Source organism: Ostrea edulis, chromosome 10 (genome assembly GCF_947568905.1).
Source record: "Ostrea edulis chromosome 10, xbOstEdul1.1, whole genome shotgun sequence".
NCBI classification, from domain to species: Eukaryota; Metazoa; Mollusca; class Bivalvia; order Ostreida; family Ostreidae; genus Ostrea; species Ostrea edulis.
Window position 1 is genome coordinate 22890165 of NC_079173.1, and position 144179 is coordinate 23034343.

Consider the following 144179-nt stretch of genomic DNA (forward strand, 5'->3'; position numbering starts at 1 on the left):
GTATACCCACTGCATATGACTGACTATTGTATTTTTCTTTCAGTGTCTAACATTGATCTGCAAATCGAGGCTGTCTCTGCTTTGGTTTCGTGTATGACTGGTCTATATCTCCTGCTTTTCAACAAAGGATCTCGGACTAAAATTGCAGGTGGAGGAATTGCCATTCTTGTTGGTGGTAAGATTGAGAAAGTTCCTTAAAACATGTACACTGTACAATAATTTATTACTGAGTTAATCCGTTAGAGTGTATTCACCTTAGGATTCCGTGGAACATATTCACAGATGAATGTATTCACACAAAAAGGAAGACCTGATTTTACCGGAAGTCATCATTCTGATGACAAGTCAAAATGCATATCATACACATGTATATCCTAGTAATATATCAAACACTAAACAGATTCGATTTAAGTGACCAAAAATAATTCTAAACTTGAAATAGGAGATTTATCGGACGCTTAATGTCGGTTTCTCTATATTTCATCTTGAATTTTGAAGAATGAAATTTGCATATCACGGCGGGTGTGACCGGTCGACAGGAGATGCTTAATCGTCCTAGGCACCTGATCCCACCTTTGGTGTGTCCAGGGGTCTGTGTTTACCCAACTTTCTATTTTGAATTGATTATAGGGAGCATCCTCCGTTGACTGGTCACTCCCGCCGTGAGCCCTTTATCTTGACCAGGTAAACGGGGTTATCTGTAGTCAAAATCAGTGTGTCAAGAACGGTCTAACAGTCGGTATGAAACACGTCAGACAGCAATGATAGGTTGTATTGGCAAGCTAGATCACTATAACAATCGTATAATTTGCGAAATGCTGATTGAATACATGCATTAACATAACTAGAGAGAAGGTGCTCATATCTTTTAAAGAAGATAATGACATAATATACTCTATCACTTAAATGAGATCCATAGTGAAACTAGTTTTCGAAGATGCTTTGTTGCAAGTGTCGTTAAAATTGGCTTTAGATGGATATTTCCAAATGTGAATAGTTCAGGATGATGACAGACTGGCAGATGGACATAAAGGTCAAAATACCTAAAACCAATTTTAATTTTAAATACACCTTTAATAGTGATAAGGCCTTTTTCATTTATTACAGCTCTGGTGGAAATAATTCTGGTAATCCGATTGGCTGTAGGTAACTCGAAAGTAGCAAACGCCTTTGACAAATCCAGAATCCCAGGGAACCACATTGAAATTGGGATACCATACTCCCTCATCCTCGCCGGCGTGGGGCTGCTTTTCAGCATCATGGCTGTAATCTTGAGTTTCCGTTTGTACACAAAAGCACCTAAACACGCCACTCAAGGTCAGGTTCTGAATAAGTTTCCTGCTTCTTCTAATGAATATACAAACATTCAATAAAGTTAGTAATCGTTCATAAGAAATATGAATTCTAGCCTTAACAATTTGCAATATGTATTGATGTAGAAAGTGTGCTTTTAATTTCCTCTTTGTTGTTTTTTTAATGCAGACATTTGTGATTTATGGTTGATTTTTATTTAAATTAACCTTTGTTAATAAAGTAAATCTAGAAAATGCATTTCCATTGTTGTGTACTACTTGCACTCAATTGACACCTGTGATCTAGATTGGTCTTGACTTCGATGCTTACTTCTTTAGTAGAAAGATGACGTAATGGTTGCATCATGGCCTTTTCAGTGCTTTTATAAATTTCTTTACTGGCCTTGTATCTTCTCAGATCCGACACTTTAAGAAAGTAGGGTGTTGTTGGGTTTTCGTGCTTTATATATATATATATATATATATATATATATGTAAAGGATATAAGCCAAAAACTGTCCATTCTGTGAGAGAAAGAACTGATCGAGGCCCGTAGGGCCGAGATCAGTTCTTTCTCTCACAGAATGGACAGTTTGAGGTTTATATCCTACTTAAAACATTACATTTTTTGTTCTAAGAATGGACGGTCTTAGGTAAACCCATTGAAAATGATAATTATGAATAAAGCTATTTTTGAAGTCTGACAATATAACCAGTCTAGCGTAGAAATCTGTTTTTTGTTCATTTATTGGACAGTGTCAGGTTAGTAGTCTTGTACTGCAGGTTTTATATTCACTCACTCTATAGTACTGAGCCATATCAACATGTCGTCCTCTGATGGGGAGAGCATTTTCATTGCACAATCAAAATTTAAGGATTTTAATGAAAGTACTGCAAATATTATCTTAACGAGTGTTACATTCTGGATATGGAAGGTGAGAAAGTTATAGAGCCAAATTTTGATCTGAAATGCATTGTGTTTTCTAATATTTTGATGAGGAAATAATTAACGCCAGCCAAAAGAACCCAATACTCCCATCTCGTGAAATGAAATGAAATTATTCATAAAAGCGGAAATAATAATTCAGAATTACGATATGCTAGTAAAGAAAACATAACAAAGCATTGTGAAGAAGTTTCGGAATGTGCCTCTGAATCCAGCGAAATTCAAATACAGTATGGAAATATGTCTTTTAAATTCAAGTTTTAATGCGATATAATAATGGCCAATGGAATGTAAAAAAAAAATTGTGAATCTTAAAGTTGAAGCAGATAATTCTACTAAGGGGAAATTTCGTTTTCAGTGTTTCAGTGATTTTTCCGATATCTGTTTTGATTCTTCCTTGTAGGGAATTTAAAATTGAATTTGTATCTCTTTGACAAATGTATTGTCTTAATTTCTCTTATTTTCAGCCTACCTGTAGATATCTAATAAGTTATTGGGTTTACCTGACACTGTTCAATAAGTTAACTATTACTGTCCATTATTTTAAAGAACGGACAGTATCTGTCCATTCTTTAAAATAATGGACAACAATTGTCAACTTATTAGACACCTTCAGGTAACCTTTTCACTACAAGTGAACTTTCTTCTATATAAAAGCCCCAAAAGACAAAGGATTGCGTAACAAAAATGTTTTCATGTATGAAAAAATAATACAGAATAACAATGAACAAAATTTATTTTTGTAATACTGTTAACAAATGTATTGGTTACAACACTTCATAATCCATTAATGTTAACGTCGAATAACGTTAATATCAGCACACTCGAAAGACACTGGTATTCGAACTTGAATTAACAAACCTAATAACGCGTGTGACCACCATTTGTATTCACGCATGCTTGACAACGGCGCCTCATTGATGCCACTAAAGTGTTCAGAAATGCTTGAGGGATGTTGTTCCAGTTGTTAGTTAAAGCCTGGCCTAAATCAGCCAATGTATCTGGCTGATTTGGTGAACGGCGTAGACGTCGTTCCATTTCATCCCAGATATGCTTGATCGGCGATAAATCGGGGAAAACAGCTGGCCAAGGCAAGACATCGACATTCTGTTGAACAAAAAAGTCCCTGATTACATGTGCAACATGTGGCCTTGCGTTGTCTTGCTGCAGAATGATGTGATTTTGCTGACTCTGTATGAAGGGTATCATATGTCACTGAATAATTTCGTCTCGATAGCGTATGCCGGTGAAATTTCCATGCACAATTTGTAGAGGGGTCCTTCCACGTGCTGTTATTCCACTCCACATCATAACGCTACTTCCACAGAATTGTCGACGTTGCACAACACAAGCGTCCTGGTACCGCTCCCCAAAGCGACAATACACTTTACAACGGCCGTCACTGCTATGCAAGGTGAAGATAACGAACAGTGATCAATCTCATAACTCCTACGAGCAATACAAAATAGATAGTAGGGCAAACACGGACCCTTGGACACACCAGAGGTGGGATCAAGTGCCTAGGAGGAGTAAGCATCCCCTGTTGACCGGTCACACCCGCCGTGAGCCCCATATCCTGATCAGGTAAACAGAGTTATCCGCAGTCAAAATCAGTGTGCCAAGAACGGCTTAACAATCGGTATGAAACACGTCAGACAGCATTTGACCCAATGCGAGGTTGTATTGACGAACTAGATCGTTATAACGACCATATAATTTGCGAAATGCTGACTTTAATCGAGACTGTTGAAATCCCTGTACCATCAACTTGTTTGTCAGTAGCTTACCTCGATTTAAAAACTGACTATACCCAGAACAAGCTCTTGCATATCGAATCAGTTGAGATATATAAACACCATATGCAGGTGATAATGGAATATTGCTACATAAATGTGGGAAGTTGACGATGGAGAAGCTGAAATCATCCCGTTTGTCATACAGTTGAGTTGTTAGTTTGCCGTTAATGTCTACTTTCAATAAAATATCTAAGTATGAAGCAGAAGTGGACGACTCTGTGGTGTCCTTTATTTCGAGCTCACAGGGATATATCAAATCGACATATGAATGAAAGCTATCATTGTTAAGAGACAAAGTGTCATCGATATATCTAAAAGTCGAATTGAAGGTCACAGCGAGAGATTTTTTCTTCTCACGTAGAAGTTTTTGAATAAATTCTGCTTCATATGAATATAAAAACAGGTCAGCTGACAAAGGAGCACAATTCGTGCCCATGGGAATTCCATCAGACTGTTGGAAGACCTGATCACCAAACACCACGAAGATATTGTCAATGAGGAACTCTAGCATATTTTTTATTTCAACTTCAGAGTACTTGTGCGTGGAATCAGAGTGGTGTTTAACAAAGTAAGTTTTTGAATGACTGATCACTAGATATGAATGTTTCCGTTTTCCGTTTTTGTTGAAGAAGCAACTGTCTATGATGTCAAAAAGTCTAGTCTTTAATTTATCGTGAGGAATGGTCGTGTATAGTGTTGAAAAGTCATAGGTTTTAATGCTATCGATTTGGGGAAAATTCTGTGAAATGAAATCTGGTCTTCATCAGTGAACAGAATATTGGCAAAGTCCTGTATTCTGAATCGCAGGTGTCGTCTGCACCACGTTAGTCTAGTGATACAATGATGTTGAAGCAGTATTGGGCGCACTGCTGGACGTCTTGGTCTGATGTTGTGCTCGCGCAGACAATTCCGCAGTTATTTGACTGATTGGTCGAAGTCCAGGAACGCTACGAGCAGTCAAACTTGCTGTCTGGAAATGATTTCTCAGGTGCACAAGTCTAACGTGGTTGTCCTGTCGACGCGACGTCACACGAGGACGCCGAGAACGTGGTCGATCCCGAGTGTTACCTGATTGTTGGAAACGTCTCCATAATGACTGGATGGTGTTCCGATGAACTCCAAAGTATCTTGCTACGATATATTTTGCCATTCCAGCTTGAAGCATCCCAACAGCACGATTACGTTGGTTTTCGCTGAGTCGTGGCATGACAGAAGGGTAAATTTTGTCAAAACTAAAGTGCTTTCGTTAACGAATAGTGTCCAAACAAACCTTTTACACTTCTTACTCCGAACAGTATTGGCCAGTAAAATTCGTTTATACGAACACTTTAATAAACAACATGTGCTCACTAACCATGAAAAAGTCCGTGCATCTGAGTCGGGTACTATCCGATATTGTTAAAAAACATCACCTTTATCAATTGTTTAGATTCTATAAATATAAACAATAAATATAAAAAAATATATACTAAATTTTATAATGCACAGTTTCTTTTTTCCGCTTGTGTGTATATATATATATATATATATATATATATATATATATATATATACAGCACTAAAATGACCAACGACACGAACAACAAGATTGTCAAATTCTTCAGGACAACGGGGAATGATAACAAAACAACAAAAACTACATATAAACTACAACTAAACTAATCTACAAACGTATTTACACTGCAGACTACATGTTTTTGGTTTTTAGGCTTGCCAATCAATGTTAAGCGCGGAGCGAATTAGGACATGTCCTATTCGTCCAAAGAGCTGATCCACAATGTACGAAGTAGTAATAATAGACTTAATTAATCTCAGGTGGAAGGACATAACAATATTACGTTGATAAATAGAAAAGTTTTAAAACTCGTACCGAAAAGATTCGATTTCAATTATGCATTAAGAATAAATAATTCATAATAATTAGTAAAAAAAAACAAAACAAAAAAAACAAAACAAAAAAAACACTTTTAATAAAAATGATATATGTATATAACTGAACACTAAAGATAAAGTATATAATAAGACATAAACAATCATTTAAAAGAAAAAAACAAGTTTAAATAAATAAACAATGTGGACCAACTAAAAAAAAAATACCCCCAAAGAATTAGCAGCCTAGGAAATGGCCTCAACATCAAACATTTCCGTACTGATCATGTCTAGGGTAGATGTGAAAAAACAAACACAGAATCACGGATACTGATAAAAGGGTTTTACACATAAACAATTGGTTATGGAGGTCATAGTAGAAAAAGGGGTGATTCTGTAAACAGAGAATTGAAAAAGAATGTTTAAAAATGGTCGTAGTTCTACTGTTAGAGACATGATCAGACGAGTTGGTCTAGATGAAGCTCAAAATCTAGTAAGGGTTTAGCCAGTATTCATGCTGGTGAAGTCAGCAGGTCTGTTGATACAATGCTGTTGAATGACTTCAACCTGTGCATCCAGAATATATCTATATGAATTTTGCTGGCATCTTTCATTTCATGCATTCCTTATGGATTTTATGTGTTTTATGACCTGTGGAGAAGTCACATAGCTAAAAAATATAAGCAGAGCCTGTGTTGACGTCAGAACAGTAGTAATGTATGGAAATACAGAGATTTCTGGCAGGATGCCGTCAATAACTTGTAAAATCCAAACGGATCCAGTTAAACTGTAAAGCTTAAACGCTATTAACACCTCTGAAGCATCTTTCTTTGATTTTCGGATACCTTTATTAGATTTAAATTGGGGTGTTACATGTATAAACAAAATAGTATTCACTAGGCATGTTGAGGAGAGTGGGGAAATGAAGGTAACTATGTTGGAAATCTTGTTGTCTACGAAGCAAACTTTTTACCATAACCGACTTCTCCAGAAACGACATAGACGACTGTTATGTTTATACCAACAATGAGGAGAGGAGTTACATAAGAAAATGACAAGTAACGAATGAAGGAACTCGGATTGTGATGAGTGTTTTTCACGAATTTTCCTCTAAATGTTTGCCGAAAGGACAGGCAACAAACGAAAAAGGAACAACACATACTTAGCCAAAAGTAATGCAGCAGAATTCCACTCAATATACATCTTAACGTCCCTGTCTCAAAAGCATTTGCAATAGTGTATGTAATTTGCATGAAAATGAGAGAAAACAAGCAACTCATTGTATTAAGCCCAGGTCGTGTTCGCAGACCTGGTATTAAGCTATAAACAACAAAGAGAATAACCATGGCGACTGTGCTGATTATGTTCAGAGACAGAGTAAGGATTTCTAATCGTCCGGCCAACACGGACTCTGATATAACCATAAGAGGTGTAGAGGGGGCGCAAACACTAAAAAAGTTATTGAAATCCAGAACATACTCTCCCACATGAAATATTTCCTGTGTGTCACGTACAACAATACCATTGAGTTGTTCGTCTACAATGATGTTTGTCAGTGGTATCTTCCTATGTCGACAAAGTAGGATATTTTGAACGTGAAGAACATGAAAACTTCCATCGTAAAGATTCCATTTGATATCCTGGATAAATGAGGAATGTGCTTGTGGCAACACTGTCATCTCCGTCGAAGTGATCGTTTCCGACATATTTACAAACCAAATACCTCTTACCTCAAAACTGATTGAGCGATTCCCAGTTAATTCTTCTGTAACGTATAAAAACTGAGGGAATCCCAGAAGCCGTCTCTCGACCGTGTCTCTGTCGAAGTAGTCAGTGTACGTAACATGGATATGCAAAACCACTTGGAGTATGAAATGATAAAACCCAAACTTATATTTTATGGTTACTGGCAGTTTTGGTATGAAGTAAAATTGTTTTAAATAGCAGCCCATTGCCATGGTTGTTCTGTGTAAATATGCCCTCAGTGAATCTTTAATTTCACGGAGCACGCGTTTTGAATCATTGGATGTTGAGGCTGCTCTAACGGAACTAAGTAAGTGCAAGCTGTAAGTAATGCCCTTTTGACGTGGTAAAACCAATTTGCAACTATTTCTTACATATACACGACCAGGAAAACAGTCGTACTCTCTGTTCTGTAAAATATAAAAATTTAAACTTAGTCCAATATACATTTCTATCACCAAACCACGTGGGTTGGTTTCCTGCTGTACACAACGTGACTGATACTATTGAGATTATTTGAATTATTGAATTTATGAAGCATCCTAACAGCTGTAATAATTCAAACGTTACAAAATTTGAGCTAGGAATAATCTATTCAACACTGTAACACACGGAAGAAAAATATTGATATTTGGGAAACTTAGCATTTCGATATCTTATAGTATAAGATATGAATGAAAAATCGTCACTTACTTTTTCTGCTCCAATGATTACAGTAGGAAGCGCCTTGCTCGGAAGGAATAAATCCCTTATCAGATGACGAGTAAAGTGTATGGAATTTCCAAATTCTGGATCACAGACATTTTTGGAAACAAGTTCTTTATGACTGCTACCTCGGACAATATGAACAAATATATTTCTGTATGGGTAGAAATACGGATGGTTCGCCAAATTGGGTAGAGAGTGGCATGTATTTTCAAACTGCTCGTGCTTTTGAATTAATTTGTTACACTTCATATATTTTTCCTTCTCATCACGTGGTTCTCCTATCTGGTTACAAAGTGCACAAAATTCATTTTTGTACTGATGTACTGGACCAAACGAATAACTGTTCAATTTCTCACATGCCCATCGAAGGCTATCATGCGTCATATTGTTGTCACATGTTTTTACAGTATTGGTTGAATATTCATCGCTAACAACAGCATTTGATGTATCTAAAACAACCTCACAATTCTGCTTTTTGGCTTCTTGAAGTATTTCCTGCAGGTTGAACTTATGAATGAAATGCAACTGGTCTTTACATAATATATTAAAATCCATTATATCATAACCATCGTGAAGAATTACCTCATTTTCGTTTTCCACTTTCTTATTGCAAAGGAAACAGAATATATTCTTGTAAGTTACGCCTGCTTCGATGACGGGTATGTCATACAAATATGATTGCCCTTCGCACAAATATTTTATCGTGATAAAAAGTAATGTGTCTGAACTGCCTTTTCTATTTTGAAAACAAGTAGAGACTGCTAGAAATTCTAGTTCCTCAACATGCAACGACGGATGTGTTGAAGAAAGTTTAATTCTATCTAAACTTTGAAGTTGATGTTGGATAGCCGTGTCAATGCAACAAGTGCATTTTCCACGAAACAGACACGAATACGAGCAATCACAATTTTTGATGCTGAGGTTTTGGACAACTTGTGGTAGTGCACTCAGGTCACATAAGCGCCAAGGGTATATTCCTGAAGAAATGGCTATAATGTTCGCAAAATGAGCTGTAAAGTTGTCATCAAATAAATTGTTGTCGACACCATCGCGCATAGTGTGTAGATCTTTTATATTGGTATATTTGATTGTTTTTAGTAATGCATGATTATTGAAGGAAATATTTGTAAACTTTATTCCAAATAATCCATTTTGCTCTCCCTGCCAATTTTCGTATACAAACGACGAAAAATCTTCAAAAACGTACAGCATAACTCCATCGTATGGACTCCTATCAGGTGATTGTAAGATTGGAGGATTATCACAAAAAATGCAATATACATTTCTGTACGGCATTGTTAAAGGAGAAACGGTATTTCCTGTGCAAGCGCGGGAAATTGTGAGATTCGTCGATGGACATTGATTTCGAACTATCTCGGTTGAGAATTTTGCTGACAAACTACAAATATAGCAAATTATGTTTCTGTGAAACCGGAAAACTTTAAAATAGGAAGATGAACACGCGACTTGTAGGTCTTCATTCCATGGACAGGTGGGTGTGGGTAAAAGATTGTTAACGTAGAAAGGCTCAACTATGCTATCGATACTCTTTGTTGGGGTGTAAATAACTGTTATTTGAAACCGTTTTGATACAGCTTTTATCATTTCAAATGAATCAACGAAATTTAAGATATTCATCAGTTTCTTTCCACCAAATGATATATCCCAGGCTACTGTATAGTTCGTATCTTCACCATTACAACGTGCACAGTACTCATTCAGGTAAGAATAATTTGTGACTAGGGAAGTAACAGGACCTTCATTGTTGCTTTCAGACGGGTATGTACACATGGCTCTGTCGTGATCGTCTGCAGAAATCGGACACGATGCAACGAGCTCATAAAGAGGAAACTGTAAGTCGCGATCCTCGTCTGAGAGAAATAATTTTGGCGACCTTAGCTCTGCTAATTTGCGCTCGAAAAATTTATCTGGGCAACAAGTATGGGTCTGAAAACAAGACCCTTCACACGAACAAGGAGAACAGTGCTGAAGTTGTGGGTGTGGATTGTAATTTATCATTCCCGGCCATTCCTTACAAACGGTTCGTTCTCCACAAGAACTTATGTAGTGAGTCATAAGACGTGTTAAGTTCAGTGCATAAGATATGTCCAACATTGCTATTATGTAGAACATCTTTATCTGAAGCATTTCGTCACGTTAAGAAATGGACACCTCCTTTCAATCCTGAATATAATGGTGACAGAAGTGTACCTCCCTCAGGTCCTGAAAATTGGAAATCGTAGAGATGTCAACAAAAAAATAGTTTTTTTTTTCTTTGGTCATCTTACAAGCATATGCCTATGGATACCAAAGGATTTTTAATATCACTAATCAAATCTTGAAAAAATAAAATTATTCCAATATTTGATGTGAAGAATTCGAATTATTCATATCAAAAATTTAAATTTTTAATACATGTATCAAAAATTGTACTGTTTTTACAAGGAAAAGATAACACAAGAATACTAGTAGATGTTTGTTGATATGGGAAGAAGGTGATATTCTATGTGCTTCGTGCAACGAAATATAATTCTTTTAACAGTTATGAAAAGTGTTTTCATGCCTTGAATAAATGTTACTAGTTTTGTACTTATATGTATGTAAAACATAATATACGGTACCAATTTTGATGCACCAGATGCGCATTTCGACAATTAATGTCTCTTCAGTGATGCTCAACTGAAATCTTTGAAATCCGAAATAACAATGAAGTTTTAGAGCTATTATAGGGAAAAGCAGTATGCCAAAAAAGTGGAGTCAAATTCGTCTAAGGGTAAGAGCTATGCCTAAGGGAGATAATCCTTAATTTTGAAATGAATTTCTAATTTTTATAACAGCAATTAAATATACATCCGTATTTTCAAGCTAGTAACGAAGTACTTAGCTACTGGGCTGTAGAGACCCTCGGGGACTAACAGTCCACCAGCAGAGGCCTCGACCCAGGGGTCATAATGTAAAACTTAATATACGGTATAAATTTTGATATATCATATAATATGTCTATTCTGTGATGCGTCGCTTTAGAATTATTACCATTAACTTTTATCACCCATTCAAATAAGTGGCATCACATAATATTATACTTTCATGTAAATGAGTTGACTTTGATTGGTTGAGAGATATTCTAAAATACTACCACACTCTAAATGGCAAAACCCCGCCATCCAGCGTAAGAAAATGTAGTGATCAACGCGGCAATATTACCCTACTGAGTGTATAGTTACCATTAACACTTATGTATTGTCTTATATTTGCCAACCGTGATAGTTTATAACAGTCAGTATGATATGATACATGTCGCATGCAAGCGAGAGGTATCATGGGAAATTGTCATCCCTTGTAAAACCGTTTATAACCTTGGTTTCGCCTAGTTCTTTTCACTTTCTTTAGGTAGGTATATCAGCATTTTCTCTTTAGCTTGTAAATTTATCTACTCAATAACGAGAAAGATAGAAAACTGAAATATTTTAGGCTTGATAAAGTATGCAGTATTTTAGGTCAACCAAGTTTCAAATGTGATGCGTGCCCGACGGTTTTCCACAGACATCAAAAACGTTTTAAATTTTACTTTAGATTGGACCATGGGTCTTAATGGTTCAGTGGTTCGTTTTGTGGCCCCAACCTGGTGAGTTCGAACCCCGCTCTTATAACTTTGAACCTGAATTTGGTGTCGTCTCAAAATGAGTGATAAATTCTCGATGAGACATGAAACAAATAAACAAAACTTTAATTCTTAATTGGTGAAGTAATTGTGCTGAATAACACATTGCAATTTAAGCAGATGTACAGCAATACAACTAAATGAAGCATGTATGAAAGGTGGAGATAACGAACAGTGATCAATCTCATAACTCCTATAAGCAATACAAAATAGATAGTTGGGCAAACACGGACCCCTGGACACACCAGAGGTAGGATCAGGTGCCTAGGAGGATGAGCATCCCCTGTCGACCGGTCACACCCGCCGTGAACCCAATATCCTGATTAGGGAAATATGGAGTTATCCGTAGTTAAAATCAGTATGCCAAGAACGGTGTTAACAATCCGTAACAAACTATACTAATCAAAATTTGATAAGGATCATAGATATTTTTCTGTTTAAAAAAATAATAACTGCATAACTGGCAATATTGTGTCCAAGTGAAATCAAAAACGTCTTCAACAAACTTGCACGTGCATTTCATGCCATGGGAAATGCGTTTCTCATCACAGTTTATGCTTTTGCTACCATTGCACGATTTTCACTCAGGCACCGGTGTCTGATTCTTTCTAAAATTTCAAACTCACTTGAGGGTTTACACTACGTGTATCAACACAATGCCCCATCAAGGTGTAAGGCGTCGCCTGACGACAGAACAACTGGGCAGATGTATTGGAACGCTGGCTATTCACAACGTGACGTTGCAAATGCACTAAACGTCAGCCAGAGCGTTGTAAACAGGGCCTGGAACCGACAGCAAACTTTTGATACAGCAGCACACCGACATGGGGGGTGGTCGTCAGAGGTCGACAACCCAACGCCAAGATCATTTTGTGGCTCTTCAGGCACGACGCCATCTCTTCTGGACAGCAACAAGCCTATGTAACGACCTCCTGAACGCTTCGGGGGTGAATGTGTCCACTCAGACGATACGGAATCGGCTTCACAATGCAGGTCTCAACTCGAGAAGGGCATGTGTTCGAGTCTTTCTGACTGTTCGACACCGGCGGGAGCGATTGGACTGGGCTGAAGATCATGTCATTTGGACACAGAACGATTGGGTTCAAGTTCTGTTCACCGATGAGTCCAGGTATTGTGTGGACTTTACAGACAGGAGGCACCGAGTGTGGCGACGACAACGTGAACGTTTCCATGATGCCAACATCAGTGAACATGACCGTTATGGTGGTGGTTCCATCATGGTCTGAGGTGGAATCAGCAGGGATGGAAGAACAGATCTTCATGTCCTGGAGAGAGGAACAATGACGGGGGTGTGGTACCGGGATGAGATCCTCGATGTTTACGTCAGATCCTACGCTGGTGCTGTTGGCCCTGAGTTCATCCTGATGGATGATAATGCCCGTCCTCATCGCGCCAGGGTGGTGGAGCAGTACCTTCAGCAGGAGACAATTGTCGGTATGGACTGGCCAGCGCGCTCACCGGACTTGAACCCGATTGAGCATGTATGGAACATGCTACAGGTTGCCCTTTCACGCCGTAGAGCACAACCCACGACTTTGGCAGAGCTCGGAAACGCCCTCGTGGAAGAGTGGAACAACCTTCACATTGGAAACATCCGGGTGCTTATTGACAGCATGGCTCGACGTTGTCAAGCCGTCATTGATGCAAGGGGAGGCCATACCCGGTATTGACACTTCATCGACTAAGTGTAATGATGGACTATCCCCAAAAACTGTGTAATTCTTTCTCTGCTTTGCTGTTAACTTTTTGTAATGAAATGCCTTTTGGTGTTGTTATCAGATTTCAAGCATTCCATATTGATAAAAGTTCATGCCGTTCATGAATTTTCATTCATAACCTGAGCAAACACGTTTCTGAGTCAAATTTATGTCTTTTGTTATTTTAGTGGTAAATTACACACATATAACCTAGTGATCCTTATCAAATTTTGAGTAGTATATATTTACTTTGAATAACAAATCGTTGATATTTCAAATACTAATAGTCAATGTTTTTTTTCTTTTTCTTTACAAAGTTATCACTGTAACAAAATGAATATTAATGAATGCAACATTACTGTTTTTTAATTTGTACTTTGAATGGCTAATACAGTCACTTGACGTAAATTTAAGAGGATCATACAAAGAAAAATACTGCATTTGAAATATTTTATAAAGCACAAAAATTGCTATTAACTCGTAATTGTCCATAGTGAAAGGATATTTTTAATATAAAACACAGAAAAAATCACTATACATGGATACACCCACTTCCGCTCCTACCGGGGTTGAACACATGACCCGCGGAACCAAATCTAATAGATTATAAAGAAATATATATTCAAAACAATTTGAGAAACTATATTATTTAATTTACCTTTCAATGTCCCTCGGTACCTAGAATCCACGACGCCATGCTTACAACTTTCTTTGTCATCAGTTATGTATGTCCACGTCTTATATATATATATATATATATATATATATATATATATATATACACCTTTGTGAAATAAATCGTAAATCATGTTTCGTTTTATCTGCCTGATGAGTGCCACTAAAATGAAATCAGATCCCAGATATCAAGTATTATCTCGTCATAAATGCTTATTGTAAACACGTTATATCTTTAAAACTATATTTCAACAATACATTAATAAACAATGCGGCAATGTAATCACCTCACAACTTGAAATGAAATCCAGAAATCACAAATCCATATAAATCACAAGGATATACATGTATAAGATGATAATAATAAACCAGAAGTGAGTAGATTAAATGAGGAATATTGGTTCCCACTGACAAGGCTTATAACAACATCGCCCTGTTTATTACAACTGACGTGTATCTTTAATATTGAAGTTGGTAATCTAAGTTATACTCCAAGTTCCCTTTTAAAAGACAAAATTCTTCAAAATCACGCTTCAGAGTTCAACACATCTAATATTCCAGCCAATGAGACGAATGGACATGAATTATCGTACTTAATCTGGAAAACCCTTACAAAGATGCATTGCTGAATCCAGAATATGATTTATCATCTGAAATGTTTTTGCATATATTCTTTTGAAGCAGAATTTATTCAAAAGCTTCGAAACGATACAAGATGTCTCTTAACGCTATCTCCAACTCGACATTTAGATATACCTAGTATTGTCGTTTTATCTGTTAACAATATTTATTTTTATTCACAAGTCCATTCGATATACGAAGGCTGTTCAATATGTAATGTGTATTGTACGATATCTCAAAAGCATTCGACTCAAATAGTGAAATGAACATTACACCCCTTCAAAGTATTCTCCGCGGTTTGAAATACATAATTTCAATTTCTAAATCCATTTATGAAATGTGTCACGGCTGATTTAGGTAGACCTCTGAGACAATGACTGATGGCTGAGCCAAGGGTTTGTCGAGACTTGTAACGATGACCGGATAATAACGTTTCAAGTTTTGGAAAAAGGAAAAAGTCACATGGGGCTAGATCTGAAGAGTGTGGTGGGTGTGGCAAGACGGTAACCTTCTCCGACTTCAAAAATTGCTTCACAAGCTCAGATGTATGAAAAGTGAAGATAACGAAGAGTGATCAATCTCATAACTCCTATAAGCAATACAATATAGATGCATGTGATGGAGCATTATCATGAAGTAAATGAACATGCCTAAATCCTGACACAGGGCGTCGTTTGTGATATTTCTTAAAGTTTTTAGTGTAACATCTCGGTAATACCGACCTGTAATACTTTTGCCTTTTGGCACCGAAATTTGTACGGCTAAACCATCACAAGAGAAGAATATGTAATTAAGAACCTTCTTTGAGTTTATGGTTCTTTTGGCAACTACAGGCCTTCTTTCGTGTTTAGTTAGCTAATATTTTGTTTCCAATTTTTCTTATTGGTTCCAAATAGTGAACCCATGTTTCGTCACCAGTAACAATGTTTGTAAATTGTCTTTGATTGAATTTGGAAAACATTTGGAGCAATTGATTAACGGTTTGTACTCGTTTTTGGTCATCTGTCAATAAATGCGGTATCCATCTGGCAGAAATCTTTTGTGCTTTCAAAATACGCTTCAGAATGAAATGCACCCGCGATAGCGATATGCCAACAGCTTTGGGAATAACACGAATTCTGTATCTGACATCACTTTCAATTATTTCCCTGACTTTTGAGACATTTGCCTTGCCTGTTGCTATCACAGGTCGGACATATTTTGCTACATCTTTGACAGACTCTGTGCCAGTCAGAAACTTTCTCTACCTACGAACTGTCTCATAAGATATCTTATCAGACCCATAAACTTCCCCCGATTCAGTAAAAATCCGCATTACTGATTGACCGAGTTTTATGCGAACTTCTATATAAGCTCAATGGAGATGGGGATGCTTTCGACTGTCATGTTGGTGTGTCTAAGTGCCGGGCGGAGACATGCTTGCGCTGGTTTTGGTGGAGAGGTCTGTTTGGACATTCTATCCGAGATTAAAATCATACAGACTTTGATTGTAGTTGTACAGATTGTTGCTAACTGGCTTTGGGCATTGTCTTGCTTCTTTTTAGATACCCTGGACATCAGTGACTTGGCAGTTTCCTAGGGGGTCTGTCCCCAAGGCACCTAACAAATGCACCACTATATGCTGGTCAGATGGTGGGTGCGCTGTGTGGTAGTTCGAAAGGAATGGGGTGGCCCTGTTCATGCAAGGGTTGTGTCTCTGTCCGGCGCGGTCAGGATATCTGATAGTTGGTGGGATAGGAGTGTTTCCTCTTGGACTAAGAGACTTTCCCCTGACAAATATTGAGGTAATGAACGGGATAGGTTTGTTGCAAAGTGGTTAGTGAGTTCCCATTAGTCGTGGAGTGATGGCTGTGCGGACCAGGTTCAAGTGATAGTGAGCCAAGGACAACCCAGGTTTAGTCATCGCAAGGGGATACGAAAGAAAATAAATGAGGGGTATTAACTCCTCCATGCTCGCAGGGCCCCGAAATACCGCGAAGGATAGCTTAGCCTGCACCAACCCCATCGTTGGTAGGCGGGGACTTTCTTTGTGGCGAATCATCTGCTGACCTGGAAGTTGTGATGGTTTTTCATATGATGTGTCATGTCAAAATAACGTGTTTGTGCCATTCCGTGTGACTCTAGAGGACTTTCCCGTTTGTGAATCTCGTTTGATGTGCTGTGTGACTGTGACAGTCCGTGTGACTCTATTTGATTTTCCCGTTCGTGAATCTCGTTTGATGTGCTGTGTGACTGTGGGACTTTCCCGTTTGTTCATCTCGTTTGATGTGCTGTGACTGTGGCAGTCCGTGTGACTCTATTTGATTTTCCCGTTCGTGGATCTCGTTTGATGTGCTGTGTGACTGTGACATGCTGTTGGACTTTCTCGTTCGTGGATCTCGTTTGATGTGCTCTGTGACTGTGACATTCTATGTGATCATGTTTTGAACTGTTAAAGTGTTGTGATTTGGTTGATTTTAAAGTAAAAGTTATAGATGTCCATCGTAGAATTAATTTGATCTGTGTGATGTTCTAATGTGCGTTTGTATATGGCATGTTTAACAATGGTTAACGAGTTTTGGGGCTGATCATTATTAAGTATTTATCGGATAATCATCGGGAAGGGTCTTTCTGTTTCCAATTTGGGACATTTCTTTCCATAATGGTAGGGGGTAGTGAAATTGGATGTCCAAATTAGGATAGGGGTGAATTGCAGGGAGTCCCGCTCCCCACCAGAAGCGGGTAACCCGATTCTCTCTCTCAGTTGAGATGCAAGGCCGCGTGTTGACTGCCCAGAGTATGCGTTTTTATTCATTGTGTGGTTATCAATATCAATATATATATATATATATATATATATATATATATATATATATATATATATATATAAAGCACAGAAATAGCAATGAACATAACTGCCCTAGATGGTCTACATGCTGCTAGGATATTTGGTTCCGCAGGTCGTGAGTTCAACCCCGGGTAGGGGCGGAAGTGGGTATCCACATAAAGTGAAATTTTCTGTGCTTTATATATATATATATATATATATATATATATATATATATATATATATATAATTTTATTCATGTTCAGCTTATTGGTGTTTTCTGTAATGAACATGCACATAAAATACCGATAGTGAAAAAGAAAATGATAACTGTGCATTGTTTGCATGAAAGGTGTAGATAACGAACAAGTGACCGATCTCATAACCCCTAATAGCAATACAAAATAAAGCTGGTCAAGCACGGTCCCCTGGATATACCAGAGGTGGGATCAAATGCATTGGAGGAGTAAGCGTCCCCTGTCGACCGACCATGCCCGTCGCAAGCCCTACATGTATATCTTGATCAGGTAAACAGAGTTATCTGTAGTGAGAATTAGCATATTTTTTTTTTTATATCAACTTCAGAATACTTGTGCGCAGAATCAGAGGAGTTTTGAAGAAAGTAATTCTTTGGATGACTAATCACCAGATATGAATAATCCCTGTCTATGATGACAAAAATCTAGTTTTTAATTCATTGCGAGGAATGGTCGTGTAAAGTGTTTTTATGTGGTTGATTTGAGAAACGTGTTTCGATGTCAAATTTCCCCAAAAGTTCTTTAAATGTTTTACAATCCGCATTTGATTTACACCACTTCTGGGATTTGTTGTGACACAGTACGTTAGAAGTTTCTCCTTCACAGCTGTTAATATTTTCCTGAGGAGCAAAGATAGGGGCTTGGTGGAGCATTTACTGGATGCAGCAGTGTATCTTTTGAGTTTTATTTTTAAATTTATGAATCCATATATAAATTGTATTCATTGTTTAATGTACACATAACACAGATTCTTTAGTCTATCATTTTCTTTTGATCTGAATTATAATACTTTGAGAAAGTATTTTTCAATGGATTTTTTACTCATGATAAGTACTCTAGAAATGACCGAAACTTATTGTAACACAACCGCTGTGTCCATCTTAATACACCACCCAAAATAAATAACGTACATAGTTTGAAATACCATCTTTCATACGATACGCTTATGAATTAAAATGTTGATATGATATAAATCGGACATAGCTTGTTATACTTAAATATATTGCAAGCATTTATCTCTTATCACATTTCGACCACATTTTCAATTTTACAATAATATAAATTAATGTTTGCTATCATGATTTGATGAAAGATTGATTATAAATTTCAAAATATTAACAATAAATTGATAAAAAGGGAAATTGAATAATTTGTCAGTCGGGCATATTGAATCGGACAACAGCTATACCTTGCTAACCTGCGTGTACATTACCTCGTAAAAAGCAAGAGCGAGACCTTCACAGGCCTACTATTCATTGATCAATGAGGAAGACATGGGTCAAATTTATGCTGAAATTAATGATAATCCTAATATAGGAAATCTTTTTATCTGTATAATATCTTTAATATTGAATTTTTTATGAGAAAACCAGGTAACTGATGAGATGGAAAACGTTAGGCAATAATATTTTGTATCAGGTATCAAAACTTATCTCTGTTTTGATACAATTTGGAGATGCGTTATAATTATATTGCCGATTATGAAAACTAGGGATCGCCAAGTAGAAAAACAATCCCTGGGAATCAGACAGATATCACCTTAGATTTCCTCTTGGTATAGATAAACTGATTGATGTGACATAAAAAAGAGTCATCTAAATAAGAGGTAATGTTCTGTGATGATTTCTCTCGATGGACACTTAAGGAGGTACTCTACATCGTCATAATGGTTGACTTCCCTTTAAAACATGGATGAAAATATAAATATCAGCAACAGTTGTCTATTCATTTAAAAACTCATCGCCTAGCTGAGTAGCTCAGTAGGTTATCACATCGACTACTGAACTGTAGATCGCGGGTTCGAGTCCAGCAAGGGATTTAATTTTTTTCCAGATTGCTTTCTACTAAAACTTCATTTTTTTTTTTTACTAAATAATGTAAAAATGAAATTTTTTAATTTCAAAATATTGTTGTACATGTCCCCCACTTTTCATCCATATCAAATTTCTCTGGTGTAGCATAATTTCTTAACTGATAGAAAAAGTCCTCGTTCTGCTGAACCCTAGATAGGCTGGCAAGCAACAACAGTATATGTACATATATATGGTGGGCGATGTACTTTGTTGATGAATAACTATCAAACAGAACACTTCAACCGTTGTCCCATTGATCATCAGTTTCTATTTCAGTAGGAATATTTTAAGTTCTTTGTATTTTAACGAATAGAATTTTAAGCGCGGAGATCGATCCTATACATTATATTAAAGAAGAGTGACAAATATAGCACTGTAAATATTTGGAATGAATTTCAAATCTCAAATCAAGTCAGTTTCAATACACGAAAAGTGATGTTTGTTTTGGGGTTTTTTAAATGAAGGTCTCAAATTATCAGGGTTGATTTTTCTGTAATTCCAGCCATCAAGTGTTTGCAGATCGTATACGTAAACAAGGGATGAGTTTTAAGAACATGTCTTATGTAAAATGCATGTACAAATACGTAATGAAATTCTAAAAATACTTTTTTTAAAGAATATGTGCGTGGTTGAAAATAGTTAAACTGGTTTGTTTGTATCTAAATATTGAAAGCGTGGGACCCAATTGATACTAGTTCATGTATCCATTAATGAATTCGGATTATTATTTTTCGGGCCAACAATCCAATGAGACTACGATAAAGGACACCGCAGAGTTTTTTTTACATCTGCTTCAAAATAAGATATTTTATTGAACATAGATGTTAACAGCAAACTAACAACTCACCTTTATGACAAACGGGATGAGTTCAGCTTCTCCATATTCATAAAGCAATATTCCATTGTCACCTGCATATGTTGCTAATGATTTCCCAACTGATTCGCCAGAAGTGCCACTCGTAAAATGAAATTATAAGACAAACCCAATCTAAATTTGAAAGATTTTCTCATAAAATAAGAGCATCTATTCTTTTAATTAAGATTTGCTTTTATGTAGCAATTCTTTCTAACCGCTAATTTCTTCGATTTCTGTCTATTATTATTTTTTTCATATTGCTGAATACATCTAAGACGAGGCTCACAAGCAATATCGGTCACCCGAGTTTTAGTTAAAAGTATCGAACAGTTAGCATCAATGGCTATGAATGTAGAAAAAAAATCTCGTTTTGCATATCTAAGCTAAATTTCAATATTAAGCAATAGTATAAATTAACAAGATATGTTCTTAAAACTCGAATGCTTCTTAAAGTACCTATACTGAAAGATGAAAGAATTTATATAATATATATACATGTAACATTAACACGGTATGACTAAGTTGGACCCGTCCTAGAGTCAAAACCCTGGTTTGGGAAATTCACATCTTTCTCTGTTTTATCTAAATATGCTTTAGTTTTTACTGTATCAGCAAACTTAAAGAAGTCTTTCAAGTGATAAAGACCATAATTACTATCATAATTTTGGTCTCATCCTGGAACCAAAACCCTTATCCCCGAGATCATGAAATTTACAGTTATGGTAAAGGACTGCCTACTCCTTCTGAATATTTATCTAGTTTCAGTTTAGTATCAATAACATTAAAGAATATATTCTATAACATAATAAAATAATATTCCATATTCACCTGCATATGGTGTTTATATCTCTCAAATAATTCGATACGCAAGAACTTGTTCTGCGTATGATCAGTTTTTAAATCGAGGCAAGCTATTGACAAACAAGTTGATTGTACAGGGGTTTCAACAGTCTCGTTTAAAGTCTACATTTCGCGAATTCTATAATCGTTATAACGATCTAGTTTGCCAATACAACCTATCATTGGGTCAAATGCTGTCTGATGTGTTTCATAACGATTGTTACAACGTACTTGGCACACTGATTTTGACTACGGATAACTCCTTTTACCTGATCAAGATAAAGAGCTAACAGTGGGTGTGACCGGTCGACAGGGGATGCTTACTCCACCTGGGCACCTGATCCCACCTCTGATGTGTCCAGGGGTACGTGTTTGCCCAACTGTTTATTTTGTATTCCTTGTAGGAGTTCGTTACCTTCACCTTACATTCTTTAAATGTTTTATAAATATACACTATATATACCAAGTTTGTCCCCGCCCTGGAATCAAAAACTCTATCCAGGGATCATGAAATGTACAATTTTGGTAGAGACCTTCCTTCTCTACATCACTTTGCATTTATATTTTCTGACAAATATGCAGTTGTAGAGAAGAGTTTCGAATATTGGTCAATGTTTGGCAGTTTTTCCCCGCCCCTGACCTCGGAGGTGCAGAAGCCCTGAAATTTACAATTTATGTCAATTCATGCAAAGTTATGTTCATACCAAATTTGCAAAGAATTGGAAGGGTAGTTATAAAAAAGTTAAAAACGTTAAATTGTTACACATAACATATTTCATCACTGGACATGCTGGCCCCGCCCTGATAGCAAAACCCCTACTCCGGGAATCGAGGAATTTAAAATTTTGGTAGAAGCATTTCTCCTCTACATCACTATGCATTTAGCTTTCCTTAAAGATGTGCAGGGGTTGGGTTTTTTTTTGGGGGGGGGGGGTGCATAGGAATTTTGAATATTGGTTAATTATTTTGGCAGTGTTTTTCCCGCCCCTAAAATTTAAAACGTACTACCCCCTTATCCCACACATGTTTCATACTTGATTTGAAAAGAATTGAAATGTTAGTTATCAAGAAAAAGTTAAAATTGTTCAATAATGAACGCAAGACGTTCGATGATAGGCGTTCACCAATTGCAATAGGTCACCTGCGTTTACTCATTCATGTTGTTTATATGTCATTTCACTCGTTGTAAAAAAGGTAGGCTTCATGTGATTTATTGTTCTGTATTTAGTAATTAAAAGGTAGTGCATTTCAAACAAAAGTCTGATGTGAAATTTCTAAAAAGTTTAAGAATTTAATTACATGTAAAAACTAATCAATAAATGTACAAACTAATCAATAAATGTACAAACTAATCAATAAATTACAAACTAATCAATAGATGTACAAACTAATCAATAAATGTACAAACCAATCAATAAATGTACAAACCAATCAATAAATGTACAAACTAATCAATAAATGTACAAACTAATCAATAAATGTACAAACTAGTCAATAAATGTACAAACTAATCAATAAATGTACAAACCAATCAATAAATGTACAAACTAATCAATAAATGTACAAATTAATCAATAAATGTATAAACTAATCAATAAATGTACAAACCAAACAATAAATGTACAAACTAATGAATACATGTACAAACTAATCAATAAATGTACAAACTAATCAATTAATGTACAAACCAATCAATAAATGTACAAACTAATCAATAAATGTACAAACTAATCAATAAATGTACAAACCAATCAATAAATGTATATAATAATCGATAAATGTACAAACTAGTCAATAAATGTATAAATAATCAATAAATGTATAAACTAATCAATAAATTACAAACTAATCAATAAATGTACAAACTAATCAATACATGTACAAACTAATCAATAAATGTACAAATTAATAAATACATGTACAAACTAATCAATAAATGTACAAACCAATCAATAAATGTACAAACTAATCAATAAATGTACAAACTAGTCAATAAATGTACAAACTAATCAATAAATGTACAAACCAATCAATAAATGTACAAACTAATCAATAAATGTACAAATTAATCAATAAATGTATAAACTAATCAATAAATGTACAAACCAAACAATAAATGTACAAACTAATGAATACATGTACAAACTAATCAATAAATGTACAAACTAATCAATTAATGTACAAACCAATCAATAAATGTACAAACTAATCAATAAATGTACAAACTAATCAATAAATGTACAAACCAATCAATAAATGTATATAATAATCGATAAATGTACAAACTAGTCAATAAATGTATAAATAATCAATAAATGTATAAACTAATCAATAAATTACAAACTAATCAATAAATGTACAAACTAATCAATACATGTACAAACTAATCAATAAATGTACAAATTAATAAATACATGTACAAACTAATCAATAAATTACAAACTAATCAATAAATGTACAAACTAGTCAATAAATCTACAAACTAATCAATAAATGATCAAACTAATCAATAAATGTACAAACTTATCAATAAATGTACAAACTAATCAATAAATGTACAAACTAGTCAATAAATGTACAAATTAATAAATACATGTACAAACTAATCAATAAATGTACAAACTAATCAATAAATGTTTCGTTGATGTAAAATTTTAATATTTCTCGTTTCCGTGCTGTGTAAGTTGTAAAGAAGTTAGCGGCAGCGTCCATTTTATCATACTTACCGAAGTTCTCGAAAACTGAAATGTAAACGAACACTAAGAATATACAAATATTATCTACATCGGAATCAAAAGGGGGCGTTGTTTCACGTGTAATATATCTTGCGGTTTCATTTCAAATTTTACAAAGACCCTTTGATGTGGACTTATTAACAGTGTCGATGTTTGATACAAGGTCATGGTCTAAAAGAAAATTTTATCTGAAATATAAAACTGTACCAATATTTACAAACTCAAAAAATGTTGCTAACATTTTAAACTTCAAACCTTTAAGGTGCTTTCATAACAATTTAAAGCCACGCACGAAAGACTGGGATTGAGAGGTCAATCAGGTTATGTATCTTTCTTAAAGTAAACCATTTCCGGAATTTTCTCTTTTCTTTGATTATTACTAAAAGTGCTGTCCTGATATTGTCAATACTCTCGAATTTAATGATATCCCCATCACGTTTTCATTGTTTTGTATACTTTTATTCATTTTCACCTCTACATTACTGTCCATTTAATTGATCAGCATAAACAGAACTGCGGTGAAAGTGTGCACTACGAGGAAACACAAATCCTGGTGAGGCTTTGCTAAGTCCTAGATAGAGAATCTTGTCCCGGAGGTGGCATTTCCCTATCCCTCACGAGTAAATAATGTAATGGAAGATTTTTTTCACATCTAATTTACAGTTGGGTTAATTCAAGAGCTTTGAGAAAATTCGAAATAACCGAAATTCTATTTGATATGCAAAAACTAATTATACAATATAAAAGAGCATACCCGAAAATAATTTGCACTTTTAAGAGTAAACTACAAAACCCGGGGTTATCTACCAAAAAACTATATCAAATTAAAGTTCGAAGAAAAACATTACAAAATATTTAACTTCACCTTGTAATGTAAATCGGAAAATATAATTATGACTTCACAATCAAAGACGTTGTAGCAGTGTAAGACAGAATAATCTCACACCGGTGATAATATGAGAGAGGGAAATCTCACATGGCTGTCTCACATGGGTAAAATCGATCTCACACTGGTGATAATGTGTGTGTGAGAGAGAGGGAGAGAGATCGAGATCACATGACTGTCTCACACGATTAAAGTCAATCTCACACTGGTGATAATGTGAGAAAGAAAAATCTCACATGGCTGTCTCACACGGGTAAAGTCGGTCTCACAATGATGATTATATGAGAATGGCATCTCTCTCCAATGTTACATATATACACAAATACTAGTACAGTGTACCTTTCTCGAATTACTTGAAAAGATGCACGATTCGTTGATATCTGATATTTCCAATATTATTTATAACAATCTTAAAGCCAATTGGAGATAAATCTAAAGTGTTATTGTTGCGTGAAACATTTGTACTTGATTGACACCTGTGACATATACAAAGGTTCTAGGAGCTCTATTTTTAGAACGTTAGTCAGTTCAATATAAATATATATATATAAAGATTATTGGTTGGTTGTATGTTGATTAACGTCCCACTTGAGAATATTTCACTCATATGGAGACGTCACCATTGCCAGTGAAGGGGTGCAAAATCTAGGCCTATGCTCGGCGCTTACGGCCTTTGAGCAGGGAGGGATCTTTATCGTGCCACAACTGCTGTGACACGGGGCCTCAGTTTTTGCGGTCTCATCATTAGGACCGCCCCATTTAGTCGCCTCTTACAAGAAGCAAGATTTACTGAGGACCTATTCTAACCCGGATCTCCACAGCACCAATATAAAGATGATGTTTAACCTTGTTTATCCGAGTCGTAAAACGGGGGAGTCGGGAATCTGCATTTTAGTATAAATAAACTGTGTATTTTGTAGAAATAAGCACTCGTTATGCCTTCTACAAGCACTCTAGGGAATTATATTTAAACTTATCATCTATAACTTGGATTGGTCTTCACGGCCGATTTTGTGACAGTTTATATTCTTATGTGTGAATTCAGCTCGGCAGTAAACCAGCATCGGACACTTTTTATGAAAGTTAGATTAGATATACTGCAAGTTAATAATATTTTTTTCATTGATGAAAGGTGAAGATAACATACACTGATCAATCTCATAACTCATATAAGGAATACAAAATAGACAGTTAGGCAAACACGGACCCCTGGATATACCAGAGGTGGGATCAGGTGCCTAGGTGAAGTAAGCATCCCCTGTCGACCGGTCACATCCGCCGTGAGCCCTATAGCTTGATTTGTCTGTTCATAATTGTAAATCAATTCTTGAATCTTTGGATTCTTTGTGATTGATTTTGCTGGTTAAGCTAATGGTTATTCTAACCCATAACATTACACTTTCTATGAATCAAACTTATCTCGGTTAATTCATCGGTTTTCCTTAAAAAATGATATACGGCGCGCTTTCTATTGAAGGAAAATATATATATCTATATATATATAGAGAGAGAGAGCTTTCGATGCATATAATTCTTTTAAATTCATCACAGATTAATTGAATGGGCGATAGCTCCTTCTATAATCTAGGTAGCACGCTTTAAGATAATGCGATAGCGTACTAATCCAGGATGTGGATATCATCTTTTACTGTGTTAAACATGGTGCATCAAAATTGGTACCGTATAAGTTTTACATTACGACCCCTGGGTCGAGGCCTCTGCTGGTGAACTTTTAGTCCCCGAGGGTCTCTACAGCCCAGTAGTTAAGTACTTCGTTACTAGCTTGAAACGATGTATATTTAATTACTGAGATAAAATTTAGAAATTCAGTTCAAAATTAAGGATTATCTCCCTCATGTAGAGCTCTGATCCGTAGACGAATTTGACTCCAGTCTTTGGCACCCTGTTTTTCTTTTTTAGTTCTTACAAGTTTATTGTTATCTCGAATTTCCAACATTTCGGTTGAACATCACTGAAGAGTCTGACATTACTTGTCGAAATGCGCATCCGGTGCATCAAAATTGGTACCGTAAAAGTTTTACTTTAAAGTAGTAAGGTCACGTTAGTGTTTCCTTTGTTGTCGAGAAACTAAGCAGCCTGTTTTTAATACTGACACCACACTGGTAAGTTTTACAATAACAAAATCTTTGATACTTCGATTTTGCTATAATAGATAGATTGTTTGATACTTTGAATACTATCTATATCGATAGATTTACTCTTATAATTTTATGAAGTTTTTAAGAAAAATGAAGTTGAGTTTTTATCATAACTATGTTGTCTTTAGAAATAGTTTATTCTACCACAGTTATTGTAAAGATCAAACGAATGCCGCGGTCATTATTTTACGATATACCTTCATACGTATGAACTGATAATGAGAAAATTGATACACATCTCGCTTGCACTTCCGAGTTTTGCTAATGCAACAATAAAGTCGATGACTGATAATTCAATCTTATAATCATAAAAATTAATCAATATACAATGTATGTTGTAAAACAAATTCATAAATGACTGAAGAACATTTGTCCTTCTGTATAAAGCAATCGTCTGCATTCCGAGAGCGATACACACGTAAATATTCCAATGCACAGACAAGTTTTTCTTCAACTGTATTCGAAGCAATTTATATAATCCGTTAATATCAAACTAAATACTTGATTTTTTTTTTATCAAAATAGATTTAGAATAACCCTACCATTTCACCTTTTCGTCAACTTAAAACAATGTAGATCATTATGACGTCACGGTAATCTAATTCGTAGCTGTGTAGGTAAATGATCGACTGTATATTTCTGGGCCGTAGTAACATAGAAATGTATGAAATAAAGTTTTCATTTTCCTGTATGTTGCAGGATAACCTCCCGAGGTCGAGAAATGTTATTTGAAATATAAACGCTCTCATCATTTCTTAAATGTTAGAAAATTAACAAAAGTTGGGTGAGAGAACAGATTCGAGGAATGATATACAATTTTGGAATGATAAGCTTAAATCAATCTTCTTCATGAGGAGCGAAATAGTTTTCCACAAGATAGAAATTCAGGAGAAGACCGTAATTAACAGTTAAACCTATCTAATCTGACACTCGTGTAATCCGTGTCAATGTAGTTAATGAATTAATCTTACTTAAGGACTATTTTTCACGATTCTCTGTGAGGCATTCACTTGAAATCTGAGGTCTCACAATATGGTCTAGGCGTTGAAACGATAACAATTCTCACTATCACCGCCATGAGTTCAGGCATAGGTCAAACGTTTTTGGCACTTCATCTACCATTGATGAAGTTCCAGTAAGAATGAAATATTTTCGAATGGGACGCAAAATTACAACCAACTAAAAGTACATACAGTGATTGATAATATATCGTTTAACGTCCCGTTTGAAAATGTTACACTCAGATGGATACATCACCATTACCGGTGAAGGGCTGCAAAATTTAGACCTATGGTTGGCGCTTACTACCTTTGAGCAGGGAAGGATCTTCATCGTGCCACACCTACTGTAACAAGACATCAGTTTTTGCGGTATCATGCGATGGACGGTACATAAAGTCTGTAAAGTAGAATTAATGATGTTGTAAAACGCATAGACGGATATTTAGTGATCAAGTATCATTTTGAATTTTTGATTCCAGAACGAATCTCGATAGTTCACAACTCTGAAAATCTGCTGAATTAGATATTGTCCAAAGAATTTCCTAAGCAAATTCGTCTATATCCGAATCCCCCAGTTTCGAACCGTTCAAGCGTCCTTATTTCATCCTATCACGTTTGTTAACCTATTCTACATTAGCTTTTCACATGAGAAGTGTACTAACATGGGGAATTATTGTGATAGATACAAAATTACAAGCATGGGCTGTAATTGTTATATCAATAGAATAAATTGGAAATAAACGTCCGCAGTCATTGGATAAATCCTTCCTACATTCGTTGTACTGCACGGGGCTTCTGTCGTTGGTGTAAATTGTGAGCGTCTGTTGTGTAAAGCAAGAAAACTTCGACGTCAAACTGAAGCATCAAAACGATCGCTTAAGTTTTAAGCATTCTAAATTATTTCCAAGGAAGCACACAGGAAATGTAATACAAAAATTTTCGTTATTTCAAAATGAAAACAAAAGAAACTTTAAATATTCAGTTTATTTAAAAAGAAATATAAGTGAAATCTGCCTAATCCGACACCTGTGCAATCCGTTTTACTGCGCATTCTGACCTTATTCTCAATTACATGTTTTCATTATTTATACCTTGTTTATTCCTACACACTGTATCCAAACAAAAATATCTGTCTCCCAGTATATGTCGGATTAGCCAGATTTCACTGTACTTAATGCATCCCAGTGTATGTCAGATTAGACAGACTTCACTGTACTTAATGTCTCCTAGTGAATGTCGGATTAGACGGGTTTCACTGTACTTAATGTGTCCTAGTGAATGTCGGATTAGACAGGTTTCACTGTACTTAATGTCTCCCAGTGTATGTCGGATTAGACAGGTTTCTCTGTACCTAATGTATCCCAGTGAATATCGGATTAGACAGGTTTAACTGTACTTAATGTGTCCTACTGAATGTCGGATTAGACAGCTTTCTCTGTACCTAATGTCTTCCAGTGAATTTCGGATTAGACAGGTTTCACTGTACCTAATGTCTTCCAGTGAATGTCGGATTAGACAGGTTTCTCTGTATATTAAAAAATTCGTAAATTGATAATGACTTAATTCATTATGAATTAAACGGAAACATGACAAGAATTAAAACTTATATTAAAATAATCAAAAATTCTATTAATACATTTTATCAATATGACATCATTCTACTGAAACAATAACAAAAATAAGCATTCCCCATGCGCACTTTACTAACACAATCACAAGTAAATCGGCCGTTGATAATCGCTTTCTTGAGATTTTTTCTTCCAATTGATTGGGTTATTTGCGAGCCAGGCATAATAACGTTTACCGTCAAATCTGTTATTATGTAGACTGAGACAAATTCCTGTAAATATATAACCCGATCAACCTCAAAATATTCAGCAGAAAACATAATTTTGAATGCCGGTAAGCAAAATGATTATGTACAGCTGACATGAAAATTCGTACATCTTGCATTTTTCATGTAATTTTGACGATAGAATTACTTTCGTTTATTTAGAAACACAGACAGATACATTAATTGTAGAGAACATTTTACATGGTTTGCATCAAATTCGATTGAAGGTTGCTTTTTTTACTCTCATATTTATTTTCTATGTTTTATCATAATGCCGATTTTGACATCGCTTTAAACAGGCCGAAACTTTCGTGGATTTCGCTCGGTAGCATATACATATAACGGAGACCGTTTTGTAAACTTTGATTTCTGAAAGTTAGTATTTTTTCATTCATCGATAAAACTTTGAAAATTTTCGTTGGACTTCGAGTAATTTGGATAAATGCTGAAATCGTTTTTACCTCACCTGATCTGAAAGCTCAAGTAAGCTTTTCTGATCGCCTATTGTCCGTCGTCTGTCTGTAAACTTTTTACATTTTCGACTTCTTCTCCAGAACCACTAGGCCAATTTCAACCAAACTTGACCAAAAGCATCTTTAGGTGAGGGGCTTTGAAGTTTGTTCAAATGAAGGGCCATGTCCCTTTCAAAGGGGAGATAATCACAAAAATAGGGTGGAGTCATTAAAAAATCTTCTAAAGAACCACTGGGCGAGAAAAGCTGAAGTTTACATGAAAGCTTCCAGACATAGTGCAAATTCAAGTTTGTTAAAATCATGGCCCCCAGGGGTAGGATGGGACCACAAGGCGGGATTAACGTTTTGCTACAAATATATAGGGAGAATCTTTAAAAATCTTCTTTTCAAAAACTACTGGGCCAGAAAAGCTGATATTTACATCAAAGCTATTTGACATAGTGCAGATTCAAGTTTGTTGAAAGCATGGCCCCCGGCGGTAGGATGGGGCCACAAAAGGAGTATCAAAGCTTTGCATACAAATATCTAGGGAACATCTTTAAAAATCTTCTTCTCAAAATCTACGGGGCCAAGAAAGTGGAAATTTACTTGAATGCTTCCTAACATAGTGCAAATTCAAGTTTGTTAAAATCATGGCCCCCGGGGATAGAATGGGACCACAATAGGGGATCAAAGTTTTACATACAGATATATAGGGAAAATCTTCTAAAAAACAACTGGGCCAGGAAAGTTGAAATTTACATGAAAGCTTCCTGGTATAGTGCAGATTCAAGTTTATGAAAATCATGCCCCCCCCCCACCCCCGGTAAGAGGAGGCGACAATAGAGGATCAAAGTTTTACATACAAATATATAGGGAAAATCATTAAAAATCTTCTGAAAAATGACAGGTCCAGAAAAGGTTACATTCACATGAAAGCTTCCTGACATAGTCCAGATTCAATTTTGAAAAAAAATCATGGTCCCCGGGAGTAGGTTGGGGCCACAATAGGGATCAAAGCTTTACATGCAAATATGTGGGGGGGAAATTAAATGTGAGCCAAGGTGACTCAGGTGAGCGATGTGGTCCATGGGCCTCTTGTTTTCTTGGTTACTGGTTGGGCACTACTTTCTGTATTTATAAAAACGCATTGTTCTCATGACCGTAGCAGTGAGGGTTCCTAATCGTACCGACTCCAGCTGTGACACTTAGAATTAATTACATGTAATTAAAACTAATTTCTCGTACTGGCGGGTTGATACGACAATCTGTTTAGGTCTGGATTTCTCAGGGGGAAAAGTTCAATCGAAACTTGGACTTTAGTCTTGGATTTTACTCAAATTTTGACTGCTGAAATAAAAGAAAAGTCAAACTTAAGTTTGAGTTTTGTGTGAGAAATCCAAGCCAGTCCTGGATCAATAATGACATCGACTGATTACAGCCAAATACTACCATTTAACCCCAGTGTCCTCGGATTATTTCCGAGTCGCTTCTACTAATGAAACCAAGCGCTGTAGATTGCTGACGCTCGTAGAAGCATATTTCTCTCTATTACACATTCTAAAATATATTGCATTTTTTCGAGATTTCTCCCTATGGAATTTTCTTCTCATAAATCCTGCGTTGCTGCATAGCAGGTTCATACAACACCGACCATATTTTAATTAAGTCAAATATGTCCAAAATACTAGATATTCCTCTTCTCCACAACTTATCACGAGAGATTATGAGAAAGTATACCTCCCTAGGAAATCCTGCAATCACTGATCGAAGAGTCCTATATGAATACTGAGTAATCACGTGCACGGCTCCAGATATCATAAAATACACGTGCATCCCTCCTACAACATACTGTAATAAAAATAAAATTAAGCATAGGAATTCTATTAGCAATAATTGCCACATCCACATTTTCAGTGTGTTTGTTGGGGAGGGTGTTCTGTGTGTGTGTGTGTGTGTGTGTGCGTGCGTGTACATTATCCAAAATATAATACCAATATAGATAAAATTATCATGGCAAAGTGGAGTCATTTCCACATCCTAAAAATCTTTGGAACAATTTCGCAATACAGATACACATCTAGGGTTTGTATGGAATGTAACAATCAACATTCTCTTGGACTGTCATAGAAAAAATATATACATCAATTTTATGTTTCGAAGTATTTTCTCGCATGTTCAATAATTCCTAATAATTATTCATGATCGCTGCCGTTGTGATCGCTCATATTGGACAGTATCAGTATTAATTCTGTGATTATCATTGTCCACTCTTCATATTAAAATCACCGTATATGTATGTCGCGTTCTATTGATTTTGAATACGGATTACTCTGTTTACCTGATCAATATATATGGCTCATGGCGGGTGTGACCGGTCGACAGGGGATGTTTACTCCTTCTTGACACCTGATCACACCTCTGGTATATCCAGGGGTCCGTGTTTGCCTAACTCTCTATTTTGTATTGCTTATAGGAGTTATGAGATCGATCACTGTTCCTTATCTTTACCTTTCTATTAAGTATTTGTGTTGCTATCCAATATCGAATTAAATGATGTTTAAAAAATACCTTGATAATACACTGTGATATTTCAGGGGAAGACATTATATTAAATTAATCAACATAATTGGACAAACACAATTTTTCATTATATTAGAAACCACGGCACGATAATACTGTATTTTTCAATACTTCTGTGGTGGTCAATAAACTGACCTCTACCTTGTTTAATGATACACCGAAATAAACACGATACCTGTGCGATTATGATAATAATTACACAACTTTATATTGCGATTGAGATCAATAATGATAAAAAATATTGGAAGCAGACCCCTCTAGCGCCAACAAGTGATAGTCAGTAAAATAGCTAGTACAGGTATTGTTAATGTTTATTGTTGATTATGTATGTCCGACGTTGAGAATAAAGATAATTTATTTATATGAAGAAAAAAAAATTACGTACCTCTGTCGAAGTACTTTATATTGATGGCGAAATATTACTTCTTCTACACCCATGCATATATACAGCTTTCATGTGCATCAGCCTTTTTGAATATGGCCTGAATGTTTCGAGGCAAAATTAATGAATTGATACATACCAGAAGTGTCAAATTTGAAAAAGGAACAACAACCCAAAGAACACCCATCCCCAAACAAAAACGGAAAATTAAAACAAAAGAAATTATAAAAAAGCATTTATTTATTAAATTATCAAAAATGTCCAAAAACTAAATCTAAAAAAGTCCAACAAGATGTGTTTGTGAAACAATGATTCACGCGCACGTCAGCAAAAGTAATTCTGTTACCGAAAGAAAGGTCTTGTCACAAGGAATACGCATGAAATCCCCATTACCATCTAATCAAAAGTTACCATGGTCAAGATTAAAGTTTAAGCGGACAAACAGACGGAAAGACCAAAAACTATAAACTACATGTCCCCTTAGCTCCGATTACGGGGACAGAAAAAGAAACTACAATATTATATATATATATATCCAAATTGTGTTTTTAAAAAATCACAGTGTCCGGTATAAAATATTAAAATTTTAACTTTGTGTACTGTTTATTCTATTTCTTGTAATATATATACAATATATATACATGTATATATATATATATATATATATATATATATATACATGTACATATACATGTATATATATATATATATATATATATATATATATATATATTACAATGAAACTTCTATAAACCGGCCAGCTCTCGGGTCGAAAAAAAAATAAATACCGAGAATTTAACATTTAGAGACATTTTATCTTAATCCTACTGTTCACTTTGATCTGGTGATCTATGATCAATTATCGGTGGAGATCAAGTTAGTCCGCGTGAACCTGCAGGTAATTGTAAATTACAAGAAATATTCTTGCTGAAATCATCTAATCTTAAACTGAAAATTTATAACAGGATACATAAAGAAAACACAGAGCTCTGTTATCGGATTTCCTCTTACCTATAAAAACTCTGTTTATATCCATCGCTTATGTCATTAACAAATTTGTTATCTTTATACATGTAGACGTAATTATTTCATTTTTATCTAAATCCAAATACCAATGATTTATCTTCAAGGAATTCACTGTTCAGTTGACAGTAAAAACACTTCATACTTGAAAAAAAAAATGAAATAAAGGCATAATCTTGGAAAGTAATGCGCTAGTATTTTATGTAAATATGGGATTGGGATCAAACGGTAAACTGTAATTCAAAATAATTCCTAAAAGAATGAAAACAAACACAATATATATTTATTAGGTTAAACTAAAGTAAGAACACCTACGAACAGCAGTTAAATTGCATTAGATTATGAAATTTCACCAGCGTACTCTAACGTACTCTGTTCAGTAGGACAGACTCTCATTACCGACAAACAAACGTAACAGTACAAAATTTAGTGAAATAATTGTTAGTATATCAAATAGAAAGTTAGAAATTAAATAAGAAGTAGTGATCTCCGAGATATTCAAATTCAGTACACGAAATCAAAAGGAAATCAAAAGTACGAAGACGTGTATCGTTGAGTAGAGGCTTTTTGCCGGAAGCATAGTTTGTAAACTACGGTAAGAACCTGTGTAAAAGAAGCAGGTTTATGGCAAATTTTGACTTCCAAAAAGCAGTTAATGTAGCAAATACGATGAAAACAGCTTCGCATTTATGAATCCGGGAATAGAAGTGCACAAAGTGGGAAAAAATGGTTAGGAAAACTGAGAACCGGAAACAAATTCAACAGAGGTGTGCAGAGGAAAGTTATAGATGCGGAAAGAACCATAATCCGAGTGAATGCAAATTCAAACAGTAAGTGTTTCAAGTCTCAGAACAATGGTCATATATCGAAAAAGTGTCAAATGAAGAAAACAATTTAAAAAAAACAACAACCCAACGTTCTGTTTGTAAATAAGCAGAAAGTGCTACCTCAAATTCAGCAGACAGCATGTGTTGGTTGGTTTTATATCGTTTTATGTCTCGCTCGGAAATTTTTCATTCATATGGAGATGTCGCCAGAGCCGGTGAAGGGCTGCAAAATTTAGGTCTATGCTCTGCGCTAATGACCATTGAGCAGGGAAGGGATCTTTATCATGCCACACCTGCTGTGACAGTTCATCGGGTTATTCGTGAAGAGCAGTATCCGTACCCAACACAGATGACATATTTGCTAGGCTTACCATGTGGAAATAGTTCTGCCGGCGTAATCTTCCAATCAGAAATAAATCAAGTTCTGTTTGGATTGGATATTATGATGACATTCTTACTACGGCAGCTGAAGACGAGATCTACTTGAAGATTATTCGAGATGTGTTTCAGCATCTGTGAAAACATAACATTGAGAATGTGGGATTTCTGTTAGATCATAATGGAGTGCATCCCACGGAGGCGGAAATCAGAGGCATAAAGTCAATCGTAACTACTCGGCTATTTCTGTAACCGCAAATGAACCGGTTACGGAAAAGGACGAGGCGTGATCCGATTGGTATAAAGGGCGTTCCTGTGGAGTAAAAGATTTAAAAGCCTTCCTCGCATCGCTGAATTACTGCGAGGCCTTTCTTCCAAACTCCAGTACCAAGTTACAGCCACTCCATCACTTTTTGACGCAAAATGTGTTTGTGAAACACTGATGCCCCCGGATTACAACTAAGTGAAGTGGAACTACTAGTATAAGACATTGTAGTTTATTGGAAAATTTCCAAGAACTATGTCAAGGTCACAAGTCAACAAATCTGGTATCGTTTAAAACGTCTTTTCACAAAAAATGCACATGCTAAACATAAAAGCAGTACCTTTTACGATTTGAAATTTATTACTTGTATTCGAATTTTTTAAAAGTAGGTCAAAGGTCAGTGTTAAGGTCAACAGGTCAAATGGAAACGTCTACCCACAAGGAATACATATACACAATGTTGTGTGAAAGCTTTACTTCTGATGTGAACAAGGTTAACGTTTTGCCACAGACTGACAGGCCAAAAAATATATATACTCCCAAAGCTTTGATTCCGGGGACATAAAATTTGAATCTTGGAATTGGTCTACAGATTGTGAAAAGATTGTTCAATCTCAATAAAAAGTTAATCACCGAGAGTAAACTTTTAGTGTTCCATGATCGCAAGAGACCACTTTGTTTGTCAGGAGACTATTTCTCCTTTGACATTAGTGTCGTTATATAGCATGCAATGATCCCATTGGGATCCGGGTTAGAATAGGTCCGGAGTACCCCTTGCTTGTCGTAAGAGGCGGCTAAATGGGGAGGTCCTTCGGATGATACTACAAAAACCGAGGCCTTGTGTCACAGCAGTTGTGGCACGATAAAGATCCCTCCCTGCTCAAAGGCCGTAAGTCCCGAGCAAAGGCCTAAATTTTGCAGCCCTTCACCGACAATGCTGACGTCTCCATTTCAGTGAAAAATTCTCGAGAGGGACGTTAAACAATATAAAATCAAATCAATCGCATGCAATGATCGGTGGCGAGAGCTGTGATATAGTGTTCGTAAGTTTCAGCTTTGCTCTTCCCATGGCCGCGTTAAACCTAAGGCGTTAACACAGGTAGTGATTGCTCCTTATCCAAACGCTCGGCATTTAGAAGTGAGAATCACAGGTCTTTCGGATATGACCTTAAAAACAGAAGTCCAGTGTCGCGACAGGCGTTGGCACGTTAAATAACCCTCACTGCTACGGCCCGGAGCGCTAAGTCTAGGTCAAAATGTGTGGTACCTCACCTACAGCTGGTGACGTCTCAATACGAGTGGAAAATTCTCAACGAGACATAAAAAAAAATCAATCAATCGCATGTAATGAAGGACGGCTCTGAGAGACCCATAGCCTTTGCATCCAGGATAATAAACTGAGGGACGATGTGCTCAAGTGTAAAATGAGACATTGTCTTCAAATACTTATGTTTACACAAACCTTTGTTGTCCAACCAAAGATTGATTGATTGTATTTTGTTTAACGTCTCACTTGAGAATTTTTCACTCATATGGAGACGTCACCTAGACCGGTGAAGGGCTTCAAATTTAGGCCTTTGCTCGGTGCTTACAGCCTTTGAGCAGTGAGGGTTCTGTAGCGTGCCACACCTACTGCGACACGGGACATCCGTTTTTAACTGATGCTGAGCGTTTGGGGATGAAACTGTCACTACCTGTTTTAACGACTTAGGTCTGTCGCGGACGGGATTCGAACTCCGGCCTTCCGCATGCGGGGCGAACGCTCTAACCTCTAGACCACCAGGAGTCTCTCCATTAGCAGCGGCAATGATCGTGGCAGCTTATCAGTATGACATTCTATATATATGATCTAAACAGCATGGAAATTGTAATTCCCTTTTGTGATTGCCATTGCAAGATAATTCTGTAGAGGAGGAATACCAGAAGGAGTATTCTCCCTTGGATCTTAGCTTACAAGTCGCCATCTAATAAATACCAACAGCTACGCGAATGTTTCATTTCACATTGAATAGCTGGCCCGCGCATATACAGATTTACAGCCTTTCTTTGACAGAAGGAATGAGCGAAGTCTGGAAAAGGGAATGATTTTGTGGGGAATGTGAGTGGTGTCAAGCTGGTTTGCTGCTTGAGTTGCACATGGAACATTTAGAAATATCTCGCACAAAAATCGTAAGCCTGTAGATATCTTTGGTGACCTTATTTAGAGAGAAATATAGATGGGATGTTTATTAGGTGTTCAACTTCCGTATCTGCGAAGGTCCCTGCATCCGTGAAAATTGACTTATAGACCTGGTCTACTTTCTGTTGAGGTATCGCATCACATCGCACATCACTGCTGGTATATACCATGTCGATAATAGGAGGAAAGAAAACGAACTTCCTGAGACAGAACATTTCACTTCTAAATGAAGAAATTCCATCCCAAAGGGAAGGAAAAGAGGAGATTGATTTATCAAATTACTTGATTTGAATTCGGAAAATATGCTGCAGAATTTGACAATTCAAAAGCCGTGGCCAAATTCTCGCCAATGTTTGAAGAAGAAGAAAAAAGCTGAATGAAAGCTCAGTCTGAAATTTTACAGACAATGCCCGGAAAATCTAGCTTCAAGGAAAAGAAAACTTTTCAAAAATGTCAACGACGACGAAATAGATTTTACAGGAGCTCAATTCGGAAAAGAGAGGGAGAAAAGTATTACTTACATGTAGCATTGAAACTAACGATAATGTTCAACAGATGATAATCAGACAGAGAACCGCTGGCGCTGTAATAAATTCGGCCATCGTTCAGGCGAACACAAGGAGATCGTTCTTTCCAAAGACGGAAGTCTTTTATTTGAAAATGGAGGCCATATTCAATTATCGAAATCTCAGACACATACAGTAATGACCAGAATGGGTATGGTGAAAAGGAATGGCGAAAAAAAGCTTCACGGTGCATTTTGAAAACGTAGTCAAAATTCCACCTTAGCTGGTAATCAACTGGGACCAGACAGACAGTCACATTGCACCGGTATCCTCCTGGACAATAGCTAGCGAGGGGGCCAAACGTACCGACATAACAGGCATCGACAACAAATGCCAACTAACACGTAATTGATCTAACAAATAAATATATCGATTCCTTATCAAAATAATTTATGCTAGAATAATTACGGGTATGGTGTTCGTGTTTCAAATCAATGTAAAATTAAATTGTAGGTAAACAAGTTCATCAGCATTTCACTACAATTTTAGCCACTTTTGCTGTATCTCTCTCTGGTGATTTTTTTTTTTTTTTTTTGCCAATTCAGCGGATATACGACGGGAAAACTAACTAATGTCACCCTAAATTTGCATTTCCAGCTGATTTCATCCACTGGGCCAATGAATCAACGATGAATGATACCATCAACAAACGCAGCGTCCCTTATATACATGTACACAACGTGTGTGATGAGTAGGATTTCCCTAACTTTGGTTATATGTAACTGTTTTCGTGATCAAATAACTGACTACAGTAGATGACCATTCTACCAAACTGTACCATTAAACTGCAGTCTATGGATCCTATCGTAAATATTAGTACGTGCGCGAAAGATTTTTTGAATCGCGAGTTTCAGGAGTAGTATGTTCTCCATGTAGCCGAAGGGTTGTGTGAAGACTCCACCGCGTGTGTGATTGCTGATCTGTCGTTGTGTCGTATGTAGCCACTGGGAGTTAAAGGCCTGATGACGTCATATGACTATTTGAAAAACAAACCAGATATTATGGTAAATGGGTTTATCTGATACATGCGGTAAATAACCGAGTGACAGTAGGGTGATGATGCAATCCGAGTTTGGAATGTTGATATTACATTTTACATGTAATCTTGAATAATTGACCGCCTTCTTTCTTCTACATTTGCATGTATTTTTTTTTTTTTTTTTGTCAGAACATTGAATCGGTGATATTAAATCACCAGATTTAGAGAAAAATCGCTAATATTGATGGTCTAAAAAAAATCCCAGTATACCGCTGAGCTACCACGTCGGAGAAAAACCTTCGGTTTTTTCATGTATCATAGACACCATATCTTATAAATGTAGAATCGTCTGCCACGATGTTGGAGCACCAACACCAGACGTACAATGAGCCTCTGTAAAAGAAACCTGGGCGTGATAGAGCAAGCTGGTGAATCCAGGAGAGGAATCGGAGAAGGAACTTCCTGTTGAAGTGGATAAGCCACCAGAACGCATGGAATCAGGAAGCATGGAGACTGGGGTGCTTAATTAAATTGGTGTGGTACCAGAACGCCGTTACCCAATTTTAGACCACATGTCGAGGTAGCTCAGTGGTAGTGCGTTCGCTTCGTAACCTAGAGGTCGTGAGTTCAAGCCCCGCTCGTGTCATGACCGGGTCAAACCTAAGACATTAACATAGGTAGTGGTTGCTCATTCTCCAAACGCTCGCATTTCGATGTGAGAATCGTGGGTCTTTCGGGCGTGACCTTCAAAACGGAGGCATGTTAAAGAACCCTCACTGTTACAGCCCTGAGCGCTAAGCATAGGTCTTCAGCTGCTGACATCTCAATATGAGTGGAAATTATCGACGGGTCGTAAAACACACACACACACACACACACACACACAAATAAATCCTCGTTTGTCACTATCTTTATCTTTTTTTACTACTTATGACAAAAATGGAATTTGAATCTGTTATATATGATTTTTATTTTATGGGACCTGGTTATTTTTGTACATAAACTGTTGACGTATGATTATTCACGGAGAATATTACACAGGTGACTTGCCTTGGGACCGATAGGGGGGCATATATTGTTATCCAATATTTATAGAATGCTTGTTAAACTTTAGATAATTGCTATATATATATATATATATATATATGATATATATATATGATATTCAATGCCACCTGGCGACTCTATGTGTTCTATCAAAACTTTAAAAAGTGATATATATATATATATATATATATATATATATATATATATATATATATATATATATATATATATATATATATATATTCAGAACCTCTGGCCCATTAATCTCAAAATTTAGATAGAGGCATCCAGGTTCTGCTGTTTGTTCAGGAATAAAGAAAATTATTTTTAAATGACATCACTTTTTAAAGTTTTGATAGAACACATAGAGTCGCCAGGTGGCATTGAATATCATATTCAAACTTTGTTAACCTACTCCTAAAGATGTTGCACATGAAATGTGGTGACCAGGACCCAGCTGTACGAAGGTTAGTTAACTTTAACTGAATGTGAACTTGTCATTAACCTGGACATTCCTATAGTGTTAACTGTCAGTAAAACTGCCCCCCGGACCCAGCTGCACGAAGGTTAGTTAACTTTAACTGAATGTTAACTTGCCATTAAACTGGACATTCCTATAGTGTTAACTTGAAGTTAACTGTCAGTAAAACTGCCCCCGGACCCAGTTGCATGAAGGTTAGTTAACTTTAACTGAATGTTAACTTGCCATTAAACTGGACATTCCTATAGTGTTAACTTGAAGTTAACTGTCAGTAAAACTGCCCCCGGACCCAGTTGCATGAAGGTTAGTTAACTTTAACTGAATGTTAACTTGCCATTAAACTGAACATTCCTATAGTGTTAACTTGAAGTTAACTGTCAGTAAAACTGCCCCCCGGACCCAGTTGCATGAAGGTTAGTTAACTTTAACTAACAGTTAACTTGTCATTAACTCTTACATTTATTATATTTTTTTTTTTTATAGAATTCAACAACAGCAAATGCGCACGGATATCAATAAGTCGACCTAACAACCGAATATAAAAATAACAGAGAGATGGTACATGTAATATTGTGCAGCAGGGCCCCTACTGGGCAGTCTGCACTATACATGTACACCATCGTACATGCAATGTGTCAATCTTTTTGTTGATTTGATAAGTTGCCTCAATGACTCAGGCGACCTAACAGCTAAGTATAAAAACAACAGAGAGGCGTTAATGTGTCAGTCTTGAGTTAATTTAGTGCGCTGAAGTTGCAAATTGCTGCTTAAAAATGTTGCTGTTGTTTAAAACAATTCATGATTGCAAGGTACATTTTCCTTACAATAAAAATTCCATTTCCCCGTTCTTTTAATTCCACACCAGCTGTTGTAGTTTGGTAAATCAAAGTTTATCAGAAATTTCTGTTTTCCCCCATTTATTTTAATTGTTTAAAATAAATGAACCCTAAGAAGATAAAATTCAATACCTCAAAACGGGTAACCGTGTGAAACCCTTTTTGCCACCTCTGAGAGTTAAAAAGAGAAAAATAATCGAAATTGTCTAGCGACTACTTATCCATACGCTATTTAAATGGTTTTCATTGAAATTCACACTCGAGCGTTTACTTTTCCTTTTCTACGGTTCAAACAATTGTGTTTAAACTCGAACAACAGTGAATCCAAAAATATCTACATTTATTGAATTCGATGATGACAGAGCAAATTAGAATAGGACAGAAGAGGTATTTTGTCCTCTCGAGCTCAGTATTTAATGAAAATGTCTACAGCCTTTACTCTGGGTATGTACAAATTCAATAGAAGGTCAATACTTAATAGTTTGATAAAGTTACATTGCTTGTTATAGATCTCTGGTGCTTTTTATTTGATCTGGATTCTCCGGAGAGGTAGCACATAAATCTAAAGGCAGGAGAAGAGGATTTGACTAAACGGGATATCAGCAGACTTGTGGCGATATAGATTCCTTTTGTATCGTGTGAGAAAAGTAAATATGTCAAGCACTGCATCAGCCATGAAGTATTGGACAGCGAGTGCTTGAAAGAAATTCTTGAATGTTGTTACTGATTTCCCCCTCTTTTTCTCATAGGAGAAGCGTGTTGGTGATACTCAACATCTGTTGTTAACCTTCCAGAAAACTTGCTATAAAACGATAAATAAATCCACGGATTCTGGGACCAATCTTGATTTGTCTGTCTTCTAATTAATGATAGATAGGCTTGTTGTCTAAGACTCAATCACTCACTACGCTGATCGACTCCACACCGACACCGAGTGTTCTGTGCTGATTCAGTACTCCGGGGAGAGTTATCCCGTCACCAAGTAAGTAAGGAATACTACCTCGTACGTTTTTGTGTGGGGGTGGGGTCTTTTAAGGGGAGGGGATGTGCGGGGTTTTTTTTGGGAGGGGGTCGTTTTGGGGAGGGTAGGCACGTTTTTTTGGGGGGGGGGAGTGGCGGGGTGTCTTTTCGGGGAAGGGTAGGTGCGGTTTTTGAAGGGAGGATAGGTGCGGGTTTTTTTGGTGTGTGTATGTGTGGGTGCGGGGTGTTTTTTTTGGGGGGGGGGGTAGAGTATTTTCATTGATTCATCAATGCGTACCAATTTGCTATATGACATTTTTCACATGCAACAATTATTGTATTTATCTGGAGGCAAAGTTATGTACTGCAGATAAATATTCCCGCTTGTATACTCTGTGTGTATGTCAGTTCTGTTCACCGTGGTTATTTTGTAGATAAAACAATCGGCATGGAATTTAAAAAAAAAATATTCAGTAGACAATGTTTAGATTTGCGATTTCTTCGAATTCCCCGCTTGTCTGTTGTCTGTCAGCTAGGAAATACCACTTTACTACGGATACACAGCTGATTAATTATAGAAATATCTAACTTAAAGGACCTCCGGGGTTCTGTAACTTGGGCACTGTTCTTGGTCGCTTGCGCCAAGGGCAAAAAGTCAATTTAGCATCGCACATGAAAGACCATTATATTTTGTACATTTAATTGTGCTAAAATTAATATGATCCGTTGTATGATTTTCATACAGTGTTGGCAGTATGATAAAACGATGTTGTACTATGTATTATGTAAAATACTAGTATAATGTCTTCACGTTCGGTTTATTTATTTTTGTGTGTGTCTCTTCTAACTCGTGCCTTCTATTTTACGGTGCGGGGGGCAATGCAAGTCTTCAGACTGATAGGTCATATAGTGAAAGATATGAAAACCAAAGTGCTATTAAAGAAAATCAAATATTTGAAAAGGAAATGAAACATTTAAAATGACTAGTCATTTATAGAATATATAACCTTGAGGTTTTTCTTCTTTTATCTGAATGAAAAGAACACACTTGATATCTGCCTAAAATCAAGGTACTCGTACTCTGAAAACTTCGTCTGAGTTTCCTGAGTAAAAATAGTTTATTTGAATTCCGAAACAAGCCCAAGAAACCATCCATTTTGTTTGTTATAACACAATGAATTTCATTTGAAATATGTCTCTGTTTTGTCGCCTACCTAGAAACGTGCATATCTTGTATAGAAACGGAACTCTGGAGGGTTTAACACACATGTTTATTAAGTCCTTTCTTTTGTTCCGGTCCTTAAGCCAGAAGAGCTGTGTAAATTCGTTGCTATTTTCAGTTAATGCAGATGCCCTTTTTTTCGACAAGGCAATACCTGATTTACAAGAACGCCGAAATAAATTAATGTGGTGGATGATTTATTCTTAATCCAATTCAGTCTATATGTTATGTGTACTTTTGATATTTTCGTTTAGTTGATGTTCGGTATCACGAGTTGTTTTCACCATTTCGAGATTATTTCCGCAAAAGAGAGGTACAATTAATATCCATTGCTTCTAAAGACACAAGATTTCATTCAACATAGCCTCAATCTTCAACCACTGCAAACATCCATATTAATGCTATGAATTAATTATTATTAGTGGGAATTTAATTTTCGCTGCATGGGTAATGAAAACAGTAATAAACAAATGAAATTGAACAACACTTTGGAACAATACTTCTGTAATGGTAACTACGAAATCCTGACTCCACCAAAATGCTAATTTTTCTCAAGCCACAACATTTTACCGGACAAAACTTAAGTGATTTTTCAGTGCCGCATCAGAAATTAAAATTGTCAAATGCAGGTTAGATGGTAACTTGTAGTCTGACATGACATTGTTCTAGTCTAAATCAGTATTCAGAGAATAAAGCCCCGTCTGTATTTCTAAAGAAGCGACCTTTTCGAAGTCTACAAGCGCTTTAATATGGACTGGCGTGAATTCGTTAATATGTGGTCTTCTGACTTTCTTTGATAAATAGCGATTACTGATTAGATAATCGTTTGATTTTGAAACATACAAGAATGAGATGGCATACAAGAAAGATACAAAGGGCTCACAATAAAAACATTGTACATTTCAAATGAGTTTGAAAAGTTCCGTTGCAAGCTGTGCTAACATGAAAGAATAGTTTTGTGATTTTATTTCAAAAGTTTACAGCTAAAATCAAAAGCCTTTCTTTCTGGTATCTTAGTGCTGTGAAAGCGTCCATTATGTTATATTTATATAGCAAGTTTGTTAGGGACCTGAATATCTGGGGATAGTGTATAAAGAGGCATTCTTCTGCTCCACCAGTGACGCATGCACGATCGAATATTGATACGATTTGTTACTTTAAAAGCAAAACACAATTCATTCTATTCACGTCAATGGATTAATACAAGAAAGTAGTTTTAATTTAAATTACATTGACGTAACCTAGCCGGGAATTCATAATACAAGCCACAGAATTATCCATTAATACAATCAGTAACAAAAATAATAATCATCTAATCTATTTATTCTAGGTCTGAACTATCCACATTATCAGATTTTCCTCTAGAAAATGTATAATTTCCTATCGAGAGGTTTAAACAGCTCATAACGGAGAATTCCGCTTCAGACTGCTCTGTTTTTAAGTCGTCCAAGGTTTGGTATTGAAATGTTTAATCAGGAAATATTTATTAGAAATGCACGAATAATACGTAATGATAGAAATCAAATGCAAGCGTACATGTACATATCGTATTGTGAATTTGTATGCATCTTCTTACTTATTTCATCTGTATCTGATTTTAAAGCCATATTATTGAAATATTTGCGCTTAATACATGGCGAAAGCTATTTGTGCATTCACGTATCAACACTTCGCCGCGAATTAAGTCCCTTTGTTGGGTCAATCAATCGGTGAACAGTACCCTACCAAAGAGGTTACTACTGTTAGTTATAGCTAATCATTAAGTTATAGCTAATTATTAAGTATTTTTTTTATAAAATTAATGGGTTTGACCCACCCTGGGGGATTATTGTAGGTTACTGCAATTTATGGAAAAGTAACAACTGTCAAAGGTACAGATAAAAAAAAAATACAAAGGAAAATACTATTTTAACCGCAAGATGGCAAACAAGGGACTGAACTTGCGCGAAGTGTCAAGCTCTTTCAAGTGATTACAAATGCGAGTCACGTGATTTGCTCTTCATCCGCTGAGAAAGATGGGTATTACCCAAAGTGCTCTGGGAATACAAATTGGTGTATCACGACGCCATATATTTGGAAGCGCTGCATAATCGGCAACAGAGCTTGATAGCAATCTCCACCATTTTGACATTTTGAAAGCAGCCGATGAAGAGGAAATCATGTGTGAAATCATTGGAGCGAGCGCTCATTATCCCAATTTCCCCAATAATCACTATGCATCATCAATGTCAGTATTATGTCCAAAAATTGACCGTGCTAAAATTTGAAATTGCATGTTTAACCTGAAGCAGTGTAACAGGAGCAGTAATTCAGGTGATCGAATCCCCCCCCCCCCCACCCCCCCATCCCCTCGGAAAAAATCTGTACATTGGCTCAAGTAAAAGTTCAACCCAGTTAAGGAGATTCCTGAATTATGGTCAACACATCACAATGAAAACACGAGGAAGGAGTTCATAATATAAATGTTAAAGATATAGGATTGATTTTATTGTTACATGTATTCATTACAAGATTCATGTCCAAAAAAATATACCGAAGTTTAAAGGTATTGAAATGAATCAACAAAAAAGGAGTGTCCTGAGTTTTGAGAATGAATAAATTGAGTAAATTAACAAAAAGGAAATCAATGATATGAGAAAAATCTATCAGGAAAATGGCCGAGATGTGGCGGGTCAACTATGAAAAATCTCTAAATATGTCTCTACTGGGCTTCCATAATATTCAAAACTTCCAATAATAGATTGGGAACTAGCTACATTTTGACCTTTAAAGAGTAGAAATTATTGTTACATGTATTCATTACAAGATTCATGTCCAAAAAAATATACCGACGTTTAAAAGTATTGAAATGAATCAACAAAAAATGGAGTATCCTGAGTTTTGAGAATGAATAAATTGAGTAAATTAAACGATAAACTATATAAAAATGTTTGACCCTGAAAAAATTTAATACATCACATGTGCTAAGTATGAAATGTGAAGATAACGAACAGTGATCAATCTCATAACTCTTATAAGCAATGCAAAATAGAGAGTTTGGCAAACACGGACACTTGGACACACCAGAGGTGGGATCAGGTGCCTAGGAGGAGTAAGTATCCCCTGTTGACCGGTCACACCCGCCGTGAGCCCAAAATATCTTGATCAGGTAAACGAAGTAATCCGTAGTCAAAATCAGTGTGCCCAGAACGGCCTAACAATCGGTATGAACCACGTCAGACAGCATTTGACCCAAAGATAGGTTGTATTGGCGAACCAGACCATTATAACGACCATAGAATATATGAAACTTACTCTACTATCTACAACGCCTTGAAACAGGGATTTATAAGGGAAACCAAGTAAACTGAAAAACTACATTATAGATGTACTAAAGAATATCAAAAATATACTAAAAGTCTGCCGCTGATATAACCTTGAGGTTTTTAACAGTCCCTAAATCCTATCCTAACAAAAAGCTTGCTTATTTCATTCTAGTAACTACTGCACTATTCAGAGCTTTAAAACCTTGAAGTTTATTCAAACTAACACAGCTGAATTCTATTCACTTAGTTTTGCCAATCCAAACCAGAGAAACTATCCTGACTTAACCAGTCAGGAAAGTGATAATCTATTTATTCACTTAGGAGAGGGTGGTTTGTTTAAATACAAAAACACAATGTGGAATATACCAGCCATATCTAAACATTAAAAATAAATGAATGGCAGTAAGTAAATGTAACTTTAAATGTAGAAAGAAGCTGATAGCTTGAATTAAATGCAATTTTATTTGATAAAACAATCAGATCCGCCACACAATTATGCATAGACTAGTGCATTGTGTAATATCCATAGTATTTGTTCTATTTATATTTTGTATTGAAATTCTGTTAATTAATGATAAAGTAGGTCTGATTGAAGACAGGTCACATTGCAGACGATATAGTGATCTGACTTTCAACTTTCTTTAGTGGTGTCACTCCATCTCCTGGGTACTAGTATTTTCGAAAAATTAACAGTGATTGACAATAATAATCAAAGTACGATTATGAAAAAAATTATTGTCTCATTTACAAAAACTAACTGCTAGAAACCCACAGCAAATTTGGAAGATGTTGATAATTACAAATTTTGATTTTGAATAGATATGAGTTTGAAGCTAAAATATTGTTCAGAATTCTATATTGAAACTATTGCAGTTTACAATTATTTGTAAAACTTTAAAAGGCAATCTGAATATTATTTTCCATTCAAAAATTTCATCCCACGTTCCTTAACCAGTAGGTTCCGTACAGTTTTAATTAAGGAAACTATAGAATTGTCTTGATTTTTTTTTTTTTTTTTTTTTTTTTTTTTTTTGCATTGTAAAAGAATATATACATATATACTCGACATAATCAAAGGTTTTGGTAATTTAGTTTATATACTTTTTTATCACACTGGACGTTTTGAAATCTAGGCTTTAACAACATTTATAACACTCATACATGTATATTCTAAACAAAACAAAAAATGATTTTCACTTTTGGATAAATGTTACAGAAAAATTCATTAGTCAGGAACAAACCCTCTTCATTGATAAGGTCATTAGGGTATTTGATATTTATTAATTATGCTTTTCCGCCCACAGGAATATCAGAGTTGTAAAATATTGGAACATCTGCTGTTACTGTAAATGAATTTTGTTTATACTGTAGTTCAATTTATGAATCAAATGCATCAGCCCAGAATAGGTTTTTCAGCGATTTTTTTTCTTTTCTTTTTTTTAAAGAATATATTCTATTCACGTGTTGTAACTTTATTCAGATTTAAAATTGGTATGAAATTGTGTAGACCCCTATCAGAAATGTTTCCGGTATTATGGTACGTTTATATACCAATTTATCTTTTTAAAAAAAGTATAATAAAGGAGCAATAATAGAATTATTTTGTAACAAAAATCTATGTATTTTTAGATCAGCATTAATTATAATCGAGATCATTTTTTCCCTAATCACAGAAGAAATTCTATATAAATTGTACTCAATCTATTGCATAAGTCTGCGATCGAGTTTTGAAACCATGCAATACATTTTCAATGCTTCTGACTAAAATGACACCCCAATACTTATCAACCACAAAACCATACTAATGCGTGTACACCATTACAAATAACGCTCGTTGGTCAATAATTAGGTTAACAATTATAATTAATTTCATGACGCATATATCGACAATAGATGCGTTTAGAAACAGTGAAATAAGTTTGCATGGAAGTTAAAATAAACCCTATTAAGCACCTTCAGTGTTTAAAAATAAATCGGGTACAGAAGATCGGCAATCCAGACAACTCAAATAAACTTATTTCCCCAAATTATATACATATACACGGCATCTGGAACGCCTGATAAGAAAAGTGGGGAAACTCGGTCACTAAGCAGATAAATTTATGATCGGAACAGCCAGCTAACTGTCTAGCGTATCTTCTTACAAGAGATCGGACAATCGTTTACATGTAAATGGTGTCAAATCTTCACCGCATGAACTAGAATTTTCAATGATTTTCATAATCAATTTAATTCTACTATCATGGATTTCTTTTTTATAGTTATTCAGAATTTACCTCAATTAAATTATTACGTCAGAGCATTGTCTTGGTTTTAAAAGAAATCAGCCCTTAGATTCCATCCTTCAAATAAAAAAAAAAAAAAAAAAAAAAAAATCATCACATAAGAAATCACGCTAATTCGATCAATTACTAAATCAGGAATTCGAGTTTTCTTGCGGGTATAAAATCAAGGGTCGTAACCGTGTATGAATTGTTTATTGAATGCCAGCGATTAATCGTTGCAGTCCCATTGTCAACACAATGAACAATTTGACACGACTTTTATTATCGTTGAACAAATCAGTATTTAGTTTCCACCCGGCGTTTTACGTTAAGGCCGGGAAGAAATATGAGAGGCAATCAAACAGAAGAAAAATCCCGCTAAGACACTCAAATCCCGATTTATTACCTTGAAACAAGGTAATAATTGCCTCGCATGTCTAAAATTAGAAAAGGATTATTTACAAACATTTCGATTATTAAACACGACATACGTTGCGGTGAAATCCACCTGATTTTACGGCGAATATCTTGCAGATGTCAATTTCGCATACTGTATATATACATGTCAACAGCGTCTACTTCAGTAAAGATTATCTTTTATCAAATAGTTCCTCGTACCTTCGATTCAGATTAGCTATTCTTGCGGAAGAACTTCTTTAATCATTTCGTTCGTGTAAAATGTATTCACCAATAGTCAGAATAAGAGGGGAAAAAATTTCCGAAATGACTGTGATTTAATACATATGCAATTGCTGAAGAATATAAATCTGAAAAGTTAAACATTCACTCCAGTCTATTACGTACGTCCTTGCGACAAATGGATGTCTTGGCAAAAAGCATTGTTTATATAATAGCTGAAATGGTTATATATATTCTACTCAAGACTGCAGTTTTCTTTGAAGTATTACGTAATACACACAAGTTGGTGCAGTTGTGTGTTCTCGTAGAGCGCAATTAAAATGTCGTAAGCGGCGGAATTATTTGATATACACAAGATCTGAAGCGCAGCACAAAAGGTGCAATATATTAGTCTCGTCTGGAAGCGCAGACTTGAAATTCATTTTAATTAATTCATACTTTTAGTTCAACGTTATTTTCTCTTCCTTTTTCTCCAGTATCTATGGACATGCTGAATATATGCTGGGCGATGTCGTGAGATTTATTCGGACGTTTAGCAGATTCAATGTTAGAAATAATAAAGAATATACAAGTCCGTAAAAGACAATATAGGCAGAAATTTACAACAGAATCATTTCAAAGTGTCGCGGACTAATCAAGGCCTACACTAAAAACTTTAAATCTGAAAATTCAATATTCTATTCAGCAATTAGTTATTGTATAAATTTTTATAAGCAGTTTCTACATTCAACAGCCGTCCAGAAATTAGTCCGACATGTTTGACCATCGTCTCTAGGTAATCTGCTATACCCCGTCAATATAAATACATGAATCCATTTGATATGATATCGACCACATTTAAAAGTACATGTACGAATGTACGTGTAAACAAATACACTACTTGAACTAAAGGGCACATGCAGCAGTACACCTAGGGATAGAAATGAGAGCTTTAAATTTTAAAATCTCCTATGGTTTTCTCAACAACATTTGCTACAAACAAACCCTTTTTTTTAAAAGAAATGATAGAAATGAAAGCTAAATTTATTCTATATAAGGAAAATGGATAGAATTTAGCGTATAAAGTGTAATTTATTCCCCCGATTTCTAAGTTATAAAGAGGGGCAATATGTTTCAACTTTAATTTAAACATATTTTATTGAGAAACTCAACAGGATTGGGCAACAGGCAGAGCCTACGTAGGCCCTCTCCCAAATACAAAGGTCAAGTACATAGGTATGATTGATAAAAAGGATTTTGTGAAGATTTAACAATATTGTAATGATGTTTACATGAAAATAGTTAATAAGAGTTTTGTTGAATTTTGCTATGAATTGATTTTTTATAGATCCACATGTTTCAACTTTTGAACATCATAAAAACTTAACAAGTGCCTTGTCTTTTTTTTTTTTTTTTTTTTTTTGTGCATTTGTTCACGTATCACCATATTAAGCAGAGAGAGAGAGAGAGAGAGAGAGAGAGAGAGAGAGAGAGAGAGAGAGAGAGAGAGAGAGAGAGGATACTGGAAAGTCCACGACACTGTTGGTTATTTAAACCTCAAATTTTCGACACAATCCACGAATCCACGACTTTATCAAGAGACAAATTCTTATATTACATAAACAAATATCACACACCACGAAAAAACGACAAATTTGAATATTCTACATCGTTAACAAGGATGATACACTGATAGACTAAATTTAGGAATTGAGGCCACATTTCAAATTATTAGAGTCGATCTACTATTTCCAAGGCTGGGTAGAGAATAAACTTGTTTTCGCCCATCCACGAGGAATTTTAAAATAACAGTGTGTCAGAACAGCTCGAGATGAAAGTTAAAAAGAACATCGACCATTATGTGTACCTAGGACAAACGTCCAAATAATAGGTAACTCAAAGTTACCGCAGGAAGACGTTCCGAGAAACAGGAATTAAAAAGTTATACGTACATGTGTAATTTATCTTGTAATTTTGTTGGATTGTTTGTTTTTATTATTTTGATAATCTGACCCAGTTGCAAAGACAATTAGACCTGCGTTTATCAGAGAAATAATTTAGTAGAAAGATAATCAAGCAATTGACTCATTTGAACTTTCTAGATCTAACAATACTTGTCTGACCCCCAAAATACTCAACACGACGATGATACAGCGATATTTAGAAATACGATAGAAAATAATTTCTTCCATTATCAATTTTATACTTGAAAAACATTATACTAGTAAGATTGACACGGACGTTTTAAATGCTCTTCGGAGCAGTATACATGTGCTTGCTGTTCGATTTTCACCAACTATTACTGACAAGTGCCTGTCTGTTTTTGTTTGCAATGAAAGTCAAATATTAACCTTCTTCGACTCCTGTTGATTTAACACTGTTCTTATACCTAGCCCTCTTTTGAGAGTCACCGCGAAACAGAATGGAAGCATTCAACCCTCCAATCGGTCCAATTCTTAAGGACTAAAACCATTAATTGACTAGGCCTGTCTGGTATTTGAATTGCGCAATTATTGTTTTTATAAGTCTCTTGTTTATTTTTGCTTTGCTTTGTGAGTAATTTTATATAAAAGGGCGTTTTTTCTGTTAGGGTATTTACGTACATGTGTTTCTGTCCGTGAAATATGACGACGAATACACTGATCGTGTTAAGCGTCTGTGGATCGTATGCTCCTTTTTGTCTCTCTGTATGATGAAAGCAGGAATTAATTAGCTAGAAACGTAAGTATAGTCTATTTATTTCCGGGACTTGTGCTATTTTAATCGGCACTTCATGAAAATAGTATTTATGGATTTCCCTGAACAATGCAATGGCAGGTATCTTTTAAGTTTGCAAGCAAGATAAAAAAAAAAAAGAAGGATGAGAATGAATTGAAGTCAGATTTTTACCTCCGACATTTTACTGGAAACAAGGGCTTCAGATCTCTCTCTCTCTCTCTCTCTCTCTCTCTCTCTCTCTCTCTCTCTCTCTGTGTGTGTGTGTGTGTGTGTGTGTGAATGTATTCCTTTCAACAGCTCCAAACTTAACATAGTAATTAAAACCTAGTATGCTTTTTACGAAACGTACACCTTTTATAATTTATTTGCGCGAGTGATACGTGCATGTTCTTACGGATTTTGGCAGAATATGGGTATAAAAATCCAAAACTTTGCAATTAGTTATATAATTAAAGAAAAAACAAAACAAAAATCAGCAATTCAAGTAAAATATCTATTTACTGAGTACTCTATGTGGGGTATCTTATTTTTCATTATATAGAAATCTCTTATTCTTAAACAACCATTGATGTTTGGAACACCTACCAAAGTTGAGTATCAGGTACCCGGCCTGCTGAACACGAACTCGGGCTGAATATAATGTACAGCCTGCTGAACACGAACTCGGGTCCGGGCTGAATATAATGTACAGCCTACTGAACACGAACTCAGGCCCGGGCTGAATATAATGTACAGCCTGCTGAACACGAACTCGGGTCCGGGCTGAATATAATGTACAGCCTACTGAACACGAACTCAGGCCCGGGCTGAATATAATGTACAGTCTGCTGAACACGAACTCGGGTCTGGGCTTAATATAATGTACAGTCTGCTGAACACGAACTCGGGTCCGGGCTGAATATAATGTACAGCCTGCTGAACACGAACTCGGGCCCGGGCTGAATATAATGTACAGCCTGCTGAACACGAACTCGGGCCCGGGCTGAGTATAATGTCCAGCCTGCTGAACACGAACTCGGGCCCTGGTTGAGTATAATGTACAGCCTGCTGAACACGAACTCGGGCCCTGGTTGAGTATAATGTACAGCCTGCTGAACACGAACTCGAGCCCGGGCTGAGTATAATGTACTTGCGCTGAGTAGCACGTACCCAGGACTCAATATCAGTACTTACTCAGACTGAATATTACGTACCCAAGGTGAGCATCGCGTACTTAGGCTAATTACCACGTACCCGGGCTAAGGATCGCGTACTCAGACTGATTACCACGTACCCGGGCTAAGGATCGCGTACTCAGGCTGATCACCACGTACTCAGGCTGGGGATAGCATACCTAAGCTGATATTACACGTACTCAGGATAAATATTACTACTGATTGCCACGTACTCCGGCTGAGCTTAGCATACTCAGGATGAGAATCACGTACTCTGACAGAGAATCGCGTACCTAAGCGGATAATACACGTACTTATGCTGAGATCACGTACTTAGGATGAGAATCACGTACTCTGGCTTACGTACATGTCGTACTTGTAAATGGTACTCTTAAGTACTGCAAGCGTACATAATAACGTTATCAGGAAGAAATACGAGAGTGCATTATGGTATAAATAATTGTGTCAGCACGAGATTTTATCTGATATTGTTATATTTGTACAATTGATTGTGGATGTTAAAGTAACAGTGTGCATATCTGTAGCGCAGTTCATACAAAGTAGTTGGTCCAAAAGATTAATTTACTCGTGCCATATCTAAGTTTAAATGCAGTGAAGGATTTAATTAGATGATTCATTACGGATTTTCGCTATCAGGTCGGTATGAGCAGACAGGTAATCTTTCATCTCACTCCCAAATTTGGCACATCTTATTAAATCGAGATATACCCCGGAGAGTAAAACAAAAATTGTAAAAGAAGAGCAAGTGGACTGCCATTGTGACCAGACCCTGGGCGTCCATTCAAAGGTGTCCTTCTGTTTCTAAACTCGATGCAGAACTATATCTTTTCAATAATTCTTGTTTAGGCCAAAATAAATTAATTATGTGGTTCGCGTTACATGCTTTTCAGAAACAGAGAGTAGGTAGGTCAGAATTTTTTGGTGGACTAAGTAGCATCATCAACATTTTTTTTTACATAATCATTGTCAAATGATTTTAATACGATAATTAGATCCCGATCCCGAGCTTGAAACAGGTAGGGTCGGGGCTGGAAAACTATGGTAGGTCAGGCAATTATTATTTTTTCTCCGCCTAATAAAATTAAAGTTAGTTTTGATGTAATTAAGCAGCGAATGGTATTTTTCTTTAAATGCAACGGTTGCGGTAGCTCAGTGGTAGAGCGTTCGCTTCGTAACCGGGGAGGTCGTGAGTTCGAGCCCTGCTCGTGCTATGACCGAACCGCATTCCAAGGTGCACCAATAGTCGACTGTCGAAACAATGAAAATGAGTCATGCGCTCTCTATGTTCTAGAATAACTGTTTGTATTTTAAAGCAAATACAAGGAATGAAGAAAACAAAAGTTAACTGATTTATTCTTAAATATCGTTCAATAAAGTCTCACTTAACCCCCCCCCCCCCTCCATTCTAGGTGCCTAAGAGGAGTAACATCCCCTGTCGAACGGTCACACCCGCCGCGAGCCCTATGTCTTGATCAGGTGAACGGAGTAATTCGTAGTCAAAATCAGTGTGCTAAGCTAACAAACGGTATGAAATACGTCATGCCTGTTCGAAGAATTACAGTTTGTGATTCCCGGCGACAGTAACTAATTCACTATAGTCCCTATAGCCAGTAAGAAGGTATAAACCAAGGCTCTAACACTGATCGCTACACGTCCATCAGAATGGTATAACCCTTCGTTACGTAGTGTTGTGAATTATTAAATGCAAACTTAATGTTCCGTCGATAGGTGGCGCTACTTTACGAATGTGCACTTAGCGAGGCTGATCTTGTTACGCTATATGCCTATTTATAACACCAGAATACCAAGGGCTATAATACATTTAGCATCACACAACAGGCAGCCAACGTAAATCAAATACTAAGTACATCCAGTGGTTGTTAAATTGCATTACGGCGGTAAAATGACAGAGAGAGAGAGTGGGCGTTTCTAATTTTTGAGAACGTGCACACAATCCAAGGTTAATGTTCATAAGAGAAATACATGTATACTGATCACCGGTACAATACTGGGTTAGGACCTGGCATTGCAACTGGTAGCCCCGAGTTTGATACCAGGCGGCACGTCAAACTAAGGAGTGACTGTTTCTACACGGAGCGACCTGAATGGAAAGCGATAGTCACGGGTCTTTTGACGGAGTGTGCGCCTCAGAGTAAGAGTTGGTTGAGAAAGAACCCTAGCTTTTCTGATTTGGCCAATTATCATTCAACATTGGCATCTAAAGTTGAAGGCGTCCGAACACGAGTGAAATGTTCTCAAATTGAACACTTGTTTGTTCAGTATTGTTTTATATCCGAGACATCAATCATACAGAGATACCATTAATTGCTTGTGATGTGCCACAAATTCTGACCAGTGAATGACGCCCAGGGCCGTACGTGCAGCAATAAGAGCCCAACACCTTCTGTAACACTAGTTCCCCGCCTACTGTAACACGAGTTTCCCGCCTACTGTAATACGAGTCCCCCGCCTACTGTAACACTAGTCCCCCGCCTACTGTAACACGAGTCCCCCCGCCTACTGTAATACGAGTCCCCCGCCTACTGTAACACAAGTCCCCGCCTACTGTAACACGACTCAACCGCCTACTGTAACACGAGTCCCCGCCTACTGTAACACGAGTTAACCGCCTACTGTAACACGAGTCAACCGCCTACTGTAACACGAGTCAACCGCCTACTGTAACACAAGCCCCCTGCCTACTGTAACACGGGTCAACCGCTTGTAAGGTCAGATCCGAATGACCAGTCACGTTCACTTCTACATGTATATCCGAGCGCTAAATGCGAAGGAGGTCAATATTTAAAGTTGTATTGTCCGAGTTTCGACAATTTCACCCCCCCCCCCCCTCTTTAAAAAAACCCCTGTTAAATCATCGCACATACGTACCTATGAGGCTATACGACATGCCATATATTATTTCACATGTTTTAACCAAAGTTATTTGATTTTAAATCGATGTTTACAAACAACTGTCACTCGGCCATTTCTAATGCACGAATCAAGTGAAAGTCACGTGTTCAGTTCAGACGATAAATATTTCAAGAAGTAATAGGATTAAAAAAAATTATACATTTTGTAACCTAAAAGAGTTAGAAGACGAATTTCATTTTATTTTGAAATGTCCTTTATATAACGGTTTAAGAATTAAATATATCAATGAATTTTATTACAAGAAGCCCAGTATCTTCAAATCAGTAAAGCTTCTTAGTGTAAATAATACAAAAGAATTCAATAATTTAGGAAAGTTCATACAACAGGCTACAAAGTTACGATCTTCATGTAATTTATGAAATGCTGTACTTGCAACGACATATTATTCACGTGCATTGTTATATGTATGTTGAAATGCATTGATTTTATATCCTCAAAATTGTATCTGTATGTCTACTCACCCTCTACTGTATTATTTGTATATATTTGTAAATATTTTGTATTTATAACCGATGAGCTGTATAGCTTAAGGAAATAAAGAATCGGAACCGGTGGTCTTATCTGTGTAAAGCAGTGTATTTTTTGTTACTACATTCCCGTGCCTTAAGTTAAAGAGCAATAAAAATATCAAATACCTCTTAGAAATTCGTTGATAAAAATTTAAAGTGACTGTGTCCAATTTCAAGACAAAAAGGTATTCTAAGGTTGAAAACAAGCCAATGTTTGGTTCTATCGAATAAAAAATGGAAATACTGGCTGTTCAATTTATAATATTTAAAGGGTTCGCACCTGAGACTTGAAGTACATGTAATGTCAATTTTTTGGGAAGTGTATGTTTGATTTCTACATTGAAGGAGAATTAAAATATCACAAAGAAAAACTGTGGTTGCACTGTTTGTTATTGAAGTACAGTGTTCTAAATATGACCTTTTTGCATTTAAAATTGACTCAAGATTTATTTAATTAAACTGTGAATGTCAACACAACATAACCAACACAAATCAATCATTACATAAAATAGGTACCTAATCATGTCTTCTAACAATACAGATTAAAAAATAAGTTTTAATACAAGTAATGGAAATAAATAATGACCTTTTAGCACTTGATATACGAAACAAATTCATCATATGAAAGGAGGGTTTAAAAGGACATACTGTAATGTCAATTTCTAAAATTTCAAAGAATTTTCAAGGTCTTGTCTTAAAATTCAAAATTGAACTTTAAAAAGTGGGGGTTAGAGATCAAATTTTTAAGTTATTGACGAAAATACTGAATTTTTATTCAAAATTTTGAGTAAATTAATCAATTTCTTTTAAGAACCGGTGTTCTGTTTGGAAAAAATGTATCAACCAAATTAATAAATTACAACATTTGAACTAGTTCCGAGTCTCGGCTACTTGTATCATAGATTATAAAACTGAAATACACGTATAGGAGTATAAAAATAGAAGATATGTTGGATGAAACAGTAACTGTAATATCAGGCAAATTTAGAACTTTTTGATTAATCAATCTTTCCGCCACAAAATATAGTCCCTGCCAAACCCTTTCAAAATTTAAGATGACACAAACGTTTTCAACTGGATAGAGTTCAGTAATAGATGTGTAATATGTTTGCACCTATGAGATCATTATTGAACCAGTAAATACTTTTATGCTCTCAATTTTTATAAGAATATAAAATTCTAGCATCCTGCGGAGTTGTGCTCAAAAGCCCAGGAGCTAACTTCCTTAATGCCTGTCTGATAAAAATTGAAAGAATGGATGTTCAAGTAAAAAAAGATACAAGTATGTAATTTTTTCAATGTGATAGAAAATTTATATAAATGTAATTTTTGGCCAACATTAAAGAGTATAGAAGGATCTGTAGTGGAAATATCTCAACATTTGACATGAACAAGTAAACAGTAATCAATCTCATGAATCCTATAGAGAAAGGCAGACGCGGATCCCTGGATATGCCAGAGGTGGGAGCAGGTGCGTAGGGGGAGTAAATGTTCCCTGTTGATCAGTCACACCCGCCGTGAGCCCTACAATGTATATCTTGATCTAGAAAAAGGAGCAATCCGTGGTCAAAATCAGTATGTCAATTGGTATTCAACACGTCAGACAGCGTTTGACCTAATGATAGTTTGTATTTGCAAAATACATTTCCTGAAGCACTAACACTCTTCATGACGTATGCTGGCGTAACACTCTTCATGACGTATGCTGGCGTAACACTCTTCATGACGTATGCTGGCGTAACACTCTTCATGACGTATGCTGGCGTAACACTCTTCATGACGTATGCTGGCGTAACACTCTTCATGACGTATGCTGGCGTAACACTCTTCATGACGTATGCTGTCGTGACACTCTTCATGACGTATGCTGTCGTGACGCGTTGCAGTTCATATCCTCGTGCATTTTTTAAAATGAAATATATATTTTAAGCAAGAAACAAAAATGTATTTGATAGACGTGGGGTACAGATTTGTCTAGAACAATTAAAAGATGGGCATGACGTCAATAATACCATGCACATAATCCTATAAAAAGCAATACAATTTGCAGAGGTCGAGGTACCAATCTTGAAAACTCCTGTTAGTAGTTCTATATCCGCGGACCATGACCGACGTCAGTTTTGGCTTCGTTCGAACTTCCGCCATAGTTCGTTTGCTCACAAATCTATTCGTAGATGATGTAATGAGTTTGGGACTCGAATTTGATCCGCCGACCCTGTATCAGCTTTGTCACGTCAACATTAAATCTGTTCGTTCTATGGTAATTAGATAGCATTACTTTTTATGTCATGTTTATGTTTGAATCAAGGTTATAAATACAAGTAACATATCACGACCATGAACACTGTCAAATGAAACAGTCTAGTAGATACAATATAATTGTGAGCGGATTAGACACCATGTGCCACACTCCCTAGTATGGCTTCAAGTAAAATTATTGTGCTTTGTGATCTTAGTTCTATGGAGCAGATACGTCCAATTACATACTGGCCAAAAAGGAAACATGCTAGATTTACTCCAAACTAAATAACCTCCGGAAATGTTATCAATATGTCGTGCGACTAACACCCGTCTTGTAGAATATTTCAGATAGGGACCATACGCGTCGACATAAAAGATGATTCATTGAAATGGAAGTAAATGTATATATCGAGTTTTCCTCTCATTAACAGCTTTTCTCGGAAATTTCCTCGGAGAACTGTCACTCAGGATTGTCACCGCACACGACATGGACGGAGCGGCAGTACGGCCGGTGTAATTGGCCCTCTTCCGGTACCTCTGGAGGTAGGTTTCTCTAATGCTAAACTTATTATTTTTAAAAAAAAAAAAAAATGCTTTTCTGATGTTCATTTGTTGTGTGGTGGTGGGTGTTTTTTTTTTTTTTTTTTTTTCATTTCTGTTATCAAAAAGGAAAGCCATTTAAAGCAAACTTGCATCAATTATCACCACGAAATCTTTAACTATTAATTTTTACTTTTTTCATATCAACAGTATCAAATCTAATTTTGTTTAATTAATTAGTTGTTTCGCCCTGTTTACGTGAACAGGCATATAGCTATAATTGGCATGGTTGTCTACAATATAGTATGCAATCAAGTCTAGAAAATAAAAGTACATTACAAATTTATTTAAACTTTCAAAATTTGAAAATGTAGGAATTTCAACAAAAAATTAGGGCTTTTTTAGGATTCTAAAGCTCAAATAAGGAAAATAAAGGCTGTTGTAGAAAAATATGGGCCCGCTTGAAAGCCCTATTAAGTCTAGAAAATAAAAGTACATTACTTACATGTATTACCAGGTCGCATTTTGAAATCTGCACTTTAAAACTTCTTATATCAACACTAGTGAAGAAAATAAGTTTATTGAATGGGATATTTAACAGTGACCATATTCTTCAATGTTAATCCGCCTTGAGTGTTATTATGTACCTGTGTGTGTCCATGGTGGTGAAAACCGTGTTTAAAACAAGTTCGTCGAGAGTTGAATGTAATTGAGTTTGAATGGATGGAGTACGTACTCAATTTAAAGAAAACAAAAAATTGATTTTCGCATGTTTCTTTCACTGAACTAGAATGGTTCATTTTAGATACAAGTGGGGATTCTCTGAATATTTCATATAGTGATTTTGGATTCAATAGAAAAACGAAATGCCGACACCAAAGAAAAAAAATTAGGGATAAAAAATTCCAGTCGTGTTCTAATTTGATCCTGCATCCAAACACAGGACTTGAGGGTGTTACAATTTTGTTATATAGGTGAAACATGCAACACTGATTTTAAATCATCAATGACTGATTGATGATTCATCAGTTACGCTTGATTGGGTTCAGTCTTTACATCACAGATACGTAAATTTCAGGACATGCATTTTCTATCTTCTGACCACAAGATAAAATATAGATATTATTTTCAGCATCAGAAAGTATGATGGACACGTGCATTGACAATGGTCAAGTAGAGATATGTGCCTGTTTACATTCTAAAGTTGCAATACATGAAAATAGTTTGGTCAACGGATGTGGTATATATTGTATGTATATAATTTGATTTTTATTCGAAAAACCGCCTGAAAATTAAAGAGGACAGATTTAGTAACTTTCAAGTATAGTGTAAAAACCATATGTGGTCATATTTCAATCATGGAATCGATTTTAGGGGAAAAGAACTCCGTATTGCATTGTTGTTTAGCTTTTTCAACATAGAAAGTAATTTACTAAATTTCAGAGAAATACAAATATGTTTGAATTTTAGTACCGGAATGTGCATGTTTTCCTTAGGACATTTTCCAAGTTATCATCGACAGGGCAAAGATTTCAGATTTGTTTAGGAATATCTATTATAATATTTAGCAAAATCGGCATACAGTTTATAAATATCTGACAAACTGTTGAATGAAGAAATTATGCAACATTCATTTTTTTCCCCTGACATCTGAATTTACACCCTGGTGTTTTATGTTAACCAGGGTGATCCGCCGACCTCCACACGAGAGAAAAATAAATAAGACTGAGTTTAGATTAAACTGAATATGAAAGTACACATATTCACACCATTTTAATTCATTCACAATTATATTTACATTTCCCATGTTTTTGTCTTCGATATTTTTAATCTGTAATGATAGCCATTTCCTCATGTATGCGATGCAGTTGTGAACAATGCGCGTATGAATCTGGATAAATATAGTACGTCTATTTTAACGACTGGAAATTCCCATAGAAATGAAAGTAGAGTGTAAATATAAAAGTAATTTTAATTTTTGATAATACACGAGGGTATGAAGTACAACGCTTCACACCGGCCTACTTTTCACGAAATGCTGAAGCATCGCGATTTCTGCCCTGAAGTATTTTCAAAAATGAGTTTTATTTCTTAAATGTCCACCTGAGAGCTGAGGTTCACCTATTCCAGCATAACTACATAATGTCATAGTATTCTGTTACATAGATACTTGTAGTATGACATGTGTATACACGATGTATAAACTCCCAGTCGTAGATCCGTGGGATACAAAGTCGTTGGTATTTGGGAAAATGTAACAGTCGGATACTATTGTTTCATAACTTTTCAAAGGCATGCACTTTCGAGGATAAAAAAAGTTTCGTTGATTAGAAATAGGAATTTATTCTATGTTCTTCCCGTATGGGTATCTGGAAGATCCCAAGATGTGGAGTCGAGAATGAAAAAAAAATTTAATCATTTACCATACATATTTTCAGAAAATTAGACTTTTCTTATTTTTACCAAGGGCTTTAAACTTTTTGAAAAAGTACCAGTCATAGGAATTTGATCTATTTCACTTTTCTCATTATCTAACAATAAACATTTATTTGAATTTAAGGTATCCGGTCCATAAAAGCATTTATTTTCTCAAAAAGTCATCTGTAGCTCTAAATCTTTTGTGAAAAGAAAGTGCCTGATTTTTAAGATAAAAATGGCACAGGGAGAGAGAGAGAGTAGATGATGCCACATCTATTTATAGTGAATTAGATTTTTTGTCAGAGTTATCTCCCCTTGTAGAAATGTAGAAAAAATAGAATATTTTTATAATTTGTAAGGTGACCTTTACTTTTCTTCACATATTTTGAAAGACCATGGTAATAGGAATCTTTTCACCATGAGCTTTCTTTGGAAATTATATTCTAATTGACTTTATATGTCAGAAATGTGGGGTTTTTTCCCATAGGGATTAATGTTAATCTCTATAACAGATATTTCTTATATGTCTTGTCAATTTTGAAAATTCTTCTGGTGAATCACTGTATATGTTAATTATCTTTCATTTGATACCAAGTTTGTATTAGAAAACAAAATGGGGGTTTAATGTATCGGATACCTTAAATCATTCAAAATTGTCTATCTCTTTCGCTATGCATTGAATAGAATACATTAATTACTTATATTGTTTAAAATGTCGTTTACCCCCACCCACCCCCGATTGAGAACATAAACATAGAACCGATCCGCGACCACGTAAACATGATATTTCTTTCTTTAGCATATACTAGCTCGTAAAATCTCTCCAGGGTCTTTAGAAGAACGAAACCGCTTATAATTTCAATGATTATACGAAACATTTTATGGCCATTTAGTTTGAGGGGCATGTTTAATGATCATCTTTCCTTGTGCTGCATCTAATCTTTCCTTGCCCATTAGACAATTTTGCTCTCGGTAAATTGTATCAATATCTTGTTTCTACTATTGTCGTTTGCAATTTTCTCTAGTAAGGTTCGCGAAATAATTTAGATCCGTCATTGAAGAACTCTTCACGTCTAAGAACACTGGGTCTTCGCAAGTTAATTTATCGCCTTGTATATGTATATCTATAGTGTCTTCGCTACGAAAACTTGAAGGAGGCAAACTATTTTTGCTACGAATGTTTCAAGGATGCAAATTATTGTTACAAGTTGCAAGAATTAAAAAGAAGTGTTTTAATGAAGTTTTAAGGTTAACGTACTTGCATTCCAGCTAGGACGCATGCGCATTGGAAACATAAATTTTATCCTAAAGATCCTACCAATTTAAGAGTTTGAGTATTCTATTATAATAGTATTCATTATGTATCACATAAATCATAATCAGTTTTGCTATTCCACCTGCGCGTTAAATAGTTATGATAGTTGATAGAACAGTTCACGGAGGGATGTTTTCTACACACCCTGTATACCGCATGCGGAAGCCCAGCCGCGACAGACCTAAGTCGTTCAAACAGGCATCAGGTGTAAATGTCACGGCTCCTCGGAGATGACCTCAAAAACGGATGTCACAATAGGTGTGACACGCTAAAGAACCCTCACTGCTCTATTGCCGTAAGCACCGAGCATAGGCCTAAATTTTAAGCCCTGTAGGTGAGACGGTGGTTTCGTAGTTATCTGCTCGACAGCCTAAATGAGTACGGCCAAACTCTAAAACACGGTTAAGTAAATCTGTGATTCGTGCGTATTTGGGAACGAAATCTTTTATTTGTAGCTTTTTTTTTTATTTTTAATATCCATGGTCCTTTCATGCACTTGTATGAAACACCGCAATGTATAACTTAGTTTGAGGGATGTGGAATTCGTTTTTATTGAATAATTCTTACTATTTTTCATTTTTACATTTAACTTTGGGGATATAGTTACGTTGTTGTCAGCATTGATGCAGTATGTAGATTCTTTTTGAAGGCGACTACGATCACATGATTAAATAATTTGTAAAAAAAAATATTTTAGAAGATAATAAGCCCCCCCCCCACCCACCCCCAACATTAAGGAGGTACTCTACTTTTTTTTAAAATCGTCATAATGGCTGACTTCCTTTTAAAACATGAATCAAAATATAAATATTAACAAGTTTTCTATTCATTTCATATTTCATTGCCTAGCTCAGTTGCTCAGTAGGTTAGCACGTCGACTGATGAACTGTAGATATCGGGTTCGAGTCCAGCATTTTTTTTTTTCAATTTTGTTCAGATTGTTTTCAAAACTTTATTGTACATATCCTCCACTTTTCATCCATATCAAATTTCTCTGGTGTAGCATTCCTCCTAAATTCATACTTGAAAAACATGTGTTTCTTAAAAGAAATAGTTTCGCGTGAATGTATTGAATTAATGGCGACGAATCCAATACCGAAGCCACAAGTCAGCTTTCATAATAGACCTAACAAGATGAAAGTGTCTTCAAATGATTGGCAGGCCCAGTCAATTATTCAGCACTATTTTTTCAATAAAGTCAAATCTTTCCGAAATTCATTAAGCTACAGAAGGAACACATTCCAAATTGTTATCTCCAGTGTAAAAATTCTTTTATTTCTGTTATCAACATTGTACATGAATTTTCTACAGGAAATTAAAAAAAAAAAACTCCACCGGAAAAATAAAGCCCTTATTAGATTTGAATTTCACAGCACGATTGTTATAAAGACGCCTAAGGAAATTTAAATTTTCTAAAGGATTTTTTAATGGGCGTATCTTACCTGTAAGGTGAGAGCCATCGATTATATGGCTACAAATGTAGTTCTGAAGTTTGTAGATGATCGTATATGATCAATGAGCTCATTGGCTGGTAAGTGCAAAAGTGTCAAATTCATCCTAGTGTGTTAATAAAAATTGTTGTAGAATTTTGTAAAACTATTTGGAAATTAAATGTTTAAACATTGTTAAATCTCTATTTTTACCACAAATATTTCCTATCAAACCACGTTTATTTTTGCAGGATATGCAAATCTTAATTACTTGAATCATTACCCAAAACTGAAATCCTTCAGAGACGTCTTTTATATTGTTGTTTGAGCAATGGACAGAAAATCCCACGTAAACACAGCAAGATCTTACTTCAATTGATGTATCCAGAATCTTGCATGGGTATCCTATGACCTTAATATCTACAGTGACATTGACAAATTTTTAGGACGACCTGTTCGTTCCTCAGGATTGTTTGTTTGTTTATTTGACGTCCCGTTGGGAAATCTTCACTCATATTGAGACGTCGCCAGGTTTAGGTGAAGTACCACAAATTTAGACCTATGTTTAGCACTCAGAGCCGTAGCAGTGAGGGCTCTTTACCGTGCTAACGCCTGTCGCGACACGGGACCTCCGTTTTTTTAAGTCATTTCCAAAACATCCGCTTTTAAATGCCGAGTGTTTGCGAAAGAACAATCACTATACATAACGTCTTAGATTGGACGTGGCCATGGCACGAGCAGGGCTCGAACTCACGGCCTCCCGGTTACGAAAGGAACGTTCTACCACTGAGTTAACGCGACCTGTACCCTTCCGCAGGACAAACGGAAAAGTTTTACAAACGTAGTAAGTTGAATATGTGCGTATATACACTGTAAATTTGTTTATTGTATTGGTGTCCCGACCAATAGGTTATTGAAAAAGCAAAATAAGACACATCCTATTCGTCCACAAAACGCGAAGATAATTATTCTCCAAGGAAGACGAGTTAATTAATGGTGGTCATTAATTCAAAAATAAACTCGTACCCGCATTGATCATGTCTTGAGCAGAAAGATATGCAAGGTGAAGATAACGAACAGTGATCAATCTCTTAACTCCTACAAGCAATACAAAATAGATAGTTGGGCAAACACGGACTCCTGGACACACCAGAGGTGGGGTCAGGTGCCTAGGAGGAGTAAGCATCCCCTGTTGATCGGTCACACCCGCCGTGAGCCCCATATCCTGATCAGGTAAACGGAGTTATCCGCAGTCAAAATCAGTGTGCCAAGAACGGCTTAACAATCGGTATGAAACACGTCAAACAGCATTTGACCCAATGCAAGGTCGTATTGACGAACTAGATCGTTATAACGACCATAGAATTTGCGAAATGCTGACTTCAATCGAGACTGTTGAAATCCCTGTACCATCAACTTGTTTGTCAATAGCTTACCTCGATTTAAAAACTGACCATACCCAGAACAAGCCCCCGCACACCGAACCAGCCGAGATACACAAACACCATACGCAGGCGACAATATAATAGAATCACAAAAAATGAACTCTTCAAGAGTTTAGGTGACTTTGTCTGATCATGGTCTAAGTAAAGTGGTGGATTCGTCTGCCTTGATGGGTGCGTGCAACGCGTAGGAAAATGGGACTGACACGCTCAGACCTGATCACTGCGGATATGCCTGCTGATTATTTGACTTTCTAGGCTGCTAATCTTTTTCCCCCATGAGTTGGTCCACTTTGTTTACTTTCTTTGGTCTTTTTAACTCCATGCTATTTTTTCCATAGTACTTTTATAAAATAAACAATCTTACTTGGGTACAAATTGATTTTTGCATTGATGACCATCATTAGTTAACTCGTCCTCCTTATATATAACGTCTCAATACGAGTGAAATTTTTTCGAATGGACATAAAACAAACAAGGTCTTTTTCCATAAGAATCACGAACAAAGACAAAGGTCTTTTCCAATAAGAATCACGAACAAAGACAATAAAGGTCTTTTCCCATAAGAATCACGAACAAAGACAATAAAGGTCTTTTCCCATAAAAGTCACAAATGACAGGTTACGTTTTTAAATTATTCAAATTCCTAGAACCCAAAGGGTCAAATATTATTGATATTGTATACTAAATATACACGTGTGTGAGTATATATACGTATTAGTAATTTTTAGCAACAAAAACAAAATTACATGAAATATAATACTTGTATATTTTTGGTTGAATACTTGTGTTTGGCAGCTAGTACATGTACATATGTCAACATAACAATGTCCTACCTTAATTAAAAACCATGAAAACTTGATGCTATATTTATCATGAAAAGGTACTATACAAGAAAAAAACTCTTTCTGCGTTACCCCCCCCCCCCCCCCTCCTACTCCACCCCAACAGGTCATTAAGGACAACATTATGTTTATTAAATTAGTTAAAAATAGTCCGTTGATTAATTCGATTTTTGTTAGTGAGACAAAGGAATTCATATCTGAAAGCACCGAACGTATCATTGAAACCACTGAATGTAATTATCAGTGTGTGCCACCATCTGCATGATTCTTACATGGACTGCTACTTTAAAATTACTAAAACTCTGAATATAACCAAAACACAGAGTTTAATTACTAAATCTCCGTCTGAATATGTATCACACGATTGATTGATTGTATATTGTTTAATGTCACTCTCGAGAATATTTCACTCATATGGAGACGTCACCATTGCTGGTGAAAGGCTGCAAAATTTAGGCCTATGCTCGGCGCTTACGGCCTTTGAACAGGTAGGGATCATTATTGTGCCACACCTGATGTGACACGGGACCTCGGTTTTTGCGGTCTCATCCGAAAGACCGCCCCATTTAGTCGCCTCTTACGACAAGCAAGGGGTACTGAGGACCTAGCACTCTTATCCGGGTCCTCACGGGACGCCTCTGTATTAAACAACAGCGAGGGCAAAGTAAGTACTGGAAATCACCACACGTCCAACGATGAACACAAAAACACATTGTACATTGTGCATATCTAACATCTATATTATCACTTTTCAGTGCAGATATATAATATTAAATATTACGATTTAGGATTTTTACCCACCTCCACCGTTTTCATTGAAGATACTAACAGTTTTATATACCGCTAATTACTGCTAACTACAGACAAATAATATTATACAGGAAATAAGATTGACATTTCAATGAACACAGATCATGGATTGTGTTGATCATACTAAATCCAACTTTTCAAATTCCTAATGTTTCATCAAGCGCGTATTCGTATAAACCACGGCAGAGTCTGAGTCATTGATTTCTCCCGAAATGTCTACTCGCTGATAAATAGACTTAATTTTTTTTTACTGCTTCTAAATGAGACGGGATAACGGACAACTCGTAAGGATTCATTAGTAGAACAAATTATCAAGCCCCAGTCTCTTAGTAAAACCTCGCTCGATCGGGTTCTACATGCATTTAATTATGCCGTCATTGGTTGTCGCCCTTTTATCTGAAATAGTAGAATTAATGTTAATTGTTTATTTATTTCATCCTAATAATGTAGAATTAAATGAAAAATCCATGGATCTGAGCAAAGTAAATCAACGTAATGATGGAACCCTGTTTAACCCGTGATAGATATTTTACACATGCGCGTGATTGTGTAAGAATTAATCAATGTTAGTATAATCTGTAACTTCAGTATTTTGTTGATGAAAAAAAAAATTCAATTTGATAAGCAGATGTGTATATAAGAATATTTTGGTTGGATAACTTTAAGGCAAATTCAAACACGAAAAGTTTAAATGTTGTGATTTTTCGTTGAAAGCTTAATTAAGCGAGCTTTTCTGATCACTTTTTGTCCTGTGTCTGTCTATCCTTCCTTGAACTTTTTTCCTATTTTCGACATCTTCTCCAGAAGGCTAATTTTCCGCAAAGCATGCTTCGGTAAAGAGCAACCAAGTTTGTTTATATAAAGTGGCACATACTTTTTTGAATGGAGATGATTTAAAAGAGTTAGTAAATATTTTATGGCATCTTCCCAAGAACCATGCACTGGGCCAATTTCAGTCAAACTTGGTACAAATCAATCTTGGGTAAAAAGGAGAAAAGAAACGGCAAAATTAAGATGGGGTCATTTCGAAAATCTTCTCAACAGGAAATACTCATGGACCAGAAAAGTTGAAATTTACATGACAGCTTCCTGACATAGTGTAGCTTCAAATCAATTTCATTTACTTCAATTTCATCATTGTTTAACGATAAACACATTTAATTTTGATTTAAAACTGTCAAAATTGTTCATTATGCTTTTGTTATACATTGAATACCTTAAACTGGTCAGCTCTCCTTTCGTTTTGTTATTTTGATGTATAAGTATTACAAGACGAAATATTAACGAGTAATAAATGTAGATACTAAATTATCGGTAAGAGTTAATGGCTAGGCTCCACAGCTTCAGTTTCTAACTTGTTAATAGAAAATAATAGCGTGAAGAAAAGAGAATGGTGATGCTTAATACTATAAGAATTCTTTCAACATCTGATCAATGGCGTGCGTGTCAGGCTTGCTTTTCTACAAGGAAATGTTTATTGAATGAAAGTAGACTTAAGAGCGAAAATGGATAATTTTATTTTGCTTTTGATATGAATAAACTGACTTGTTGCTGTTTTTGGCAATTTCGGTATCGCTTTCCTTAAAATGAAAGCACCGACACGAAATATTGGTGCATTTACATTCTCCATGAGTGGATAAGCTTACTATGTATAGCATGCTGTCTTGCTTAGGTCTAGAACAAGGCCACTTTGACTTCAAGTATCCAGCTCTCGCACACATTAAGGAACTTAAAAGTAGGTCGTATCATTCAACTTCATTTGAAATAGTCAGAGAGGGTTAATTACAATTAAATGCTAGCTCTTCATGAGATCCTGCATTACCAGAATGACCTATAAATTATGATAAACAACTGTTTCATTCATCTGTTCATCAAGATCGTTCGTAAGGAATTGCCCTTTGTTTATCATATATATCCCGTAGGTATTCCGCCCATCAGGTTACAAAAAATAAAAATGCATTTTCTCCCTTTATTGCGCTGTTTTTCTGTAGTATTATATTATGCCGTTGTAACCGGGTGATCGTATGAAATTATTGATTTATACCTAAATAGTGTCCCTTGGGGATCCGGGTTAGAACAGGTCCTCAGTACCCCTTGTATGTCGTAAGAGACGACTAAATGGGGTGGTCCTTCGGATGAGACTGCAAGGACCGTGGCAGAAACAATTTTATCCCTTGGTGTGCCAAAACAGTAAACAAGCATTAAGCAACAGTGTCAGTATGCAATAACTTTTTATAGTATACATATTTTTTTCTTTTTACATTTTTAAGTGCGAATAATCTTATGCTTGTATTTCGTGATATGTGAATTCTTCTATAAATCATTAATCTATGAAATTTTACATGTGAACTGTGATTATGTACTTTCACACTGTCTAGTTCAAAAACAAATTATTATTATTATCATCAAAAATCGAGGCCCCATATCATAGCAGGTGTGGCACGTTAAAACTCCCTCCCTGCTCAAAGGCCGAAAGCGCCGAACATAGACCTAGACTTTACAGCCCTTCATCGGCGATGGTGATGTCTCGATATGAGTAAAAATTCTCAAAAGGGACGTTAAATAAACATAAACAGTGAATGATAGAAAACGAAAGAAATCTTACAAGTTTTATCAGTATATATTCTATACAGTACCTGTTGACTTGTTTGTCGTGTAACAAAATATTCATAATGTTGAATTCAAAATAATTACACTGTATCCGATAATATAACAGATATGAATATGTAAAACATTTCAACTAAACTTAAATATTATGAGTTAAGTTTCTTCCAAGAAATTGTTGATGTTCCCTTCGTAACTCTTTGCTTGCCCTGACCATTTCTGTAAAAAAGTCATAGATATTTGTACGATGTACATGTTTTACCCTCAGAAACCATTCTCTGATGAGACAATGTAGGTGATGGTCCCTTCCTAACTCTCGGCTTGCTCTGACCGTTTCTGCAAAAAAGTAATAGATTATTGTACAATATAACCCCAGAAACCATTCTCTGATGAGACAAATGTAGGTTTTTCAATAAGAGTCCTGGGGATGTCTTTCCGAACCTTGCTGAAGTTAAATTAATTGGGCTATGCATCTAAAGTACAATGTACATGGTTATTTTTCAAACATTTCCTGGTGAATCATTTTCCATGTTGATGTTCTTTATAATGAAAACATTTTCGGCTAATTATGTATCGATACTGAAAGATGAACCCTAATCCCATCTGGAAATAGTACAAGAAATTCGATCTGAAGAGCTCCTTGTTTGGCATGCGATTTGTCTAGTGAACGGAATGCATTTTGATCTTTAATGGGTTATTTTTTTGTCTTTTCCGTTTCAGACCGATCCATAGAGACCCATTAACGGTCATGCAAATAAGGAAGATGAAATTTCCGGATTACATTTATGTGAGTACAGATTTTTTTCCCCCATGTATTATCCCCAGCTGAACAAACCGTTGTAAATACCTTCTTCTGTTATCATTTTATGCCTGGGTTTATATTGAAAATAACTGGATCTTAAATTTTAACTGTAGAATATATTTTTGTTGTCGTAAAATGCCAACTACAATACGAATATTTATACGCCTTTTCTAGATAAGATATTGAAGCTATCTCTCGTTTATTATTTACCGTCTAAACTTAGTTCTCATATCTATCATTTTCCAAGAAATTCTTATCTATATTTGACATATATTTAAATAGATAAATGAATATATATATATATATATATATATATATATATATATATATATATATATATATATCCAATAATAAAAGTCAAGAAACACAAAACTCGAATAACATAATAAATGTTATTCGAGTTTTGTGTTTCTTGACTTATTATTGGATGTATTTACTGTATCAAATACTGAATTCTTTTTACAAACTATATATATATATATATATATATATACACACACACACACATATATATATATATATATATATATATAATTTACTGATGTTCCTTTACACAAAAGTGCTGGATTTTACGATTGTTTTGATCGCTCATATATGATTACATAAAGCAATATTTTATATACTGTTTACATCTTTCGTCATCATGAAAACAATCTTTAATTTGTATGCGTTAAAATGTTGATGATTCTTAAAACGAATGTGATACCCGTATGTAGGATGTTGCATAGTGTATTACCTTACCTTTCCAAATTTTATTTCTGACCGGCAGTGTACATCGATCAGTTAGTATGAATTTTGTAGCTGCTTTGAATTCAATTTTATTATTTCTGTTGTTGCGCATTTAGCTCGTCACGTGACCAAACATTGGTGTCCAAGATATGACTGCATGGTGTTTTGGATCTGCTCTGTTCCTGGTTCTATTTTTAGCTGGAGCTCACGGGGTACGCACGTGAACAATCTTGATTATTAAATATACATGTAGAACTACGTAGTAATTTTTTTGGACTTTAATTTATACAATAATTCTATGATTCTAACTATTTTTTGTAGAGCTGTAATTTCGTTTTGTCGTTGACTTTCTATACATGTACATATTTTACCTTATGGCTTTGGTATTTTAGTCGTGCTCTTTCAGTTCTCTCGTCATTCCTTCAGTTATTCTCTTGATGTTTTTACTGGGTTTAAATTAGAATTTCGTATTTCCCTTTCCGACCGATTAATTTATTGCTATTTCTCTTAGATTGTTTTTGGATGACAAATTACAATATTCCTTTAATTTTTCTCTTGAAAGTTGGTTTGAAGCAAACACTCGGAAAAGAGATTCGTTCGTTGAATTTCATTATTTTTAGCTCACATGAACTGAAAGCTCAGGTGAGCTTTCCTGGTCGCCTGTTGTCCGTCGTCTGTAAACGTTTGACATTTTCGACTTCTCCAAAGCCACTGGGCCAATTTCAACCAAACTTCGCAAACAGTATCCGTGGGTACCAGGCTTTCAAGTTTGTTCAAATGGAGTGTCATGCCTCTTTCAAAGGGGATATAATCACAAAAATGCAAAAAAGGGTGGGGTCATTTAAAAATCTTTTCAAGAAACACAAGGCCAGAAGAGTTGAAATTTACAAGAAAGCTTCCTGACATAGTGCAGATTCAGGTTTGTTAATATCTTGAATCCCAGGGGTAGGATGGGGGCCACAATTGGGGGTCAAAGTTTTACATACAAATATATAGGGAAATATTTTATAAATCTTCTCCTGAAGAACCAATTGGCTAGGAAAGCACAAATTTAATTGAAAGCTTCTTGGCATAGTCCAGATTCAAATTTATTAAAATCATGGTCCCCGGCAGTAGGTTGGGACCACAATAGGGTGTCAAAATTTTACATCCGAATATATAATGAAAATCTTCTCAAGAACCAATGGTCTAGGAAAGTACAAATTTACTTTAAAGCTTCTTGACATAATACATATTCAATTTTATTAAAATTATGGTCCTGGGGGTAGGATAGACTTACCATAGGGAATCAAAGTTATACATACAAATACATTGGGAAAATATTTAAAAATATTCTCAAGGCCCAATTGGCTAGGAAAGCACAAATTTACATGAAAGCTTCCTGACATAGTGCAGATTCAAGTTTATGAATTATGAAAATCATGGCCCTCGGGGGTAGGTTGGGACCACAATAGGATATTAAAGCTTTTCATGCGAATATATAGGGAAAATCATTAAAACTCTTCTGAAGAATCACTGGACCAGAAAAGTTTACATTTCCATGAAAGCTTCCTGACATAGTGCAGATTCAAGTTCGTTAAAATCATGACCCCCGGGGATAGGATGGAGCCATGATAGGGGATCAAAGTTTTACATGCGAATATATAGGAAAAATCTTTAAATTTAGGTCAAGGTGACTCAGGTGAGCGACGTGGCCCATGGGCCTCTTGTTTAATTCTGTGCTCCAAAACCGAAATAGTTTTCCCTAATTACCTACCAATGTATTTAGGTCAAACAGGGGGTCGGAAAGCGGAAACAGACAATGCGTCTAGTTTAAATAATTTTATTCCTGTACATGTAGGTGACTCTCATTCTATAATTGTGGTTTTATCATTTTAGGGCTTAGAATTTCTCTGAATTATAAAAAATGTTTTACAGTTTTGTAGCTTTTCAATTAAAGAGACACAACAGCTCATTTTGCGCAAATATCATGAAATTACAATTTCCCCAGAGCTTTCTCAAATTGTGTTGCATGGTTGAAAGTGTGAACTTTACGAAACTAACATTTATATAAAGTTGAAACTTCTCGTTTTAACGGGAAAATTAATACTTTTTGATGGCCTATACAGCCCCCCCCCCCCAAAAAAAAAACCCAACAAACAACAAAAAACATCGAGTCTCCTTCTTTCGGTCTTCAGACGCATGCGCTTAGACGATAAACAATGCAGCATGTCGTCAAGTGCGAGAAAATTTAGTGGATAGACCCAGCATTTTCACAGATTCTGTGAGAAAAAGAGGTAAGACTAGAATAAGATAAAATATACATTGGGTTCAGTATGAGCATATCTAGGAGAAACACACACACACACTGGACTCAGTGGCGGATCCAGGATTTCCGGGGGGGGGGGGGGGGGGGGGGGGCATGTGAAAGTCAAGTATTTGCTGAAATACTAAGTCATGTTGGGTGTCAAATCTGGAGTTTGACTTACATTTTGTAGCGAAGAAAAGGGAGGGGCACCTGATCCCTCTTTTAATCTGCAACTTGGACTAGCGAAGACACTACTTTAAAAGTGCTATTTTTATCTGAATACATCACCTAGTTTAAAAACATTGGTCAATATGAACATCGAATGGTTTCTGTTAAAATACTGATTTAAAACTACTTAATTATGAAAAGCAGGAAATAATCCCATACTTGAAGTGCGAGCGTGGACCCTCTAAGGAATATTTAAATACTTTTCTACACAACACCTTTGCTGTCATTCAAAATCACGTGATGTGAATTATTTGCATTTAAAAGTCCGAGTCGGCATAAAGAAACCTTTCAATTCCAGGTGATCTTCAAAGCGCAGTTGAGAGTTGTCAGTTAAACACTTGATTAAAATGTGGGAAATGAGCTGTAGTGTCTGTTTATGAAATCGATGGCAAAACATCACATGGTTTTACGTATAGTATCTACAAACAAGATTTTTTAAAATCCGGAATTACGTCACGCATGCGTACTAGTACTACTTGATGGTACAGTGATAGCTTAATGGTACAGTGGTATAGTGGTTAGATCGTTCGCTTCGTACCGGTCGCGGTAACTCAGCGGTAGAGGGTTCGCTACGTAACCCTGAGGTTGTGAGTTCGAGCCCCGCTCGTGCCATGACCGCGTCAAACAAATACATGTATGTAGTGATTACTTCTTGAGAAAGAATCACGGTTCTTTCGAATATGACTTTAAAAATGGAGGTCCTGTGTTGCTGCAGGCGTTGACACGTTAAAGAACCCTCATCCGGGTTAAAATAAGTCCTCAGTACCCATTGTTTGTCGTAGAAGGCGACTAAATGGGGCGGTCATTCGGATGATACCACAAAAACCGAGGTCCTGTGTCACAGCATTTGTGGCACGATAAAGATCCCTCCCTGCTCAAAGGCCATAAGCGCCAAGCATAGGCCGAAATTTTGCAGCCCTTCACCGGTAGTGGTGACGTCTCTATATAAGTGAAATATTCTCAAGAGGGACGTTAAACAATATACAACCATTCAATCAATCTAAGATGACACGGGACCTTCGTTAAGGTCATATCCGAAAGTCCCGTGATCTTCACCGGACGTTTGGTGAAGGATCCCTAACTATTATTATATGTTACTTATTAGGCTTGACTGGCCGCGACAGATCTAAGTCGTTAAAACAGGTAGTGACAGTTCCATCGCCAAACGCTCGATATCAGGTGTGACTGTCACGGGTCATCCGAGATGACGGATGTCCCGTGCCACAGTAGGTGTGGCACGCTGAAGAACCCTCACTACTTAATGGCTGTAAGCGCCAAGTATAGGCCTAAATTTCAAGCCCTTCACCGTCATTGGTGATGTCTCCAAAGGAGTAAAAAATTCTCGAGAGGGACTTTAAACAAGATACAATCAATCAATCATATTAGGTTTGACGCGTGGACTAAATCTACCCGAAAGACCATGTGACTTTCACTCCTAATGCCGTGTGCTTGAAATAGATCATCATCGGAAACCCACGGTTGATTACGCTTTGTTCCTCTCTCCATGATGAAGCGTAATCAACCGTGGGCTTCCGATGGAGAGAGGAACGAAGCGTAATCAACCGTGGGTTTCCGACGATGGAAATAGATATAGCAACCATTTATGTTTCATGCAGCATCGGGATCGACCTCCCGGTTGTGATGAAAAAGCACTACGTTCGAGGGCCGTAACCGGTAAAGCAACATTCTAGTCCGAGACGTCTCGCTCCTTGTTAAACATGCACACCTACTTCCATATCATAACGTAGATCTGTATTGTAATTTTGAAAATCCTATAAATGAAAATGATTATAACAGGCTCATATTTGTCACGGGAAATCAAATTTCAGTAGAACCTTAAGCAATTATTCTTAACATACATGTAACTTCATTCTATATTGAAGATTTTGTTTCTTACAGAATATTGTACTGGTGTCATTAGAGGAACAAACGAAATTGTTGAATGAAGCGCTATACAAATGTGTCCATTACATCATCGATTCCAAAACCAATTCCAGCTTTCAAAATTGTAAGTGTAGAATTTCTTATACCCTCCGTCGATGAAGTTATAGGGGATATCATATCGGATTTATCTTGTCTGTCTTTATACAAACATGGTTTCCCTGTTATAAACACCTTCCGGTATCAATCTAGGCATATTCGGCCTCAATTTTCCTTTTACTTTCCAGGAAAATCAAAACTCTTGTCTTACAGAACTTCATTTACAGACTCTAACCTTGTCAGAGGAAAATTGAATTTCCTACAGGGCTAATATGATGGGAATTATAACAGATCCTATTGTAATGCAAATTTCACTTCAATAGGTCCTCAGTACCCCTTGCTTGTCTTCAAAGGCGACTAAATGGGGCGGTCCTTCGGATGAAACCGCAAAAACCGATGCTCCGTGTTACAACAGATGTGGCACGATAAAGATTCCTCCCTGCTCAAAGGCCGTAAGACCTAAATTTTGAAGTCCTACCGTAAGCGACGCCCGGCAATGGCAATGGTGACGTCTCCATATGAGTAAAAAAATTCGAGCTGGACGTTAAACAATATACAATGAATTGAATTGAATTAAATATATTTTATTGACAAAAACATGAATTGGATTAGACACAAGTTCAAAAACTTCGATAGCCCTCTCCTATTACAAGAAATTATTTTCATACAATACATGTATAGTAGGCCAATTTGTGTTTACAGAGTGTACAGGTAGTATTATTATAAAATTATAGTAAAAAGGTTTGAGGTTTTTTTTTCAAAAAAGAAAAAAAAAGTCCCCCACCCCCCCAAAAAACAACAAAAACCCACCGGCCACGTTCATGTAGAAAAGATTCTATAGCCTCGAAAAGTTCTAAATTTTGCACTATAACAATATAAATCAACTAACCAGTGAAGTGAATGCTTTATAGTGAGAATTAACACTGTATGAATAAGTTCATACAGACAAAAAAGAATTGCACATTTCCTAATTATTTCCCCTTCGAATGGGGCATATTACATGTATTGTTTTTGAACAAATGTGTATCTCTTTTACCGAAGAATACATTGTTTCAGGTGTTACTGAAAATTAAATCAGTGGTTCTTGAGAAAGAACGACGAAAAAACTTTGAAAGAATAAGCTTGATAAATTTTATCCCAGTTTGCTAAAAAAAAACAACACATTTTGAAAAAAAGTTGAAGCAGACCCCAGAGCTAGTCTCATTCAATATGGCGTAATAGTCCAATCCGGAATCCATGGTTTATGTTATGAGAAGGTTATTAAAATCGTTAATATGAGATAAAAAGACGGTTGTTTCTTCGAGGACGTAATCCCTGTAGATAAAAGCACAGAGAAGACCTAAATTAAAGGGTAGTGTTCAATTTGGTCATCTAATCTGACATTTTCCGTCATTCATTGAGAAGAAAATATACCTCATTTAAAAACCTGTGACAGATCATTATTCCTCATGTGAAGTTGATAAGCATATTGACGACATCCAGTATCTAATAACGTGTGAAAAATGCTCCTTTGATCATTCAAGAGGATTAAAGGTATGTTTAAGATCAAACTATAATGAGAGAAAACTAATCAACTGGAGAGGAAAGTTTTCATACAATACATTCATGATGATGTGAATCTGTAATGGACCAACGTGATAAAGAGATGATGTCTTCCGGTTCTTCTTAGACTGTAGGGTTTTAATCGAGGACTACATGTACAGCCGCGTATGCAGGGGGAACACACACACACACACACACACACACACACACACACACACACACACACACACATATATATATATATATAAAAGCACTGAAAAGGCCACGACACTGTTGGTTATTTAAAACTCTATTTTTGCTATTTTTGCGTGTTATTTGTTTATGCAATATATGTCTCTTAATAAAGACGCGGGTTGCGTCGAAAATTCGAGTTTTAAATAACCAACAGTGTCGTGGCCTTTTCAGTGCTTTTATAAATTTCTTTACTGGCCTTGTATCTTCTCAGATCCGACACTTTAAGAAAGTAGGGTGTTGTTGGGTTTTTGTGCTTATATATATATATATATATATATATATATATATATATATATATATACCCGATATTATAAATGTAGTGGATACAAGGTCAAATACAAGATTTAAAGCACTAAAATGACCAACGACACGAACAATTATATTGTCGTCAATTTTGTTGAGACGAATGATTCGTCCCTTAATTAACACAAACGAAAAGGTTTACATAAAAAACCCACTTACTAACACTAAAACTTCACTAAATCTACAAACTTGTTTAAAATTACATGTTTATTGTTTTTGGCTGTCTAATCAATATTTTCTAAGGAGGAAATTGGGACATGCTCTATTCTTACAGGGTAGATATAAACAGTTGAAGTCTAGACGCTGTCTCAGCTTCAGATGCATGCTTTAATGTTGAATACATGCTTTGTAGAAATGAAGTAAGGTTGATAGGTATAATGCATTTCCATGTTAAGTCTTGTATATGGATTTGTTTCTTGTGCGACTTGTCATATTGTTCCACCTTTATGATATAATAGATAAACTCAACCATTTTTATCTGTTTAAATGCCTGTGCTGTTATACATGTGGCAGCGTGTGACCAAATAGACTGTTCCGTAGGTCGTGAGTTCGACCCCGAGTAGAGGCCTATGTGGGTATCCAAGATATAGTGAATTTCAGATAGGGCAGTTAAATTTATTGAAGAGTTCATTGCATATATATATATATAAATATATATATAGATATATATATATATATATATATATATATATATACATGTAACAATTATTGGTAAAAAGAACAATATGTCTATGCTTCCATTGTAAAAGCTTTGTTCGTAGTCAAGAAATATTGCTAAAAGGACAGTGAATGTCACCTTAGCACAACGGTCTCCGACAGTGCGTATACATACAGTCTCCGACAGTGCGTATAACTATTTATACAAAATGTATGTATTCTGTTACAGACTCCGACAGTGGGTATAACTATTTGTATGTATATTCTTTTACAGTCTCCGACAGTGCGTATCACTATTTACATGTATATGTATATTTCATTACAGTCTCCGACAGTGCGTATAACTTATATATATATATATATATATATATATATATATATATATATATATATATATATATATATATATATTCTTTTACAGTCTCCGACAGTGCGTATCACTATTTATATGTATATTTTATTACAGTCTCCAACAGTGCGTATAACTATTTATATGTATATTCTATTTCAGTCTCCGACAGTGCGTATTGTCCACCGACATGGGATTCCTTGGCATGCTGGCCGGAAACGAAGGCTGGCGAAACAGCTGTCATATCTTGTCCTAATTATCTCAACCAGTTCGATTCCTCAGGTACGTACTCTTTTATCATTATATCATTTGCGTACTCATGCTTTTTATAGAGTCGTACAGCCTACTGAAATGATATACATGTATTTCATAATGTATAAAACATGGCGTTTTTTTTTTTTCTGTCTTCAGACATAAAGTACAGACATTAATGCAGGTCCACCTTTTAAAAATATCTGTGTTTGCCCATTCTCAACTATAATATAATATTATACCCTTTCAAAATTTGAACTGACAAAAAAAAATTCAATTGGATAAGTAAAAATACTAATACGCACATGAAATGCAACACATAATCAAAGCAAACCAATTTATATATTCACTTGGGTTTAGGGGATTGTTCTGCCACTCTTCCAGAAGCGCTGCGCCAAGTGCGCGTAATGTTTCTGGAAGATTTGGACACAAAAGGATAAATCTGTTGTAAATAGTTCTGAGGATGGAAACTCACTTTGTCAAGCAATGTGGTACATGGCATTATCTTGCTGAAACGCTAAATCATGATTCTACACGGATGGAACAACTAACTGACTGTAAAATAGTTTCAACATAATGCATACATGCCAACTTTTGAAAATCTCCATGGGGGATTTTGCGCGCGACGACCTTTTTAACGCTCAAAATTCACGACATTTTACCATGAAAATAAATATTTGTCTTTTCAAATAAAATATCAATCTAATCATTATACATGTATCATACATCAAGTGTGTTTGACCATTAACTTTAACAAAACCATATTAAAAAAAAACTTTGAAAGATATAGATAAGTATTTTATTAAAATCATCTATTCAGCAAAAAATCCTCTCCAACAAATCACATACATATTATCAAATAATACTTAAAGTTGCATCCTTTTACACCATATACACATTGGTTGGTCTATATATCAAAATTTAAATTAAAGCACATGCATTTAGGTACGACTACAAAGGCGATCTTGCTTGTCTGTAAACAATTTCATGGGCTTGCAGAGTCTGGTGGAACAATTTGCATTGCAACCAGAAAAGGAGTGATCTGCCCTGCTATGAAGTTTGCGAACAAAACCTTTGCACCCATGACATCTGAAATAATTACCAGGAAAAAACTCATCAAAATATACGTTTTTACTTGTAAAATATTAAAGGCTACTTGCTAATATAAAATTCAGTACAGACTTGTGCAAATTACGCATCACAAAGTCTATTGAATATTACACTATATAGACTATGTAATACATCGCTATAGACAGATAGATTCGGGTAGCCTATATTATCATAGTTGGAAAAACATATATTTTACGTACCTTTAATATTGCATATTTTGGATGCTGTCAGCGAGAGGCAAAAATCGGGAATGTCCGATTGTTTGGTGGTGACACTATTATCATTGCCATTCACGTTTGTGTAAAGGATATGTCAATTTGAAATCCGTTTTCCCGATTAATTACTATCAAATGCTTCGCACTGTCCAATAAGCACCCCGACACGGGCAGACCAAGTAAATTACATCACTCCGATACCATGCGACACAGGTAAACAGCAATGGCTGACTATTGTCCCGATTTCTGATTGGCCAGTTCAGAAATGACGCGAGATTTCAAATTCCGGTTGGAAATGGGGGTTTGTTGTCGTAAAATGGGAGATATTTTTAGAAAATCGGGATTTCGGGGTATTTTCGCAATCCCGATCGGGATATCGGGATTTGCCTTTTCAACTGCTTCAAATCGGGAAAATCCCGCACAAATCGGGAAAGTTGGCATGTATGATAATGTGTTAAAATTCATCGGTAATGACAAGAGGAGTCTTCCTTCCATTGTAGATACCAACCCGATCCATAAAACCGTTATTTCCGAACTACCAACCCGATCCCTAAAACCGCTAATTCCGATCTACCAACCCGAACTCTAAACTCGTTAACCCCGAACTACCAACCCGAACCCTAAATCCATTAACAACTACCATCCCGAACTTTCAAGCCATGGCCACTAACTCCGAACTATCAACCCGAACCCTAAAGCCACACAACTCTGAACTACCTACGCGAACTTCAAAGACAATCTCTACCCAGAGTTGTCGTTCTTTGCTCTCACTTACACCTCTGTCAACGTCTCAAAGGTTTTACAAGATTTTTGTAAAATGGCACGTATGCTTAAATAAAGTATGGTTTTGACTTCAGTTACAAAAATATACGTAAATAAATAAATATTGAGCAGATGTCAAGTCTTTCTGTGACACAAGAAGCATTGATTTGGGTTGAAACGTGGATATTGGGTTGTTCTATTGCACCAGTCCTATACCCATAGGTACATGAAGATTATTGTAATGGAAAAAAATCTACAAAGAGTTTTTTGTCCTACATTTTCCCAATATTTTATAAAGTAGTTCTTAGTTTTATTAGCCGTAAAAAAGTGGATTTACATGTGGAATAACTGATTATTTTGAGACGTTAACAGAGGTACATGTGAGTGTAAGGAACGATAACTGTGGTAGAGATTGCTTCAAAGACTCTAACTCCGAACTACCAACCCGAACTCTAAAGCCACTAACTCAGAACTACCAACCCGAACCCTAAAGCCACTCCGAAACAATAGCGTTTAGATTCATCTGAAAATAGGACATGCTTTCAACATTGCATAGCAAACATGTTAGGCGATTATGTGGAAACTATTCGAACCTGACGTCACGTTGATGAATGCCGTTTCAAAGGAGGATCTTAGCATACCTCGTTAACGGTTTTCCAGTTCGGGGACGATAGTGAATGGAGCCCGTGAATCATTATCGGTTGTACAGATGTTGTATAGTGTAGCACGGAAAGCTAACGCAACTTTGTTATATGAACGAACCTACTAAAAGCCATCGCCAGGTACGCTTCTGGTTACCTGTACCGGCAAAACCCCGTAACCCCACGCAACAGTTTATTGTCGGACAATAAGGGAGCGATATGCACCAAGAGTCTAAAACAGGTATACTGCTGTGTCGGACTTTTCACGTGCAATTAACATGCCTGAATATCGACTTTTATAACTCGAAGAGACCCAGTCAATGACTTACGTTACTGAACCGTTTATATGTAAATTGACATAAGATGTATATCAGTTTGTCGTTACAAACAATGTTCCCGTGGAGATCCGGGTTAGGGTATGTCCTCAGTTCCCCTTGTTTGTCGCAAGAGGCGACCAAATGGGGCGGTCCTTCGGATGAGACCGTGTAAACCGAGACCCCGTGTCATAGCAGGTGTGGCACGATAAAGATTCCTCCCTGCTCAAAGGCCGTAAGCGCCTGACATAGGCCTAAATGTAGCAGCCCTTCACCGGCAATGATGACATCTTCATATGAGTGAAAAATTCTCGAGAGGGACGTCAAACAATATATAATCAATCAATTTACAAACAGGGTGTTGCATTTCTTTTGCATACATATAGTTAGGCAAAATTTTGTTTTCCAGAAGAGGGTCAAGTTACTCTTAGGGGGAATTAGGTACTAAGGAATGTATACCGTGTGTGTGTGTGTGTGTATATATATATATATATATATATATATATATATATATATATATATATATATATATATCTTTCTACATTCTGATGAATCTGTAAAAGAAAAAAGGCGTAAAAAGATTGTAAAGTTAAGGAGATTTTATAGTTCGGTCGGTCGGGCAAGGGTAAACAAACTATTTTTCACTTTCGTCTTACTTATAATTTTTGTGGTCATCTATGTTTTAATTCAAATTATTTTTTCATGAACTTAGCCCTAGCTTATAGAAATTGTACAGAGAATGGGACATGGTTATTCATACCTGAGTTGAATTCAACATGGGCGGACTACAGGGCGTGTATTGTTGCAAATCCTGGAGTGACAGTCGTTCCCAAACTCATTCAGGTGAGTAGTTGATTCACCTCTAAAACTGTTTAATAAAGGTTGAGTAAACACGGACCCCTGGACATACCAGAGGTGGGATCAGGTGTCTAGGAGGAGTAAGCATCCCCAGTAGACCGGTCACACCCGCCGTGAACGCTATATCCTAATGAGGTAAACGGAGTTATTCGTAGTCAAAATCAGCGTGCCAAGAACGGCCTAACAATCGGTATGAATCACGTCAGATAAATGTACCGACGAGGAGTAAGCATCCCCTGTCGACCGATCACACCCGCTGTAAGTCCTATGTCTTGATCAGGTAAACAGAGTAGTCTGTAGTAGAATTCAATGTGCCAAGACCGTCCTAACAATTAATATGAAACACGTCAGACAGCACTTGACCCAATGATATGTTGTATTGGCAAACTAGAGCATTAAAACGACGATCTGATTGTAATTAAATTGCTATTTGTCTACTTGTTTAGTGATAATTATGTATATTGAAAACACCTATTCTTACTGATACAAAATATGTTCGCCATGTAGACGCGCCTAGATGCTACTAGAAAACTGTCGAAGACAATTAGGGTACCGCTAAAAGCGCTTTGTTGGAAACGCCACATATAGGGGTGACTGTGGACACACCGACTGACGAACAGCCGGAAGACTGACTGAAATAATGTATATTACAGAGCCCTGACTTCTTCGATACGGTCAATAACCCTACAATATATTGACACATCAGCTCTGAAAAAGCGTTGAAGATAAATTGTCGATTGATTTCCTAAAGGAATCCATGAACCTCACACATATTGTATTAATTAAATTTCATCAATTAAAGTTTTCAATGTATAACCATCCTATAGTATATCTAGTAAATGAATGGCGGGATTTTTGTAATCATAAACTCATTTGGAATGGTTCATGCTATACAAATAATCCACCATAGGAAGTTTCAAAATCTTGATTACTGCTTCATTTATTAATTTAAAAGCTTTTGCATGAGAAGAAAAAATCTGTTGCTGTGGCCTTCCACTCGACATGTAGATATATCGACGACATTTTATCTTTCAACATGATCATTTTCTTTCATATGTCGACTCGATATATCCCAGTGTACTCGAAATAAAAGACACCACAGAGTCTTCCACATTTGCTTCATACTTAGATATTTTATTGAAAATAGATGTTAACGGCAAACTAACAACTCAATTTGATGACAAACGGGATGATTTCAGTTTTTCCATCGTCAATTTCCTACATTTATGTAGCAACATCCCATTATCACCTGCATATAATGTTTATATTTCTCAACTGATTGGATACACAAGAGTGTTTTGCGTATGATCAATATTTTAATCGAGGCAGGCTACTGGCAAACAAGTTGATGTTACAGGGGGTTTCAACAATCTTTCTTAAAGACAACATTTCTTTAACTCCACATCTGAATTAGTTCCAAGTATCTACTTCTTGTATCAGATGATACATTGTTAAAAGAAAATTGTGAAATTGGTCAAATTAAGATCATTTTGATAACAAAAATCCTTCCGCCACAAAATGCAGTCCTTTCGACACCCTTTCAAAATTGGAACCGACAAACAAATTTTCAACTGGTTAGGTATAAGTAGTAAATATATAATGTATATGGACCAATGGAATAAATATTGAACCATTGTCTATACAGTTTTAGCATTCTATGGAGTTAGTGTTTTCCTTGATTATGATATATCCTCTGTAAAACACTTTCTGTTGCTAATTATAGATGAATATCAAAAGTTATGATGGAATATTTTCGATTCAAATAAAAGTCGTTGGATATATACATGCATGTGAACACGAAACTACATTTACCAGCAAAGATTTGCTGATAATTTCAAGCAAGACTTTGCAGATAATATCAGTTCTTAACTTTGTATGTTTAAATGCACAAGTCTTAAAACAAACTTTTCTAGTCTCTTGAAAAGTTTGGAAGCTTTAAACGCCCTTAACATTATCTTTGCTTTCTCTACAGGACCACATGCCGTCCATCACTCTTATGTACAACATTGGTTATGGGGTCTCTCTGGTTTCATTGCTTCTGGCGACAGTCATCATGCTTCTGTTTAGGTAAGCTCTCCTCGAAGATCAGGCAACATCTGTGGTAAACTCGAAATAAACTTTGATTCATTCTTTTGAGAAATGAATCTACAATGCATATTTGTAGAGTTTGTTATATTCTAATTTGATTCAGTCCATGAAATTCATTCTAAAAATAATAATCTGATAAAAAAAAAAAAACCCAGAAAATATAAATCTACCTTAATTGCACATTTAGTTTCTTCCTTTACATATTGGGTACTCTTTTTGAGTGATTTGAATATCTTAAACACGAGATCTTGTCACTCATGCTCACGATAACTACCCCTCATCGCATTGCTCTCTTTGGATTTAGATTTGCTTTGTGGCAATCCTTCTAAAACCGTTGACGTCTCGATTTATGTACAATCATTTCATTGGGATATCAACAAAACTTAGTAATTTATATATGATTTGGGAAAGAATTTAACTCCATGTCGTATCAAATTTTCCATTACATTTAAGATCGGTACAAAAGCTGTAGACTTTATGGAATCATATACATTTCACTCATAATGTCTCGCAATTGGCGACAAAAAGTCGTTACCTATTCTAAACGTTTAAATTTTGAAAAGGCTGCAAGGGATCACTCCCGAGGTCTCCCGGTTGTCAAAAGGACGCCTAACCACTAGACGTTTGTGGTCATTGCTTTATTGATACATATACTTATTACACAAGAGTGGTATCATTTTAGCATTGTATCTTTTTTGCCAGGAAACTTCGTTGCCCACGGACTTCAATCCACGTCAATTTATTTGCATCATTTATGATCCGAGCCTCATTTTCATTTCTGAAGGAAAATTTATTAGTCAGTGGTGTTGGATTCCATAATGACGTCATACAATCATCCAATGGACTTGTGGAATTCAAAAGCGAGGGATCTGTAAGTTTGTAATTGAACCTATAATTCCGTTTAAAGATATTACACGTTTATTTATGACAGGTACAGCTTATATTAGAATGCATTCATACCAAAGATTACATGTACCCATCCTCACAATGTCAAAGGTTTAACCTTTAACAGGATTAGGATTACTAAGCGAATATCTATAAAATACTAGTAGAAGATGTGTACAATGGTATTTTGAAAATGAAGACATTCAATTTTACCTTATTTAAATAAAATGAAGTTTTAGTTCAAAATAATCCATACTGTATATATTATTAAAACTCCTGTTAGACTCCAACCCACGATCTACAGATAAGCAATCGAGACTCTAACCAACTGGACTAAATATATAAGGAATATGCAAATATTGCTGATACTTACATTTTCATTCATTTTCAAGTGGAAGTCGACAATCATGACCACGTGTTTTCCTCCCTAATTTACAAATGAAGTGTGTAACATTTTGCCTAATTGTTACCATTTATATGAATGGTGCGACGTGAAGATAACGAACAAAGCTCAATCTCATAACTCTTATAAACATTAGACCGTTCTTAGCACACTGATTTTGACTACGGATAACTCCGTTTACCTGATCAAGATATAGGGCTCAGGGTGGTTGTTACATGTACCGGTTGACAGGGGATGCTTACTCCTCCTAGGCACCTGATCCCACCTCTGGTGTGTCCAGGGGTCCGTGTTTGCCCAACTATCTATTTTGGTATTGCTTATAGGAGTTATGAGATTGATCACTGTTCGTTATCTTCACCTTTTATACATGATTGTACATGTGTTATTTGTGTCAGAATTTTCAGGAACATATTTAATTGGTAAGATATATTGCTATCATTTATACAAATACGTAAATATACACATATATAATGCTACGTTATAACAGCCATAATTTCTTATCTTTACTTCAGCACTGGGAGTGTAAATTTTTCTTCACGATGTTTTATTACTTCTTGGGGGCCAATTACATGTGGATCTTGGTGGAAGGACTGTATCTTCATATGCTCGTCTCGGTGGCTGTTTTCTCGGAAAATAGCGGAGTCAAATGGCTCGTTCTGTTTGGATGGGGTACGATTTCCACAGTATAACATGTAGTCGTTACGTGATAGGGCTTACATGGACAGGTGAAGATAACGAACAGTGATCAATCTCATAAAGAGCAAACAATTAAGAGAAGGACAAACACCGACCCCATGAATATACTGTACCAGAGGTGGGATCAGGTGACAAAGAGGAGTAAGCATCTCCTGTTAATCGGTCACACCCGCTGTGGGCCCTAAATCATGATCAAGCAAATGTGAAGCAAACAAATATCGTTGTTTCTATTGTGCGATCTTCCATCTGTCATTGTCTCAGTCTGTGATCATTATGCAAAGTATAACCAATATGGTTTACATACATATGATACAAAGTATCTATCCTTTACTACGTGATATGGAGTTAATTCCTCGCAAGACAGATCCACATTTCTAATTTCTGTGCAATGTGACAATTAATGCTTTCTTGGACTTAGAAAAAGATGTAGTCAAATTATAGTGAAATTCCTTGCATTTTCAATAGTTCTTAATCCTTGGGACGTGTCTTGATAACTATTCATGATTCTTTCTCATTATGATAGACCTTTCTCATCAGGATCAGCTACAATTTCTAATTAAGTTTGCGGAATAAATTACGCTTTTCATGTTTTTTAATTCGAGATTTAGAAATTCCAATTATAGCTTGAATAATTTTTATGCAAAGAACTGACTCGTTTAATGACATGAAATACCCCCAAAAATTGTTATAGAATTTATTTAATTTTGTTTCATTGTTTTAAGTCATTTTGAAATCTAAATAGAAAATTGGGTTACTTAGGTCCATATTCTGTCTTACTTTTCACAAACACTTCTCTTTTTCCTCCATATGAATGACAAACAGTTATCAATGTAATATGTGCCGAAATGGTAAAATATATCGCACTTTTCAAATGCATGTACATACATGTAATTATTCATTATTTACATTGAAAAATGTTACGATAACAAACAATGATCAATCTCATAATTCCTATATAAATACATGATATTATACACGTGAATACAAAATTAAGAGTAGGGCAATCACGGACGCCTAGACATACCAGTGATTGGTGCCTAGAAGGAATATGCATCCCCTGTTAACCGGTTAAATAAAAATTAAATTTCAAATACAGAAAGGCAACCAAAATATTATGAGAGAAATAATTCTAGTATTGAATACGAAAGGAAAAATATACTATTATGCATAGCTATTATTAAATTATTGTAGTAACATATTTTGTTTGCTGTATACTTAATTATAATGACTTTTTTAGCCTCACAGTTGTTGTGTGTGATACCATGGGTGATAGTGAGGGCGACATCAGAAGACGTTTTGTGAGTACATATACTTCAATTGTTAGTCTTTGGAATGGGCATTTTGTTTACCAAAATGTGTGCTTGTGTGTATTTTCTTGATGCTTGATTCTGAAACACTATAATATTTTCTAACCGTGTGGTCTAGGTGCTGGAATACTCATCCAACCCCAGGCTATTTTTGGATTTTAAGAGCCCCCATAGTGGCATCCGTTGTGGTAAGTCAAATACAGATAAAACCATTTATTTTGACTCCAATTTCCATTCCCCTTTCTATTCTCCTTTCTATGACACTGTTCAAATCAATATCCTTTGTGATCGAACACAAAAAGATTTCTCCCATGGTCAAAGATTTCACATGTTGCACTGTATTGTGAAATTGTCCTTATCACGCACTCTCCGTAAGCAGTGTATGGATACTAAGATCTACAGCTAAGTTATTAAAGTAGAAAGAAACTGTTACAAATCTCAAGAGAACCTTTACTAAGTAGAGTGCTCTTCATTATATAAGCTATAGATTTATAATCTATAAAATACGAATTTCAATCAGGGCCGTAAATTAACCTTCAATTTGGAGGAGGCAGGAAATTAGGCGGGGGTCTGGGGGCCGCCCAGACGCTGAGCACATTTTGTGCACACTGAACACGTTTCGTGCAAAATCCTTGATTCTAGGGCCTTCTAAGATGTTACTTGACTAACTCATTCTAAAAGAAAGATTTGGAATGCTTTTTAAGGGAGGTATCATATTCTTAGTTATTGGAAACAACATAAATTCTAATGAACTTTAAATTTTAATTTTTTTTTGGCTCAAAAGTTGGAGGAGGCAGCTGCCTCCTCCGCCTCCATGTAATTTACGGCCCTGTCAATGTGTTAATGGTATTTGAAATGTAATTTCGGAAGTCGTTAAATTTATTTGTGAAACAGCACCAAGACGATGAAGGGTTATATAAAAATACTAGATGAAAACATACTAGGCACAGCTCTGTAATAATTAATGAAATGCCGCTTTGTATATTGCAGGTCAACTTTGTGATTTTCATCAACATTATAAGAATACTCTTCACAAAACTAAACGCATTCAATGCAAATGAAACTAAGAAGTTTAGGTACAAGTGAGTACTTTTATATGTTCATGATTTTTATTTGAAAAAATAGCATGGCATATGAATGCATAAGGAAAGCGCACGTTTACACTGACATCTTAAAATACGAATGATTTGATATAGAAACATACTTACATGTATATAGTTAAATATAACATCATATTTCAACCTAATTTATGTACGTTGTGTCATTAACAGAGGAATATTGATTTCCTTTTTTCATCAGAATGCATCTTTTAATTACAGGTTAAACATAATTTTGATAAGTACAAACTTCAAGTACATAAGTAGTTTTATTTTCCGTCTGTAGATGAAACATAACATTTATGTTGTTTCTGTAGTAGTGAACTTTGTTAAGATTTTTAAGTGTTTGATTGACCTTTGAGTTTTGATTTATATGAATTGCCGGAATGTTTCCTAAATCAGTTTCATATCCATCAGTTCAAGGATTATAATCCAAGTGTTGTTACCTTAAAAATTGTTGGAATTGCATGTTTAACGACAAAGAGATATTCCATGATATATTTCATATGTTAGATATGCTTTCTATATATTATTTTAAAAACGTTTTCCTTGCATACTTTTTAAATCTTTTCACGTGTGAAACTCTTTGCACACTTTGTCTAACACTTGAGCTTATCATTAAAACAAAGTCTACATTAACACTTAAACTTCCAAGTCATTAAAAATATCAATCTGCATATGAAAATATAATTCATTTCTTCATGCATAAGAGCATTCATTAACATTAATAATATTTTACGACAACATAAAGCATGAAAGGTAATCCAGTTTCAAGATAATTTTGATGTATTGAATTAAAGAAATCCCTGTGTCCTTCAGAAAACTAGCCAAGTCGACCTTAGTCCTGATCCCCCTGTTTGGCGTCCATTACGTGGTATTTATCGGCCTCCCGGACAACGTCAGTGACGAGGCAGAACTGGTCAGGTTGTACTTCGAAATGTTCTTCAATTCGTTTCAGGTAAATGAGCAAGTGGACGATATAGGGTTCACGGCGGGTGTGACCGGTCAACAGGAGATGCTTAATCCTCCTAGACACCTGATCCCACCCCTGGTACATGTATATCCAGGAGTCCGTGTTTGCCCAACTCTATATTTTGTATTGCTTATAGGAATTTAAGAGTTTGATCACTGTTCGTTATCTTGAAGTTCGCCTTTCACTATGCTTTAGTGGGTCTAGAGGAATTGCAACCTTTTTCTTGCTGGAAAAAATTGACATACTATTTGGAAGAATGTGGGCCTCTCTTTTTTGTGGAGGGGGAGAAAAAGTGTTCCTATAGGATCTTAGGTCGCAAACTTTCTGAATCCTTATAAATATTTTATGCAATCAAATAATAATTATAGCCCAAATGTAATGTATATGAAAGGTGAAGATAATGATCAGTGATCAATTTCTTAACTCCTATAAAGGTGAAGATAATGAACAGTGACCAATCTCTTAACTCCTATAAAGGTGAATATAACGAACAGTGATCAATCTCTTAACTCCTATAAGCATTATCATCATCATTATTATACATTATCATTGTTATTATTAATTTAATTATTTTAACGCACATGTAGATTACATGTTCTATCAAAAGTATCCCCTAGATGTCAATCGTGTCCAATCAAAACTCTCGTTACTGATTATCCAGCATATTTTGGTTAATTGATAGAAAATTTGGTTTATTTCATCAGCTATAAGGTTGCATTGTTCTACGTAAATTTACAATAATGATTTTATGTATAACTTTAACGTATAGCATACAATTTCTTAAAGTTTGATTTCTCTTCTTTTTAGGGCTTCATCGTAGCTTTAATTTTCTGTTTCTTCAACGGAGAGGTAAATAACTCAACTTATTACAATAAATGTGAAAAGCTCATAATCATAAGAATATCACAGTTTGATGGTTCGTAGCTCACCCTAGCTGAATGATCAATTGAACTCGTATGATAAGTTTTTGTCCGGAACCTGTTAACCTGTACACATATGATATCAGGTAGAGTGTGGGCTTTGTGAATATCAGGTCGTGAGTTCGAGTTCCGCATGTGCCACGACTGAGTCAACGTAAACATAGTGCTTTGTTCCTTTCCCACGTCCTCGGTATTTGAAAATGTTTCGGAAATTACCTTAACATTGAAGTACTCGTGTTTCGGCAGGTGTGGGCACGTTAAAGGTCTAAATTCATGCTGTTTCACTTACAGATGGTGACGTCTAAACGTGAGTGCAAATTTCTCAAATGGACGTACAACAAACACATAATCATAATCGACGTCTCTGACGTCATTGACCACCGGGCCAATTGCAAACCTATACTAAATTTTACGTGAATGGTGTTACAATTTGAATAAATGGTTAAGTTCCCTGTCAAAAATTGTCATTATACGGCGGGTACTGTGGTGGTAAATATGAATCTTCAGAAGAATCACTGGGTTACACATCGCTTAGTGTGTCAGGGTTCGAATCCAAATCGAGACAGGCTTGTTTCGTCATTCTAGGTACATTTAGAGCATGTTTCTCCGTAACACATGGGCATAAAAGAGAAATTTAGATCATGACACTTTTGAGATCTACAAAGAAAGAGACCTATTTCTCGATGGGCGTTGTCATAGTAAGATCGGTCATTGCCAGATGTCGCTGAACGCTTAGCATAAAGTTATACCATGACGCTTTTGCTAAAGCTAGCGACATCCCTATGTAAAAGAGTGTTTTCGAAGGAAATTTGAATTCGAAACAGACTTATTCCATTTACATGTAGAGTGTTGAACCCTGTCATGGCGTAGGTGAAACATATTGATGTAATTTTATTTTATACAGAGACTAAGTCAGAACTTGCCTACACAATTTATAAACATTCAGATATAAACTAGTGTATTTAAGGATTTCATATCTTAACTCCCTGGGGTATCGGTCAGAGATGTACAATTTCACATTGAAAAACCAGAGGTGGATTTAACAAACTATGTGGTACTTTCATTTGAAATCTAAAATGAGTCTGAAATGCATGATTTTATAGATTTAATTAAGATTATATACCTTGTAAAAATATAGAAACTGAAACAAATTACCAAAACAAAAGAAAAACTTGGATTGAAAGCAAAGGTACTTTAAAGCTGTATGGTCCAAATTACAATATTTTTTTCCCATCTCGTAAAAACGCTATTAAATCATCGCACGTATGTAGTTATGAGGGTGTACGACATATTACTAATTATTTCACCTGTTTCAACCCAAATTATTTGATTTTAAATCGATGTTTACAAATAACCGCGTCACTCTGCCATTTCAAGTGATAGTCACGTGACCAGTTCAAACTTTCAGATCAGCGGTGGTCTTATCTGTGTAAAATTGTGTATTTTGTTACAACAGTACCGTGCCATAAGTTTAATAGAAATTAAAATATCAAATACCTTTCAGTAGTTCGTTGTTTTACGCTCTTTCAGCCTTAAAACTAGACCAGTTAATACATCATGTTGGGATTCCCCTGACGCGCGTGGGTCTATTTATAGACGTCTATTATGGGATGATTTATATATGTACCACACTTATTTACTTTCTAAATAATATTCTCACTGTTTTCTTTTACATGCAGATGTTTTCAAGCATGTAATTAAGGGAAAGTTAATAACTTTATAAAGTAATTGATCTGCTTTAAAGTAATAATGCACAAAAATAATACATGAACATCGGGTCATACAGCTTTAAGCCAAATAAGTTATAAATTATTTTGTTGTAGTTACTAAATAATTTATCAACCATCTTGTTGTTAGAATACACCCCCTTCCATCTTTGTCGTACGCTACAATGTAGCAGGACTAAGAATATCATCAAAAATAAATATCCAAATTAAAAATATCGCCAAAACGACTCTTCTCTAATATTATTTTCCGTAATACAAGTCGTCATCCGTTTTGAAGGATATTACACAGGCAATTGGGGACTACATATATTTTAATTTGATTGTATATTGTTTAACGTCCCTCCCGAGAATTTTGCACTCATATGGAGACGTCGCCTTTGAGCAGGGAAAGATCTTTATCGTGTCACATCTGCTGTGACACGGGACCTCGGTTTTTGCGATCTCATCGGAAGGACCGTCTTATTAAATCGCCTCTTACAACAAGCAAGGGGTACTGAGGACCTATTCTAACCTGGATCCCAACGGGACGATTTTAATTTAATGAACATGTTAGTGTTAAAAAATAATTTTCTTTGAAAACTGAGGGAAAAGTATGTGTAATCGGTGTTTACATGTATATATTTCTGATTCAATATATATGATCCATGAGGTATCTTGTTTATTCTATGAAAGGTACAAGCAGAAATAAAGAAAAAATGGCGAAGGTTTATGATATCACGTGGTCGAGGAATCAGTCGAAAAAGCACGAGAGACACCATGACGTCATTCATATCGCGCACGCGTGGAGGTTCACTTGGTTCAACGACAAATTCCCAAGATTCCAAAGACCATGCAAACGGAAATTGTACCCGTGAAACATCGCTAATGGGACTTAATGAGGAGCTACATCCATTACAGAGGAACAAAGTGTATGTGAAGGAAAATGGAATTTCCCAGCACCAAAATGGAAAAGTTGAGGAAACCATTTAACACTGAATAACACGATTCTGTTTGTTGAATTAAGTATTGTTCACCCCAGTTTAGGATAAAAGAAATCTGTGATACCTAACAGATAGGAATTTACTTGTTTAAGAGTCGGTGGTGTTCGTTTGCGGTCGGAACTTGTGAACCCAACACTGACAAATACTAAGAATGTCTTGATGTTATCGCCCCGACTTTTACCGTTTTATTGCATAGTACCTTGTTTAGTACTATTTGTGAAGGCAGCAAATTTCTTCGAGTGAAGAGCAATGAACTGTCGTGCTTTATTTATTCGGTTCCTTATATTTATTTGTAGAACTGTCTCAATATTGTGTTTAAATGTCTGTTTGATGAATCTCACGGGAGTAAATAATGAATGTCTGACATAAGATAAGGTGAGTAGCAAAGAACGAGGAAGTGCTAGCCGAGTTTTCCGGAATTTTGTCTCGTCACATGATCTAAATCATTAATATTATTTCTATAGCATTAATTGGCACGAGAATATTTTCAATTCCAGGGCCATATTTAAAGCTGTATTAAATTAGGAGCTCTGTTAAAGCAATGTGACTTTTAAGTGTGCACTAACATTAAAACACTACAATTTAGAATCACTACTACATGTATACATGTAGTTGATTAATTGTAAATAAAGTGAATATGTTTTGCCATCGTTATATTGCATTGTGTGAAGAAGAAATTAAAGCGGAGTAGATTTTTCCATAGTCAACGACAGTCCCTCGAGAGATAATGTAAACCAACTTTTATTTGCGTGTGAGAAAATTTGTCGCAAATACTTCTTGTCGTAAACCAGTCCTTGAATGTCTGTCAGGCTCGAAAAAGGCTCGATCGCGAAAATTACTAGCTGCGAACCAGTTTACCACAGGTGAATCGCGAAATTAAGTAGCCGCGAATAAAAATTGGCTTACAGTAATAGATATGTATCTATAAATTGGAAAGTCATTTATTTATTTCATATTATTATTACATCATATACGTATTGTTGGTCTTTCCTGTACATCATTGATATTTGAAGTGAGTTATTGCATACCAAAGATTTTACACGTGTCCATTTTACATTAAACATAAGCTGTGATTTTTATTGCATTAGACATATTTTTCAAATACGTGTAGTTGTTAATTTGTAATATGATTCTTTCATTATGTGAATTAAAATATTATATACTTCTCTTTCTTCAATGTTTTTAAGCATTTTAATTACACAGATGGTCAACACGTGGAGAAAACAAGTCAGACGTATTGTGCCAGAACATATTCAAAGAATGATGTAAATCAAATGTTGATTCTCAATCACAAAACTTTTTCCAAATGAACAGCATGAAAACGTGCGACTTTTCAACACTTTACTCAACCATTCCAGACCAGAATTTTTTTTTCCATCAGAGACAGATGTTTCTTTAATAGAAATGGAACACAGAAATATTTCCATCTTGTGCTCTGTCTTTCGAACAGTTACTTTGTTAAACACTGTTCTGCAATTCTGTTTGACAATCTGTTGGAATTCCCTTGGGCAAGAACTTTGCTCCTTTGTTAACTGACCTGTTTTTATACTCTTATGCAACAGAATTTATTAAAAACAACTTCTACGTGAGAAAACAAAAAATATCTTGTGGCTTTCAATGCCACATAAATGAATTATAATTTTCATTCAAATGTCAATTTAATATATCCTTGTGAACTCGAAACTTGTAGGAACATTGTCTTTGTATGTCTCGTTATTACAACTGTATTTTAAACGGCATTAATTCCACATTTGGTAACCCTACTTATACTCCAACTGCCCTATTAAAAGATGAACTTTTTCAAAATCATGCTTCCATTTTAAACATATTTAATATTGCAATGAATGGGATTGATGAATATGGGTTACCGTACCTATACTGGATTCCTAAACTTCACAGAAACCCTTACAAACAAAGATATATTGCTGGATCCAGTAAATGTTCTACCAAGGCCCCAATGTATCTTTGCTCTTCACGAAAATATTAACAGCTTTAATATTAAAACGGAAAAACTACAAGTGTATAGTGCTATAGCACATTTCAGAAATGCTGTAAATCAAATGTGGATTCTAAAAAAAATCTAAAGAATTTTTGGTAAATTTGAAATTACAAAACTTTTTTCAAATCGACATTAAACACGTATGGCTTTTCAACACTTTACACCACCCTTCTTCACGATAAATCAAAGATCATAATTTTGACCTCATAGACAGTTGCTTCTTCAACAAATATAAAAAAGGAAATATTTATATCTATTGATCAGTCATTCAAAAAAAAAACTTTTTAAACACCACTCTGGTTCTACGCACAAGTACTCTGAATTTGCAATTGAAAATATCCTGGAGTTATTCATAGACAATATCTTCGTAGTCTTTGGCGATCAGGTCTTCCAATAGCCTGTTGGAATTCCCATGGGCACTAATTGTGCACCTTTATTAGCTGACCTGTTATTATATTCTTATGGAGCAGAATCTATTAATTAACAATAATCATTTTCATTCATATGCTGATTCAATATATCCCAGTGAACTCGAAATAAGACACCAAGCGTTTCGATTTAGATATTTTATTGAACATAGATATTAACGGCAAACTTACAACTACATCATCAACTTCCCATATTTATGTAGCAGTATTCCATTATCACCTGTAGATGATCTTTATGTCTCTCAAATGATTTAATACGCAAGACCTTGTTCTGAGTATGATCAGGTTTTTAATCGAGGCAGGCTGCTGACAAACAAGTTGATATTACAGGGTTTGCAACAGTTTCGTTTAAAGTCTGCATTTCGCAAATCCCATGTTCGATATAAAGATCTAGTTTGCCCATGCAACCTGTCATTGGGTCAAATACTGTCCGACGGGTTTCATGGATTGATGTACCGTGACCTACTTTAAAGCTAAGATTAGGTCAAACAGTTTTTCAGATTAGTTTTCGTTATGGATACAGGTGCATGTGTATTGCCAGGAAATGTAGTCACAACCTTCCTCTCGGAGAAATACAGATTCGGTTTGCATCTCAGCTTAATTGGTGCACCGTTTAAGGCTAAAAGTAGGTCAAATAGTTTTCTGGACTTTTTTGTATTATGGATACAGATTTTGTACTGAAAATTTGTCATCACTGTCCGACGGGCGAATAAAAGGTGAATATAGCGAAACATCGATCAATCTCATAACTCCTATTAGCAATATAAAATATAGCTGGGTAATTACGGACCCCTGGCTGTATATACCAAAGATGGGATCAGGTGCCTAGGAGGAGTAAGCATCCCCTGTCAACCGGTCACACCCGCCGTGAGCCCTATATTTTGATCAGGTAAACAGTGTAATCCTCAGTCAACATCAGTGTGCAAAGAACGGCCTAATAATCGGTATGATACATACTGTTTACGATGCTCTTGTTATTGAATTGTGTAGCTTGAACCTCCAAAAAGCAGGGAGCTTTTGTGATGCCTGCCATCACTATGATATCAACATGTAATTCATTTTGCGATACCATTGGGGTCCAATATATGAAATTGAAAGAACAAGGTCTAATGAGATTTTTAAATATATTTGATGCATTTGAGTGGACACGATGAAGATCACTTGATCAGAGTTTCAAAACTGGTGACCCGAAAGGTATTCAGAGCAAGGTAAAGACGAGGGGGGGGGGGGGGGGGGGGCAGCAATAAATGAAGCCATTAGGATTTTATATGCCTCGGAATCTACAGATTGAGAATTTTTTTTTTACTTTAGCTCGGTTTGCTTAGTACAGAGGATAACTATTTCCAACACGATATGATATATGATGATAAAATGAACACTTTGGAACTGTAAACTAGTCCCCTTCCCCACAAATCCACGTCTCCATATTAATAACCACTTGTTCGCAATGAAGAGTGTCATCTGTAATAAATTTCGTCAGATTCATAATTTGTTTTGCCTCCTTTTTTTGTAGATATTGTCGTCGACTTATGAGCGATTCTTACACGTAACTGTCGGCTAATGAACATAGAAGCACCTCCGCAAAGGAATCTCCCGGAGAAGTGACGATCGGAGTTCCGCGTCGCTGGATTTGATGTGTACAATGTGTCACCCACAAGCAAATATCAAGAGAAATTCCCGACAACAAACTTATGAAATTAATGAACCTTTCTTTTCTGAAGCGATTACATTTTAATAACACAGCTTTTTAATTTTCAGGAAACTTTGTTCAAGAAAGTACTCCTTGTTAAACCAATGAACCGTGACCACTTGGACAAGCTTGTGGTTATTAAACTTGATGTTAAACAAGATGTTGTAAAAATAGCGGAATTTCATGTTTAATAAATTATCGGTATATCAGTTGTTACTTGCAATCGAATGTGGTTAAAAGGCCATGAGGTCTATCGATAATTTAGTGGGGTTATTCTTAATCGTGGTGAGTATTTTAAATGCCATTTGACAATTTCGATAAATTGAATATTGCGATTTTTAATACACACATTTACATCTACGAAATTCTTGTCTTGATAATCTTGATAATCATAAATGTAGATTTTTTATTTTGAAATACCGATATATCTAAAATCAACGTGTTTTATTTTATACGCGATGATAACTGATGCGGTGTTGTTGTGGTGACGTCGCCGTGGTGGTGTCCTTGTGGCGGTGTAACTCTGGCGAAGTTTCTGTGGTGATGTTTCCAATAAGCAGCTGGCTTCTATACAGAGCAACGAAGCGATTTTATTCATGCTTTACTTGTGATATCTAATTTCATTTAATCTGGTATCGCTCATAAGCTCTTCAAGAATTTGGAATTCGAACCTAAGACGTTAAGAGCATGTTCTCTTACGGAGAGAGAGAGAGAGAGAGAGAGAGAGAGAGAGAGAGAGAGAGGATCCTCTACACGAACAATGGTTACATTTTACCATTTGTTCCTCATCTAAAATATTGTCTATATTTATACTCCTTGATGTGTACTTCAGTTTTGTAGTATATGAAGCATGTACAGATAACACAGTTCTGAAACTACTTCCGATGTTGAAAATTCATAAATTTGGTTGGTATAATTTACCAAACAGAGCACTGTTTCTTGAAAAGTGTATGTCAATTAACTCGATATATGTTATGAAAAATTTTGGGTTTTAACCAATAACTCAAAATTTCACTTTTTTATATTCTGTCTTAAGTTTTAGACAAGGCATTGCAACCTATGTGCAATTATTAAAACTGACAATATTCCTAGGTTCTTTTCAACTCTAAAAGCATATAATAAATGTTTGCTTATTTCAAGTGCATGGGGGTCATTATTTATTCTTTAAACTTATATTTTTAAAAGACATAAATGTGCATTAATTTAATATATTGATTGATATGTGTTGTTTGCCTTGGTTTGCATAAATCAAATATAAATTCTATGTCTAAGAAAGTCAGGTTTAACACCCTTGATTTATAATTCAACAACACGCTCTATAATCCCTATTTTTCTTTTTGTTTCATGAATTTCCCTTCTATGTAGAAATTGGAATATACAGGTACTTCCAATTATAAGAATTTACAATGCTATAAAACCCATGTTAAAACCTCTTTAAGAAAAAAAATGAAAGAAAGAATAAATTGACCGTTCGCACCAAGTCAAGAAAACTGCACCACACTCAAACAAAATATAATTGCACAAATTTTCTTCTTCAACCAAACAGATCATTTTCTAGAATTGTCACTCAATACCATATACAAATTTATATTGCGACGTTTTCTTCTTTTATTTTCTGTGCTTATTACCGAGTTAAAAACACTGATGTCGACTCCATTCCTTTATCACGATGTGTTTCCGCGTTTACAAATAAAAAAAAATTAGAAAAAAATGTTGACCGCTTGACAAGTTGCTTAGTTAATGCCTCGCGCTAACAACAATACCAGACGGTTTATTTGTGTTTTATTAATTTCCTTTTCATCAAACAAAATAATTCGCATATCATTAATTTGTCAATTTTACAGATTTCACCAGAAATAGCTTAATGAAATTGTTAGTGCAGATGAAACGTCCGCGTTCAGGGTTATTGGCATGGGAAAATGAGAACAAACATGTTTCCCAGACACACAAGTGAAACATTTTTGACTGATTTGAGGTCAATGCTGATTATGACGGATGCTAACGATGTAACATTTATTTGTATATAGGTTTTGCCAATGTGTTTTTTTTTTGGGGGGGGGGTAATTTTAACCTTACTTGGTATTCTTAATATGATACCTTCAAACATTTACATGGATTCTAGATATCGTGTAAATGAATCTAAAGTAATATGAAATAGTTCGGGCTCTTGCCTTTATCTTTGGAAACAGCATGCCATCAGACATGACGTTTACCAACTTTTAGGTAGCTCAATGCACTAAAGCTTTTACCTTAATGACACTACGTCACAAGATGGCGATTTAAATGTTTTGTGAAAATATGTGTATTGATCGATTTGTTTGTCTATCATCGTAGCTCAGTGGTTAAAGCATCTGGCTGGTGAACCGCAGATCTCGAGTTCAAATCCTCCGGAGTCTTTTGTTCATATGTGTTGAAATAAATTTTGGAAAATCATGTTTTTATCCAAATTTGCATATTTTCCGCCTTTTTGACATATATACCTATTATATATCATATTATCTTTTATGATTAAATCAATTCGTACTGATTTGAAAAACTATTTCAGGATGTAGTGAGCCACCTTAAGTCCATACATTACAATATATTATAAACTACGAATTAATTTTATAAACATAAATACACCCGTAAAACATTCTAACGGCAATCAATTAAAACGGACATATCTCACTGCGGCTCATGATGTCCTTTCTGTTTCCTTAGGTGGTGGCCACTGACGTGGTATCGAGTCAGAAAGGCTCTAAATGGCAGGATCCCGGAGGATGGGATTGCAGATATACCGGTAAATGTGCTACAGCGGGAGACTTGAGCCCACTGTCTAAACTACCTTCACATGAATTTCAACTCCTAGCTCATCAAAATGTTCAAACGTCTGTCCCTCAGTTGAAATCAAACAAGGAGATGTTGCACACGCTACCAGAAATGCATCTCCCCGTTCTTCATTCGCCTGCTGAACCCGGTCAAGTCAAACACACGCATCAAGGGTCAAGCGCACCTGATTACGTCAAAGCTATAGGTAAAAATGTATGGATATCTAATCCACATTTCAAACGCAAACCTGACACCACGAATACCTGGATGTCCTACCCGATGATTCCGCTGACTGATAAGAGACTGGAAATCAACATCACGCCAGACCTCCAAGTGAATAATGTTGCAAAACTGTTTCCTCAAAAACAAATAAAAGGGATCCCCGTACACCTTCCCAAGGAACCAGCAATGCCGACTGTACCCAATTTACAGAAGTCTGTTTATCCAATACCTTCTCAAGCTCAAGCCTCCATGATAATGCAAGATGTAAAACCAAGTTTTATTTCTAGTAACATTCAACCTAAACCATTCATAACTTCGAAATCCCACGTGTCTAATTTTCAGAGTCAAGCAATACATCCCCCACCTCTGCAATATAATCCCAATGTTTTAGGCATAACTAATTTCCACAGTGTCCCAATGGCTGTTATGTCCGTTCCGGCAATAAACCCTCTACCACCAAGACCTTTACCAAAACAGCCGGTGCACCATCCTCACAAAGTCATTCCAGTCATCGTACCTTTTAATCAACACGCATCACTTTCAAAGTCATCCTCCTCGAGCGGAAATCCGCGTATACCCGGGGTATCGGACACAACTTTGCATGGACAAATTTTTGCAAAAGATCTACTGCAAAACGTTCAAGTTTTAAGTCAACCAAGACCTCAAACTGGCATTCAGATTCTTAAATTTCCCTTGCATGCCACAGACAATCGCCTCCAGCGAAAAGCAAATTTTGGACACGTTCATCAAGCTGGGAGTCCAATGAAGAAAATGATAATTGCTGGAAGCAATACATTGTCTCAAAACTCGATTGCAAAAGCAGGACGGCATATAGCGAGTGGCGCTCACGCAGGCGCTACGAGTGTGTCAAGCAACCATCAAACTAGAATAAAAAGCATGGGGGATTTTTTAAGAATGGCTCAAATGAAACTATCATCCCAAGATATTTCTCAGTTACTTCGCATCTCTAGAAACCATCAACACACTCTAGATACCATTCTTAAGGGTTATATCAACCTTCAAAACAATGCTAAGATAACCAAATTGTTCAATGCAATCTATAAAGTTAAACTTCTCCAACTGATTCAATTTTATCAGTATCTTCAACCTGGTTCGGATCACCAAAAACGGGTCGAAGAAATATTCATAAAAAGTATTGATAGACTGCGAAACATGGCGGAACATGAAACGGTACTCACAAGAACTGTGACTCAGCAAGGAACGAGTGTGGGTGGAACTGGAACAGGAGGAGGGGCGAGTGGAAATAATGGAATAGTAAGTGGAGGAGGTGGGGCTGGAGGCGGAGCTTATGTAGGGGCAGCAGGGGCTGGAGGCGGAGCTTATGTAGGGGCAGCAGGGGCTGGAGGCGGACCTTATGTCGGGACAGCAGGGGCTGGAGGCGGCGGAAGTGCGTCAGAAAACGCGGAAGGGGTTGAGATTGATACAGAGTTAGAGAGTGATGATGATTCAGATTCAGATGAAGATTAACCCACAAGGATACATGTTAATGTTTGGTAAACGGATAAAAACATTTCTAAAATGTATTTGATTATTTAATATTTCATTAAAATATCATTACATTTACATAGTTATGGTTTCATTTATACAACTAAGCATTACGATTAACATGACACATCATTATGTTCCCGGAATCTACCAAGCGGTCGCCATATGAATCAGACAGACACATTGTTTTCTGTACACCTTAATGTATCAGAGTAGTGTTATTGACATGAATAGAAACACGTGTGGTGCAGTAGAAAAACGTGTCAATTTTGTTTAATTTGTCGTTTTACGTACCATGTCACCGTCTGTTGGGGACGTGCCACAAAGTTTGACCTATAGTGTACCTCCTAACCCTATCCAAACAATACCCCACGTAAATACAGATATGATTAAAAGAGTTGTGTAGACAAGATACATTCAAGATTTTGAACTTGATTTACATGGATATACTGTAGACTTATCAAACAATATTTACAGTTTCAATGTTCTTGCCTTTAATATCTTTACAAACTGTAATACTGACCATTTTCAGATGAATGCGATGGAGGTATGGACAATGCACCCATGAATCTGAATTAATTTCGTACTTTGTACGTCTATTTTAACAGCTGGATAATGAAAGTAGAATGACTTCCAAATATAAGAATAAATTTCATATTTGACAAGACATGAGAGTATGAATTGCATATACTATTCGTAAAGCGCCAACGGGCTTCACGAAGTGTCGCCTAATTCACGTTCCGGGTAGCTAGGCGTTCCGGCATGAACGCTAAATACTTATAATTTTCGTTCCGGACAATAATTTACGTTCCGGCCCGCGTAAGTTTGGTTCCAGCAATTGCCCACTTCATGTCATTATCTATTATAATCAAAACAAGTCACTAACGACAGCATATGCAATTATTATTCAATAAAAAAGAATCATTTCGGATGATGTTGCTAAGATATTTTCCGTGATTTCTCATAGATGCGGTATGAAAATCCACATTGTGTTGACCACAAAATGTTTCTGGGACAACTCTGGTTCATCGGTAATCCGATCATTAGTACACTATACATAAATTAACTATATAAATAGTTGTTTGAATGCTGATACAATATAAATGTATTTCAAAACTCATATAAAACTTTTCTTTTGTTGGTGCTTTTCACTTCTGTTACGTAATGGCGTCCACATCAGACGACACATCCACGGACTACAAGATAATACACATCATAACTTAATCATTATATAGTGTACATCTTAAAAACCGCTTATGAAACAAATGAACAAGAGAGAATGAGATTTTTAAAAAATAACAAAGATTCAGTAGGGGCTGAAATAGAATGCTGTCAACATTGTATATGCAATTTTAAAATTTCTCATTAACAGTAATACGTAGTTTTAACATGTACATGGCTTCAAGCATTTATATTCAAAAAGTTCAATGTCGTCTGCTAACTTAGATCGTATCTTATCTGTAAAAAAGCGTCATCATCGTCTGCTAACTTACGTATTGTATCTGTGTAAAAGTTTCAATGTCATTTGCTAACTTATATCGTATTGTATCTGACGTGTGTAAAAGTTCAATGTCGTCTGCTAACTTACATCATGTTGTATCTGATTTTTCTTAGCCTGCTTTCTTTTCCATTCTTCCTCCCCCCTGTGTCGCATTAAGGCGTGGTGTTTCCATATTCTGTCGTACGTGGAGCCTTCTAAGGCAGCTTTTCTTTTCTAAAATCAAACAAACAAAAGGCTAAGAATATCCGCGGTACAATGACTCCCACTGTCTTGGGATTTATATCATCATCCTGAAAATAATAAAACAATCTTACTGGGTTAAAGCATGGACTTAGGTCATGTTCTTCAAGAAATTAAAGAACATAAATTTTTATGTACATGTATTTATCGAGGTAATCAAACTCCCCCGTTTCATTTTTTATACTCTAGTCTTTGTGATTTACAGCTGTGAAGCCTAGTTTACATTTGGCCTGCGATATTTACACGGAGCGCCTAACCTAGCCGTGTCTAGCTTGCTGTGGGACTTCTGTGTAATAGCAAACCATGACAAAACAACAACATATAGTAAAAAGCACCACCTTATCATAAAGAACCACATCATATTAAAATAGCACCACCTTATCATGAAAGAACCACAGCGTATTAAAAAAACACCACCTTATCACGAAAGAACCACAGCATATTAAAATAACACCACCTCATCATGAAAGAACCACATCATATTAAAAAAGCACCACCTTATCACGAAAGAACCACATCATATTAAAAAAGCACCACCTTATCATGAAAGAACCACATCACATTAAAAAAAGCACCACCTTATCATGAAAGAGCCATAGCGTATAGAAAAAAACACCATTTTATCATGAAAGAATCACAGCATATCAAAAACAAAACACCGCCTTATCATGAAAGAATTACAGCATATAATAAAAGCACCACCTTATCATGAAAGAACCACAGCATATAAAAGAAAACCCTCCACACCCATATAAGGCTGTAATGGCGTTCCATTACGCTGTACGATGGCGGAGATCGCGCGGGGACTTTTGTGTTCTTGCATGGTGTTGGAACCATTTCCGCACAGCCATCGAACGGATGTGTCGTGAACTCTTTACACGAGCCCGTGCCAAAACTGACAATATCCCTATGAAAGGTGAAGAAAACGAACAGTCATCAATCTCATAACTACTATAAGCAATACAATATAGAGAGTTGGGCAAACACGGACCCCTGGACACACAAGAGGTAAGATCAGGTGCCTAGGAGGAGTAAGCATCCTCTGTCGACCGGTAACACCCGCGTGAGCCCTATATGTAATGGAAACATAAACACTGTAGCCCGTAGACTCCTACCACGCCCTGGAAATTGTACAGAAAATCCTGCAATAATTAATCGCACGACTGCTAATGTAAACAAGGCTTAAATGTCATAAGACGAAGACAATCCAACCGTCTTTACTAAACCACGATAGCGGAAAAATAGCGGGAAAACACTATACAGTGATTCTTATAATGATCACATTGTTTCATGTCGAGTTCGCAATATTTTTTGATGATGAAGTTTATACAAAAAGGCTTCCAAGTTGGACGATTTTCAGTAGTATAAACATGAAAATAGCGTATACTTATTAATATAGTCATACCTTGTCTTCTTCTAACCACAATTTAGCATGTAGCTGATGAGAGTTTCGTTCATTTTCAACACGTTTAATTTCGTTTTCTGCGACAAGTTGAGCATAATAATCGTCAAATTGCTCCATCTTTTCCTTCACGACGTTTTCTATCTTCAACCATCTAGACTGAAAAAAAAAACATCAATGAAATGCGTAACGTGAAAATGTAAAGACAACGAACAGTGATCGATCTCAGAACTTCTACTAGGAATACAAAATAGAGAGTTCGGCATACACGGGCCCCTGGATATATCGGAGGTGGGATCAGGTACCTAAGAGTAATCATCCCCCGTGAACCAGTTACACCCACCATGAACCCTATATCTTGATCAGGTAAACGGAATAATCCGTAGTCAGAATTATTGTGCTAAAAACGGCCTAGCACTCTGTATTAAACACATCAGATAGGATTTGACACAATTATTCGTTCTATTGGCAAACTAGATCATTATAATGACCATAGAATTTGCGAAATGTTGACTTCAAACAAGAATGTTTAAACCCTTGCACCATCTACATGTTTGTCAGTAGTCTGCCTCGATTTAAAAACTGATCATGCATAGATCAGGCTTTGCGTATCGAATCAGTTGAGAGATAAGAAGGAATGCAGGTGATATTGGAATATTGCTACATAAATATAAAAAGTTGACTGAAATCACCCCGGGGTGTCTAATAATAATAATAGCCTTTATTTATGTCTGTCATAAATGAGTTGTTAGTTTGCTGTTAATACTGTACCTATCTTCAATAAAATATTTAAGTGTTACAGAGACATTTTTATGCCTCTGAAGGGTTTTGAACCCGGGTCTTTGGCACATATGTCCAGCACTCTACCAATTGAGATAAATGGTTAACCTACATGTATTAGCTCTGACCCAGAGCTAGCAGGGAGCACGCGTTGGAGGGGGTTGGCTTGTGGTTAGTGTATTTCCTGTGGCACATGCGTTGGAGGAAGTTGGCTTGTAGTTAGTGCATTTCCTGTGGCGCATGCGTTGGAGGAGGTAGACTTGGGGTTAGTGCGCTTCCTGTTACGCAGGCAAGCTGATTACAAACCTCGTTTCTCTTTTTCAGGTCCTCTGTATACGACATCCCTGTGATGGTTCTCGGTGAGTTTTGTGTCAACTTCTCTGACCTTTGTTGAGGTGAGGAACCAGTGTTCTGCAAGGTGAAATTTAAGAGAAGGTTCCAGAAATTTGTTTTAAAAGTATGATATAAGATTCTTTGATGATAGGCCGCCTATATCATAAAAAAATAAAACTTAAAATGTTTCTGTCATGGGATGCATGAATATTAAGAAGCCATCGTTATTTGATCCAATGATGAGTATTCAGATATGGGTCGAAATCATGCAAAAGTTGAAACAGTTTCTAGAGTCTAGTGTAATCCAAATTGTTTACATGTATCACGGTGAAGGGCACTCCATCATTTATCTTGTTGGGTAGGTACTAGTCTACCATGTGAATATGTTCCACACATTAAATCGTCAATCTATGTAAAGGATATAAGCCAAAAACTGCCCATTCTGTGAGAGAAAGCACTGCTGGAGGCCCGTATTCAAAAATAGCTTTATTCATAATCATCATTGTCAATTGGTTTACAAATATGTAGTGTTTCACGATTGATTACAAACACTGAGATGGCTAGATGAATAGTTTGAATTTAGTGGTACTAGCTGAATGAAATACTCATGAAAAGTGAAGATATCGAAAAGTGATCAATCTCAGAGCGGGACATATAAGAGCCAGAGATGGATGGGATCACGTGATTAAGAGGAATGCACGAATCCGAATATGGTTTTGTTTTAAACCAACAAAATTTTGTTATTTATACTACATGTAAATGATGCTGTCTCGCTGATGGTATTAGTATAATTACATTAATCTAATTAAAATCAAATCTTCTCTACTCCTTACACTGGAGAACTTGAAGTTAGGTTATTTCACCTTTCACACTTGACCAATCAAATGACAGCTTTTGCTAACATGAAAGTTTTCCTGCTATATCGGAACATACATGTACTTGGTATTTATCATACGTATGTCAATAATTCTCGAAAAGAATGGGGGAGTAATCGAAGAAGATGGTGGCAGCCCTGTGTGATGTTAGAATGCCACAAAAATATATTTCAACGATAATTGGTGAATAATTAATCAAGATCTGCCTTTGCTCTTCCTTTAACGCTGAGATTTGGAATTCGTTTAAATTTTTCATAAGTCGACGCCATTATTTTTTATCAACTTACAATCCGAATACGCTTCAGTAAAAGGATTCCTGATTGGTCTTTAATTCTTGCCAAGCTATTTGGTCGAATATTTGCTGAATTATTCATAAGACTCGGATAAATCAGGGACGGATCCAGGAATTGCGGTGGGGGCGCAACTTTATGAAGCAGTGGGCCTGGGGGCCGCCTTGAGACTCCCAGTGGGTCCAAGGTGAAGCCCTGGTGGTGGCTGAGGGGGAGAAGTTCCCGGAAGCTCAAGACTGAATTTTACAGATCTTATAGGGCTTGAAATATGTCTTTTATGTAGTCATTTTACTATTTTCTGTCATTTTTAATTAATAAGGTGAAATTAATAAAATGACGTAAATTTCAAGGGTTTCTGGAAAAAATGAAAGTTCTTCCAATAAAAATAATTCAATAAATCAAGAGTTTGTCGTCTATTTCTCCGAGAGTGGAAGAAATTATTGCTTCTTACATCGTTTGCATTCTTCTAAACAATCTTGATACCACGATTTACCTTAAATTTGAAACTTTTAGGGGGCACGCGCCGACTGCATCCCCCTTAAATCCGCCACTGTAAATAACACGACCTCAAATGCAATGCTGTCAGATTCCTCTCTAGTGTAAATCTGATTTTAATTAGATTAAGAGATACATATGAAGTTCTTTTTTTTTTTTTTTTTTTTTTTATTCTGACATCTGGAAATGGCGAACTACATGTATTACCTGTTTGATTTTCTCATTTCGTATAATACACTGTAACTTTGATCACGAACCTTTCTCTTTGGCAGATTTCTTTTAACTTTGGGCAGTGTCGCATCCACTCCAAGGCCGCTGAACAAACTCGGGAAATTGGAGTCCCAATACTGACAGCCCAGTTGACGACTTTGATATGAAAACGCGGAATCGACCCCACTAGGTGTCGCTGTTTGTAGTCCACTGCTGTCGTAATATTCAAAATCGTCCTCGTATCCCTTGTACTCCGACTAATAATATAATAATGACATCATTAGTTTCTTATTAGTGCGGTAATTTTATCGAAAATTCCAGACATCCACAAGGTCAGCTTCGGAGAACGTGGTTGTGTGTAAATTGTTTTCAGCTTGTTTTTTGTCACATTTAAAAGAAACGTTTATTATCAGGACCCTGTGGGGACCCAAGTTAAAATAGGTCCCCAATACCCCTTGCTTGTCGTGGGACGCGACTAAATGGGGCGGTCCTTCGGATAAGACCATATAAACCGGGGCCCCGTGACACACACGATAAAGATCCCTCCCTGCTCAAAGGCCGTAAGCGCCGAACATAGGCCAAAATTTTGAAGCCTTCACTGGCAATAGTGACGTCTCCATATGAATGAAAAATAATCGAAAAATACAAGCAACCAACGAACCATTTGTAACACGTGTACACAATACATTTACAACACGTGTACACAATACATTTACAACACGTGTACACAATACATTTACAACATATGTATACTATACGTTTACAATATGGGTATACTATATGTTATCATTTACACTTAATTTAAACATAGGGTCCCTTTTCATATAGATTTTAATGAATGCCATACTTTTCTAACACGTTTCAAATTATCAGTATGACTTTTCATTGCGTAAGTTTGAAAAATAAAGACATGTATAATGGTTTGATAAATTGCATTATATGAATATTAGTATATGCTCCCGTTGCCCCTGTGACGTCCCTTCACTGGAAAATCAGATTCTATTCTAACCATGTACAGCGAGAAACTACTCATTTAAGTTTGTTATCTAAAATTGAAATAATATATTGCATTATTAAGTTATGAAAAATAATAAATTATGGCAAGTTTGAATCCAAAGCTCGTGTAGAAACCATCAGAATTCAATTAACAAAATTAACAGATATGTTTTTCTACACTTACCATTGCGGTTGATTAATCTTAGGGGTATATTTATAACTCGACACTACAATCACGGGGTATTGTGTGTGCTCGGCCTCGCGTCATTTCACTGGCTTTCTCTTGTACAAATATCAAAGTATGATAACCGAAAATACCCACGTCATTCCCCGATAAATGAGTTTACTTGTTTATACACTAAATCAGTTTCCTTACCACATGGAAACATAATCATTTGAATTCTAATTCAATTATGATGTGGATTCGGTTTTCGTATTATCATTAATGTAACGTACAGGATTTTGATAAAACTATTGTTAAAGATTTTCTGCATTGCTGATCCCAAAAGACTTTTTAAGCTTAATTCGCATATCACATTGCACAAAGATGCAAGGAACAGTAGTTTTAATAGTTTAAATACGCCATTCCTGTCAATTTGTTTTTAAAAAGAAATCTCTGGTCAAGTTGAAAAAGGATTTTTTATGCAAAGAATGCCAGAAACCCTGGGATCACACCGTTTGCCTGAAGTATGCTGGCGTAAAGTGTCGCTGTTCATACCATCATGTATTTTGTATTTTCAAAAATGAGATTTATTTTTGCCGCAGTCGACCACCAGGAGAAAATCGAATTTCTGCCGGCATTTCTCTATGGTCGAATTTCTTGCCATCTTTACATTCTACTTTCATTTTTGTCGGAATTTCCCAGTCGTTAAAATAGATGTGCTTTACTATAGTATTCATCAAGATTCATACAACTACGATGCATTCATAAGGAAATATTTACTTTTCTGTGGTGGCATATTTCGACTTGTCAGATCTTAATGTTGACTTTTCAGATAATCATGTCGACTTGTCAGATCTTTATATTGACTTGAAAGATAATTATGTCGACTAGTAAGTTATAATTAATTATGTCGAGTTTTCAAATGATTTTGTCCACTTAATATCAAATTCAAAATAATTTTTTTTTGAAAATTACCGTTTAATTGGAACTTAGAGTCAGATGGGTAAAAGAAGGAAGACCTCGGGGTATGCAGCATATATCGTTTGCTGAGTATAAACGCGCAAAACGCCATTTACGACGACGTCAAGAAAGTGCTTCGCAATTTATTCGAAATAGTATATGTACGAAGATATCAACAACGCTGCAAGAATCGACATTCGATTATTTTGGAAATTAATTCGTCGACAAAAACCACACCAAACAAAGTTATATCCAGAAATACAGTTTGCCGAAAGAGTAGGATATACATGTACATCTGAAAGTGTCGCTTCAGTTTTTACTGAATATTTTTCAGCTGTGTACGAGACCGGGAAAAATTGAAATGTATGACAATCAATTTTACAACAATACCATTCGAAAATACAATCAAATCAAAATACAAGAAACTCAAAATTCTGTCAATCTTCCAGGTAGATATATTACAGAAAAGGAGGTGGTTCATTCTATAACACTATTAAAAAAATATACCCTTGGCCCGATAAAATTCAATCTGAACATTTGATTCATAGAAAAAGTGTATTATCAAAATATCTATGTGTATTATTCAACAGCATAATAAAACTAGGTAGAATTCCGTCTGGATGGAAACAAGGTTTTTATAGTACCAACAGGGTGTCAAGCCACTTTTTGTCTAAAAAATATAGGATTATAGGAAATTCTTTTTGCAGTTTATAGGGCAAATATAGGGATTTTTAGGAATAAATAGGGTTTTTAATATTAAGGAATGTGTATAAAACTTTATTGTTTCTGCATAAAAATCTTACTGGTGAAGAAACAATATTAACAATAGGCTAAACAAAGACAAAATCCTTTCAGATGTGGACTTGTTCCCATCCAATAGACAGTTCTTATGCAATCATCATAGTTATTCTCTTCATAACAATCTAATTAAATATCAATCTAGCATCAGCTTCTGGATTTTTTTTTTTATATTTTTTTTTTTATCATTTTTGAAAATAGGACCGTCATTTTTTAAATAGGGATTTTAATGACTTATAGGGAAAATATAGGAACCTTCAAGTTTATAGGAAAATACAGGAATAATTAGGGACTTGACACCCTGTAATAATCAATTTTCAAGAGTGGAAACAAACAAAAAACTCCTGACAGCTACCGATCCATTTCATTATTTCTACTATATTGAAAGTTTTTGAAAAAAATCACCTACATAAGGATTATGAACTTAACATTCAAAGAGAAATACTCTAATCCTCAACAACAAGGTATTCATAAAGGTTTATATAAGCTCCATCACAGCTGCATTCAACCTTCAGGAAACAATCTTACATCACATTGAAAATGGATCACGTGTATATGCCTGCTTTCTAGACAGCCGAAACACCTTTGATACAGTATGGAGAAAGGGATTACTTTGTAAAGTTAATGAAATAGGTATCAAGGGAAAATTATAGACATTGATAGACGACTTTGGTTGAACAAGGAATATGGCAAGGTGGACTCTTATCTGGGTTTCTATATACACTTTATATCAATGACTTGCTTAATGAACTTGGTCACCCCAACAAAAAACTTTGGAATTCATGGTATAGAATCATTGACCCCAACTCTTGCAGATGATATTGCCTGTTTATCGTCAACTCCGCACTCACTCCAGAATATGTTAGATGTAGCATACAATTTTTCTTGTAAATGGAGATTCTCTATTCACTCCATTGATCACTAGTTTCAGAGTACCTATACACCTCACCAGTGACTAGTTTCTGAGTACCTATACGCATCACTGGTCACTAGTTTCTGAGTATCTATACGCCTCACCAGTGACTAGTTTCTGAGTATCTATACACCTCACCAGTGACTAGTTTCTGAGTATCTATTCACCTCACCGGTCACTACTTTCTGAGTATCTATACACCTCACCAGTGACTAGTTTCTGAGTATCTATTCACCTCACCGGTCACTACTTTCTGAGTATCTATACACTTCACCGGTCACTAGTTTCTGAGTATCTATACACTTCACCGGTCACTAGTTTCTGAGTATCTATACACTTCACCAGTCACTACTTTCAGAGTATCTATACACTTCACCGGTCACTACTTTCAGAGTATCTATACACTTCACCGGTCACTAGTTTCTGAGTATCTATTCACCTCACCGGTCACTAGTTTCTGAGTATCTATTCACCTCACCAGTCACTACTTTCTGAGTATCTATTCATCTCACCAGTCACTAGTTTCTGAGTATCTATACACTTCACAGGTCACTAGTTTCTGAGTATCTATACACTTCACCGGTCACTACTTTCTGAGTATCTATTCACCTCACCGGTCACTACTTTCTGAGTATCTATTCACCTCACCGGTCACTAGTTTCTGAGTATCTATTCAACTCACCGGTCACTAGTTTCTGAGTATCTATACACCTCACCGGTCACTAGTTTCTGAGTATCTATTCACCACACTGGTCACTAGTTTCTGAGTATACACTTCACCGGTCACTAGTTTCTGAGTATCTATTCACCTCACCGGTCACTAGTTTCTGAGTATCTATACACCTCACTGGTCACTAGTTTCTGAGTATACACTTCACCGGTCACTAGTTTCTGAGTATCTATACGCCTTTGCCATGGCTTTCGCTGTTTTTAAATCTCATGTAGTACAATCTTTTTATGTAAATCCAGTTTAAAGGCTTTCATAGAGAAAAATATACATCGAAACAGCATACATTTAATATTGGAAAAAAAATTGGCAAAAGTAAATATTAAAAGAAAAGAAATTTTGCTCATACATGATGTGGATAAGTTTGTAATTGGATTATGCACAAAGAAATACAATCTTGTATCAATAAACACTTCATTGTGATCATCACTGGATACTTTTAAATTTCATCACTCTGTGAATACTGCGTCAGAGGCAGATTACTCATATCATACACAGCATAAAGAAATGGTTTATCATGAAGACAGCTACAACATCCCTTTGGTAAAAGTTCTTTAACTTGACACAAGAGCTCCTGCATATCATCAGAATCCTGTTGCCGTGGTAACTGCCTGGCCATTCGGACTGCCTCGGACTGAATTATATAAAAAGACACTTGCGATATACATAATTTTAAAGTGCAATATTTGGAGTCTCTAATAAAAAAAATATTGAAAAATTCTTGTGCAAGATAAAGATCTCAATCTGAAAATTTAAATCTTAGTTACCAAGTGTTGAAAGACCGTGAGTTAAAGTTTAAACTTTAGACTAGTATATGATGATTTAAAATACCAATGGTTTAATTCTCTTACCTTGAGATAATTGATGACCTTGAGAGGTCGTGAACTTGAGATGGACTTTGCCCCTGTGGTGTCTATAAGGTCAAGGATCTCCTTAACATCCTCTGGTCCGTAAGTAGGAATACAGGGGGACAAGGCAGATAACTCTACTTGCACATCACAATTCACGTCTGTGAGGGAAAATATCTAGCCATTTCAATGTTATGAAAGGTCAGTAAAATGTTCTATCATATCAAAGTACATCTAACAAACTACTCTTAAAATTAGTAGGACAAGTGCATTAATTAAAATGAAACAGTTCCTTCAATTTCCAATCAATAACACTGGTATTTCATTTTAACTTAAGATGCTTGATACAGAGAATGCAGGAAGAAATGCCATTTTGAAAACCATTTACTCAAACGAGAACTCTCTTAATGGGATTAACACCCCCCCCCCCCCCCCCCCCCAACAACAACAACCCATACTACCACCACCAGACAGGGGACACTTAAAAATGGCATCTTTGAAAATGTTTGACAACCCTCCCCCCTCTCCACCTGAACCATGGGCCGTAAATTTCATAACTTAAGAAGAAGACATTATGGACATCATAGCCATGCATTTAAAAAATTATTTTTTAAACATTTTTATAATGTGGCCATATAGACCCTGCCCCAGGAGCCATGAAATTCAGTTTAGTAGAGAGCTCTACTGACATCATAAATCATGCATTTAGTTTTTCTCATTGGGAGTAGAGAAGGTGGGGATCCAGGTTAGAATAGGTCCTCAGTACCCCTTGCTTGTCGTAAGAGGTGACTAAATGGGGAGGTCCTTCGAATGAAACTGCAAAAACCAAGGCCCTGTGTCACAGCAAGTGTGGCACGATAAAGATCCTTCCCTGCTCAAAGGCTGTAAGCACCAAACATAGGCCTAAATTTTGCAGCCCTTCACTGGCAATGGTGATGTCTCCATATGAGTGAAAAATTCTTGAGAGGGACGGTAAACAATATTCAATCAATCAATCTAAGATCTAATATATTTCCACTATATGGCCATATTAGCCCCGCCCTAAGGCCTGAACCCTTGACCCAGTGGTAAGGAATTTCACAATTTTGATAGAGAACTTCATGGACATCATAACCATGCATTTAGTTTTTCTCAAATACATATGGCAGTAGTAAAAAAGATTTTCAAAGATTTAATGCATGTTCGAATCAGTATATAGGGCCTGAACCCCTGACCAGAGGCCATGAATTTCACAATTTTAGTAGAGGGCTTCATTAACATCATATCCATGCATTTAGGGTTTCTCCCATATATGTATGTGTGGGAGTAGAGAAGATTTTCGAAAATATGGCCCTTTTAAAACTTTGAACCCCTACTATAGCCTCATCCTGAAGTCATATTCCATTGTAGGTAAAAATTTCAGCCTACACGAAAAGATTGGATGCTTTAATATTAATGACACATTCTATCCTTGTGTGTCTTGAGAAGACTTGAGTTTTCCTATATAAAACAAGTACAAATTTGAGCCTCTCTTCAGGCTCTACTTTGAACCCAAGGTCAAACAGGATTGTACATCACATAAGGATGCTTTGTGACAAAAAAGTAGGCCCACGAAGGGTCAAAATCAGTCCTGCCACAGAAATTAATGAAATTGGTGGAATATGATGTTAAAGTATCATGATTTAATTAAAACTACAAATATTATTATTCAAAAATCTTTTTTGTACAGTAGGGCCTCCGTGGCTGAGTGGTTAGAGCATTGCGCTCAATATCACACGGCCTCTCACCTCTGTCGGTGCGGGTTCGAATCCCGCTCGCGCCGTTAAAGGACACAACGTATGTTTCTAAACTTTTTCATTTTTTCAGCAAAATTAACTCTTTTTATGCCTAAAACTACTTTAAATGTGTTTTAAATGAAATATTTTGTGTAGTTTTCGAGTTTGAAAGCGATGAAATTCAAATCTTGCGATATGCATATTTTCTTTCGCTAGTTTACGTGCTATTTTGTGTGACGTCATATGCGCCCTCGGGTTTGAAAACATCCATTAGCCATTTCATAAACAGATTAGATTTAATCGACAAAAAACCAATTGTCACGTTAACGGCTTGTAAATAATAATGCATCAAGATGTTTTGTGCCGTGCTCGGGTGTACTAGTTGTCGGTAGAAAGGATTTAGACTGAGTATTTTTCAATTTTTCGAAGGAAGGTACGAGAAAAAAGACGTGGATAATTTTTTTGTTGGAGCAAGAACTTTACCTTAAAAAACACACCCAATCACCTTTTCAAACATCGCTTGGACAGAGACCCTGATAAACTGCGAGAAAATGGATATATCGAAGCTACATGTATAAGCACTGGTAGGCCTATAGCATACATTCTGTTTTGCTCTTCAAATTCAATACACACTCGGATCAACTGACCTTCACCTTGTAACAACATATATCAACGATACAATGTAACTTCTACCAACTGGTAGATTTACAACAACAAAAAATAAAGATACAAAATAATTGAACTTTTAATTATACAAATAATAGAATATTGTATTTCCTAACTTTAAATTGAATTATAAAATTATTTCTTTATTGAACTCGTAGCATCTTGAGTGCGTCAGTAGGCTATAATGCCGTGCTCCCAGTTCGTACTTCCTAAAAACGTGCAGATCACAATTCAAAAATAGTAATAAGATTGCTTTATCAAAATAAAATAATGTGATTACCACTTTAAATTTGAATATTTTTATTGATTTGTGTGTGTGTTGTCTTTTTCTTTCTTTCCGAAATGCACGCGTGACAATAGCTTGGCATAGGGCCTAGTTGTCAACAATTTAGCGTATCATAATTTGTCTAATCCAAAAATAAATAATGATTGCACTGTTTATTTTAGAAAAACAGCGCCAATTACAGATGTATAAAGGAATAACATCCCCAAACAGTTTGTAGACAGCGACCCATATAAACCTTATTTACTCACAATTTTGCCGATTTCATACACGCTTTACTCGCTATATTTGGGTATTTACATCGTTATTTGTGTACACTGGTGGCGAACACATATAAAACTCGGACAATTTATCAACATCGATTTAAATGTTGCCCATGGTAAATTAATTAGGCCCCTAAAAGTTGAGTTTTTAATAATATCTCGCAGTACTTTCACAATCCGAAGGGCGCATGTGACATCACTGTACCACGTGACTACCTACCTAATTAACTTGACTTTTTGAAATCGGGGCTTAGATTTAAGTCTGTATTGTGGTTATTTATCGCAAAATTTCGGCGAACGAACTATTAGAATTAATTACTATAAGCATAAAGAAGACAAAATGCATGTAATATTGTATACTTTGAAAACATGAGATGTGTCCTTTATTAAGTGAGAAAGTTTCCCAGTTTACTTGCGGAAGGTCGGTGGTCTCTTCCCAGGTACATTGTATCTGGGTTCTCTCTTCCACCAATAAAAACTGGGCGCCACCAGATAACTGAAAAATTGTTGAGTGTGGCAGAAAACATCAATCAATCAATCAATTGTACAGTAGATATGTTCAAAACTGTCTGAATGGCTCTTCAAAAGAATTTTAAAAAGTGAAAAGATTAACAGTACAACAAACAGGAAGATGTGGACAGACTTTGATCAGACTTTCACATTAGGCAAACCTTCTCCATACATCAGAAAAATCAGCATCGCCACTCAATACAGTTTTGGAATCAAACTTCATAATTCATCACTAATTGTTCTGTATGAGTGTACTGTGTAATCACAAACTTAATTTACAATTTGTAACATACCAAAAAACAGTTTGATATGAATGCCATTACTGGTGAACCTTTGGTCCCGCAGGAGTGGGTACATCTCCGAGGTCCTGTACTGCATCGCTAGGTTCCGAAACGTTTCCCAATGGTTGCCAAACATCCTACAACAAAATCTGATTATATACGAGAACACAGAAGTCTACCACTGTTAAATTCTATAATACAGACACAGCAATGGACTTGTTACACATACACACATCTATCTGTTATATAGACACAAAACTTTAAGGTGTATTTGTTACTGTAACAGTGGATATTTTTACGCTGAGAGTTAAGTACGTGTTTTTCCATGTCCAACATTACGCATGGGAGAAAAATTTGCAGTAACTGAATATAATATATATTATATCAAATATTCATAACTATACTCATGGGGGAAACTTATGCGCTTATTACCTGACCATGTAATTAGTGTAAATTTCCCCCATGCGTAAATAACCATTTTTACAGTACATGTATATAGACAGAGACGCGTGGGGGGGGGAACTTATGCGCTTATTACGTGACAATGAAATTTTATTTAGTGCAAATTTCCCCCACGAGTAAAAAAAACATATTTTTACAGTATATATAGATTGCTGTACTTATTGCACTTACCCTGGACTGACATTGACTGGCTTTTCTAAAGGTTCCGTGGGTAAAACATGGTCTTTCAACAGTCGGTGGTACAAAACAGTCTCATGGATACGATGGGGATTCAAGATATGGATTTTGTAGTCATGGTAACACATCCACATACCACATGACTTCAGAGGACCAATCAATTCCCACTGTGAATTGATTGACTGACTGATAATAAAAACAGTATTAAAGGTACAACATACTAAATTCAATTATAGCTACATACATGTAACTGTACTTATTCTAACACCACCACCCCCACCCCCAAATACAAGAGACCCACTATGATTTTGGACCCGACCTGGCACCAAAACCTTTACTCCTGGGGTCAGTTTGGTAAAGGGCTACCTGCTCATTCTTAGTATCCATTTCGTTTCAATTTAGCATCAAGTGCATTACAGAATAATGAAATATTTCACACATAAACACAACAGTTGCATATGCCAAGTTGGGCCCAGCCCTGAAGTCAAAACCCCTACCTCGGGGATCATGAAATTTACAATTTTAATAGAGGCCTTCCTGCTCTGCATGTCTATGTACATGTATTTAGTTTTTTCTTACACGTGTGGTTGTAGAGAAAAAGAATTGTGAAAATTGATCAATTTTTACCCCACACCTAAAGCCCAAGGGGTGCAGGAGTCCTGAAAGAACAAGGTACTATTGTGTACATAAAAAGGCCCCAAAAAATTCTCAGATTTAAATGCGTCTTGAATCAAGCTTGATCTGTGTTTTGAATAAGTTAAATACATGCCAAGTATACTACTGCAACTTAAATCAAAGTTATTTCTTATTTTATAGCATTATTACGTCATGAATTTTTAAAAAGTTCTTCTCGCCTTTTTTCAAAAAGAGCTTGATAACTGTTAAATTTCATCTAGATTATTGCTTAGGAAAAGGTGTGCCCATCCGTCGAGCAAAATGAAATTAATATATATTGTGTATTAAGAAAAGATGAAAAATGTGTTTGAATATAAATTTGCTCGACGCATTGGGCTGTATGTTTTCTGAAAGGAAAACCCCCGAATATTTGAAAATTTTCATTGATTTTTACATTTTTTGGCAATTTTATGCCAACTTCACGCTCCTGTCATACAACACAAAGCAATTTGGGATCAAATTAAATGTAGTTTGGATTTGCTTATATATTCCTTATTTGAATGCCAGATTTTGGGACTCCTACTGAAATCATCTATTTTCTGGGCCAGATAACTATAGAAAATGTCTCTACTTCTTTGTAATCCATACCCCCCTTGTTCCAAAGATGCTACATACCAAATTGGAAAAGAATTGGAATGGTAGTTATCAAGAAGTTAAAAATGTTCAATTGTTAACACATTTAGTCACTGACCATTTTGGTCCCACCCTGATTCCAAAACCCTTAACCATGAAATTTACAATCTGAAAAACTATTCAATTCTTTTTTTTTTTTTTTTGGCCTTATAAATCATGCTCAAACCACGGAAAAATGGCTCCATTAGAAATGATGATTTTACAGTTTCTTAGTTGGGTCTAAAGGTACATGTAAGCATATTTGTGGGCTTTGAATTTTGTGTTTGAAAAATTGTCTCTCCCTATGGTATATTGTTTTCGGTTTGCGTATTATACGAATTTTTCCATACTACATACACCTACAACAAAACTATTGGAAAAACCAGACTTTCATGAAAATTAGTGTTATGTGGAGTAGATTAAAGTTTGTTCACATCATGACCTCCCTTGGCCTGGTTGAGGTTAGAATTCGGATCTAACTTTAATGTTTTAGGTAGGTAAATGCAACGGTTCAGGTGAGCATTAGGACCCATGGGCCTCTAGGTGTCTCGTTCAATACTAAGGTTTTAAATTCTGTGCATGCTGTTAAAAGACATTTTATGGATAAGTTGTGTGACATTAACCTCTTTGATGGGCACGATGAGAATCTTCGTCTCAGCTTGTCCATGTTGAATGGTACCGTCTGCTCCTTTCTGGGGACATGGGTCTCGTTTGGTGTTACATGTCTGCCGGCCGTCTTCATCAATTGATCCTTTATTGATGGCGCCGGATTAAACTTGCTTTTCTGAACTTTGTTTCTCAGACTCTGGTTCAGGACCTTGTTGGTTTCACTGTAGTCACAAATGGTACGGAGAGAAATAATTAAAATGGAATGCGTCATACGGGTTTCGTGAATACACTGTGAACCCTTTTTATAATCCAAGTGATCTTGCAGTTCGCACACTGAAAAGGTCTTTCAAATATCAACAACAGTATTCTGGTTCGTGAGTGAATTACAGACAATTAGTATATCACTTGAGTTTGAATTTACAATCAAATTTCCTCTTTAATAGCAAATTCGAACCTAAGTGATATAATTGCCTGTGGATTGAATAGTTTATCACATATCAAAACTAATGTTAATCTAAAAAGACTTTGCTACATGTGTGTATACAATTAAAATTTGTATGAAGAAAAAGCAAAACTTGCCCCTTTCCTATATTAGCTGCCCCAGCTTTTAGTTCATAAGTGGTTTTCTCGGACATACACAAATTATCCCAGCCTTCTCGGATCATTTCAGCAATTTTGCTCTCTGGATATTCCGGATTTTCGGAAACAACTGAAGCAGGAAAAAACAGTTTTATGTCATCATCACAACACCACCTTCTTTGATCAATATTAAAAGAAAAGATACCGTAATAATGAATTTATCAACAACCGAATCCTGATTTTCAATATTAAAGATAAGTCATGCGTGTAAATGTAGAAATTAGTACGAGCCAGAATATTTGTTTTAGGCATTTCAAAAAACGACCTGTCATCAAAAATGTTCCAGACCAAATTGTGGCAGAATGAAAATGTCGTTAAGTCAAAAGGCAATAGCCAAGGAATTTGGGGTTGTTTTGATGCAAGAACTCGTCCAAGTTTTTAGCAATAATATTTTTGCTGCTCAATATGTTACAGATGACACCAATAATGTACATGTTTCTGGGAGAGTAGGACTTCAATGATTCCATGTCTTTGGAAAGTTATACATGTAGAATTCAAAAGCATTAGCTTCAGATTTAATTTTTTCTTCTGTTTTGTGAACAAAACAATTTACACCATCCATTTCCACCACTATACGTACTTTTTGGAGTCATCTTCTGGGCAAATAGTTTAAATGCATTCTTTTTCTGGGGAGTTGAGAATATACCACTATCATCCAAATTTACCTAAAAAATAGAAAATTTAAACTCTTGGAACAGCCATGTCCCCTGCATATTCCACATGTTTGAATAAAAGATTTTTTCTACGGATGTTACTCTTATAGTCCTCAATCAATACTGTATAACAGGTTTTTTCCGTGGGGTGATAAATTTGGCTTATTCTAGATTCTGCCAAAATTTCTGTAGCTTTTCCGCCAAAATTTCACTCACCAAATAGGCACCAAATTGCGACTTAGATATTTGCAAGAGAGATAACTCTTCCTTGTCTGCCAAAATTTATTAGCATACCTTTGAACCAAGAAATTGCCAAATTTTAGACCCGCGAAAAAAAATTCACTATACTGTATAACGAGTAAATCAACCTGTTATTTTCTATTTCCGTTAAACATTTTACAGAAATTCAGATGCCTGCTGTAAAATGCAGGTAGAACAGATTAAGTTGCAACTGAATTTTCATTTCACAAAATCATTCCATCTTCATCAATTCTGAAAATTTAACATGGTTTCCCCCCCCCCCCCCCCCGATATTTCCCCCATTTATACAAAGTTTCTATGCACAATATTCCAGACCAAGTTTATGCCTAAATTTTGTACGAAACTAATACATTTACAATTATAATGTTTTCCCAACCATTTATTCAAAATCAAACTTTATCCATAGTCCTGATAGTGCTGGGAACTAATGAAGTATAAGTGAGGAGAAAATCTATGGCTGGACTGGGAATCAAACCAGAGCATTACTAGTCAGGTGCTCTAACCACTGAGCCGTCCAAGCCGATATCCACGGTCCGTATAGCCCTAACTACTACATTAAGAACTAATACTTCTAACACTAAATAAACATTACCAACAAGCTTTAATAGGTCTCCAATAGTACCTCAAATGATTTCCTCTTCTTTGGTGGGGAATTTCCAATGTCTGGGGAAAGTGGGCGTTTCCCTTGACATAACAGCTTCACTGGCTATAACAGAATAGGCCTCAGCTAAATGTGTTTGATCAGACAAGCATTATCGTACCAAGCTTACATACTCTACTAATTCATACACTATATGTACCTTACAACTACATCTACATTACATCATATATATTCTAAAGGGGCATGGACACGATTTGAGCTGAAAATTTTCAAATTCTATTTTTCCATTTTTAATGTTTACAATGCTTAATTAACAACCGACATTAAAAATTTTGCTGACCATTAGAAATACCTAAATTAAGCATTGTAAACATTGAAAATGAAAAGAATTAAATTTGTAAACTTTTCAGCTCAGATCGTGTCCTTTAATTAATAATGGTTTCAAATTAATCTGTAAGACTCTTTTAAATTAAAACAATAAAATCTGTAATCTACAATTTACAGGTAAATTCTAAGATCTGCAAGTGTAATCGTCCGATACTTAACTGCACTTTGACCTTTTACCTCTAAGGACCCTCCACTAGAATTCTTTAACATTTGACCTCTGCTCCACTGTTCTCCGTTTGATCCACCCGTCTCTTTAATATGATCCTCAGTGACTGAAGTAGATGTTGTATTTACAGCAGTTTCTCCGTTACATGTGTCTGTGTTATCTGACCAGGGCGACATAAGGTCCGACAAAGCATCATCAGTTAATTCATTGTTGTGTGTGTTAGTTGTGATACTTGACCTTTCCTTGGGGTCAGCTGGGGTCATAACATCAGATGATTCATCTGTAGGGTCTCTAGCATTTGCAGTTTGGACATTTACGGTCTCTGTCGTACGATCATCTTCTTCAGCAGATTGGAGACTGTGTCCTGAAGAATTGGATTCTTTTTTAAGAGTTTTGGGTATACATGTAATATTTGGAATCTCTGGGATATCTGAACACACTGTCAGACTTTCTGTAGCAACTCGTTCAACATGACCCAATTCCTGGACTTCTTCTGGTTCCTTATCAATGGGAATTCTAAATACAGGAAGGGAGTTGTCCAATAAGCTCAGATCTTTTGTAGCTATGACCTTGACCTGGTGGTCTGTGGTTACCATGGAATCATGGTTGACTTCATTTTCCGGATCAATGGTTTCAGTTATTGACAATCCTGCCGCATTCTCCCCTCTGTTTTGCATATTGATGTCTAACATTTGATTTTCCACCTTGGACTGTTGTATAGGATTGTATGTGTCTTTCAAATAATTCTCCAATAATTCCATAACAATTTCCTGAAACAAGATAATATTTAAAATATGCTACATACATTCTGTATACTTATACAGCAATATAAATCAAAGTACTGAAAAGTGCTAAGCTGATTTCATGAATTCTGTCTGTTAATGAGCACAGCAATACAAAAAAAGAGGTTTTTTTTATGATTTCATTATGGTATAATATGATAATAGGTTTGCAGGTCCATAGAAATGGAATGGGATGGCACCCTCAACTTTTTGTTTTTTTCCTCATGAATTATATAGAAAATCAGTAAAATATTTTGCCCATCACTTTGAAATTGCTTCCAAAGGACCTGTCAGGAATACTGCAGGATGGTAATGTTTTGGTCTGAATAACAGACAAGTCACCATCTACCCTATAGATATCTGTGTATTTCTATAAAATGTTTTTATGATATCCCACCCTATAGATACTTTCAGTACTTTGATTTATGATATCCTACTTGTTTGTGAAGGAAGACTCGTGTCTTGTTTGGTTCTACGTTGACATCCAAATCCGCTGGCGGAATCGTGACGGATACGATAAACACAGGATACCTCCCCTTCTCTAAACACAGATAACTTCTTATCATCTGGAGATAGAAGTTTACATATATACGTGTAAATCTATCCGATTTAATTTCATTTGTAACACACAAATCAAGATCAGGAGATTTTTAGTCATTATGTTTAATAAACATTAACTTATGGGTTAATAATATCTATATTTTACGTACTTAAGTTTTTATATAAAAAAAAATAAAGAATCAAAGGCCTGAAGGGCCTGAGAGTCGACTCTCTCTTCATCTGCTCGTCAATGTTTTGGGAAATTACAAAGTTTCTGTTTCTGCAACTTAAGAATTTTAATTTGTAAAGTCTTGGGTATATATTTTAACATAATGTATATACTTAAAGATAATTTACACTCTAGGCCTAGAGAGGAATTTTGAGAGTCATAATTCAAACAAAACATTGACTTATCATGACATTGTTTCCCTGAACAATTCTTGAGAAAAAAATATTTTCCTATATACTGTTTCCAAACACAACATCGGAAAATGTATTCATTGCACTCTCTTTGATCCCCTTTACAAGAAAAGGTAATCAGTATGAATCTATGGTCCATCTGTAAGTTTCAACAATGCACATATTCGATATTGAAATGAAAATTCTTATCACTTTGAAGGTGACCACTGAAGCAAAGTGAAAATCTTGAAGTAAAGTTAAATAAATTGGAAAACAACTTTGTAGAAAAACAAATTTTATTCAAAAAGATAAATTTCGACTAAAGATGCCTAAAAATGGAGACAACGCCACAACTTTGGAGAAGCACATGTTGTAGAAGAATGAAAATAGCACATATAGATATATAAAAAAGAGACTTTGTTTTCATCAATACGAATTGTGAGCTCGGATTTTGTGCACAAACCTGTTATAATCATGCGTGTGCAAATTGTTCTTATTCTTTAGTTGTTGAAATTTCAAGACCGTTTGGTAAATATCATTCCTTTCTTATCCATACTCTTTAAAACTATTCCGATTATGATTCTGCGCGACATAACATGCAAATTCTCCAACACTAGGGTAAATCTATTCGATTTTTTGGATTTAGAATTGACTGAACTATTTGTTGCAATATCTAATGGTTGTTCTTGAGTTGTATCATGCAAGATGTCATCGGGTACCTGACAAACTGCAATGCCCTTGCTGTTATACCTGGATATTGATGCCATAGCTATTCCCCGAATGACCAAACCATGTAATTCAAATTGTTCATTTAATTGATTACCCTCTGAACATAAAGATTTGAAAAGGGATACAATTTCAACTCCACAGATATTTTTTTTATCTCATCTCCAAGATAATCTGATAATGACACAGTAAATTATTTCAAACAATTTCCCCCCAAAAAATGTAATCCGGAAATTTCATTTTTGATGGAATAGAATTTCATGACAAATTTCCCACTGATAATTCATTGTACAAAAAAAAAACTTTTCAAATTATACTTCAACAAGTTCAAAGTCTTTTAATTCCCTTGAAGTAATTTCTTGGGCTTATAAATTACGTAATTTATACCAGCCACGGCAGTTTAAACACTATGGGGTTCTTCTTTTTTCGCGTTTCCCAAAATGTACCTTTTAAGATTGATAAAATTATTGTAACATATGCAATTTGGGTTTAATGTGACGTTACCTTGAATAAAAACGCCCGATTCTTTACATTTTAGGTTCTGACAGTGAACATCGTTGTAGCCTTTGCAATGCCAATAAACAATACTTTTATCAACATATGCACAAATGTAAGTACATGTGTACTTACGATTTGTGCCTCCTTAAGTTGCTTAAGTCTTCGATGAAATGTACGTAGATATTTTCGCCCTATAACATAAATTTCGGTGAACACACACTATCAGTCTCTTCGCCAACTTCTGTAAACACATGCTATTTTTCCCGTTAAACGTCACGCGACAATGTTGAAATTAGATAAGTCATTCTTGAAATAATATATTCATACGCGCTCACGTTGTCTAAAAAACAGACCAGACAAAACATTTTTAAAGGAGAATTTGCAAGTTATGTCGTGCAGAATCATAATCAGAATAGTTTTGAAGAGTATGGATAAGAAAGGAATGATATTTACCAAACGGTCTTGAAATTTCCACAACTAAAGAATAAGAACTATTTGCACGCGCATGATTATAACAGGTTTGTGCACAAAATCCGAGCTTGCAGGTAATAGCAAGGGTCTTCTCGCCACGCAAGTCGACTCAAAAATACATCAAATATTTGAACAGTTGAACTTTGGTATTTCGAACAGCGATAGCTCGAATACCATGGACATGTTGAAGTGATTTGGAAGTCCGAACCACTTATTCTTTAATTAAGTACAGTATAATTTGTCCAAACCGGCCTCTGAGTACTCCGGTGCTCTGTCAATTCCGGCCACAAAATATAGTCCCTAACATTTCTTTAACAAATCCTTTATTAATAATTCCCTGTACTCCGGATACTGCGTATTCTGTATATCGGCCGGCTTACACAGTCCCAACTGCTATCAATTAACTTTAATTATCCTGCGTAAACCGGCCCCTCAATGATACACCACCCTAATTGTTGCGGTCAATTGTATTTGGTGTACACAAGGTCCCAACTGCTTGTAATTAGCTCTAATTATCGTGTTTAAACCAGCCACCCCACAATGACCAACCTGTCGGTATTCGGTCGATCACACGCGGTGTACACAAAGGGTGTCTCAAGGGAAGCCACAGGTAAGTAAAAGAGTGAAACTGGCAAGGAGTCGCGATCACTTTAAAATAAAACCTGATTTTTAGGGGGTGCACTTTTCAATTATGACAGCACCACGCACGAGGTAATGGCGCCCCCTAACGACAGAGATGAGAACTGACAATAAAAGACAAAGTTCAATTAATCGATGAATTCGATACATTCTTGGAATGAAATAAAAAATCGGCAACAATCCCGTTATGTTTTCCAAAAGCAGGGTTTTCCCCTCATGGACTTCTCGGAGCTCTACGGCGAGTCAGACAGTGATGATATGCAGTTAGTTAGCACAACTCACCATGTCCGGTCAATCACTCAGCATTGCATTAATTTCCGTTTCACAAATTGAGACAGTTGAAAGCGATACATTTACAATGAAAGCTGGGAAAGACAAATTTTAAACGAACACAACACAAACTTGACGAACGTACATAATGTAGCACTTGATAACGGCGATGATGTAGACGAAATCGACAATTTACCAACAGAAAATTGTGCGAATAATTCCCAGATTTTAAACTGTTTAATAAAAATTGAATTTTTTTCAAATGAGCACGACAATAAAACACTGACATTTATATTTTTACATTTTGAATTCTTTTGTGATATATTAAAACGTTACCAATCATTACACACGTATGCATAGATAGTGAATACAAGGGAAGCAACTATCATTATTGTCAACATTCTGCACTCCGGACTCTGTGCAAACCAGCCAATTTCTTTGGAACCACACATAGCCGGTTTAGACAGATTATACTGTATTTTACCCTCAATATCTCAAATCCTCAGATATCTCAATGTTTTTTCTCAGTCCCACCGAGTTCGAGATAATGAGGTTTGACTGTATGTTGTAAGACACATATTAGAATACAGGCTTTAGTCATAGGACCTTTTGTAAAATGGGCAGGTGGATCTTAGATAAAACCCTATATGCATGTGACATATGCTAAGCTATCATGTAAATTATTCATGACAACACAATACACATATTTACAATGATTGCTATAATTATTTGACATACCCCGGTACCTAAACCAGTCTAATGATTATAGGTCTCCGAGACTTTCCCCTATTGATATACTGTATGCTGGGAAATTTTCACCTTTGCCATTTTCACAGCGGGCCATTGAAATATGATTTCGCCTGGTCTTGAATTGGTTCAAAGTAATTTTTTGCTACTTTAAAGTCATTAATGAAGTTATGTTCACCCAGTTTTAAAAAGTATTATTATCCATTTCTGGTCAAGACAAAATGGATGAAAATAAAATGGGGGATGAAATATACGGTACTTTACCTTTTCAATTTCTTTATGATGGACAGGTCTTTGGTTAATAAAAACAAACCCCCTGTCTTTTACGCTGCGAGACACTGCGGACCAGTCACACTCTGGAGAAGGCAAATATAGGTCCATTCTTACCTGAAAAGATTTTACAGCAAATATGATATATTCATATCATGCCGTTTTCGTTATGCAAAACATTTCTTTAAAAATGTGTAAAGTTATGAAAAGCTGGGCCTTTACCAGTATGGTGCTATGTAGCAAAAATTGGGATATGAATGAAGTTGTTCTTAAAACAATGAATTACAAAAAAATCATATTTGATAAATTGCCTGGGTATTTAACCTCTGAAGAACAGTGGAAACAGAAAGAAGGAGTGCAGATGGAGATGGTAGAATGAGGTCAATATGGTAGCAAGAGACAGAGTGGTTTGGAGAGAGAGTGTCACAGCCTTATGTGCCTCCTGGCATGGAGAGAACTAAATGGTTGTCACAGACAGATGCCAGACAGACAAAGATGACAAAATGACTGTTATGTGTTGCTATGCTTCGCAGGCAACCCCAAAAAATATAAGTCATCCTAAAGTTACAGTAAATGAAATCAAATATTTTTGAAATAACTGAAACTCTTCACATGAAGTTTCATAGTTAAAGCTCAAACAGTAGTTGATATATCAACCAGAATCCAAGGCATTAAAGACAGACAGACAGATAGACAATGAACAGAGTTAATATGTATTTTTTCTGCATGTGCACTACTATATACAGACAGACAGACAATAGATAGAGTCGATATCTATTTTCTCTGTATGTGCACTATTAAATACAGACAGATGGACAGACAATGGACAGAGTCGATATGTATTTTCTGCATGTGCACTACCAAATACAGACAGACAATGCACATAGTCAAAATGTATTTTTTGTATGTGCACTACTAAATACAGACAGACAGACAATGGACAGAGTTCATATGTATTTTTTTGTATGTGCATGCACTACTAAATGAAGACTGAGGACATCTGTCCCAATTCACAAATGCAATTAAAATCTGATCTCTGATCCACCCCAATAACCCCTAGGTGACATTGTCAACTCTATAAGACTCCATCCAGGTGCATTCATATGCTGCATGTGTAACTGGGTATTCACAATAATAGGAGAAAATTGTCACCACAGTGGTGTGACTAAATCCACATTTGTTATTCTGAATTTTGATCTTATTTAATTTAATAAATCTTTGCACAGAGACAAAATCTTTCTGCTGTACCGTAATCTAATGGAAGACCAGAGGATCAAAGATTTTGATTTAATTCCTGTTCACCTACCTTTGGGAATTCGATCACTAGCTCTTTCTTTTGAAGATTACAGCTGACAGTTTTCCCCAGAGTTTCCAGAATGGCTGTTTTAACATCTGGAACAGGATTTTTCTGCCAGATAATTCCTTTATCATGGCGGAGATTAATCCGTACCACAGGGGAGACAATTCCGTATGACAACAACAGGTCTTCAATGCGTTTTAGTTCATCTCTCTTTTTCTTGTTAGTGTTATAAAACTGCCTCCTCACAGGTAGGTTCTTAAATAAGTTAAGAGCAGTTATTGTCGTACCTGTAAAAAAAATAAAAATTGAATTATCAATTGATGGCATGTTTTTGTGGTATGTACATTTATTATAGTAATCATCATTACTACTAGTCTACTGTATCATTAAAAATCTTACATCAATTTGAAGCCATATCACTTTAAAATAACTTTTATTCAAGTACAAAATACTTTTTAAAAAATTTGCAATTAGGCTAATTCAACTTAATTGATAGATTATCATCCCCACCCACCCAACAAAAATCAACCCACACAAAATCTTTTTATTTTGCGAAACTTGCGATTTCCAGAAAATTTTCATGTCCGACTCTGGTATTTACACTTTTTGTTTACATTTCCCGTATAGCAACGTGAAAAGCCATGTGAAGAAAAATAGATATGGTTTTCTTAATTCCTCACGTTCTTACGGGCAGAAAGGAAAGGATTAATGTTCTTCATATCTTGGAGAAGTTTGGTATCTTTCTGTGTTTGAAATTAAAGCTTAACCTGGAATTCGTCTGTGAAATAAGCATCAGATTGATATCCATGGCGTTGACAAAAACTCGTTTGTCATTAATATTTTTCTCAAAAAAAAGAAATCAAAAAATAAAATCCTCCCAAACGCACCACATACTTTTTGCTGACCCTGGATGATAATCTACTAATTAAGTTGAATTGGTCTTAACCTCTTTCTAACAAAGTATATGTCATCGCAAATCAGTCATTATGTTCATAAATACATAATATGTACAAGTTTTATTTACTAGTTAATATTACTTATTAGAATTAATTTCCCCATCCCTGATTTAAAAAATACCAAAATATAAGTTAATTTACCATTTCAATATATCTAATTAGACTTAATTAATGTAAGAGACAAGAGCAGAAAGAGTTCTCAGGAATATGTATGGACTGTGTGCTTTTATTCTCCATTACATTGTACAGGTACAAGTGTACAGACAGATGAACAGACAATCAGTGGACTATTTCTAAATACGTAGTCACATCTTCTTTATTGATATACTTGCATGTACAGCTTCTATCCAAGAATGATTTTTTTTAAAAAAAATTGTCTCAGTATCCCTTGCTTGTCGTAGAAGGCAACTAAATGGGGTGGTCCTTTGCATGAGACCTAAAAAACCGAGGTCACGTGTCACAGCAGGTGTGGCACGATCAAGAACCCTCCCTGCTCAAAGGCCAAAAGCGCCGAGCATAGCCCTAAAATTTGCAGCCCTTCACCGGCAGTGGTGACATCTCCATATGAGTGAAATATTCTCTCGAGGGACGTTAAACAATATTTAATCAATTAAAATTGTATATCCATGTATAAAGCTCCCCTATACATATTATTTATTACAGTCACATATGATCTTAAGCTCTTAATCATTTAATGATATGTTTACTTATTACAGTCACATATGATCTTAAGCTAGTCTTAATCATTTAATGATATGTTTACTTATTACAGTCACATATATGTATGATCTTAAGCTCTTAATCATTTAATGATATTTTTACTTATTACAGTCACATATGATCTTAAGCTCTTAATCATTTAATGATATGTTTACTTATTACAGTCACATATGATCTTAAGCTTTTAATCATTTAATGATATGCAGATTATCATAGTCTGACAATTAATACAACACTCTGCAACAGTTTAAATCATTCATTAACTGAGTCCAGTAGTACCAACCCTGGAAACAATAGGCATGGCTTGCAAATGATGAATTACTAATATATATTTGTACATCTACTAGAATTCAGGTTATTGATAATGCATGTAAAGTCAGTTCTTGATTCAAATTTAGAATACCCCGGTACAATTTTACCTTTTCATACGTACATCATTCCATTTAATACATACATTTAAATTAACACACAGCAGGAGTCGAAATTAACTTTTTCAAGCACTAGTCCGTACGGACTAGTCATTATTGATGTTCACTCGTCCGCAAAGCATTTCACTAGTCCGTCCAGTATGAAAGGTGAAGATAACGAACAGTGATCAATCTCATAACTCTTATAAGCAATACAAAACAGGGTTCGAAATTAACTTTTTCAAGCACTAGTTCATACGGACTAGTCACTGTTGATGTTCACTAGTCCGCAAAACATTTGTGCATATTCGAAGAACGGCGGTCTCGAATGCACTCCATGTGTTTGGGAGCTCAGGATGTCATAGTCACACAAACACATAACCATGTAGGTAATTAATCGACCATAAGTTCAAACATCTAAGAGACTCGGACAAATCTTGCTAAATATCTTTACCATATTCAAGATTGATTTCCGGATTTTCACTAGTCCGTACGGACTAGTGCTATAGAGAGTTCACTAGTCCGACACGTTTTTTCCTAGTCTCCGACTTACGGACATGAGTTAATTTCCAACCCTGCAAAGAATTTATAAATTGACTGAAATAATCATTATCAATAAAATTATTCTCTTTATGAATTACCATCTGTGCTTTCAAATTCACTGATTTAAAAATTTTGTGGAGTTAGCTCTAAGAATGACAAGAACTGAAAATATACATGTACCTATTCCTAGATGGGAGGGTCTAGATGAAGTTATCTGCCCTTGGTAATTAAAACTATAGGTGGAGCTGATTTCCTCGTTTGTGGTACGGGTAGTGATGGACAAGTTAGACACACTGCAGAGAGACCCCAGAGCCTCACCCCTGAAGCCATAGGTCTGTAAATTCTCTAGGTCAGAAAAGTTTGTGATTTTAGAGGTGTGGTACTTCTTGGCCACAAATGGGACGTCTTTCACTGGTATCCCTGATCCACTGTCTCTGAGCTCAATTTTGTCCAGTCCATAGTTTTCCTTTATTTAACAAAAATATGTCATGCTTGCAATGATGTATACTCTCATTACACAATGAAAAATTGAAAATAAAAATATCCAAGCACTTTCAAAACTAGGCCAAAATAAAATTTCCGGTTTCCCCCGACTCAATCTACCTACCTTTTTGCTGCTGACCCTAATATATATTGACAATATATACATGATATTGTAGTATTTAAGGGAGAGAGGAGAAAATCTTTGGCTGGACCAGGAATCGAACCCGGGACCCCTGCATTACTAGTCAGGTGCTCTAACCACTGAGCTATCCAGGCCGATATCCATGGTCCGTATACCCCTAATTACTACATTCCTCTCTCCTTAAGATCAATTATAATTTTAAAATTGTCTTTCAATATCAACCCAGGTTCTTTTCGCCCCTGAAAGGACAACCTGCAAATCCTGGGGTGGTCAACGGCACCAAATGTAGTATTTAAAGTTGTGCAATCAAATATCATTAAGAATACCTTTTACACAGATCAAAAGTAAGTAATATATCACACACATTTTAAAACTGTATAGTATATTCCTCTATCATATACGGTAATACCCATCAACGTTTCGTTTTTTGATACTGTGGATTTCACAGAGTGTGATATCCGGATTTCCATACTGGTTTTCTGATTCCGTATCAGTATCCTCTGAAACTGCGTTAACATCACAATGACGTCGCAATGCATCAACACAATGTTTTTTTGTGGAAAATATTGAACGACGTGTCACAAACAAAACTGTGTACACAAAATATAATTTCACTATATGTCTGATTTTTGATGATTTGAATTACATTTAGTATCTTATAAATGTGGATTTAAAATGCCTAAGAGAGTATATATATATATTATTACTACAGTAACTTGATCTGAAGAGTTGGATCACATTTCGATGGCAGGCGCGGCCGGATCATCGGATCAAACTCAATTGCTAAGTAAGATACTTAAAGAATAAGTGTTTAATTGGTACTTCCAAATTATCATTTTGACATATCCATCCATATTCATGAGTGAAAATCCTCGAAAGGAACGTTAAATAATATCGATATATCCATGGTAATCGAGATATCAGTGTTCAATTAAGATACTGAAGTTCCACTGTATCAATAAAATAGACCCAATGTTTTGTTATTTTTCAGTTTCTATATGAATTGGTCTTTAAAAATTTATTTATATTATAAGATTTGACTGATAATAGTGTTTAGAAGGAAATTAAATTCTGCCAGATCCTTATAATCTAAAGTGCATTGGCTTGTCGATCAATTACAATTTATTTACAATACAAGTATTCGAATCTTTTGTCATAGAGAAAAATTTTAAATTGTTTCTTATGATACCCAAAATTAATTGTCTCTCTATTTGAAGAATAATTGCATTCTTTAAAGGATAAATTATGAAACTGATAACTTGGTTATCTTTACTTTTTTATTATTATATATCAGCCACATTTACAACTTCAAATTAAATTCATAATTTTTTACACTAAGATCATCATAAACGTTACAGCCGTCACATCATTGACAATATTTTTGAGGCATCGATATGGAAAAACTATGATTGTTGCAGTCAATAATCTCAGCAAGATTCGCCAAAGCTGAATATTTGGACTTGACACCTTCAGAAGATCGAGGCATCAGTCCAAATATCCAGCCTCGAACAGTCTCACTGAGATTATATAGTTGGTCAAAACTGAATGCTTTAAAATTGCTGGGAATATATTACAAAGGAACCTAGCTGATGGCAAGCTAAACTTCAAAACAATTTAAAAAATTCCAGTTGTAACCATTTCTGGATGATCATGTTAATTTATTTTAAATATCATATCTTATTTTACGGATTGCTGCTTCCTGCTAAAAATGTTAGAAGTATTGCAACATTAGTTTATTACTGGTAATTCATATCCATTATCAAAAGCATTATTTTAAATCAGTAAGCGAGGTAAAATTATTATGATACATATTTCATCAAGTAGAATGTGTGCAACATCTACACATAATGACATTTCTTCTTCAGCATGGGCCAAAATAAAATATTTGTGTTTCCTTTTCCATTTCACTTCCCCAAAATTAGGTAGATAGGTAAAACATTTTATTTTATTGAAATATTTTATTTGAAATCTTAGTTTTTGATACACTTTGAAAACATGTCTTACCTCTATAAAGGCATACATATAACAATTTTTTTCAAACATTTTGAAGATCAACAGTAGTCAAAATGTAATTCAGAGAAACTTGAAAAAAAAAACAAAAAACGATCCTGTTTGAAAATTGCAGAGTTTAATTTCATTTAATAGAGGGCGAAGCCCTCTCACGGCCCGAAGGTAACACGTATATACATGTTTAAAAGGAAAATATAGGGAAATAATGAAAAATTAAACCATACCTATGGAACTTGAAAAGTTTGGTACTAATGGCGTCGATTCGAATATTATCGCGTGGACATGTATTTCTCCATTTTGAATCTCGTCTACCCTAGTTCACGTCGTTCTGAGATGTTACATAAAATTCGTAAAAGCATGTAAATCTTATTTTCTTAATCATGTATAATCACTCCACGATTAACGCCATGTTTGTTGTTGTGGTTCAAACGCTATGTTTGTAAATTTCCTAAATAACGACGCTGAATATGACGTCACAATGTACTGTTTACATCAATTGCGTTATATTTCCCGCGTTCAATATGTAGACGGATCAAATATCCAAAATTAGGATGCTTTGATACAGTTCCGTCCTCGTGCTAACTTTGGGTTGTCTTTGTTCTGTTTTGGATATAGATACCAATGCCAAAATTTGTTTGCTTCGCCCTCAAACACGGTCACGCCGTAAAACATATTATACATATTGTCAATAAAATCACCAAAAAAGTAGGTAGGGTCGGGAAACACACACACATTTTATTATTTTTGGCCTCATCAAAATCAATCGACGCGACACAATTTGGAATATCAATGTATACTTCAATTTGGGTGAATATGACCTTTTGCTCGATGGGAATGAGGAATTGTATCAGCTTCAACTTTAGAAACCTATGTCAATCAACCACTCCAGACTGTAGAGCTGTGCAAAATACAACTATACGAGTAAATAATCAATATTTACCAAACGCAACTCAAGCGAGGTAGCACCTGCATCAAGGGCATTTTCTATCAGTTCTTTCACAACGCTGAATACCGATGTTATCACTTGAGTGCTCCCTAATAAACGGATTGTTTCTTTGGGAAGTTCATGAAGTAATTCCTGCGATTCAGTCATAACGAAAGTAGAAAAAGCGCGCGTGCTGAAATAGAAAGTCGTTGGATAATTCGCTCATAAATATATTCTCATGGAATTCCATTGATGTTTGTACACTTTCATAATGAATTACAAACATTATCGATAGGATATAATAATTTTTCTGACATTGAAATGACTATGGCTAAATCATTTTTGAAGTTTAAAAAATCAGTAACAAAATTATTTCCTCGGGTTCGGAATGACAGCTGACGTTTCTGGCCGTGCGGACGTTTCGCCCCTGAGGACGTTTCGTGCTAGGACGATTCGCCCCAAAAGACGATTCACCCTACGACGTTTAATTCACCCTACGACGTTTAATTCACCTTAAGACTATTCGCACTCCGACGTTAAAAAGATATTATACTTACATTGACGATTGTCTTTATCCACACTGATTAAAAAATAAGTTAATAGTCTATCTTATAGAAATAATCAAACATGAGGAAATATAATTATAGGGATGAACACTCTCAACAAACTAGGTAAGTGATCTCTATAAGCGAAATTAAAGACAACTACCGCGATGGCGCTGCCACTTCAAATATAAAGTTAATTGCATCTATAATTTTGCGTTTGTCGGGATCAATATTAATTCGGAGGTGCTCAGAAAAAAGTGGGGTTTATGGATCAAATTTTTGCATAGGCAGATACATTAATATAAATGATTTTGAAAATTGGTGTTGTGTTATATTTCAACGTACCAGATTAACATTTGAATTTGTTCCAAGTTGAAAATCTATTTCTCCGAGAGTGAAAAAAAAATCCTTTTCTAAATAAAAGACCATGATTTCCTTAGATATACCCCCTAAATCCGCTACCGGATATCCATGTATAATTTCGATTAAGAAATATGAAAAATTGAATGTTCTGTATTACTTGAACATGTGACCATAAATAATATCTAAAAAAAATTTAAGCTACCCTGTCCAATCAGACTTGTATATCATTAAAATATCATTAAATATGAATGCTTTACATAAAAAAACAAAAACTTCAATGTTACTCAAGTACTAATCAAAATCAAGATCTAATTTGATTGAGGAAATTTGGGGAACATGGACTAACACCTGTCTATATATGTTAACATCAAATGCAATCAGATAAAATGTCTTAGATATGTAGTTATATAGATAATAACCAAAGTAATTGGAAAATGCATGGGACGTTTCGCACCACAAATTGGGGCGAATCGTCCTAGTGCGAATCGTCTTAGTACGAAACGTATTTGAGGGCGAAACATCCCGTGCAGTCATATATCTAGTGTGGATTGGTTTGGTTGGCTCCAATAATTAATCATTACTTTAAGGTATGCTATTCTTCTGAATGTCATTAAACAAATAACTTTTTCACAGCACATAATCAATCCACATGTTACAAAGATATGGCCTAACAATGTTGTAAATGCTGATGTAATCTTGTGCAGCGAGATTCGTCGGTATTTGGACTGACGGCGCGGCGCGGCCTGCCTCTTCCGAAACTCGGAAAGACGCGTCAGTCCAAATATCCAGCCTCGACAAATTGAGATTGAGGGAGCTGGAGGTTACTCGCGCAATCGAGGCATAGGGACTAATGTCATTTATTCATATATGTATGTATTCTAAATGCCATCGGGACTTGTTAGTTACATGACATCATAATACACTTGTCCCCCGATTTAACGTTAGCATAAAATTTGTAACAGGAGGGGAGAAAATGCAACAGACCAGACCAGGATTCGAACCGGACCCCTGAGGGGGTCGAAACTTTTTCTACCACAGGGTAATTAATCCACAGGCCAAAATGAAAACCTACAAGCTAAAATAAAAATAATAAAGCAGTGCTCTTTTTTCATGCCTTTTTAGCTCACCTGAGCTAAAAACTCAAGTGAGCTATTCTGATCACCCATATTCCGGCGTCCGTCCATTTGTAAACTTTTAACATTTTTTACTTCTTCTCAAAAACCACTGGGCCAATTTCAACCAAAGTTGGCACAAAACATCCTTAGGTAAAGGGAATTTTAAATTGTTAAAATAAAGGGCCAGGCCACCTTCCAAGGGGAGATAATCAAGAAAAGGTAAAAATAATGTAGGGTCATTAAAAAATCTTCTTATCAAGAACCACTGGGCCAGAAAAGATGAAATTTATAGATAAGCTTTATTAGGTAGTGCAGATTCTAAATTCTTAAAATCATGGCCCCCGGGGGTTGGATGGGGCCACAATAGGGGATCAAAGTTTTACATACAAATATATAGGAAAAATCTTCTTCTCAAGAACCACTAGCTGAGCCAGAAAAGCTGAGATTTATATGAAAGCTTCCTGATATAGTGCAGATTCTGAATTGTTAAAATCCTGGCCCCTGGGGATCAGATGGGGCCACAATAGGGGATCAAAGTTTTACATACAAATATATAGGAAAAATCTTCTCAAGAACCACTAGCTGAGCCAGAAAAGCTGATATTTACATGAAAGCTTTCTGACATAGTGCAGATTCAAGTTTGTTCAAATCATGGCCCCTGGGGGTAGGATGGGGCCACAAGGGGGGATCAAAGTTTTACATACAAATATATAGGAAAAATCTTTAAAAATCTTCTTCTCAAGAACCATTGGGCCAAAGAAGTTCACATTTACATGAAAGCTTTCTGACATAGTGTAGATTCAAGTTTGCAAAAGCCATGGCCTCCAGGGGTAGGTTGGGGCCATAATAGGGACTACGGTTTTACATACAAATATATATGGAAAGTCTTCTGATATGGACCAAGGTGACTCAGGTGAGCGATGTGGCCCATGGGCCTCTTGTTTTGTTGTGTTTTGTTTTGAGAAATCCAGGCTATATCAAATGCAAGGATGACTGATGACTCTTAAAATTAACTCGAATGTTTAAGATCAAAGCTACAAATATTTCATATCCATTAGATTTCATATCCATTAGATTTCATATCTGTTGGACTTATAGACAACCATAGCAATAAGACTTGCGGTGAAATAATTGCATGTTTCTGAATCAAGATTTTTTTAAAAAAAATCTGTTTAAACATGTTAAAAACACATTTTATTTCAACATAGAATATTAAGTTTTTGTTCGAAACACATGCCTTTGAACCACATAGTGCAGTCCTATTTTAAAGGACGGCAGTTAACTTCTTTAGTATATACAGATATATATGAATGAGCTTAGTGCGCGTATTGATCCTGAATGTAAAGTTTTATTGAATGCAGATTACACAGCCATTTTATTCTCTCATTCTAATACAAATATTATAGCTATGAAGTTATCATCTATGTAAGAAAGCTGTTGTAGTTGGTTGATATAGACAGCAAACTGTCGCTTCATCTGGAAAAAACTGAAAGTGTTTTATTTGGACCATAATGCAAGCTTAAATCATTTCATAGTAATTCATTTTCCATAGAATATGCAACCTCTGGTGTGTCCAGGGATCTGAATTTGCCCAACTCTTTATTTTGCTTATAGGAGTTATGAGATTGATCACTGTTCATTATCTTCACCTTTCATTAAAATATAAATAAAAAATGTAAACCATGTGTGAAATATGAAGTTTTTTTTTTTGGGATAATGTAATGTTAGTCTTTTGTGCAGTTTGTTTTAGTTTTTGGTGGATTTACCTTTAGGATATATATATGTCTATATCATAAAGGAATGAAATTTAACACCCCATAAGAATTGTAATAATTCTTTGATATCTTTTTACATGTATATATATATTAAAAGACACGACTTGAATACGAAGCACAGAATTGGTAGACAAGTATGGGTCGTTACCCATCATTCATAGTTATACCATAGAGTAAGTACACTTGTAGATACTTATTACATATATATAAGTACTTGAGGCATAAACTAGATGGTTGGGTCACCTGGTGTTATACTTACATTAGTGGCTGTTATGAATACTTAGATAACTATGAATATATATTACTGTAGTGGTCAGTGAGTGAGGATGGTGTAAATTAACCCACACACAGGCAGAAAAATACTTTCACGGTCAGTACAGATGTAGTAGTCTTATAATTTTATATTTAGAGTACAACAAAGGAGGTAGGGAGGGGCAGAGGGGCAACAATCTACTCATAATTTGATACATAGTCTGCTATAATATTAGATGAGGGGGTGGGGGAACAATCTTAGACTAATCATAATTTTGATGTATGATCTGCAATGTAATCTACTCATAGTTTGTTCAGAACAAATCTGAGATCTAATTTTGATCAGAATCTGAGTTCTAATATTGATTAGATTCTGAGTCCTAATTTTGATTAGATTGGGGACGGGGGAGGGGGGGGGGCACAGTTGAAGGAAATATATCAAGTTTGTTGTAGATTGGATGGATTGTAACATGTACAGTGTATATATAAATAATCTGTATGTGTGGATGAAAATTACGTTTTTCCAATCAGGAATGGATCAATAAGGTATAGTTGTCCTGACTTGTCCAGCAGTGCAGAGGGAGTTAATTGAATTGATACAAAAGATTTACTTTATCCTAAGAATTAGACACATGTATGCAAAGTTACAGAAACTTTTTTTTTTTCTCTGCAACATATTTCATAATTTTGCAACTGTAATGCCAAAAACCGCATAAATTACTATCAGCTATATTGAATACATGCATCATTAACGTAATATGAGACACAGTAGAACTTCGGTATCTCGAATACCGATGTCTCAAATACCATGGATATGCTGAAATGATTCGGAAGTCCCAACCACTTATTCTGACAGTATTTTAACCATGATATCTCAAATCTTCAGATATCTCGAAGGTTTTATCGGTCCAATCAAATTTGCGATAATGAGGTTTAATAATAATACTATATTTATATAGCACCCTTTTCGTACCCTATGTACGCTTAAAGGTTTGACTGTATTTAGAATGCATCATGATAAACTTTATAGTAGTGGTTTTGGGGCAATATCTGGAAAAATTGCAGAACATTTACTAACAGCTAGTATCCAAGGTTAATAATGCTGAAACTTGCGTGTTTAATTGTTGGGGTTTTTTTTCCCCCAGACACATGAATGACTGTGGAGATGGGACCAGCAACACAGGATATTAATCAGAGCGGAAACTCGCAGCACGACCCCAGTGATGAAAAAACGCCCTTTACTAAGGAAGAAGTTATCGGAAATGACACACAGATTGTAAAGAATGGTGGGAGAGGTTGTGAAAATTCTGTTTCTTCTACAAAGGACGAGCAAATGGGCATTCTGACCCAACTTAAGAATGATAGTGTATACAAAGAGAAGTTTTTCATTTACCTGGGGATTTTCTGGAGCTTCTTCGTTTTAGTAAGTTCATTTCTTTGGTTTTGTATGCACATTTCTTTGTTTTAATGAGAGCATTTCTTTGATTTAATAAGTACATTGACGCCTTTTTAGACGCTCGTCTTTAGATGGGACATATTTGATATGGTACAGCGATGTCTGGATTTCCCTCCATCCGTTCAGGGTTTTCTGTTTCTAATTTCATTTCTCTCTCTGTCACATATCAATTTAAAACTTGCTCTGTAGCTTCTTTGTGGATCACTCTAAATCTTAATTGTTGCAATTTTGATCCATTTTTACCTCTTTTGCAGGAGTTTTGCCCCTTTATTTGAAAATTATTGTTACATTGAGGGTACATAATTTGTTTGGTTAACTCCTCCCACAATTTTCAAGTGAGGACCATCTTGTTTTACAGAGTGTTTATATTTATGTTGAAGATGAGTGTGTGGCAAGGATTTTGATTTTCTTCCATTTTTGAGAAAATTACTGGTTGTTGAACTCAGTCCATTTTGAGAAAATATTGCATAGAGACAGTGTTTTCAATAAGATTTTGAATAGAAGGGAAAAAAATGTTATAGCAGGAAACCCAAGCTCGGCAAGGGGTCTGGCCCCCAGCGGGTCCAGGGCAGAGCCCTGGTAGGGGGCCCAGGGGGGCGAAGCCCCCCGGCCGAAAACGAAAATAAGCATTTTTGAAGCTTTTTTCTTGCTTCTCATGCTATCAAAAAGTACATGTTACATGAAATTCCTACCACTTGTAACTGAACTTAAATTGCTGT

At 35.8% G+C, this 144179-nt stretch overlaps 6 protein-coding genes across 17 annotated transcripts in view; 4 read left to right on the top strand and 2 right to left on the bottom strand.

The window, feature by feature from the left end:
- Positions 1–1551, top strand: part of LOC125665557 (uncharacterized) — a 13696-nt gene extending 12145 nt beyond the window's left edge. For all 4 annotated transcript variants that reach the window (XM_048898262.2, XM_056152304.1, XM_048898261.2 and 1 more), the window contains 2 exons: positions 44–175; positions 1108–1551. In XM_048898262.2, the coding sequence (XP_048754219.2) occupies positions 44–175; positions 1108–1373 (398 nt within the window). In that variant the 3' untranslated portion in view covers positions 1374–1551. The remainder of the gene's footprint in view (positions 1–43; positions 176–1107) is intronic.
- Positions 1552–42602: 41051 nt separating this feature from the next.
- LOC125665556 (parathyroid hormone/parathyroid hormone-related peptide receptor-like) lies at positions 42603–97108 on the top strand. 8 transcript variants are annotated; one of them, XM_048898257.2, is made up of 17 exons: positions 42603–42698; positions 43128–43236; positions 60632–60743; positions 72325–72391; positions 73252–73347; positions 77550–77658; positions 80878–80997; positions 84722–84852; positions 86840–86934; positions 87658–87826; positions 88756–88912; positions 90177–90237; positions 90365–90434; positions 91237–91328; positions 92163–92301; positions 93124–93165; positions 95636–97108. In XM_048898257.2, the coding sequence occupies exons 5-17, from the start codon at positions 73285–73287 to the stop codon at positions 95930–95932; spliced, it is 1545 nt and encodes a 514-aa protein (XP_048754214.1). In that variant the 5' UTR covers positions 42603–42698; positions 43128–43236; positions 60632–60743; positions 72325–72391; positions 73252–73284; the 3' UTR covers positions 95933–97108. The 8 variants fall into 8 exon arrangements, with proteins under 8 accessions (XP_048754214.1, XP_048754212.1, XP_048754211.1 ...); XM_048898255.2 differs by having other exon boundaries at positions 42624–42698; positions 43004–43236; XM_048898254.2 differs by lacking the exon at positions 42603–42698 and adding an exon at positions 42749–42901 and having other exon boundaries at positions 43004–43236.
- Positions 97109–102048: 4940 nt separating this feature from the next.
- LOC125665286 (uncharacterized) lies at positions 102049–104578 on the top strand. Its single transcript, XM_048897937.2, has 2 exons — positions 102049–102066; positions 102761–104578. The coding sequence occupies exons 1-2, from the start codon at positions 102049–102051 to the stop codon at positions 104576–104578; spliced, it is 1836 nt and encodes a 611-aa protein (XP_048753894.2).
- Positions 104579–104642: 64 nt separating this feature from the next.
- Positions 104643–112545, bottom strand: LOC125665288 (uncharacterized). The gene is made up of 6 exons (XM_056150888.1): positions 112489–112545; positions 110770–110979; positions 108826–108930; positions 107743–107898; positions 106185–106310; positions 104643–105792 (listed from the first exon to the last, which is right to left on the bottom strand). The coding sequence occupies exons 1-6, from the start codon at positions 112543–112545 to the stop codon at positions 105754–105756; spliced, it is 693 nt and encodes a 230-aa protein (XP_056006863.1). The 3' UTR covers positions 104643–105753.
- A 3008-nt stretch (positions 112546–115553) lies between these two features.
- On the bottom strand, positions 115554–138328 carry LOC125665554 (PMS1 protein homolog 1-like). The gene is made up of 14 exons (XM_048898251.2): positions 137970–138328; positions 134575–134860; positions 131775–132055; positions 130463–130585; positions 126346–126474; positions 125138–125896; positions 124595–124678; positions 123639–123723; positions 122999–123128; positions 122434–122640; positions 120518–120709; positions 119897–120021; positions 116131–116288; positions 115554–115913 (listed from the first exon to the last, which is right to left on the bottom strand). Exons 1-14 carry the CDS (start codon positions 138120–138122, stop codon positions 115719–115721), a joined length of 2907 nt encoding a protein of 968 aa, XP_048754208.2. The 5' UTR covers positions 138123–138328; the 3' UTR covers positions 115554–115718.
- A 1026-nt stretch (positions 138329–139354) lies between these two features.
- LOC125665561 (sodium-dependent glucose transporter 1A-like) overlaps positions 139355–144179 on the top strand; it is a 19667-nt gene continuing 14842 nt past the window's right edge. Inside the window, exons 1-2 of one of the 2 annotated variants that reach the window (XM_048898266.2) lie at positions 139355–139449; positions 143150–143427. In XM_048898266.2, the coding sequence (XP_048754223.2) occupies positions 143158–143427 (270 nt within the window). In that variant the 5' untranslated portion in view covers positions 139355–139449; positions 143150–143157. The remainder of the gene's footprint in view (positions 139450–143149; positions 143428–144179) is intronic. The other variant, XM_048898267.2, reaches the window with a different exon arrangement.

Bases quoted from the DNA above. Each gene is read 5' to 3' on its own strand.
- LOC125665556 (XM_048898257.2), top strand. From the start codon at position 73,285: ATGACTGCATGGTGTTTTGGATCTGCTCTGTTCCTGGTTCTATTTTTA. The intron at 73,348-77,549 runs GTACGCACGTGA...TGTTTCTTACAG, and splicing joins TTTTAGCTGGAGCTCACGGG to AATATTGTACTGGTGTCATT. The intron at 87,827-88,755 runs GTAAGTTTGTAA...TCTTTACTTCAG, and splicing joins AATTCAAAAGCGAGGGATCT to CACTGGGAGTGTAAATTTTT.
- LOC125665288 (XM_056150888.1), bottom strand. From the start codon at position 112,545: ATGGCAAGAAATTCGACCATAGAGAAATGCCGGCAGAAATTCGATTTT. The intron at 110,980-112,488 runs GTCGACTGCGGC...TTATATTATTAG, and splicing joins AATTCGATTTTCTCCTGGTG to TCGGAGTACAAGGGATACGA. The intron at 106,311-107,742 runs GTATGACTATAT...GTTTGATTTTAG, and splicing joins TGTGGTTAGAAGAAGACAAG to AAAAGAAAAGCTGCCTTAGA.
- LOC125665554 (XM_048898251.2), bottom strand. From the start codon at position 138,122: ATGACTGAATCGCAGGAATTACTTCATGAACTTCCCAAAGAAACAATC. The intron at 125,897-126,345 runs GTAGGATATCAT...ATCTTGTTTCAG, and splicing joins GAGTCTTCCTTCACAAACAA to GAAATTGTTATGGAATTATT. The intron at 124,679-125,137 runs GTAAAAGGTCAA...ATTCTGTTATAG, and splicing joins CTAGTGGAGGGTCCTTAGAG to CCAGTGAAGCTGTTATGTCA.